This window comes from Sphaerodactylus townsendi, linkage group LG13, assembly GCF_021028975.2.
Source record: "Sphaerodactylus townsendi isolate TG3544 linkage group LG13, MPM_Stown_v2.3, whole genome shotgun sequence".
Lineage (NCBI taxonomy): Eukaryota > Metazoa > Chordata > Lepidosauria > Squamata > Sphaerodactylidae > Sphaerodactylus > Sphaerodactylus townsendi.
In genome coordinates, this window is record NC_059437.1 from 28793901 (window position 1) to 28915796 (window position 121896).

Below are 121896 nucleotides of genomic sequence, written 5' to 3' on the forward strand. Positions count from 1 at the left end.
CAAATTAGAGTCCACCTCTCATGTGGAGGAGTGGGGAATCAAACCCAGTTCTCCAGATCAGAATCCCCCTCTTCTTAACTTCTACACCATGATGAGCTGACTCTATAGCTGATGCCTGGGCAGTAAATTTAGAATGGACAAAAGGAAATATTTATTTATACAGTCAGTGACTAAAATGTAGAATTCACTGCCAGAGGCTGTTATGGCCACAGGCATCAATAGCTTTAAAAGGAGATTGGAGAGATTCACAGAGGAGAGGTCTAACAGTGGCTACTGGCCACTGTGACTAAAGGGAACCTCCATGTTTGGAGACAGACAACCTCTGAGTCCCAATGCCAGGAGGCAATATCAGGGGAAGACCTCAGCCTGAATGCCCTTTTGTTGGAAATAGTTGGCCACTGTGTAAGGCAGGATGCTTGACTAGATGGACTCACTAGTCTGATCCAGCAGGGCTCTTCTTATGTTCTTATTCTTATGTCAATGAAAATGGCATGTTGATGCCCTCCCCCCACTTTTTTTTTTAAATTATCTTACAGAATAGTATAGTGGCAGAATACTAGATTTGGGTCTGAAAGGTCTAAATTAAAAAAAAAATCCCTACTCTGACGAAGAAGCTTGCTGGGTGAGCTTGTTTGAGCCAGTCAGATATTCTCAGCCTCACAGGAGAAAGTACTACTATATTGATAAAAAATGACAAGATGTTTCACCTCTGGGCTCCAGTTTGAACACAATGAGGTCAGAAAGGTTGGCCTGGACAACCAATCCCTTTCTCATGTTCACAAAAGAATGCCCAAAATTTCCAGTTTGTGGCTGGAGGGCTTGAGGCAGATATCAAGGTGCATAAATAAAACACCTGTAATCTTATCCCTATCCCCACCTTCCTTGCTCAGACTCCATAGCAAATTTGTAATAAAGCCGTAGAAGGTGAGATCTTCAGACAAGTTTACTTTTGAAATACCCTCTCACTAGAAAAGACAATAATGCTAGGAAAAGTGGAAGGCAGTAGGCAAAGGGGAAGAGCCAACATGAAATTGACTGATTCCCTCAAGGGCCATGACCCCCAGTTTGCAAGATCTGAAGATTGGTTACAACAGGGCATTTGGGAGGTCATTATTTCATATGGTTACCATGTATTGGGAAGTGACTTGACTGCATATCATGCACACGCACTCACGCACGCACGACCCCAGGCTTCCCCCCCACACACACACACATACCAAGGAGGGGCTGCAATACTGGGAAAATAAGGAGATAGTTGGCCCCTCACCCCCTAGATCAGGCTCTTTTGCCTTGTCCAAATCACACATTTTCAGGATGTGTAGCAAATAATGAATTATGTGTGGAAGAATACAGATTTATAGCCTATTTGTCAATTCAGAGAGTAGGGGAAAGGGGGTGGGCAATTTTGCACCCTCTGAAGGCAAAAGAAAGTGGTATTCTGGAGCTAAAATCTTCCTCTGCTGTTCCCCTTCTACGTTAAATGCTATAGATCCTATTCTGAGGAAAGATCCGCTAGGTACAGAGGTGTTCAACTCCGGTGCTTCAGATGTTAATGGACTACAATTCCCATCAACCCTTGCAGGCATGGCCAATTGGCTATACCAGCAGGGTCTGATGGGAATTGTAGTCCATGAACATCTGAGGCACCAGAATTGGACACCCCTGCGGAGGATTAAGTGGGCATCTGTTGATTAATTTCCTGGAACTGGAACAGCTCAGAAGGCGGCTTTGGGCTTCCCTGTGCTAACTGATGGTTTTATATCAGAAAACAAGAAACAAGATTTTGAGAAATGTGGAACGGACAAGGGGACAGTTTACATCGTTTGCCCTGGCTGAAACACAAAACAAACAAAAACGCTTCAGCGTTTTTCCTTCTGAACTGTGAGGACTAGGCACTTTCTGGTAGAGAAAGGAAAAGTTAACTTCCTCTTGAATGAATGTCAGTGTACCTTATGGCTCGCTTGAATTAAAAAAATTTCTTGGAGCACCATACTGGGGCGGGTGTGTGTGTGTGTGACTGGGCTGGCATTAAATGAGCCCAGGGTCTTGAGAGGTGGGGGCGTCTTGCAATAGCTGGTTTCTCAGGCGATTCTCTCAACTGGATAGCCTTTTCCATTCGATCTCAGGTATTTGTGCAGAGTGGGGAGGGATGGCGTCGGTTGGGATTACACGGGACTGAAAAGCGGTCCTCCCATGCTCAGCGGCACCTTGGTTTGTGGGGTTGAACTGAAATAAGGTAAGACTGAATTGAAAAAAAAGAGGTAGTAATGTAGTTCTTGGAAAAGCGAATCACTCCCCACTGCTGCTAAAAAATGCCAGGTCACTGGAAAGCTGAATCAGCAAAGATCTGAATCCACGCAGGTCTTCCCTGTTTCTGGGTGGCGATCTGTCCATTCTAAGCGCGGATCAGAATTTAAGTCGTTCAGTGGGTGGAATTGGGGGCTGGAGTCCAAAATCACACTGGCTTGCCTGACAACCCTGAATGTATGATGACCGCCCCCTCCCCCGAAATATAACCAAAAAGATGTTTATTTATTGGACATAATAGTTACTTGTATGAGCATTTACGATGACCCCTCTTTTTTTCCTTTTTGAAGGCATACCTGGGCGGGCGGGGGGGGGATAATCTTACATTTGAGTAAGTACAGTTCCCAGGGACTGGGAAAGGGGCTGATTCACACGTGCGAGCGCTTGCCCCGATGTCTCTGGGCTCTAGATTATTGCCACCTGAAGGTATGAACTGTGACAAAGTGGGGCGGGGGAAAACAGGAAAGGTGATTGATAGTTGATTAATAGCTATTTCATACCGAAAATCAACACGCAAAGAACAGGTGCACGTCTGAAGCAGATGATGCTTCCAAGCAAACGTGCTTTGATGGCCAGCGCCTAGTCGCCTTAAAAGTAGTCACTTCGGTTTAAGTGAGTTGCGGATCGCACACTATGGATCCCAAACCTGGCTGGGGAGCTTCTCTCCCCCTCCCCTCCGCAGCTCTCACCACCTGATCTGTAAAACTGGTAGGCACAGGCGTAGATTTTGCGTGCGTGATTTCCGTCTGATGCATTATTTGTTTAAACACCGACATTACATGACACGATATTACTCGTCTCGTGTCTCTTTTCACGTTGGTACCTCCAAGAACTAGGCTAACAACACGGGAAAGGTGTAGGTTTGAGTCTCTCCCCCACCCCCCGCCTCCCTGCTTGTTATCGCTCCTCCCGCTAAAGTAGCTGCAAAATAATTTAACACCCCCCTAAAGAATTTAACGAGTTTCTAAATGTCAGCGAGGAAACAGTTGAAACGACAGTGCCGAGGATTTCAGGAATGAAAAAGAACTCACATCCAAGCCGAATCAAAAGAACTCGCTCACTTAAAACGAGAAGTTAATTTCCTTTATTCTTGCTGCCCCGCCCCCACCTGTAGAAGTCGAAAAACTCTTTCCAGAAAATATACTTCGCCCCTTTCTTAAGCGAGTCTCTAGTTTTGCTCTGTCGTTCTGGGGAGGGGGTCAGCGGTGTGTGTGTGTGTGGGGGGGGGATCTCGTACTATCAGACGGTTTTGAAAGAGAATTTGACAACCTGGATGCTTCTAAAGGAAACGGGACGACGCCACTGAGATTCGTTTGTTCTTTTGTTTGTTTTGGCTGCAAAAAAATGATTTCATGGATGGAGATTTAGGTTGGTTGGTTTTAAAAGGAGCCAAGCTAGGAAAACCGAAGGATGAGGCAGGCAGGTAGAGTGAGAGAGAAAGACTTTTCTTCCTGGGGATTTTTTAAAGTCATAAACCTTCTCTCACCCCCCCACCCCCACCCCACACACAAACGCATCTGCCTTTTGAAAGTACCAATCAAATTAGGACATCCGCTTCCCTTTTGATGTCGCCCGTCAACTAAATCATTCCCTCCGCTTTTGAAACGTGATTATTTATCATTGTGCGGCTGCAAAGCAAATAATCTCCCCTTTGTTTTGTTTTGTTTTAATAACCGGGCAAGGGTGTGAGAAAACGCCTGCAGGAAACCTGCGCTCGAAGGGCAGGACAGCACAACCTCCACCTCCCGAGTCGTCTGGGGAGAAAGAGGGGACAGAAAGAGCCCGGAAGTCCGCTTTTTTGCCTGCCACAAAAGCAATACTTCTCTGGGGGAGAAAGGGGGCTTATCGCTTCTGCTGGCGGCCGGGCTCAGGCTCCTCCCGGTCACAAGTTGCCTTCTGCTTGGCTGCCCCCACTGCCCTTTCCGAAAGGGACCTTCCTCCCCAAGTCGGGGGGGGGGGGAATCCCGAGCGCTTTCTTTCTTCCCAGAGGATTAAAACCATGGCAAGGGGCCGGCAACCCCGGAGTTCGTGATGGAAACGTATAAAACTAACAAATAAAATCACTCCTGCCGAAGACTTTCATGGCCGGAATAACTGGAGTGTTGTGGGGTTTCCGGGCTGTATGGCCGTGTCCCAGTAGCATTTTCTGCTGACGTTTCGCCTGCAGCTGTGGCTGGCATCTTCAGAGGATCTGAGGACCATGAAGATGCCAGCCACAGCTGCAGGCGAAACGTCAGCAGAAAATGCTACTGGAACAAGGGAAACTCCACAACACTCCAATATCACTTCTAATCGGGAATAGGAAAGGATGGGGACAGAGCTGCCCATCCACCACACCTGCCAATATTTGCAGCCAACTTGTTCAAAGCTCGACAAGTCTGAATTCTCCTTTGTTGCATCGGATTGCACGAGCAATCCCCCTCCCCGACCCAGGTTGATGTGATCCTTCCTGTCTGCCAACAAAGATCTACCGTATCCTTCGAATTAAGGGAGGTTTCTCACCTTCCTTGCAAACTCAGGGCAGGGAGCAGAAGGTCCCTCAGGGTCCGTTTCAGACTCCTTATATCTCACGGTACAGAAATGCCATAAGCTCTAAAGAGTCCCTTGTATTAGGACACCTGTCCGACAGATTTTATGGGATTGCTGAAGAAATGCTGGATTTCACTTCTGACTCCCAAATGCCCCACCCCTACCTAGCAGACACTTTTCACCATCGCTCCAGATCAAAAGATCGCTATTTATGGTTACAGCAAAAAACGGTGGTCAAATGAGTAGATATCCTTTGGTTGAACCAAAAGAGTCCAGAGAGTCAGATGGGTTTCCAATCAAGAGTTTGAGCGTGAGCCCCTGAGATCCCACCCTGTCCCTCTTGTTCGCCTGAAGATGTTCCGAGCAGATCTCTCATCTAGATAAAAAGTCAGCCCCAATATTCCTGTATCCAGACATTTAACATCTATCAGTTATCGAGACAGCAATTCCCACATTCATCATGCCAAATATCTGTCATGCAGATATTAAATCCTTAGATCATCTGATAGTATACCTATTTAGATAATATACTTCTGGGCCACTACTCTCAGTCTGATACCTATATATATATATATATCTGGGTTATGGATAGATATCATTTTTTTGAATCTGTTATGTGAACAGACACGTGCATATCAAAGGTACCGGGGTTGTTTGTTTTGCCGCCAAATCACAGCTAATGTATGTGTGGCTGTTGACGCCCCGTAAGCTGGTTTGGCATTGGCTGCTTCCGCCTCACGCCCCGGTGTTACTTGGTGGTCCAGATATTAACCAGGGTCGACCCTGCTTAACTTCCGAGATCTAACGACATCGGCCTACCCTGGGATATTTGGGTCAGCCCGAGAAACATATAGCAACTAAAATCTGTCTGTCTGTCCATCCGGGTGGGTGGGTGGGTGGGTGGGTGGGTGGATGGATGGATGGATGGATGGATGGATGGATGGATGGATGGATGGATGGATGGATGGGCAAATACTACTATCATTACTATTATTATAATGTAGTATTCATTTGGCATTAGTTTTTTGGGGTGTAAAAAAAGTTTGCCCAGTGCCCTGGACTGTGTAACTCAAAGGCTGGCTTCCAACCTTTCCAAAATAAGTCAGTCCTACGAAAGTTAGGTCTGCCGGTGGAGGGGTCCTTTGCTCAGAGATTCAGCCCTAATTCGGGGTCTGGAGGCAGGTTTTCAGCTCCCCCTCTCCTTCCCTTTCCCCTCCCCTCCCCTCCCCTCCCCTCTCCCGTCTCCCAGTGCGATTTTAATTAATAGGAGATGGAGAACGTGTTTGAAACTTGAATTGACTTGATACCGAGAGAAACTCTCTTGTGGTGGTGGGAGGGGAGGAACCTTCAGATTAATAAGCCCTCCCCCCCCAAAAAAAAACCTTAAAAGCTTTCACAGGAGCAAACAATTACTCGAGGGGGGGAGAGAGAGTCTTGAGGAAGAGGAGTCTTCAGATTTCGTTGGAAGAGATCCTAGAGATTAAAACAGTTGGAAACAGCTGTAGATTTTGAAGAATCTGGTCCGGTTTCAATAGACAGTTGCATAGAGAAGAGAACCCTCTCTATTGGGAGGGGGGGTGGATGCCGGCACAACCGCTCCCCAGCGTGGCTTGAATCATCCCACGTTGCAATTCTCCCCCCACTCCCCCTCCACCCCAAGCAAATCCACTCTGGAATCTTCTCCCCCCCCCCTCCCGTCCGTTTAAACCCCCTTTCTCCCTCTTTCAGCTGCATAGTATTCCCCCCCCCCAATGGGCTCAGAATCCTCTTCTCCAATTTTATTTATTTTCTTTCGCCCACAACTAATAATAATCTACGAAGAAGACTGAGAAGGCGGCGAAAGTTGCAGGCGCTGCTGCCCCCGGGTCGCCGTCGTCTGAATGAGCTGGCTGGGGCGGCGGTGGGGCTGGGGGGGGTGGGGGGAGAGCGCTCCAGACACCGGATAAAAGGCCAATGCGCAGAATCAACTAATTAAAACATTGTGTTTGGACCACGGTGGGTTCCTTTTTTTGATCTTCCCTGTGTTTTAAAGAAATGTCAGCGCGCTAGAAAGCCAGGGAGGGGGCTCCCCCTCCCCCCTCCCCTTGGAAGGCGCGGCGCTTTTCAAAGACAGCTCGGCTCTATTTGCCAAACGAAGTCCCGCTGGGATCGCTGGCGTAGCTCCTCTTTGCCAAACTAAGCTGCTGTCCATCAGCCGCCGCCTCGGCCAATCCCCGCGCGCCGTTCGGGCTAGCAGCCCACCCTGCTGTGCTTTTATGGAGCGCGCCTCGGCATGTTTAGAGACGGGCCGCATTTCTCGCTTTCTGTGTCCCCCCCCCCCCCAACACACACACACACACACACACACACACACACACACAAAGCCTCCACCCCTTCCCTCGCGACCACTTTAAGAAGTGGGGGAGGGGTGCGGGGAGGAATGAATGGCTGGGATATTGGGGGATACCCCATTCCCCCTCACACACACACACACACACACACCCCAAATGTGGCTAGCTCGTTTTTCTGGACTGGTGTAAACGTGTGGTATGTTTGTGTCTGATCTGATCGGGGACGGGGACGGGGGGCGGTCAAGTTGGTTACTCGTGAAGCAAGACTATACGTGTGTATGTGCATAAAGCAATGGTCTGGAGAAGAGAAGAGAAGAGAAGAAGGGGGGGGGGTCAGAGACTAATTAATTGGGGAAGTTGACGTTTCCCACCTGTCCCAAAACTTAAGAGGCCTGCCAAGCTTGCTTGCTCTTTCTTTCTTTCTTTTTCTTTCTCTTTCTTTCTAGGCTAGCAATCCTGCAAGTCAGCGTGGGGGCTGCCACCTTTTGGTAATGGGGAGGGGGCGCCCCACTGGTAGGGACTTTAAAGTCGGCGATTCCCCACCCTCCGTCTCTCACAGATCCTGCGGGATGGCAGGCGATGCCCACTCAGCCGCGCCCTTCTTGAGCCTCGACGTGGCTGGAGGGGGCAGCCAAGGTCTCATCCGGGAGCACCAAGTCAAGAGCCTTCCCTCCGATTTCCCCAAAGGCCTGGAATGGGGGTGGTTGTGGAACGGGCACCGATTCCACCACGTCTCCTCACCGTGGCCTCTGAGCATAGAAAGATTGGCAGTCGGCCGCTCAAGTCAACTGGGACCAGGACCGGGGCCTTTAGGAGACGCTAACCCCAAGGTAGGAGACGCCAGGTAGGGAGGGACCCTCCATCTGGGGGCCCTCCTCTCCGTTGGGAGGCACCCCGGACTTCTCGAGCCGCTCCCGGGACTTGGGAGGCGACAGAGGCATTGAGAAGCTGCCGGCAGAGCTGCGCTGCAACAGGATGCCGCCCCCCCCCCCCGCTGCGCCGCCTGAGACGTCTGAGCCAGACCCTTCGCCTTCTTGGCGCGGCGCGGCCTGGCGCAGCATGATTGCTGCTCCCTGCACTGGTGCTCTGGATGGAGCCGAGAAGAAGCCATGATGCCAGCCGGGAGTTTTGCAGCCGGGACAAGCTGGGCAGCCACCTCCTCTCTGCACATGGGGGAGAAGCCCTTTCTCTGCCCTCTCTCTGACTGGCCGAAAGGCTTTGCCAGCTCGGAAAACCCGAAGATACACCCAAGAGTCCGCCCAGGTTAGTTAGTTAGCGCCCAGGGGACCCGGCCCACTCTCCGGCTGCTTTCCTGGGGATGCGCTGTTCCGGGAGGGGGCGGAGGGAGAGGAATAAATCCCCCACACAAGTGCCAATCATATTTGACCCTGGGCACCTTCACCCTACCAGGTGAAGCTGCGATTCTACGGTGAGTAACTGCTCCTGAATCCTGCGGCAGTTACTACACGGTAAACATTCACAGGTTTGCGCTGCGCAGCCTCCGAGTAAAGTGTAAACCACCTTGACAGCTGGGCGTCATTCCTTACTGACAATAATCAGGCTGTCTTATTTAGAATTGGGGCGTGCACGGTTCCCTCCCTCCCTCCGACTTGGAAGGCTGGAAGTGACCCCAAAGGTTCCACCCCTCTTGCTAAATTCTTGCAGGCAAAAGTCAGATGTCTTCCAGGTTTCACTCCTTCGAGCCCGATTTTCTCTCTGTCGCCTCCCTCGCCCTTCCCGCGGGAGCGAGTCAAGAACAGCCATTCGAGCTTTCCAGGACCCGCCTTCCACCCGTGGCCCTGTTCATAGGTTAAGGTTACAGTCAGATTCCAACCCGTGTGCGGTGCCTAATTGGTTTTTCTTTATTGGTACGTTGGGTAAGTCTCGTGTTACGTGCAATGGATGGACAACTGACCTTGGGGATCAAATCGTGCACTTCATTCCAGGCACGGGACGCAGCATCCATTTGCACAGCGAAGGCAGTTGGCTCTTCTTCACGAATGGATGCAGGCAACTACGAGGAAGCGGAAGGGGGTGTTTCCTGGGCTCGGCTAAATTGGAGTCCAGTAACACCTTAGAAACCAGCAAGAACGGCAGATATAAGGTTTGGAGCGGACGTCTGACGAAGGGGGTTGTAACTCTCGAAAATCTTCTTGGCCTGTAAGGTGCTCCGGCCTCGAACAAGCTGCCCCCTGAAACGAGGCCTTTCCTGCTTGAAACAAATCACTTCCTGGCCAGTGGGATTTTGCTTGGGAGGCCACCGTTGTCACCCAAGAGCATTCGTATCAGCACGTCACAGAGACAAAGTCTATTTCCATGTCGTAAGCCAAAGAAGGCAATTAACGAGAGAGAGAATCCAGTTTTGTTTCATCGGCCTTCCTGTGCCCAGATACCCTCCCTCATATTTTCAGAGAGACAGGGGGTAACTAGAAGAAGAAGAAGAGTTTGGATTTATATCCCCCCTTTCTCTCCTGCAGGAGACTCAAAGGGGCTTACAATCTCCTTGCCCTTCCCCCCTCACAACAAATCACCCGGTGAGGTGGCTGGGGCTGAGAGAGCTCCGAAAAGCTGTGACTAGCCCAAGGTCACCCAGCTGGCATGTGTGGGAGTGCACAGGCTAATCTGAATTCCCCAGATAAGCCCCCATAACTCAAGCGGCAGAGCTGGGAATCAAACCCGGTTCCTCCAGATCAGAGTGCACCTGCTCTTAACCTCCTACGCCACTGCTATTAAAACTAGGAGCGTTTTAATACTCCCCAATTTCAGGGGCACAACCACCACCACCCCGCCCCCGCATCTGCAAAGGACAGAGTCACGGAAACATTGACGTGTGTGTGAAAACTTCGGGGTGTTTTCAAAACAGGAAGCCCTTTGATTGGAATCCGAGTCACGACTGACTTGTTGCTTCTGCCCGCGGAAGGGCGACGGCGGGCTCTCCTCAGCCCCGCGCAGAGGCGGCAGCCAGCCCCGGCCACGACTCAGGAGAGAACCCCTGACGCTGCGAGATCGCCAGCCACAAGCCCCGCTGGACCAAAGGGAAGGGCTGGGCTGAATCCGCTGCGCAGCCCGGTTCCCTCCATCAGCACCCCCCAAAATGAGCCGCTGCCCAGCCGGCAGAAGAGCCCCGAGGGGGCGATTTGCTGGTTCGGCCCTGCGGGGGATAAAACCCTTCTGGCCAGTTATAAGAGGTGGGGGGAATCGTCCCTTTCCCCTCCCTCCCCATTTCTCGCTAGCTAAACCCGGTCGGCCGCCCTTTTCCTTTCCCTCGACGGGGCGGACAGAGGAGGAGGCGGGGAGAGGCGCAGCAGCAAACCGGAGGGGCCGGCGGCAGAATGTTCCCCGTCGCCCATCCAGAAACGAACTGAGAACCGAGAAGGCAGACACGCAGCTCTGCCTCAGCTCGGTGTGGAAGGATAGTACTTGCCTACCTTACAGGGATGTCGTAAAGGTTGAGCATGGAAAAGGGCGACGGTGAAGGGTTTTGAACGCTGACCACGGTACATAAATTTTCAGTTCTAGTAAATCTCTCTGGGCCCCCTCTGACATAAAGCAGCCCTTGGTCCAGTCAGCTCAGCAACGTTTCTCTGGCAGGGAGGGAGGGGGGTCTCCCTTACCACCAGAGACCCGTTAAGTGGAGACGTCAGGGATGGAACCAAGTCCCCGATAGCTACAAAGCCCTAACCCGAGGCCTTGGCAGAGTGGCCCCACCTCTTCATAGGTGACTCTCGTTGGCGCCCAGGCACCCACACACACAGGGGGGCGGGATGCCTCTGGGATTTTCATCCCCTTTTGGAATAGTCTCATCCGCAGTCCACTAGTTTCTGCCACACACACACACACACCACAGCGCCCTTTACAGTGGGCTTCAAACTGACTTCCTTCCAAACACTCCAATTTAAAATGGTGCTGAAGCCCCACCCCTCTACAGCTGCCGATTGCTTGAGTAAAAATTGGTCCTTCCCACTTCTTGAGCAGCAGGTCTTCCTCGGGTTTTCTGGTTTTTTGTAGGTCCAATGCCAAAGGTTCGCCATCACTGCGAGATTTTCAAGGACAAGTCGATTGAACCTTGGACAGCGACTGAGGGAAGTTTTAACAGAACACTACAAGGCCTGCACAAGAGGACCTGTGAATTCAGCCAGGTAAAGAAAGGACTTGCCAGGGATCCTCAGCTGAGTATGGAGCAGGGAAGGATGCAGGCAAAGAGTAAAGAAAATCTTGATCCTTTCAGAGAGATCAAAGCACAGCACTTTATTAGAAATTAATTCCTCACCTACCAACCTCTCCCCTTTCCCAGCAACTCTGAGGTTTTGGCTTCACCATATCGGGCTTCTTCTGGATCCTTTTAAAAAAAATTGTATTATGCAACTTTAAAAAATGTCCTTAATACATTGAAGCTGAGGATGTTCAGTGCTTGAAAGCACCCACTTTGGCCTTGCAACTGTAGATGGTGAATTAGCCAGCTGGTGTGGGGAGCACTTCAAGTTCTGGATAATATTTGTTTGCACAATTTCACTTTGTCACTATGAAGGGGGAGGGAGGCGAAGGAGGGAATGTGGGAGATGTGGACAGAGAGAATGAAAGAAGAGTACACATAAGGATGAGGATTTCGGTGGGGGAGAGGAAAGGACACCTGGTATAGCCAGATCTCATCAGGTCTCAGAAGCTCAGGAGGAGTGGTCCTTGGATAAGAGACTACCAGTGGCATAGCACCAAGGGGGCGGGGGCAGTGGTGAGATTCAAATAATTTAACAACTGGTTGTTTACAAGCATCATTTTAACAACTGGTTCTGCCAAAGTGGTGCGAACCTGCTGAATCCCACCACTGGGCGGGGGTGCACAATGCATCGGGCATGCACCAATGCAGGGGCGTTCCGGGATGTGGCAGGGCGGGCAGGGGCATAGCGGGGCACAGGGCGCATGCATGCCTTGGGTGCAGTTCCCCTTGCTCCAGCCCTGGAGACTACCGAGGAAGGCTCTGCAGGGGAGGGTAATGGCAAACCACCTCTGCTTCTCACTTGTCTTGAAAATCCCTTCTCGACGTTGCCAAACCTCAGCTGTGATTTATTGGTACATACGTATATATTCAGGTGGATTTATAGGGAGGAAACGTGTATCAGGGGAGAAGTGATAAAACCGACGGATAGATAGACAAAAAGGATTAAAAATTAACGTGCAGGATGAATTTGTTAACCAGTGCATTAATCATAGATTACAATTTGGATTTTAAATCCATTCCAATTCAAACTGCTTCCCCCAAGAGGGGGCTTCCTTTGTAGCAGCACTGCTACAAATCATTTCCTCTCAATTCAGGGAATGTGGTTCCTATTTTCTGAAGAGTCATTGATTCAGCTCTAAACATGGAATTGCTAGAAAGGTGTTGCCTTCCCCAGAGCACCTCAAAACAGTGTTTGAGTCAAGATACAGCAATATTGCCCGATTAATCAGAGAAGCATTTAAAATCAATACTTTTAATCAATCAGAAATATTTAATTGTCCTCAAATCTTGTCTGGAAATTCGGAAAACATTCTGGAAGCTGCAGGTAGCCTGGAGACTGTACAGTGATGATACATGTACATCCTGTACATGACATGAAGAGGAATGGGCGCATATTCTATATATGTGTACCCGGTTGAAGATGCATACTTGAATGTATGTACAGCTTTTCTTTCTTTACAATATTCATACCCCATTTTTCTCCTAAATGGGGGCCCAAAGCAGCTTGCGACTTGGTTCTCCCTTCCTGTGTTTTATCTTCACAACAGCAACTCTGTAAGGGAGCTCAGCCTGACCCAAGGTCACCCGTGACAGAGTGGGGATCTGAACAGGTCCTAGTCTATCTTTTGAACAGCTACACCACCCTGTGGGTGAGTGCACTGGCTAAGGACACCCGAATTCAAGCCTCTGCTCGGGCCATGGCATTTGTGGTATGGCTCACTCCTCTCTCAACCTAATGGACCCCTCAGAGTTTGTTGTGAGGAGAAAAGAGATCGCCCTATATTTATGATTGCCCATGTGAGTTCCTTGGAGAAGTGCCAGGAGTTGATGTCTGCCTTTCTTCAATCAATCCCTTGCAGGTCTGGAAACTTTGAGCCATTTTGATGCAAACAGGGACCAAAAAAAATTTCTGAAGATTCTATTACGCATTTCTTTGATTCTTATGACTTGTTCCAGCAACTCTGAGCTTGATGCTATATTTATTTCCCTAGCTAGACAGGTTCAAAGAACTCCGGTTTGGTCAGGGGCAGGAGATTTAAAGCATTTCTTCCTCAAGAAAACTCTCGCAAACAAAACAATAGTATCTGAAGTTTCAGAAAAGGGAAACAGAAAGGGAAAGTAAGTGAGAAGGAAATGTCTATTATTTTTATTTAGTTGTTCCATAATTCTTCATGTTTTTCTCCACATTGCGAATGCTGATTTTTCAGTGGCACAGTTTTAAAAAATATCTTCACATGAAAACTGGAGATGCAACAGGCAAAGGTTTCAAAACAGATGTATTATATTTCAAATGTTTCCATCAAAGAGGAGGGGGTTGGCATAGACTTCTAATCATTGGCAAAACCAGATTTTTTCTATTCAAGGTGTGAAACAGAAGTCTCTGTTTTCCTAGAGGATTAGTAGAGAACTGTGCAAAAGAGAGATAGCAGTAGATTGTTACTGACTCTGTCTTATAATCAGTGGTGGGGTTCAGCCGACTCGCACCTATTCAGTAGAACCGGTAGCTAATTTTTTGTCTAGTTCAGAGAATGGTTGTAATTCCACCACTGAGTCCTTTCAGAACCAGTTGTTAAATTATTTGAATCCTACCACTGCTTATAATATATGTGGGTCTAGGTACATGCAACATGTACTGTGGCTGAGAGAATGAGGTATGGCTCATGACATTCCAGTGCAAACCTCTCACCTGCCAAAAACTCAGTGGCTTTAGGAAGCCACCCTCTTTCTCAGCCCCAAGAAGGAACTAAGATGCTTGGCCTGTCTTACAGAGCTGTTTCAAGGATTCCAAGCCTTTACATGTGAAGCTATACCTTCCTCTACAAAAACTAAGCATTTGGACTGATGAAAGCAAATAAATCCATTTGTTTTATTCTTGTTTTATTTTACTTTACTTGTATCCTGCCTTTCTGCCCAATGGGAATCCAAAGCACCTTACCTGATTCTTCTCTTTTCAAATGGCACCCAGTGTGATGCTGGTTTGTGCCATAAACTCTTGACTTCCATTTTCAGATCTTGGGGTTTTGTCATCCTTTTTCTTCAGCTCTGCTGTCACCAGGTATTGTTACATCATTTATTCACACTTCTTTTCTTTTCACTGTTCTGTCTAGTGTATTATGCACCAATCTCCTATCTGTTTGTATTCGGAAGTCCCACAATATTTTGACCGGTTCATTTGCAACCACTTTTTCAACATTGTGTTCTCACCATTTTTTCCCATCACAGAAGCTCTAGTGAATCATTCCAGCAATTGTGTTATGACTTTGTTTATAATCAGTTGGTGCCATCTTTTTGCATGAGCTTAGTTGGCGATCCACTGTGTTTTTTTCTACTTTGCACAATCTACATTTTGAATCAGTTGCTGATTTTTCAACTCCGGTTTTACCTGCATTTGTTCTGATAGTTTGTTCTTGAGGGGCTAAAATCAAGCCTTCAATTTCTTTCTTCAGTGTTTCAGTTATAAGCCATTGCCAGGTTTTATCTTTGTCCATGTCTTCTCCTGAAATTGACCATGTAGAGCTTTTATCTGTCAGCTTTCTGTTCATGTTTTTATTACTTTATTCTGGTATTCACATTTTGTTTCTTGTGTATTCAATATGTTCTGGTTCTCAACTTGCATCAGCACCTGTTCTCAACTGTTATTGTGGTTGTTATTATTTCCCAGCATCTCCAGTTTAAAGAATCTGGTCATAGGTGATATGAAAGACCTCTGCTTGAGACCCTGGAGAGCTGATGGACTGCATGGCTGGATATAGGGCAGCAGAGGTGTCCAACTCTGGTGCTTCAAATGTTCATGGACTGCAGGGCTGATGGGAATTGTAGTCCATGAACATCTGAAGCACCAGAGTTGGACACCCCTGATCTAGGGGGTGAAGGGAGCAGCTGCTCCAGGTGGCAGGCAGAGAGGGTGTGGCACTGTTGCCTTTCCTACCTCCACCTGGCAGGCAGAGCTAGCTGAAGTCACACAGGAGGTTCCTGGCTAGGTTGCTTCCTTTCCTTTCCAAGCCATTTCACTGTGGGGCTGCTCTGTGGCTTGCCCTGGCATGATTTCTGCTCACTGGCATTTGCAAGGCCAGCAGAGCCTCTTGGAAGCAAGTTCAAGGTGGGCTCAACCCCGCAGGCAGGCAGGCAGGCAGGCAGGCAGGCAGGCAGGCAGGCAGGCAGGCAGGCAGGCAGGCAGGCAGGCAGGCAGGCAGGCAGGCAGGCAGGCAGGCAGGCAGGCAGGCAGGCAGGCAGGCAGGCAGGCAGGCAGGCAGGCAGTTTTGAGGCTCTGCCACATGGGAATAAGTGCATGTGGGGCAGGTGGAAATAACGGCAACATCGCTGAGAGGGCGGGCATAACAGCAACAGCCTGTCCCATTCAGTGCTTCCTTCCCACTGGCAGGCAGTTTCAAGGCTTTGCATGTAGGAATAAGATTCAGCTCTGGACAGGAGGGAGGGACAGGTAGAAATAAGATTTAGAGCTGAGGGATGGGCATAAACTGAGTTGAGGGATGGGCATAAACTGAGATTTAGAGCTGAGGGATGGGCATAAATTGAGCTGCCTCGCCTGTCAAAAAGAGGAAACAGCTCAGCTGCTCTGCTGTAACATGGCTTCTTCTCATTCTCCTTTCCTAATGTTTCTGACCTGAGAGAAATGCTTTAGACAAGCTCTCTCTTCTTGCACCTGAAGCGGCTTCATTTCCCTTTCCCACTTCTTAAAAGCCAGACAAAGTAATCCCCTGTTGCTTCTCTCCCCCTTCTTTTTTTCAGACGTGTTGATGTAAGCTGAGTTTGGAGTTAGTCACAATAATAATTCAGTTGGCTTCCTTTCTATAGCACCTCCCCCCCACCCCCCAAGTCCTAGGGGTGAATCATTTGCAAACTGATTGAATAAGAAATGCTTTCCTATAGTATTTCTGCCTCCCAGGGACATTTCACATGAGACATGTTAAAAGTGTCCCAACTTAAAATTATAACTTGTGAGGGAGGCAGAGAAGATTACTTTGGAGAGCATGTGTATTGATGGAGGGGGTTCGTGCAGGCAGAACAAGTTTATGGTTCCTGCCACATTATGTATTTTTTAAAAACCTTACATTTTCATTGAGGTGTGTGTATTGGTTGTCACTGTTGAGGGACAGATGAAATTTGAAAGAAATGTATTTTAAGACCTTGCCATGTCAGCAGTTGTCACTCAGACTCTAATCCAAGGAGCTGAGTTTATTGATTTATATTTCTTCAAAAGTATATACCCAGAGGCAATGTCTGAAAGTATGTTTGGCTTTCTTATTTAACTGCTTCAAAAATGTAATTATTCATAGATAGATAAAACAATTTTTTTGTTAACAGTTCGTAGAAGCCAACTCTATTCATTCTATTGTTTAAAAGAGTTGTTGATAATATATGTATATTATATACATTGATTATATGGTACATATAATGAAAAATATGTATATACTATATGGGGGGGGGGTCACTTTGTACTTTTGCCCTCCTTCAAAAAATGTAGATCTGGCTCTGAAAGTCTGATTCAATTCAAGGCAGCTTCATATGTTCTTGAATTCTGTATTACTTCTTGCTTTTTTCATAAAGAAGAAACATGGCAAAGCAGGGACATGGGTGGGATGGCAGGACAGAGGCCTTACAAAAATGTCTTTTAAAAATTACTTACAATGCTGAGGAGAAAGCTGACTTGGCAGCAAGCTCCACTGCAAAAGTGGCACCTCCTTCTGAGTAAATCTGCACAAGAACTGACAATACAGATTCTTTGAGCCCCTTTTGAGAGAGAAAAAGCCTAAAATATGGAATAATTAAATTAATATATCAAACAAGGACAAAGACCAGGATGCAAGCAGGACCCTCAGAGCACTGAGGTGGTTTTAGGAGTGGAAGTGCTTTAAAAGCAGAAAGAACACCCCAGAGACATTGTTAGCAACAGTGACATTATTATCAGTGTGTGATCAGGAGGCCTTGTGCTTTACACAGGACAAAAAAGGTGGGCCCCAGTCCTGATGAGACTGGAATCTAAAATTTGAGGCACGAAGACAACAAAGGCATGAGAGGAAAAACTGAAGTGGGGATAAACATGGGAAGAATCTGCTGTCACACGAAGCCGCCTTGATACTGAATTGGATCATCATCCATCAGGTTCAGTCCTGTCTACTCGGACTGGCAGTGGCTGTCCAGGGTTTCAGAGGGAAGTCTTTCGCATCACTTCCTATCTGACTCATTCAAGTGGAGATGCCAGGGATGTTACTTTCATTTGTTTCAATAGGGGAGGTATGACTAAGGAGTTTTGCTGAAGGGCTCGTGAAGAAGGTGGGTGCTGAGGACTTTAAAGGACATGAGAGAGGCAGCACCAAATGTAGCTCTAGGAGGGGTTTCCTTCTTGAAAACAGAGAGCAGAAAACCTTTGAACAGAAGGTTCCCCTGGTGGGAATTCAGCTAGTAGGACACCTGGCTTTGGGACAGTTGCCAGCCTCCAGGTGGGGCCTTAAAACCTCCCAAAATTACAACTAATATCCAGGCTACAGCCCTCAGTTACCTTGAAAAAATGGTTGCTTTGAACTGTATGGTATTATACCCTGCTTCCTTCCCTAAACAACCCCCCTCCCCTCCAAATTCCCCAGGCTCAAACCTCACATCTCCAGGAACGTTCCAAATCAGAGCTGGTAGCCCTCAGCCAAATGAAGATCAGCCAATACTGGTGAGAAAGCTTCTCAACCAGAGTAGGTGGCTTGACTCCTGTAATGTTAGGCTTGCTTACAGGCATACATCACTTGGAAGTTTGTCTCTTTATGCCTTTCTGACCTTCTGGCTTTTGTCTCTTTAGGTTGCTGCCATTTATCCCCTCCCATCAATTAACTGTAACAGAAGAGGTAACCATCCTTAATTCCCTGGACTAGTTAAAGCAGAGTTAGCTCTATGCAGCCTTAGTGCTGTGCTGCCAGTCACCTGGAGAAAAATGTCCTGTCCTTTTAATACATACTTCAGGTATGGAATGGGCAGTTCAAGAGTTTCATGGTGTGGAGGTAAAGAACATCACCTGGTAAATAGCATTCAGTTAAACCTCTGTTAAAGGGACATGACTTTGTTCTCCTCCAAGCAGTTGGCAACCTATTGTGGCTTCTTTCCCTAGACCAGGAAACACTCAAGCTGGAAAAGGGGATAGAGAAAGAAGGAAACTGGGAAACTCAACACCATCTCTTGTAGTGAAATGTGCACACATGGAGAGTCACAGCTCCACCCAATGATTCTGCAGTTTGACCCGTTTCTCTGATCTTGTTATCACAAAGGCCCCTTCCGCACACGCAAAATAATGCGTTTTCAAACCACTTCCACAACTATTTGCAAGTGAATTTTGCCATTCTGCACAGCTTCAAAGAGCACTGAAAGCAGTTTGAAAGTGCATTATTCTGCATGTGCGGAATGAGCCATAGAGAAGCTAAGGGAACAAACCACGCTACTTCAAACTAGGCATGGCCATGGAAACGTAATGACTGAGTGCCATCCCGTACCCAAAAAAAGAAAAGAAAATTTCCTGCATGTAGAAATCAACCAACTGATTGATTGTTCATTACAATCATGGACCAGCAAAATAAAACATATATTAACATTGTGATTATAAGAATACATACACAATCTTCCATTAAAATATGTATCAAAAAAGCAAATATATGTCAGTGAATCAACACTGTATTACAGTAGAGTCAGACAGCTGCACAGAATTTGACAGCTTTTTCTGAGGTTTCAGATTCAAGGTCTGCAAGAAGAAAGGAGGTACTCTACGCATGTAGAAAACATGCACAACAGGAATAATTTGAGATCAGCTTTACTATAGGAGGGGGTGTGCCCTCACCAGAAGGCTGAGGTGGTAAAATCTCATCTTCTCATCTTCTTCTGATTTTCTTTCAGAAAGTAATATAGATCCAGTTTCTCCATCTGCCATCTTTTTAATGTTAAGAACAACGAGAAGCATTTTCAAAAACTCAAGATAATTGAGAGTTTTGGAGTAAGATCTGTACTTTCTCAGCTTTAAATACAGACAAGGCAAACTAAAAACAAAACAAAGAGAACCCTTCCAAATACAAAAGCTTGAATTAGGAACCCATTTCTGCAGGCAAGCTAGAAGATGGCATACCCAGTCAGGACCCCATTTAGTGACGTACAGCAGCTTGTCAGGAAAGATCAATCGTTGGCATGGTAACGAGCCTCATTTCCCCACAAGAACTAGTTTCTCTTATTAAATTTAGCCTGTTCCCTGTATTAGAAACACGATAGGCACTTAGTGGAGAACAGAATCTTTAAAAATATATAAACCAGAACATTGTATATTTTATATATAATCTGAACTTTGAATTAAGAAAACAGATACACAGTGTTGTGATACAGATCTAGATCTCAGTGTTCTAATACAGGTCTATTCCTCACTCCCCCCCCCCCCCATCCAAGCTATGAAATGACTTCCCAACTATCCAAGTCTCACGTAGTATCAAAACTATGAACAGACAGAACAATGAATTCTGTCCCGCCTCCTTTTTCGGGGTGGTGACTGGTGTTGAACTTAAAAAGACCCTTAATGAAGAGTCATTGAGAGTTCATCATTGATCTCTATTCTGTGTTGTTTTGATTGGTCCTAATGAAAAGTATTACTCAGTTACAATTTGAGGGTGTGTGTTTTTTTTCTGCAGTTACCTATTGTCTGCATTTGAATTGTCCCATCCTCTTTTTTCCCCAGAGGATGTTTCAAACAAAATTCTGGTGCATTCCTGTTTTTAAAGCTTCCTGCTCCTACATCCGATGCCTTCCCTGCACAGCTTTTCAATGAGTTTTCTCTCCCTTTGTTTTTAAGGTGGCATCAGAACTGGTTATGAGATTTCCTGCTCTCCCCTGGTGTTTCTTCATCAGTATTGTTGGTATTCTGGGCTCTGTTTCAAACTGTGACCTTGAGAAGCTTTGGTTAGCTGAAGTTTACAGCTGCAGACCCTTTGTCAGAACAATTCAGTGTAAAGCAGCAAGAATTTTTGTATGGGCTGATGAGAAGGGGGAGGTGCACTCATGGTGGGGCTGTGGCTCAGAGGTAGAGCGTCAGCTTTGCGTGCAGAAGGTCCAACGTTCAATCCCAGTTAAAGTGACGAGGCAGTAGGTGATGTGAAAGGCTTCTGCCTGAGACCCTGCCAATCCAAGTAGATAACGCTGACTTTTTCCGACTCAGTTTTAGGGCGTTTCCTGTGTTTTCGTGTTCAGGTCTGCATTCTCTTCCCATGCTTCTTCTGGGGAGGACTGTGTGAGCAGAAATTCACCCAACTGGCAGGTAAAAAAAGGAGTTGTAAGAGGGAAAGGACAAGCAGGAAAAAGAACTGAAGTCATATTCCCACACTGTGTTTTTAATTTAAGTCTTGAGGAACATTACACTTTACAGGCAATGAATGTCAGGGCCCTAGTGAGGAAGGCTGCCACTGTCACATCCAATGGCAGAGAAGGGCAGCAACTTTATGGCCTCCCTAAAGATGCCCTTTGGAGCCCCTCCACACTGCCAGCCCATTAGTTTTTTTGATCTGTATTTTCTTGGCCAAAGTGATCAACATAAACATAGATCTACAAAAAAAATGACAGTTTGAATAATAGAGCTGCTTTGTTAGGTAGACCTCTCTGGAGGAAAGAAAAAAATAGTAAACATGCCACTTTGCATAGGATTGGGGCATGGGACTGGGGATGTGGAATGGTTTTCTCCAGCATAAGGTCAACTGCTGGATTTGATGGCTGACATTGCAGGTGCGAAGGAGGAGAAGGATAGAAGATTCTTTTCTATTGAACAGGCAAAGGCAGAAGATTGGCCAATCCAAAGGCTTCATACTGCCTGCCAATGACAGCGACCAATAGAGGGCTCTAAATTGCTGGAAAACACTATAATTCTAAGAAAGTTTGAAGACAGCAGGAAAAGAGGAAGACCCAACATGAAATGGACAGATTCTATAAAGGAAGCCACAACTCTCTTCTTGCAAATTTGAAATTGTTAACAATAGGACTTCTTGGAGGACACTGATTCATAGGATAGCCATTAGTTGGAAGCAACTTGATGGCACTTGCCACACACAATCTGAGGGAAAGTCCCTGGTCAATGTTTGAACTTCAGACCACAACCTTCATAGTCATAGCTCAAGATTTAGAACCTCACAGCAATCATGTGGAAGTTAGCGCAATCTGAGGAGGAAGAGGAATTTGGACTTATATCCCCCCTCCTTTCTCTCCTGTAAGGAGTCTCAAGGTGGCTTTCAAACTCCTTTTTCCTTCCTCTCCCCACAACAGACACCTTGCAAGGTAGGTGGGGCTGAGAGAGTTCTGAAGACTGTGACTGGCACAAGGTCACCCAGCACATTTAATTTGTAGTAGCAGATAAACAAATCCAGTTCACCAGATAAGAGTCTGCGGCTCATATAGAGGAGTGAAGAATAAAACCCAGTTCTCCAGATTAGAGTTCATCTACTCTTAACCACTACACCATGTTGATTGCATAACAAGTCAGAAATATCTCAAGTGAAGCATTGCTTTATGAAAAGAAGCACACTTTGGTGACTCTGCTTCAGAGAAGAGTGGATTTCCATCCAGTGGATCCAAAACTGAAACACTACCAGAAATGCTGAGGGTGCCACACTTACATGCAGTTGCTAACAGCTAAAGTGTTGCACCCCTCTGTGATTTTGGGAAGGGACCCTTAAGAAGGACCTGCCTGTCACCATGGCAAATAGCAGTTCCATGGGAGTCCCTCAAAATTCCATTGTATTGAATGATGACTTAGATCATTGCTTCTTATACAGTAAGCTGCCCTTAGTTCTGAAGATGTGCTGCCTATCTGTTTGGCATATGGACCCCCGAGAAACAGTGGCAGAAGGTCTGCTTATTTGAGTGTGTTTTTCTAAGTTGCACTGTTTTCCCAAGGCTTGAAACTGCTTTCAAAGCAAAACGATACTGAAACCACAAATATATTATCAACTGGTCAAGGAACAACCTGACAAAAAGTTCCTGACATGAAGATCAGGCACCTAGCAGAGGCAGGAAAGGGCAGCCAGAAAAGGTATGCTTTGCATTACTAATTAAAGGTAAAATCTTATACTTCAAAGGGAATTGATCCACAGCCATGGGGAAAGCATTGCTAAGGTCCTTCTTCTGCCAGCCATGAATCCATAAGCTGAAATACATTTCATAAGCTGAAATACAAAACAGGTTGGGGAAAATGCAGCTGTGATAGGGGTGGTTTGTGAGGTTTGTGGATACCAGTGTACCAGAGAACAGTATATTGGACTAGATGAATTTCAATGGGGCTTTTCTTACATTCTAGTATATAAAGTGTGTCCTTGGGCACTGCTAAAGCCAGACACCAAGAAAACTTATACCTAGCAACAAGTTATGGATCAAGAATAATGCTGAATAATAAATTAGCTTTGAGAAAATCCTATTCTGTTTGCGGACAAGCTGCAGCCAGGACCAGGGGTGACATTGTCATGATACATTATTCATGACCATCACTTTCTCTTTCTGGTATACATACCAAAACATGTCCAAGTTCAAGACTATCAGGGGATATGAAAATTCATCAGGCAAAGAACCATAGCAGCCAGCCAGCTCACTGAATCTGCCTTGGGGTGGAAGTATATTTCCCATCTTCTGAACTTCTAATTCAGCTTCAAGAACATGAACGTCTTAAAAGAGACAGGATATTATGCCACAGGGCCAAGCATGTAGTATGAATTACTAAGATATTTTACTGATTGCCAGAGCCATCCAAATGTCACGGAGGGACAGAGTAGGCAGAATGGTCTCTGGCTTCTATTAGCTGAGCTGACCTCAATTTAAGGGTCCCTGCCTACCATTGGCTAAGCTAGTCATGTCTTTGAGAGATGGGCAAAGTAGGCAGGAAGGACTAGGAAAGCAGAAGAACCCAGACAGAAAGGGAAAGGGTGCAGATCAGGAAGCAGTTGTTGTTAGTGGCAAAGAGGAGGTTGGGAGAGAGAATATTTTTGAGGAAGTGGAGGCAGGCAATCACAGGCCAGAGGGAAGAAACCAAAGGTGAAAAGGAAAACTGAACCCAGCCAATGGGCAGAAAAGTAGTAGGGAGGACTGCATAAAGGATATTATGAAACTGGAAACAGCACCAGAAATGATCAGGGTTGGAAACTATCTCTGAGAGGAAAGGCAAGTTTAGGGAGGGAAAAACCAGCAACTGGGTGAAGGGAACAACAGAGGCACAATAATTAGGCCCGGTATGTAGAAAATGGGGAAGAACTGTGCATTAAAATTATGCAGTGTGTATGACTAAGGCATCCCTATGAGATAAACTGGACATGTTAAAACTCTCTAATGTTGTGTGGTGTTTCACTTGGTAGATCTTACATATTATTCTTTCACAATCTAGGGCCGACTAATTGGCCATGCTGGCAGGGGCTGATGGGAATTGTAGTCCATAACATCTGGAGTGCCAAAGGTTCGCCATCACTGATCTAGGGTAAAACATGTCAACTTGGTGGTGGGTTTAGATCCAGGATCACCCAAACTCTGACAAATAGTCCGGTGTGTGCATTAGGCCTCAAATCAGAGCATTGGGGGACACCAATGTGACAAATAGAAGAAAAGGGCAAGATCTGGGAGGAATTTCAGGGGTAAATCAGTGAAATGAACTTCTAATTATAAGAGTGTCCTTAAAATCTCAAACATGCGTGGGAACTGCGGAATCAAACAAAAAAGAGAAGCAAGGAGGTACAGTAAGGGACCACAGGGAGACACCAAACTTTGGCACCTTAAAAAAGCATTGCAGTTATAGAAGGGAAACTAATTAAATGTGGAATATAGAAAATATAGAAGAATCACATGAAAAGCAAGCTCAAGGATGAAAAGATGATTGTGTACTTGGTAACTGTGCACAGGAGTATCTGCCAAATATAGGAAGAGCTCACCAAAGGTGAATATAAGCCTTTGACAAAAGACAGTGGATTTATAGGTTTAAATTGAGGGAGAGAAAGAGAGAGAGAACAACAGAAGGATGGGCAACATGTGAGAAAAACTTCAGCAATAGTGAAGGACTCCAGGCTCACGCTATAATAGACAAACAAGGAATGAATATGTATGTAGACAGAAAGATCTGTCGGGCTTGCAAAGGTTCAACATAATTATGAAAGGGAAATGGAAGACTAAATCTTTTGCAAATATATTTAAAACGCAGCGTGCACATATCAGTCCAGTGATCTGGAAGTGAGAAAAGGTGCTGTCTGTGACCAAGCATGGCAATAACTTAAGAAGAGACCCCAGAGATGCATTTCGCACTCTAGAATCTCCCTGACTAACAATGCAATCCTAAACAGAGTTGCAATGTTTTCTAAGTCCATTGATTTCAAGTCAATGAAAGGTGTATCTCTCTTTAGGACTGCACTGCTAGTTAGCTCAGAACCATGGTGGCGAACCTTTGGCACTCCAGATGTTATGGACTACAATTCCCATCATGGCCAATTGGCCATGCTGGCAAGGGCTGATGGGAATTGTAGTCCATAACATCTGGAGTGCAAAAGGTTCGCCACCACTGGCTCAGAAGGACCCTAGATGTTTCTCAGTATCTCCAGTCCACAGTCTGAGTCGCATCAATTGACATCATCTCCAATCAGCTGAAAGAACTTGGATACAAAGGAAAGGTTGACTAATGAAAGGGTTTTTTTTCCAGGTGTGGATATAATGTAGGTAGCAAAGAGAATGAGCTGTGATCTGCAAGATCCCTGGTTCAAATCTCACTGTTGCTACAATCTTACTAGGTGGTTTTAGGCAACTCATTTTTTTCTTAGACTCAACCCCCAACTGAAATATAGGGATATTTACAGGCCTACCTTACTAGGTTAATGTAAGAATTATTGTGATCATGGGTTGGATCCAGCCAGCTTTTTTACTCAATTTTGCTAAATTTCCTTTCTTACTGCAATTTTGGACCCACGAGGCTTTGTACATTCAGGTTCCATGAACCCCAACACAGTTCTTCAGGTGATCAAAGTGGACTCTCCCTTTTTCACCGGTGGAAAAGATGGTTAGGTCAAACCCGGTACAAGTGAAGTGTTCTGAGTACCGAATAAGCTCTACAAAGACCTAGTATTGTTACTACTACTGCTGCTCTGACTTTTAACTAACACCATGTTGGGATACTGGTCGATTTCGCACAGCAAATGTGTAACGGCTGTAGTCATTATAAGCCTATTTTCCTTTTTCCAATTCACATGTGTGCTGTGCAGGCATCGACTGGAGCCCCTGGAAACAATCCTGGTTATTTTTGCACCTTTGCTTGGAGACACTTCTTTTTTATTTCCTGCAACACACGCGTAGCTGCGCAGGCATACAGAAATGATCCCTGCAGCCATGCCGATCGGCCCACAATACGGTTGGCTACACCTGCATAACTGTGCACGTGCAATATGCAAAAGAAAAAGGGGCCTCCCTGCAACAGCAGGACACTGGCAGGTGGATTCTTGCTGACAGTGGATGGTTCAGTGGAGGGGAGGGAAATAAAGTGCCTCCTACCTGGCTATTCACGCAGGAGCAGCTCTAACCCAGGATTTTGAAAAGGATTGCTGGTTTAGTGTTTTTTGGAAATCCCGGGTTAAGGAAAATAAAACGGGGCAGACTCATTTTGGAGACAGGATCTGTGAGAAGTCCCCCCACCCCTGAAAACAGGTTATGTTTGCTTTGTGAGGAGTCCACCGCTGTGTTTTTGGCATTGCGTGTAAACTGCAAAGCATATCAGAGGCTCAAAACACTTCTCAAAAGACCTGCAGCAAGTTAAACAACAATGGGGGGAAAGTACTGGGGGGTTTAATTTTTCCTTCCTACCCATATTGCACTTTTAACACCCCCTGCTGTTTTAGATGACTCTGATGGAGGACATACTTATCATTCTGCCACCACAAAAACAAACTTGGTCTTCAGACCTTCAGGACAGAAATCCAGGACTTCAAAAATTCCTATGCGTTCTGGGGCCCACTGTTTTATAACAAGGTATGAGCGAGTATTTCCTAGTACTATTCGAAGGAAATTCAGGATTAATTAACTGGATACAGGGATGTAATCAGGGTTGAATCCAAGAATTGGTGAACAAAGTTGAACACTGCACAGTACGGCATATGGAAAGAGAGATCCTTAGGTGAAGGCTTCTGTTGCTTCCAGAGGAAAGATTTCTTTCTTATGAAATTCAGAACTCTTTTCTCAAGGGACATCTCTGCAGGGGTTCTGCTTTCCTGTCTGGAACACTGTGAAGTATGATAGCATTTCAGCAAAGTCACTTTGTGTTCTGGAGGCTAGTCTGAAATGGCAGCAGCTTCCAAATAAAAGTAGTCCTCACAGTAGAGTGTAGTTCTTCTCTGGAGCAGACTAAATGAAGAGGGTCATGCATCAAGTCGGTAGAAGATGATCATTATCACAAGAATAGCTTGGGTTGAACAGAGCTTCAGTAAAAGCTTTCTTTGGTCCCCCAGCAGAGCATATCCTTGCATACTGCTCAAAAAAACCAGAGAACACATCACATCACAGAGCCTTTTTGTGCCAAGTCATTGGGTACAAGAGCACCCATCACATTATGTCATGAGTCTGTCCACTCCCAGAGTGGGGAGCCACATGTGCAACTGAACTTCGAACTGGGAATCCTTCAGCTGGGCTATCTTTGCCTGCAGGAAATAACACTTGGAATTCAAGTGCAGGCTGAGAACTCCTAATCTCACCAAAACCTGAAATTGAATGCTGGTGTACTCACCTGCTTTTGGAAATCTGCTAATGCAACTGCATAGCCACATATAAGAATGATGATCCCCAAAAATAACAGCAGAGGGCTATAGCTCTATGTTATGTGACCTATAATGTGAGATACTGGTGCCTGGACAGGGGTTCATATATTACTTAGGGACAGTGGCGTAGCTACCATAGGGTAGAGTGGGGACAAATGCCCCAGGCATTCCACATGGGGGTGGAAAATTGCCCCCCCATCCCTCCCCTTCCCCCCATGGCCAGCCCCGGCCCCAGCCCCACCTGGCCACTCCTTCAGCCAGCGGAGGCCACAGCCAGGCACCCCTCAGCCCCACCCCACCCCACCCCTGCCCAGAACCACCGCTGGCTCAGGTAAGTGGGGCATGGGGGCTGAAGAGGGGGCACAGGGGGCACCATTTTGCCCCGGATGCCATTTTCCCCTGCTACACCTCTGCTTTGGGAAGCTGTGATTAGCTGTGAGGTTAGTATCCTAAGCTGCATTGTATCTGTGTAGGGGGTATTGTTTTTATCATACCCAAAGTGTTTTTATCATCTCCCAAACTATTTTTATTTATGGGGAGGTATTGTTTTTATCATACTCAATGAGTTCCTTTACAGTGTTCATATTTACTGCAGCATTTCCATCGGTGTAATGTTACTCAAGCATGTGGGGAAGGGCATGGACTGAGGGGGTTCAGGATCCCAAGTAAAACCTTTCCCACTCCTAGCATGCCCCCAGTGCCAATCATTTCTGGTGCCTACAGAGCACAGCTCCGGATTTACATCAGCGCAGCATTAGACCAGCGCTATATCTGTGTATCATGCCAGCATAGGAACTCAGTTGCTATCCTAGGTTGTTTTCAGAACAGCCATACAATTGTGCCCTTCGTCATTCCTCGCTCCCTCATTTGTTTTATGCATTTGAACAGAAGATCCCATCAGGATTACTTCTCCTCCTGATGATAATTTTGTTACATGTTTTTCATTAATCCAGCTATAACTCCCCTAATATTATTTGGCGGCTTATTGAAGCCTTGAGAAACCACAGGGGGTTTGTGTGGATTGTCTGGTTTCTGTTTTCAGCAGTAAAATAAAATGAGTGCAATTAAAAATTCTTTCAGTACTGTATTGTATATGAAATTCCCTGAAGAAGAAACAGAAATATCATCATTCTGTCCATGGCATCGTCTCTCTTTGTGAGACAGCAAAAGAGAGAGATGCTAACATCATTGTTAACCTCCCTGGTGTCTGCCTACCCCCAGAGATATTTTAGAAAGGGGCTTCCTTGGCTATCTGAAGAAATTGGGGGAGAATATTTTTATGACTTGGAAGGGTTTCTCTAAAGAAAATGTTAACTCTTTTCTTTAGGTTTTTGGAAATGTATTCAGAGGATCTTGGAAATTTAAAAAAATCACTTTAAAATATGATATTCACAGTGGGGAGTAATAAACATCTGCTTGCTTTGGGACCACAGCTAAGGTCCTGGTTCAAAAGATAAGGGGCTATAACTCAGTGGCTAAGCATGTGCTTGGCATCGTGTAGCGGTATAGTGGTTAGATTGTAGGACTAGGTGCTAAGTGTTGCAAGGTCAAATTCAGTGGTGGGATTCAGCAGGTTCGCACCACTTCGGCAGAACCTTCTGGTTGTTAAAATTGTGCTTGTAAACAACCAGTTGTTAAATCACTTGAATCCCACCACTGGTCAAATCCTCCTGATACGCCAATCCTACGACTGGACATAAAACTTATTCAGTGGTTGGTACAATTAGCATAATACTGTGCTTGAGTCAATTAGCTAGCAAATGGTAGATTTTAAACCCGTCTCTCTCTTTCTCTCTGTTCTCACACACAAATACATCTCTTTCTCGTAAGTTTTTGGCATTTATCAGCAGTTGAAGGCTAAGCTAACCATGCTTCACTGAAGCAACAAATTACTTTTTTTCACAAACAAAGCAATACACAGTGGCGTTAAGTAAAGGGATCTGTATACCCACCCACCCACCCACCCCACCCCCGGCTATTTTTCCTTGTTGTATGGTTGCAGCATGGGATATGAGGCAAAGCCTGGACTCCCATCTCCATTTGCATCTGTCATATCACAATAATTGTGAAACAATTGGTTTCAGTAATGCTGGGAAGGCTAATCACCATGGGACCCGTGCAGGGCCATTTTCAGACGTGTAGCAATCATGGGGTTATGATGATTACGAGACGTTGAGGTAATGAGTGGGTCCCGGGTGTAATATGTAAATCAAAGTGGCATGAGGTCACCATGCCCATCACAACTTTTTCAGCATGCTTGCTTTCCTGACAAGGGCAATTTATGCAAATTGATTACCCCAGCAGTTCCATTCATTAGGATTTTGACTTGGTTCCTCAGCTCCCTTTATGAATGCACAGCCCCCCCCCCCCTCCATTCTGGCAGTTGCGCTGAATACACTATTTTCTTCTGAATGGCACAATCATCATCATCATCATCATCATCATCATCATCATCATCATCATCATCATCATCATCATCATCATCATCATCATCAGGATCTAATGCCTGAGCAAGCAACTTCACTGTTTACCTTCTAAAATAGGACACTTATGGAAGAGCACATTTTTATACTGTTTTAATTCATTTAGATCAGGCATGGTTCCATACTAACCATTACCATGTGGGTTCAGCAATATCAGTGCTTAGTATTTATGCAGTATTTATGAGTCTTGCAGTCTATATACATACATAAACTTACTGTAATCCTTGTACCAACCGTAAAAGGTATGCTGGCACTGTTATTTCCATATTATGAATGTGAGATGTTGCGGGGGGGTGGGGGGGTTGAGATGGTTCAGAGAAACAGTGCAGGGGAAGGGAAGTTCTCCCCCTTCCCCAATCAAAAAGTCCCCCTTGGCTTTATACTCCTTTTTAAAAAAGGGCTGTCAAGTTGCTACCAATTTATGATGACCCTTTATGGGTCGGGCTGCCAGGTCTAGATTGGGGAACTCTTGGAGATTTGAGGATGGAGCCTGGGAAAGATTGGGATCTCAGTTGGGTACAATGCCATACAGTTCACCTTCCAAAGCATCCATTTTCTCCATGGGAACTGATCTCTGTAGCCTGGAGATGAGCTGTAATTCTGGAGGATCCCCAGATCCCACCTGGACTCTGACATCCCTACTCATGGGTTTGCAAGTCAAGAGATGAGTGGAGGTGATTTGATTGGCTTGCACTTTCCTCTGCATAGCAACCCTGGTTTTCCTTGGTGATCATCCATCCAAGTACTAACAAAGGCCAACCCTGATTAGTTTTCAAGTTCTGGGGACTTGAAACAGTCTGGGCTATTTACAGAGGCATAGCTCAAGGGGGCGGGGGGCGTGACGTACCGGGCACGTACCCCTGTAGGGGTGTGGTAAGGGCATTCCAGGGCATGGTGGGGGCGTTCCAGGGAGGGGACGGGGCATTCCAGGGCGTGGCAGGGATGGAGGACGCACCAGTGCACCGAGCACTTTTCCCCCTTGCTATCCCTCTGGCTATTCACACTCTTGAAGGGAAAGACAGAAAGGCACAACTCAGGCATCTGTAGAGCTGCCCAACAAGCCTGGAGAAAAATGTTCTTCTAGTAGGGTCTTAAAGTGTGGGGGAAAAAACAAATGGAGCATTTCATGAGATGGACGTAAATAACATCACTCAGCACAGGATGTTTTTTCCAGGTAGTTGACCACACCTGGTTATTTATCTTTCTTTCTCCTCTCCTCTGTCTTTACACAGTCCTGTTTCCAACCAATAGAATGGTGTAGTGAGGTAGGGGGAACAGTGAAGCTCATCCTTACTCAGCACTGTAATCCTGATCCATATTGCCCTTTGCCCCCTTCACCCATTGCTGGGTTTTGCAGTTTATGTACCCATACAGCTAGAGTGATAGCAGTGGTGGGATCCAAACATTTTAATAACAGGTTCCAATGGCGGTGGGATTCAAACAGTGGTGTCACCACACACATGCACCTCCAGTCCCTATTGGGCAGGGAGGTTGCTTTAGTAACCCCTTCTCGGCACTCAGAAAAAATTAGTAACTACTTCTAGAGAAGTGGTGAGAACTGGTTGGATCCCACCTCTGAGTGAAAGGATGGCCTTTTCTGCACAAGTCACTTAGAACGTTTTCAGAACATCTTTGATATCCTTTTACCACAACGTTTGTCTGCACTCACCTCCTCCAAACAATTAATAACTGCCATAACGGGTTTTTTGTTTATTTGTTGAAATGATGCTTTGTTGATCCATTGATTCAATGCTTTGTAGATCAGATTAATCGATACCTTTTTGACCCATGCAAAGCAGCAAAAATAACCCACACTAAATGACAAAAATGAAGAGGCGAGGGGAAAAGGAGTGAGGTGAGGGATGCGAAAAAATGGTGGACCAGGTGCTGAGGGGGAAGTTGGGCACTGAAAAACTGCCAGAATAAGTAAAATGTTTCAAGTATGACCACACTGACTTGGAAATGTTTCAAAAAAAATACATCGTTGTAAAAGTGTTTTCAGAAACAACAGAGAAAAAGTTGTTTGGAAATGTTTCCAAAACCAAAGGGGGAGAAACAGTGTGGAACTTTAAAAACTTTATTTCTCTCTGTGTGTGTCCGTGTGTGTGTTTGTAGTGGAAGGGAGGGGGAAAGAATATCAGCTGAGATCTCTGTGCCTTTCAGGCTGTTGATGGGCAGAGTTAAGAGAACCAGAGACCTATGCAAGCAGCTGTGCTGCAGGCTATGGGCAGCTTCCTCGAGTGTAAATAGAGAAATGCAAGGGGAGTCCTCTGCAAGCCCAGTATGCAGAGAACAGCCCTGAGGTGGGAGTCACATAGGTAATAGGCCCATGGTGGCGAACTTTTGGCACTCCAGATGTTATGGACTACAATTCCCATCAGCCCCTGCCAGCATGGTCAATTGGCCATGCTGGCAGGGGCTGATGGGAATTGTAGTCCATAACATCTGGAGTGCCAAAGGTTCGCCACCACTGTTAGGCCATAGGATTTTCTTGGAGTAAGCTACATTGTATCCTTTGGAAGCAAAATACACCTAGGGAATTTCTTGTGAGTGGAAAGGGAGCCAAGCAGGATCATGCCTGCCGTATGCACATCAGCTCTGATTCAGTTCAATGGGGACTGTGCACCTTTGGGATTGGTTTTCTTCCATTAAGCTAGCTGATCATGGTACAATTCAAGCAAGAACCTCACTGATACAATCATGGAGTTATGATTTTATCTGGAACTATGTTCATTGATGACTCCCTGGTATATTCTCTCTCTCTTTTTTTTTAACAAAATGGAAAAACACAACATTTTGCACAGCACGGAATGTGTAATGGTTCACCTGCTGGGACTAATTTTTCAAAGAGGCAGAAGCAATGAGTAACATTGCCTTTTAGCCTAGCAAATTATACAGCTGTGGATTTTCAAAGAGAATTTTTAATAGACTGACACTTTCTCCAGTGCCACTCAAGAGATGGGGCTATTTGGAGCTATAACCTGGCTAGTGAACAAACATACTCACACAAGGAATGTTCCTGAATTCACACATTCAGCCACACCCTGAGTCACTCCTCAGCTACTCCTTGGTACAAGAAACAGTTCAATGGCTGAAACAAAACAAAAGGTTATTTCTTTGTAATGCCCATACAAGAAAGAGATAAGTTCAGATTCATCTTTGAAATCAAGGAGGACAAGTAAAAGTCACTTGTTCTCAGTGCTAAAAAGAGACCTACAGAAATGCAATCTAGGGGTGAAATTGGGGCTTTCCTCACTCACCTTCTGCTGCGCGCCCCTCTCCACTTTTGCCCCTCAGCAGCGTCATTGGGCTGACTCTTGGGGGGGGTTCCTGTGGGGTATCAAAAGGTGCTGTTTCTTCAGCGCCATGAATGAAGCGCGCTGAGGTGGTGCAAGAGCGGCAGCGTTGGGGCGGCTGCGTGGTTGCCGCCCTTGCAAGTGGGGAGCGCCGCTGGACCCCGCGCTACTTTCCCAGAGTAGCGCGCAGCAGAAGGTAAGTGGGGAAAGCCCCATTAATAAAACAGAATTGTTTACGAGGGCATCTTTATAAAGGTAATAGGGCTATAATATAAGGGAAAGGTTCAGGAAGATGTTTTTACAAAGGGAATAGGGTTATAGTCTAAGTCACTTTCAATGGCATGTGTTATCTATTTGTTGTATGAATTATCCCACTATTACTGTATACATTGTAATTCCATTTACTGCACAATTTGACACATCATTTTGTGACCCTAGTCTTATTGCACTGCTTATTGGATTTCTCATGCAACTGGATTGCATTGTTTTATACTGTGTTATCTTCTCAGTGAGAAAGAGACAGCCCAAAGATTTTTAGAACCTTAGGCTAGGGAGGCCAGGAAGCCCCCACCATACCATGACACATGGAGGCAGAAAAGATGGCACCCACCCTCCTCACTCTCCCCCACTGCATCATGGGGCTGTGGAAAGATGGCATCTGCCTTCCTCATCTTCTATCGAGCCTCCTCCCCCTCCACCAGAATGCTGCCAACCCTTTTCGCCCTCTTGCCACAGGGTGAAGTCTGCAGATGGGGCATGTTGAGGTCTGTCCTCCTTGCCCTGCACAGCACCCTGTGGCAGGAAGCTATTGCTTGCCCCCATGGTCAGGCAAGGCTCAGCAGGGAGGAGAAAAGGAGGAAGAGGAAAGAGGGAGAAGGATCTTTGCTGGCCACCCACTGGAGTTAGGGCTCCAATGTTGTGGATGGGTAAAGGGCAGGGGCAGGCAGGCTGGTTGGGGCCCCTCCACTTGTGGAACCCTAGGGTCTCCTAGTGGAAAGGCCAGCCCTGAAGGTGGGCCATATAAATAAATACAATATCAAAATAAACCTGGGACATGAGCAGCCCTATCCTAAGAAACCAATGATAATGGTGCACCGATGCTGGCCTAGAGCTGGTATAGCAGTACATCTCTAGATACTTGTCCACCTTTAGGTAGGGCCTGGAGATCTGTTTGATTTTCAACTGATCTCTAGACAACAAAGATCAGTCCCCCTGGGGAAAAAATGGCTGCTTTGAACTCTATATCATTATGCCCCACTGCAGATGCTTAGTGGCAATGGGGACATCTGGGGTGGCTTGTCCCGGGTGCCGCCATTGCCATCATGTGTTGGGGTGGGGGCATATTGGGGGCAAGACGGGGGTGTTTCGGGGCAGGGCAGGAGGGGGCACGCGGGCAGCTCATGCCCTGGGCACAGTTTCTCCCTCCTTCGTCACTGCCCCACTGAAGTGCCTCCCCTCCTTAAAACCCACCCCCTAGACCCCACACACAAATCTCCAGAAATTTCCCATCCTGGAGTTGTCCACCATATGCCAGCATAGAGATATATCAGCATAGTTATCATCCTAAACAATGCCAAGCCATGACTTAGGGTGGGGCTTTAGGTCAGCTATAATCTGCTGCTATGTATGGCTATTTCATGGTGCCTAATGGGTACAGCCCATCCTGGGCACCCAACTATGACTGACATCTCTAAATCAGAGAATTAGGGTAATACTTGATCAGTTTCCCCCAGTCTATTCTCATTTGCTTCACCTGGCAGCCTGCTTTAAAATCTTTGACCCAATAATATTTAACAGCTTTCTTGTTCTTTCCACTCCTCCTTCATGTGATTTCCTATTTGCAACAGCAGCCACAATAAGAAAATATATCCACAGAACAATAGATTATTATCCTAATGACAGTTTCTTGGTGTTTTCTTCACTGTTGCCGTTTTAGTGAAAACTATCATGCAAAGAAATTGATCTTTTGTAATCTGTACCCTACTGTTCTCTTTTTGTATGAGAGCTCAAAAGGTCTTTTTGATAGAGTGCTCGTATTCATAATTACAGTCTGTGATATAATTGATTTTAAAATGTATGTCCAGAAGATAACGCTCCTTTTCTCCCAAATACACTGAACCCCAGATTGTGCCTCAAAGGCTTTAACATTAATTATATGATAGAATTATGTAACAAGTACTCTTCTTTGTCATAATACATGACAACCGGACTTGACCTTGTATTCTCTGATATGGAAAGTCTTAAGCCCAATTCTTGTGTATTGGGATGGGAGATTCTCACAGTCTCTGGCCTCTTTGGTAACATCTTTCTCAATGGGCCAAACAGCATTCCCCCACCCCCACCCCCCACCGGACCTTTTCCAGTCAGGAAAATGGCACAGGCAGAAGGCTGAAGGGAACTGCTGTTTTAAATGGGGAGCTAGTAATGTTTTAAATGGGGAGCTAGTAAAACCGCTGTTTTAAACGGGGAGCTAGTAATGTATTTATATTGGATCTTAATTGTTTAGTTCTGATTGTACTTAGCCGACTTGTGATTTAACTTTGTTGTACGCTGCCCAGAGCCCTTTGGGGATAGGGCGGGTTATAAAACTAAACAATAAATAAATAAATAAACTATTTTATGGTCAGTGGGTATATTGGAAGTTCCTGCACTTAAACAACAGGAAAATGGTTGGATAGTATCTATGGGTTGCTAGTCACTATCAAGCTTGAAACTGTATTTCTTACATTGGATTGATTCCCCTGTAATAATACCCAGGTAATTCTCCTGAAGGGTTATTGGGGGGGGGGGGGGGGGGGTTGCAGAATTTGCTTAAATATTTACATGCCCCCTAACTTGTAATGTTTACATATAGATGTTTAATTTAAATCGGATGATATTTTATATAATATTGAGGATGTATATCCAGGAGTATTTTCTATATGGATTTAAATGCCCATCCAGGGATGAATCATTAGCAATAGTTGGGATAGGGTTTACTAACCCTTTCACATCCCGACTTTCCCCATTGCTGTTTTGATATCTCGTGGGTTATTATAAGAAATTAAATGGGAATTTGGGGGGAATTTTGTGGAAGTCACAAATGACCTAGAAAAACATTTAGAAACTCAGAAATGCATAAATACATGTATAATATGGTATAATACCAACACGTTTTATCTTTTAATACCATGAATATACACAATTTCTTTTTTAAAGTAAAACGAAAAGAACAAAATCAGACTTATTCTCTGGTATGGAGGGAGGGCCAAATAATTTTACACAGATTTCCAGATCACGGGGGGGGGGGGGGGACACACCACCACACCCCTAACCCCAACAATGTGGAAGAGACAACACTATCGCTGAATAGATCTGCATGCATCATCTTTTGTTAATTCCAAGACTTTTAGTCCTTCCTTTCAGATACTTTTTCTTATTGCCAGATGTATTGGCAGCCACCTTCCCTCTCTCCTTTTGCTCTCCTGTGGCACAACTGCTGCATTTACTCATCCCCCAAAGAACTCTTGTAAGCCTGTGTTGAAACTGTGCAAATATGAATTAACAGACATATACTTAATTGTAACTGACTTAAACGGGATGTGAGGTGCATGACCCAAAGGTGAAAGGTTCCTTATTCTATTACAGATCCCCAGAGTCACTGATGCCCTCTTTCTGTAGCTTTCTGTATCCTGTTCAAAGGGTGAGCCACCAACAACAGCTGATCTCTGTACTGATGTGCCTTGTTAGCTGATGTTCAGCTCTCTTAACGGGCTCTTTTGAAACCACTGGGTCATGTAGGCAAATCTGTATCACTGCCAAGAATGTTTAAAATGGTTATTAACACAATTACATCTGTTTGGTTCAGAAAGGGCAAGTCCCATCAGAAGAGGCTGCTGGAACAGAAAGTCCAGAAAAACCTAACAAGCTCAGGTTTTTGCATAACAAGGTCCATCTTTCTTCACAACAGGTTCTCATTAACTGGTCGGGAGACTGATTTTTCCAAGGTCAAAATCAGGGCCAGCCAAATGTGCGGGTAGACTAAGCTGTTACTTGGGGCTGACCACCCTACAACCTCCCAGCATGATATGAGGAAACTCCAGAATCCTCGGGTTTCTTTTTAAAGTCCCTTGTTCCACATCACAGAGTCATGTTACTCCTTTGACAGTTCTGTTTGTGGTACTCAGACCAGCCGTCAGAGCCTCATGGCAAAACAGGAGTCCTTCTGTGAAGCAGACAGACACACCCATCTTCTCACAGAAATAGAACAGATCAACAGAAAATGTTGCCCAGTTGTCAGAAAGTACAAAGAGAATGGGCAAGGTTTCCTTTCTGTGGCATGAAAGAATTATCTTAGTAACACCGAGAAACCATAACATGCAGAGGTGGTTATGTCAGAATATGCCCACAATAATCCATGGTACACTAGCCAAATTAGGAAACCACTTACATAACTGCTCTTAACAGCAACTAACCAACATTGTGTGAATAAGTGCTTCCTTGTCTCGACCCTAAACCCAGCTGAATTTTATTATTAGATAGATGCAGAGAAAGATTTCTGTCTAATACATTTTCCACCCTGCTCCCAATTTTATAAACCTCTGTCATTCCCCTCCCCAATTCATCTTTTCCCCTTAATTGAATAAATTCTAAATATTTTAGCCTTTCCGCCTTCCTTCTTTGCCCCAATCTCTTGTCCTCTATCTCCTGGATCATTTTAGTCATCTGTTTCTGTACCTTCTCTAGCTTTGTGATGTCCTTCCTCAGAAGTGCCAGGTTAAAAGGCAGAATCCCTAAGCAAAAGGCACATGCTTTCATCTGCGCAAGCTAGTTTTTAAAAATCTGTAATGTGAAAAGAATTAATTGATCCCTTATTCCAACGTCCCCTCCCTATTAGTCACAGCCCTTTCTTTAGTTTTTGTCCTCCCAAGGATTTCCATGTTAACACCTCCATCTAATCACTGTGGCACAGTAGGAGCAACCGCCATTTTGTTTCACTCCTACAGTCACTGATAAAATGGTGGCGCAGATGAAAAGTACCAGATCAAACGCACATCATCTGCCTGTCGTCACCTCCTACAGTTCTTCTCTGCCTGAAATGTCAATCTAAATTCTTAATCATGTTAATATTTTATTTGTTGGAAGTTAAAAAAAACACGCACACAATACAAAACAAGACATTCTGCATGCACACAGCAACCCTTACTAGGACAACCAAGCACTGTTACAATCTAAGAATTTATCCTTTTCCTTCCTTGCAAAACATGCTCAGGTCAGCTTCTTGGAGGGATTGCTATATGATTGACTGTATACGAGGGCTGGCCACATGAAAAGGTCCAACACAAAACTCCACAAACATCACATGATTATAAATAATTTGGATCATGTACGGTGAATTCAGTTATCTAAGGGTTTTTTTTCAAAAGTTTTCTTCTTCTGTCTCAAAGCCTGTTTTGCTTTGGCATGAATGTAACGATTTTACCATTCATGGGGTGAGGACTGGGCTGGCTAAAACACACAGTTCAAAACACAGCCTTATACAGTAAACCAAAACTCCATGGGGAAGGGGATGAATGATTTTTAAATATGTAAAAATCCATGTTTAGACAGTGCTAACCATATTTTTCTTCAGCGCTAGTGAATATTTGATGTACTGATTTTTATTTTATGGAGAGATCATAGTTCCAGAAATGTAGTGCAAGCAAGGAAATACTTGCACTTTGTATGAGACAAGAAAGCAAGAATCTATCTTTTCATTGAGATACTTTCGGCAGCACCAAATCCCCTGGGGATTTCAGAAGAACCCCTACCTTTTTTAAAAAAAAAGGATTAAGGAGAGCCTTACAAGGGGTGAGATATATTTCTGGATGTGGACATTGTGTCGCTCTGCTTTGTCATTCCAATGTACTCTACTATAACAATATATATTTAGTTTTTATCAACAGTAAATGATGGCTTATCAAAATCTTCTGAAATTAGATTATGTTCAATTTAATTAAGTACCTGTACATGCAGAAGGTTCCCAAAATTACACAACCTGAAGAATTTAGCTCCAGTTAGAAATTCAATTTAGTTATCTGAAGTGTTTCATTCCCTGATCAGAATGCTGTTCGAATTAGCATGATTTTTTTTTCCTCATTCATTTTGACAGCTACATTTGGTAAAGGTTCTAATTACAGGAATTTACCTCCACACTAAATCTTTTTTAATCCAGCAGTTATTTTACACAAATGATAACCATTTTTTTTATTATTTTACAAAATTATTTGGAGCTATCTACTGTTGATTTACTAATGGTGGTACCTCCCTGGTGCCAAAAAACCTTACCCCGTTATGACAAGGGAAGGCTCCTTGTGCAGAAAGAAGGCATCACCATTACAGGAACAGACCCAGGAGGTTCAAGCTATCCACCCCTTTTTATTTGTGAACAGCCACTAATTCTTGTAGACAGGTTAATGGACAATAGGACTATTAGCCAGAACGGCTCCATAGAACCTCCAGGCTCAGAGGAAGTATATATCTAAATATGAAAGTTCATTTGACAAACCACTTGAAGGGACAGTTGCCTTTACTTCTGGGCTTCCCAAAGGCATCTGGATGGACATGGCTGTAAACAGAAAGATGGGAAACATTAGCAATGGGGTACTTTTACAGCAGGACTCTCATTATAATCAATAGGGACCAAGGTTTGTGATGCTGGCTTAAGACAAGCTCGATTGGATATACAATGGAGTACCACCAGATGCCCTTCTAATCTTAATAGTGAACATGTTGTTGATGCTGTGCTTGGGCTGCTGCGGTGGCCCAATATACATTCTCATTATTCAGAAGGATAATATATATTTATACAGTATTTACTTGGATTACAGGCCTGCTAATGAAAGACTTTGTTTTCTTCTTACAATTGAAATTTGCAAAGGACCAAAACTGATTGCCTTAATTGATTAAACAGATTCACTCCAGTGCGAACATCGCTGTTTGCTTAGTAGTACTCATCAAGATGATCCACTGGAGCTGGGGTGGGGGCGACAGGAATAGGGATTCGTTAGTAAAACTAATCACTGAACTAATTATAGATATATATATGTGTGTGTGTATGTATGTATGTAACAGTTGGAGATTAGCTTCAGCATAATCGAAGGGAAGGAATTCTTTTTAACATGCTAAAGCTTCAACATTTTACAGGCTTCCTGTTCTTCTCAGAGGACAATGTAGAAGACTTGTTTTATTTCACAAGGACACTTCATAATTATCTCTTGAGAACAGATTATTTTAACATTTGGGCTCGAGCTTGGAAGTACCCTCAAAAGGGGCAACCCATGGTGTTTCCCTTTAAAAATTTGAAACAAGCCTGAAGCCATATAGCAGGAGAGACCAATGCTGTGAACTGGCCCACTCAGGGCTATGCAGTCAAAGTGGCTCCTGGGTAAAGCAGCACAAAAACATTTCTGAGTATGAAGCAGAGCAGATTATGATACAGAAAGATTATGGAGGCCACAAATCCAGGGAAACTGAAATTAAACCCAAAACAGTATATTAGAACTGGTGCCATTCTCTGAGCAGTAACGCTGTTCAGTTACCATGGGGTGCTAATTGCATGTTCTCATTGTTGCCATGGAGATATGTATCACAGGGTCTCCAGGTTACAGCATTCTTCGGGATGGTCTCTCTCTCTCTCTCCTTTGCCCAAATTTCAACAAACATTTTGGGCCTGTAGGCAGGTATGGTGTACAAGTCAAATGTTTTGGTTGCATTTATTCGGCTTATGGCTTCAGACCAGAGGACACAGATGAAATTCCGAACTTGCAGCTGCTTAGCAGACTGGTGATCAGTTCTGTGATAGAATAAAAAATGCAAGCTATTTAAAACAATGAAATTAACATGATGTTTACAGCCACAAACCTAGAAGAAGAACCAGGAAGGTAGAACAGCATCAAGGGGAAGGAGCAATATGATATAATTGCAGATTTGGTGAAGGAAGGTTCATGGCCTCCATCTCTGTTATGACATATTATCAGTGATGGACAACAAATTGTATTAATTTCCTTCTACTTCAATTCCTCACATGTTAAAGTAGAATAATTGTCTCCCAAGACTGCATTATACTCTGCCAAGTCAAAAATCCTACACACATTACGTTGTTGTTAGCTGTTCTACTTAAATCACTTATATAAAAAGTTGGTTTTTTTTCACTCATTACAGGGTAATAAACCTGGGTTTGTTAACAAATCCACACTCACAGCCAAACCACACTTTCTGATCAATGTGCCTGAATGACACATGTATTCCTTGCAATAAAGATGTTTCACTTTTAGCTGAATACTTAGAAAAGTCATGTGTGGAGAGGCTTCCCAAATGTGGTTAAATTGCCAAGAAATCAGAAGCAAGTCAAGCCTGCAGAAAAGCCCTTTACTCCAAAAGTGCACAGTGATACTGCCATTAAGATTTAATTAAGAAATGAAATTTGTGTACGTTATTCAGACCACAACTGGCAAATGCTGAACATGAAAATATGAAGTTTAGTTTGGCTAAGAGGGGAGTTTCACAGCATTGAATTGACACATCCCTTGGGCTCTGCTTATTCAGTCAAAGGAACATTTTTACATTATAAAGTCCTTTGCATAAGACATGCATTTAACATTGGTCTTTTCCACACAAATCCCCTAAAACATTTCTAACATATTTTCAATTCCCCGCCCCCCTTTAAAATGATGCATGTCTGCACTCACCCCCTTGACATTTCCTGGCCTCCATTACGTGATTTTTCACATTTTTTTTGTTCTGTATGGAATCGATGCTCTAATGCTTCACAGCCTCGTGTTGCGTTCTCTACTCCTTGTATACTCAATGCTTCAAAAGATCCTCCCCCCCAATAAAAGAACAAACAGAGAAATGCTGCAAATAAAAGGGGGGACTGAGTGAGCTCAGAAAATGGCACTGAGGAGGAAGTTCAGGGAAGCAGAGAAACATGAGAAACATGGTAAATAGATCGCACAAGCAATTGAGGATGTTTTCAAAACTTTTCAGACCCAGAGAATCATTTTAACAGGGGATTTATTGAAAACATTTTGAGGCTGAAAAGAAAACATTTTGGGTTAAAACAATGCTAACCTCCATGGAGGAAACGTTTTCTTTCCTGCCTCAAAACATTTTAAAAGGTTTGTGAAGAAAGGATCATTTGTGCCTCCTAGAACATCAGTGCCTTTCTGTTCACAGTCAGTGCACAGGGAGAAGTTGCTTCAACTCCAACCCATCTGCCATTTTTGCATCCTCAAACTGTCCTGCGGGGGTGCTATTGGCTCCATCACAAATATAATGTTACTCAGCCACTGGGCGAATCCCCACTGAAAAAATAAACCTTTTTCCCCCTGGTTCAATAAGATACAGCACCTTTTTATTGCAGTTTCTCCCTCCCTACTGCAGCATGTGTCTATTGAGGGGCTCAAAGTTAATCCTGGTATCAAACAATGAAACTGTTTCCCACAAACCAACTATCTGCTCTGCGGCTCTTTTGTTCTTCGTTCTCATTGGCTGTTGTGTTGAAGCAGGGCAGGAACAATACCTTTCCCTTCTGCTTGTTTTTTTTAAATTTCATGCAGCACAGGTAGTCTTTTTTACCTCTGCACCTGCATAGCTTCATAGAAGCGGCGACAGTCCCTGAATGTCATCCACTGGTATCCTAGAGTAGGAGCTTCAGCAAGGACAGTTTTTCCCCCAAAAAATTCTACGCACACAGCTCTATGCATGTAGTCACAACCAGCAGACATGCACACAAAAAGGCTTTGCGCGCTCTGTGCTCAGCCCACTGAGCTCTGATTGGCTGGAATGTTTCACATCACTCCCTAAGGTGGGAAAAATAAACCGAATTGTTTTCTCTGTGTCTCCCCACTGATCCGGCCTTGGCCCATGTTTTTCAAAAAGTTGCACCTTCCTGCCGGTTTTTGAAAAATGTGAGATGAGGGTGCGCCACAGGGCCAGGAGGGAGCCAAGTTCGTCACTGAAGCCATGGGGACTCCTTGCCCAAACCGGGATTTTTATTTTTATCACGGGATTTTTTGACCATGGGGAATCACTCACTGATAATTTTTGCATCGTACAGAGTTATGCATGTAGGTTTTGTAGATTGGACTAGAAAACTCCCTGTTTGTGGGGTTCTGAACTGTGCAAAGAGCCTTTGTGTAGCCAGTGTATCCAGGCACTCTGTGTTTACACCTTTAGCTGAACAAGCAGAGGTCTGAAGTCAGGTCAGCAATCATGATTTGTTCCCCATGTAATCAGTGAAAAGGGCTCGGAAGCAACAGTGTACTATTTTAATTTCTGCATAATGCTACTGAGCTTTAAGACAGGCTTTGTGGGATATGCAGCACCATCCTTCCAGAAGCTTTTCTAACATGCATTGTGAACATGTTGTTCACTGGTACTTCCAAGCAGCCTGCTTATTCTTCTTGATATCAGAGTTGCGATGTTTGCCTAACAGAACCTTAACGGACTGCTATACTCTAGCAGTCTGAACTGAACATAAGCTGAAGACAGTCAGCCTGCCAAGCAGCACCAGACACAGACATCTTACCAAAGCTAGTGTCCCAAAAATGGTTGCTACTGAGAACCCGTGGGCTCTCAATCTCAGGTTTAGTCTTAAAACCAAGGCCCTTTCCGCACGGGCCAAAAACGACGGCCTGGGGGCGGTAAAAACGCCGCCTTCCCTAGTTTCCGCTGGACAGCTTGGTATTGCAGGCGGGCGCTGCTGCAACGCAGCGAAGCGCCCGACCTGACTGCGCTCCCCCTCTCCCAGGGCGTGCGTCAGGCTTTAAAACGCCCTAACAACAACCCTTTAAAGGGTTGTTGTTTGAGGGGAAAGTGTCTCTCTCGCCGGCGCGGTCGCGCAAATCAGCGCCGGCCAGGAACGACGCTGTTTCCCCTTCCCTTTTCATGTACCTCTTATGTAGCCGTCCTGCTGGCCTCCTAAGTCCCTCCCACCAGCTGTCCTCCGACCCCTGGAGGGTTGGAGGGCAGCTGACGGGCAGGCTCGAGGAGCCTGGTGCAGGACGCTGGCGACACAAGAGGTACATGGGAAAGGGAAGGGGGGAAGAGGCGGCTCCATGCAGAGCTGCCTGCCGCCTTGTCTGAAGCTTCCTCCAGAGGCACCAAGAGTCCGCATGGTTCTACATCTTGACGACCTCAACTCACTTCCACGCTGGCGGAATTCCTGCCGGCGTGGAGGCGCCCTTACGGCCGTGCAGAAACAGCCTAAGATTTGGGGGCTCATTCCCAGGTTCAAATTTCCAGGCTTCCAGCCAGCCCACATACATGATGACTCAGGACTTAGTGCATGCCTGTGGTAAGTACTGTGCATGTACGGTGAAAAGAGAAATAATAAATCTGTCACAAACAATTCAATTATATTTTATGTGCATTCAACTTCCATGTTTGATTGTTTTCTTAATGTAGGGAAGAGCCCACCTCTTGAAAGCCACATTGCCCCCATTCCTCCAAGGGGTTGAGGGTGGCATAAATAGAATTCCCCGTGTTCATTTTATCTTAATTATTTAGCCCTATGACATAGGTTTAATGGCTGAACTAGGGTTGCCAACCTCCAGATGGGGCCTGGATTATAACTGATCTCCAGACTATGGAGATCAGTTCTCCTGGAGAAAATGGCTGCCTCGGAGGCTGGATTCAATGGCATTATGCCCTGCTGAGGCCCTCATCCTCAAAGACTGATATCCCTAGGGTCCAACCCAAATGTCCAGAAATTGACAACCCTAGGCTGAATTACACAATATGTTTGGCCACAAGTTCAGTCACAGTTCTCCACAGAAAAAACTATATATATATATTTGTAAATAGTATTTGGCACCTTGCAAGATAGAGGCCTCGAGATTAAATAAAAACATTCTTAGAGAGCTACTGCCAGGACTGTAAATTTTACCCATTTTTATCAGAGCCCAATGAGGCAAACTCATTTTCATAGCAACTCTGAATTAAATCATTGCAGAAATAGACATTTCCCTTTACAGGTTTAGGCACAAAGACCTTCCTCTTCACCCAGGCATTTCGTTGGCCTTCCTGGGAACCCCCTCTATAGCTGCTGGTCTGGGGCTGGTGGGGTGGGGTTATTTTAATGTAATTGTATTGTTGTTTTAATTGTTACATTTTCATAATTATGTTTTCATTGTGGTTTTTGTTTTTTTAAAACCTTCGTAAGCCGCCTAGAGTTGCTAGTATAAGGCGGGGTATAAATATCACAAATAAATAATAAATGTTTTATTGTAAGCCACCTTGAGTTGTAGAGATAGGCAGGGTATAAATGTAATAAATAAATATCACAAAGAAATACATAAATTTATTTTTCACGATTAATGAAATTATATGAAAGGCATTAGACTGGAAGCGGTAGTAAGGAGATGGTGCTTAGACACACACACACACACACACACACCCCAATATATGGGATGCATCTAAATTCAAACAGGGATTGGTTCACACATGTTCTAGTAGCATTTTCTCCTGACATTTTGCCTGCATCTATTTTCAGAGGATCTTGTCTGATCTCATATCAGAGTAAAGCTTTCATATTTTATATGCAATGTTGCTCAGTGGCGCTAGTTCCCCACTGGTCATGAAGAATAAAGAAGTCAACATTCCAAATGCAACGGGCCACTACAGAAAAGGCCCTTGACACTCATGCTTACTTGTTCCACTTCAGCAGAGACACACAGAGCAAGACCTCCACAGGCTCATGTGCAAACCCCGAAAATATCTGAGATGACACAATCACATGTGTAGGTCATCATTTCACAAAGTCATCAAATCACAATTGTTCACAATTGTTCACGGGAACAAGCACAGATAAAGAAAACAACTTACACGCGTGAAGGGAAATAACCTCAAAGTAATTCTTATTAGATCTTAAGCTCAAAGACCTGTAGGTGATAAATTCAGGAATCCCACAATCTTATTCCACCACAACAGATAAATACAGTGTTTTCGCTTTCTTGCCAAGGCAGGGTTTAACCACAGATTTAATTTTCATGTTCCCAGTTAATAAAAGGTTCTTACAGAATTCTTCTCTGGGAACCTCACATGTTAAAGGAGCCTAACTGGAGATGGGTCTTTTTAAAGTGGAGGTGCCCCATTTCGCAGAATGCTTTTTCCTCGGTGGCCTCACCTGGCACCTTCTTTGCTGATTTGGATTTCCCAAGTGTTTAATCACATGTTGATTTATGTTTTTGCTTTGTTTTATGCTATCGTCATCTTGTTGATCAGCTTATTGGATTAATCGTTCATTTTTTACATTATTATTTTGGGGGTGATGTTATCATTGCATATTTTATTCCTTGGCAGCCTTGGAGTTTGCTGTTAATGGGAAGGTCAGATATAATTTTTTGACCAGCTACCACTCATTCCTTCCAAGCCAGTTCATTCACAGTCTTGGGGTAATGAGGGGGAGGAGTCCCATTCCCTGATCCGTTTGGCGCCTTCCCTTCCTTCTTGGGACATCCCGTGGCTGCCATGAATAGCCCTTGTCGTCCCATCACAGGAGAGGTGCACCTGTCAACAACCCCATCACCAGAAACTACAAGCTCTTCTCTTTTTAATTTTGTCTTCTCTGTCTCTCTCTCCACAGACAAGGCGGAACATGTATTTTCCCCCACCCTCCCTCTTTTCAGAACAGCTGGAGGGTTCCCTGATCATGCTCGGCAGAGCGTGGCAGTTCCCAAGAGCAACCGGAGCCCTTGTCTCAGAGGACGGCGGTGATTAAGAATGAACTGATTCTGCCAATGCTGGGAAAGAAAGGTAGCGAACGGCTCCCTCCTGGGACTTGCAGCTAGTAACCCTGGAAAAGTGCAAAAAAGTTGCCCACAGAACAGAGGAAACCCCTGATGCTTTATGCTGACAGACTTGCTCCGCTGGGCTGAGCCCTAAATAGATGTGGCACTGGAGGGTTGAGAACACTGGGAGATGGAAAACAGCTCAACAGGTGAAACCCTGTCCTGGGACGCAATCCAATGTTGTTAGCTTGCCGGTTCAATTTGAATAGGGCCATCTGAGTTTGCTCTTGCGTGCAAATGAAACCCAGGAGTCCTCCTTTTGTGCAGCTGCCTGTTTCTTTCTGTCAAACGTTACCTGTACAATCAACTCTTTTTTCAGGGTTGTTTACTCATCAGCAAATCAGTGTTATATGGTCTACATTGCCTAAAAATTAATTAATTAATGTAAAAGAAACAACACCAAAGTCAGCCGCACAAATAGGTGGACCAAAATGACCGAAAAAGAAAGGAAAAACAATATATTTGTCCCGCTCTAGAAACCAGCACAAGGAAGCACAACACGTTGTGGCCCTAGCAAAAGGTTTTCTATCCACTCCCCTGCCCCAATGCAGAGTGACAAAGAGAAACAGATGAAAGGCTGCAGACAACCTAAATGGCCATATTCAGCTACTGATTTGCTCTGGGAGGAGACACAATGCAGTCATCTTGCTTAAGCAGGTCTCTGTCCGAAGGGGGACCTCCTAGGAACCCTTTTGGATCTGAAAATGCCACAGCTTGAATCTGAGGCCTTGCTGTGCGGACGTAGGCATTTTTACCCTTCTAAGCCCATTTACTTCAGTTGTCTGTACCAAGCACATGTATGATCCTGGTGCTACAGGCCCTCCCAAATTGTCATTGTCTGGCTGTCCTCAACCAAAGCCATGATCCTTGGGTAAAGGAGTGTAGCAGTTGGATGCCATTTGGTTTGGGGACAGCTGGTAGTGCTTCACATGCTGACACTAGCTGGTCTCCTCCATGGTCAGCAAATTAATTTGCAAATAAACATATATCACAGTATATCACTATTCATTCACCTCTTCAAACTCTTTGTAGCGATAGATCCATGATAGCCATTCATGCATGCAAGTCTCCATTGGATGCCGCTGGTGTCAAGTGATGAACCAGTCCTTAGATGCAAGATTTATATAAAATCCAAATAGCAGTAATAGCATCAAATTCTTATTAGAACATGGATGAAAGTCACAAAATAGCAAGCAAGCTTGAGTGGCATGGAAGGGGGAATCAAGCATTACTTTCCTACATAACTGGCATGCCAGCAAGCACCCAAGCAAAACCCTAGCATTTAATATGCTAAGTGGATACAACCTAGAATAAACGTAGGATTCCACCTGTATTGCTGGAGTCTATGTACAGCTTCCAGCTCTGAATTAGGAAATACCTGGAGATTTGGGGAACGGAGCATGAGGGGAGTGGGTATAATGCCATAGGGTCCAACCTTGCAAAGTGACCATTTTCTCTAGGTGAACTGATTTCTGTCACCTGGAGATCAGTTGTAATCCCAGGAGATCTCTAGCTACCACCTGGAGGTTTCCTGAAGCCTACATGTGCCAAACTGGGTAACACAGCAAAGTGTGGATAGCAGCTGCCATCAGAGGCAGGGTTGATTCACTAGCAGGAAAGATAAAATGTGTTTTCCCCTTTTTTGTGATTATTGGTATCACTTCATGCAGATTCAGGAGGCTGTTTGCAGACTAATTAAGACAGTCTGTTCTAAGTCATTTCCTTTGATATACGAGAGATACACATACACACTAATGTGTTTTATTTTTCAGTCGACAGGCAGAGAAATGAGACTTATTATTGCTGCCTCAAACCTAAGAGACAGGGTGAGGCAGAATCTAAAGATATAACTTAAACATCAACCCTCCCTTGCTAATCTCCTCCTTGACTCATCTGTCCCAAGAAACAGGACTTGGAGTCTAAGAAAAGACAGTTGGTATTTACCCTGAATACATGCAGACTCAAGATTTTTAGATGTGAACGCACCGATCATCCCAAGATGGACTTCTTAAGCATCAATAAGATTCTAAACACAGGCGGGGCTTCATTGCCTGGGATAGTCTAACTCGCTTTTATTTTGCTACTATTAACACACAAAATCCCAAGCAGAGAAGAACAAAAAGAGTCAGACAAGAGGGAGGGAGGGGGAGGAGGGGAGGGCAGAGGCAGAGACACAGAGGCAAGAAGGAGGGATTTGTGGGACAGACAGAAAGACAGCCAGACATTTGAACAAAAACAGACAAAAGTAGAAGACAATTCTGTAACTAGGGGAGAAGTAACCTCCATAGGGTGGGAAAGGGGCAATGGAACAGATTTTTCATTAATGCACACAGTTATGAGTCCTTCTTGCCTCTCTCCCCTAACCTATATTGTCTGCCTCTCTCTCTCTCCCCCCTAGTCCCCATGCAAGAATATAATAAAATAACATCATGGACCATTGTGGTGGGAAGATACTCTGGGAGATTATTTAGCTGAATGTCTCAATCATCATCTTATTGGTTAACTCTGGTTTCCTTGGCCTAGCATTCAGTGTTCATAAAAAATCCCAACCGCCCTACACCATTAGTTCTGCTACAGTGCAATTGTATGCCAAGTTTCTCTGTTGATTTCATTGTGCTTTGACTGCATATCTGTACTGGTAAAACAGACTTTGCTAGTCAGTTGTCAGATTGAATCGATATAAATAGTGTATCTGGATTCTCCTAGCCGAATTTCATTCTCAGAACAACTTTGTGAAGTAGATTAAGTTGACAAATTTACTCTGTCATAAAGTAACTCATTAAGACTTTCACTATGAGGGGCAACTTTTTAATTCAATTCACAATCTCCTAGATTTTGGGGGGAAATAGTGATTGTTATCCTAACTTTGAGGTTAGTATAAAACAGCCATAGTGACGTTAAGCATATTCATCTTTTTTGCCATTATTTATTTAGATAGAAATACCCCAATATCTTGGATGTTTTGTGTTACCTTCTTCATTAATGACACCAATACCATTGTCATGCATTCATCAGTTTTAAAAAACACAGGGTCAGTTATAATCCTGAAAGCACAAAGTTAAACATGAAAACTGCACTCGTATGAATTACAAGTAAACATATGGAAGTAAGTTCTCTTTTTAAAACTTTAGATTTTTACAAGCTCTTTCCCTCTTACCATTGTTGTGTTATTTGTACACATTTGCAGCGCATCTTGCAACAAAGATGCACTTTCTGAGCCAAACATAATTTGTACTGTATTGTATTGGGATACACATTCAGTTATTAACTAAACAAATAATAAACTGGAAAAGCAATCTGAATTGATGTCATTATAATCAATCAAAAGTTTAAAATGAAGGACTGATGCCAATGTTAACACCCATATTTTTATCATTCTGGTGCCCTGCTGGTTGATTAAGAGTTCTCAGAGATCAGAAAGAGTAAGAGAGAAGGGAAGAAAATGTAAGTAACATCGAGGCTTTCCATCTTTACCATAGTAAGCTATATTTTAGGACTGAAGTCACTTATTGCTACTGCTGCTATCAGAATAAATCCTAAGGAATTACCTTTCCCAGGGTGCACTGAATCACAGTATTTTAGAACTAGAATTTGAAGCACTAGGGAAGAAAAATCTCCATGTGGAAGCAGATATAAGGGGGTGGGTTGAGGAGGGGTATAATAGAGGAAATAATACAATAATCATCTATATAATAGTGATGTGGGGTCCCTATCTAAATACACAGACTGGGGCCATGCAACTAAACAGATTTCCTTACAAACTTGAGGTATCTCACTCCCCAAGTTTGCAGAAAATATTATAGGGGATTTAAATTTTCCCCAAAATAAAACAGCATTATCTGCACACTTGCAGACAATGCAGTTACCTGTACACCTGGCAGTAGCTGACAGCAGGAGAAGCTCTGGATCCACCTGCCATAGCAGCGCACACCAAGAATGACTCCTGGCCCAGAGCTGCTGCAGCCCCAGTCACTCTGAGCCCAGCCACAGCAGCAGAGGATTCCAGGAGCCACTCCAGGTCTGGCTGCCATGGCAGAGGACACTGGGAGCAACTCCAGGTCCAGTTACCACAGCAGAGGATGCTGGGACCACACTGAGCCCAGAGTGTCTCCCAGACACTGCTGTCACTGGGTTCAAGGGAGGGTAGTGAGCCTTGGAGCTGCACTAGGCTTGATGATGAGGGATGGGATCCCCTGCTAAGTCTTGCAGGGGTCCAACTTGTAGATACTAATTCTGAACAAATTTGAGGATACTTAAATCTGGAGATGGATCCATGAAGGGATAAGACTGATCTTTCTACAAGCCTAAAAAACACCCCAGGTTTGCAGAAAAATCTGAAATCTTTTTTAAAAAATACACACACAGTGCAGGGGAGCTAAAATACCCAAAATGGGGAAAAGATCACCTGTAGCTGTAAGAAATGGATGTCCTGAGTGGCCAGTGATATGCAACTACTACGGTTATGAAGGCATTCCAGACGTGGTTTCTGTCAGAAAAAGACAGGAGGAGGAACAGGGCTCTTTCCAGTCCTTTGAGGGAGGAATACAGCAACCACTTGGCAATTTGATAGCATGCAACTTGAATGACTTGCCTAGGACTGACTGTTCAACAGCAGCCACCCCACAAACCACTGTGATTAGAGTTTAGTGATTAGAGGTATAGTGATTAGAGTTTAAGACTAGGACTTTGTATCTCATTCTATCATGGAAACTCATTTCTCAACTACACATTCTCAGCCTAATTTACCTCACAGGAAAGACTTATTGGCTACTAACAGCTCCAGGATACCTTTTAGGAGCTGATGGTCTCCTTCCCACATCTGGACTAGACTAGTTCTGTACGAAAAACCTGACCCCAGCCTGTCCGAGCCCAACCAGAGGAGAGGCAGCAAAAGCCTGGCATATCTGATTCCTGGGGGAGGGAGGGAAGCCCAGCCTGCCCAAGCCCCATGTGAAGCTGGGAAGGTGGCTGCACCTAGTCCATCTGAGCTCCGCACAAGGGGTAGGGATACCTCCAGGTGGGACCTGGGGATCCCCCAGATATACAGCTAATTGCCAAACTAAAGAAATCAGTTCCTCTGGAGAAAATGGATGCTTTGGAGGGTGGACATAATGGCATTATGTCCCCTGAGGTTCCTGCCCTCTCCAGCCTCCACCCCCAAACCTTCAGGAGTTCCTCAACCTGGAACAGGAAACCCGTCCACCCAATCCCACACCAGTGGCTAATAGTGATGTGACAACTCACTATTATACCTGATTTCCAGGTTGACAGCGATTGGTCACCTGGAGAAAATGGCTGCTTTGAAAGCACTGCTTTGGAAGGCATTATACTGAAGTCAACTTCAGCTTCAACTTCAACTGACCTTTATTAGGCATATCAGGAAAAAAATAAAACAAAATACAAGACAGAGCAGGTCTTAAGTGTTGAAGTCCCTCCCCTCCCCAACCCCACCCTACTCAGACCCCATCCCCCAAAATCTCCAGGTATTTCCCAACCCAGAACTGGCAACCCTAAGAAAGGGAGATAAGGGAGATGGCTGCACCCAGCCCATCTGAGGAGCCCATGCCCAGCCTGGCTGAACCCAAGGGAAATAGCAAGACCTGGTCTGTCTGGTCCGGTCCTGTCTGAGGCAAGGGAGGAGGCCATGGTTGCCCTGCCTAAGACAGGATGCATCATTGGCCCACTTCAGGTACAGGAGGCAGCTGCACCTGGCCCACTCCACACAATTTGAGAGAGAAGGCAGCACCAAGACTGCCCCACACAAGTTCTGCTTGAGGCCACCTGGCCCACCCAAGGCTGTGCTCAGCTTCACTGAGGCAAGGCAGGAAGCAGCACCTGGCTTGGTCTACCCCAGCCACCCCAGCCACAAGGCAGGAAGCAGCATCTGGCTTGGTCTACCCCAGGCACTCACAGCTTGCCTGAAGCCCTAGTGGAACCCGGGAAATAATGTACAGCCTGTGCAAGGCACAAGAAATGCCCCATAGCCTACCTGAACAATGTGAAGAAAATAGCATCCAGTGAATTGGTTAGGCAGGCTGGGAAGGGAAAGATGAAATAGAGTGGAAAAAATTATACAGGGGGAAATGAAGTGCCACTCACAAGTCTGTGAAGGTTCCCCACTCTGCAACTGGCACCAGCCTGGCAACTGGCATCATGCAACTGGGCCATAATTTTCCCAAACAGAGGCTGCCAGGGGTACAGAAGGAGGAAAGTGTGGGAGATAAAGGTAGTTTTGCTTCTGACTGGGAAGAAGAGATGGAGACAGGAAAAGAAGAGAGGCTAGGGGGGGGAGAAGAAGAAGAAGAAGAAGAAGAAGAAGAAGAAGAAGAAGAAGAAGAAGAAGAAGAAGAAGAAGAAGAAGAAGAAGAAGAAGAAGAAGCAGCAGCAGCAGCAGCAGCAGCAGCAGCAGCAGCAGCTCCAATATCAAAAATAATGAAAACAAATGATTTTTTAAAAAATGAAAACAAACCAAAATTATGCATGAGCCTTTTGTGTTAAGAATAGAAGGGTGAAAGAGATATATGTTTCTTGTTTCTTGTTGGAATTCCAGAGAAGATTCCACAGCAGAAGGCACATATTAGATTTCATTTCCTGATAGCTTTATTGTAAATGACAAAATATACACTGAAGGAAAAATTCTTGAGGTTCTCAAGGACATTCCAAAATCCCTAATGTTTCAAGCTTTCATAAAAGGAAATAAAATGTTTTACAATGAAAAACACATTTTTGTTACAAACAAAAGTATATTTTCCACAAAAGTATGTTCTGTGTCTTATAAACATTTGGAATTTTAGGAGAAGGCAGAGAGAGGAATGTTTGCAATCTATACTTGATGGCTGTGTCTATAGGAAGCAGCCGTAGATGGCTGGTAGCTGACTGAAGGAACTTAAGATATGTTGCCCATTCACACATGTAAATTATCACTGGGTGTTGCAGTCACTGTTTGATTATATGAACATGTAAATCAGACTTCAGAGAGCCAGAATGCATGGAATCTCTTTCACAGGGCTGGTCTTGTGTTTCAAGGAGGGAAGGACAGAGAAAACAAGGGCTGAATTCAGAACTGAAATTAACAGTGATCACTGATGTATTAAAAAATCTCCCTACAAAAATAGGTTTGCTCCAGCTCCAGATTTGGAAGGTATAGTCTTTGGTGGCTGACTCCAGTTCCTCATGCCAGTTTTTATTAAATAAACTGTTGCAGATTAAGTCTGCATTTGAAAAGACAGGACAGCGATGCAGTCCGAGATTACAGCCGAGAGGCAAAAGGCATCAGCAACAATAGCTGTCAAGTTTTCAAATGTGTAAAGTATTAAGTGCCCTCACCAAAAAAAAAAAAGTAACTTGAAAGAAAACTTTGAGTTACGCCCATGGTGAAAATTAATTCAGGACATATGCTTTGAGTTTTATTAGTGAAACAAAATATTTCCAAGGCTTCTCACAGCAGCTGTGTTCCGTGAGCTGGATACCCACGCACCCATCCTCTTCTTTGACTAGAGTTGCCAGCTGAGAGTTGGGAAGTACCTGGAGATTTTGGGAGTGAAGCCTAAAGAGAGGAGAGTTTGGGGCAGGGAGGGACTTCAACGGGGTATATTCAGTGGTGGGATTCAAATAATTTAACAACTGGTGGTTTACAAGCACCATTTTAACCACTGGTTCTGCCGAAGGGGTGCGAACCTGCCACTGAGTATAATGTCATAGAATCCACTTTCTAAAGCAGCCATTTTCTCCTAATGAACTGAACCTGAGGATCAGTTAGTAGGAAATCTGTCATCCTCTGAAGATTGGCAACTCTACCTTCAACTGAATTGGGAGGTGCAACTTTCCTTTCTTGGGAATAACTCTGGACAACCCTCTAACTGCAAAGATAAAAAATGGAGTCGGGCATCTCCTACCCGTGACCAACCATAGCAGAAGAGATGGTTTCCTCCTTTCCCTTTCAAGTTAACTGCTTAATGTTTTAACAAGAGCGCTGAAGCTTTGGTTGGTGCAAAGTGCTGTGGCCTACCTTCAGAGGGAGCAGGGAACAATCAGGAGCACATGGCACCCACGTGATGGAGCCTGCACTGGCTCTCTTTTGCCTTGGAAGCTCTCTGAATAGAACCTGCTGACACAAGAGAACAACTTTAAGACTTTAAGAAGAGAGCTGCATTTGAAATATCAATTTATTTCAGGCTATTGACATAATCTAATTGGCTTGACAAAGAATACGAAATAAAACCACATCGGGAGGTTTTATAGCCTCTAAAAAGCCTCTATATAAACCTCTTGTTACTTCACCTGTTGGATTTAAATATCCCTGGATTGATCATTAGAAGAAGTGAAGATTGGGACTGTCACAATTATAAATCAATTGTCACAATTGTAAATAATTTGTTTATGACTCAAGTACTGAGTTTATGTACACCAAGGTGTAGTATCTGTCATAGAGGCTGGAGCCAGGACAGAAAAGGCCCTGGCTTTGGTTGAGGCCAATCACACATCTCTGGGGCCAGGAACGACCAGGAGGTTTTTATCGGGAGATCAGAGTATTTCAAATACAACACCCATACTAGTTCTCAGTTTTATAAATATATTTTAATCTCCACAGAAGAGTGAGTAGCAAACACAAGCCCAAACTTTACAAAGTCCAGTAATCACATATAAACCCATATATTTTTATAATTTGATGAAGAAGCTTATAGCAGCGCAGACACTGTTCAAGCATCAGTATTTATTTATTTATTTTATTTATTTATTGTATTTGTATACCGCCCTCCCCGAAGGCTCAGGGCGGTTTCCAACAAAATAAAAAGTTAAAACATCATATATATAAATTAATTAAAATACATAAAATATTAGACTAAAGATGGCTTCAGCTATTCTATTCCCCCTTTTATGAACCCACGGGAGGCCAGAAGTTTGCTTTTTGTTGCAGTTGATATTATCCCGGCTGGCCAAACGCCTGGCGGAACAGGTCCGTTTTACAGGCCCTGCGGAAACTTTGTAACTCAAGCAGGGCCCTGATCTCACCTGGAAGCCTGTTCCACCAGGTAGGGGCCAGAGTCGTAAGTGCCCTGGCCCCTTGTAGAGGCTAAACGGATCGCCTTGGGGCCAGGGCTCACCAGTAGGTCCACCCACGGCGAACGGAGGGGCCTAGAAGGGCTTATATAGGGAGAGACGGTCTCTTAGGGATATGAAATAAGGCCGCGAATGGCTTTAAAGGTCAAGACCAACACTTTAAACATGAACCGGTCCTCGATCGGCAGCCAGTGCAGCTGGTACAGGACCGGTGTAATCCGGTCCCCGCTGTTGCTCCGGTGAGTCTGGCCGACTTTGCAATGTACGAGTTTCAGTTTCCTCGATCATGGCCAGTTGCTGTGCCCTGCCAGAGCGAAGTTAAGCAGAAGGCTCAACTAGAGGTGACCGTGGCATAATCATGCGGCCAGATCAGAACGGGAGAGATACCGCCAGCTGTCGCGGCTCGCCGCGAGATGGTAAAAAGCTGCCTGGGTTGTCTCGCGACCTGGACCACCAATGATAAAGATGGATCCAGAGTCACCCCCCAGGCTCTTGGCGGACAAAGTTAATTTTAACGCCTCGCCAAGAAGCAAGGGTAGGCAGGCCAAGGCCACCGGACACTCCCCTCGGCCCTGTTTGGTTGCACCTCCGTCTTTAGTAGATTCAACTTCAGCCGACTTGCACTCAACCAACCAGCCACAGCATCAAGACAACGCTGGAGAGCATCAGGGGCCGAGGTCGGGCTGCCCTCCATTGTGAACAAGAGCTGGGTGTCATCAGCGTATTGATGACACCGCAGCCCAAAACTCCGAACTAGACTCGCCAGGGGGTGCATGTAGATATTAAAAAGCATCGGGGAGAGTATCGCTCCTTGCGGCACCCCACACATAATGGGGCGACGCTTGGAGATCTCACCCCCCGATGCCACCTGCTGTCCCCGATCTCGGAGGAACGAGATCAGCCAATTTAAGGCTGAATCTCGAACCCCGATACCAGTGAGGCGGTGGACCAAAAGGTCGTGGTCTACCATATCGAACGCTGCGGTGAGATCTAACAACACCAACAGCGCCGAACCGCCTCTGTCCAAGTGTAGTCGGAGGTGGTCCACAACAGTGACCAGCACCGTCTCGGTCCCATGACCAGCGCGGAAGCCAGACTGGAAGGGATCCAGTACGTTTGTGTCATCCAGGAATCGCTGGGGGCGGCTGAGCAGCCACCGCTTCGCTCAATTACCTTGCCCAAGAATGGTAGAATTGGAAGCTGGGTGGTAAGTGGCCGGATCTCCAGGATCTAGGAATGGTCTTTTTTTTAGGAGGCCGAGGCTGGACCACTGCCCTCTTTAAGCCCGACCAGGGAAAACTCCTTACTCAAGGGAGCAGTTGACTATATCCAACAGGTGGCTCCGAAGCTCCTCCCTGCAGGCACCACCAACCAGGAAGAGACGCGGGTCAAAAGGACAAGTGGTAGATGTTACAGCATCCGGGATCACCATATTCGTTAGGTCAAATGAAAGCTGAAGTGGTCGGTAAGAAAAGGATAAAGGCTGACTGAGGGGCCTCTGGATTCACATACCATTATCAATAAGGATAGCCGGGGAGGATTGGCGAGGAGGGTCAGGACTTTAATGATAATGAAGTAGTTACCGCCAAAAGCCTCACAGCCCTAATGCCAAATCAGTCTCTTTCGGACCTGCCGAAGAGATTAAGTCAGCGTCCGAATTACACGAAGCAGATTGTGCTGGAAGTGAACTAGCAGATTCAATAAGCCCGGAAGCAAAATATGCCCGCTTCGTCTCCTTCACAGCACTCTCATAGGACTTCATAAACGATCAATATGAGTGTCTTGACCCCTCGTCAAGTACCCGCCGCCACCCTCGCTCAAGCCGTCTCAGTTCCCTTTTCATCTTCCTCAGCTCCTCGGTGTACCAAGGAGCCGGGTTAATGCGGGTACGGAGAGGACGCTTTGGAGCGATACCCTCGACGGCTTCAGAGAGCCTGGTTTGTGTTTCACTGCCTTGGATCACAGTAGTCCTAGTCTTTCTGAATGTGGCGATCATTGATCAGCAAAACGATCCCATTATAATTTCTGACACAGATGCAGTAAAAACAAACTGTATTATCTAGGATTACAGTAGTTAAAGTTTAATACATTCCCTGGTTTTATAGTGATTCTCACAGCATGACCAGGGGCACCTTTTACATTGAGCAAATAAATCAAGAAGTATATAAAGCCTAGGTAGGCCTGCGTATTCTCTGCACTAAAAAAGAAAAAAAGATCTGACTAACACTAACAGATTCTACATCAAGAAAAGTAGAACTATGCTTCCATAAATTATGCATTAAAAAAATCTAGAAGACATTTGTTTCTTTTGTATAATTTATTCCTTCTGCTAGTAATAGGGAGGAGTTATGCAAAGCATTTAAGCCATGTCTCTAAATCTGTGGGGCAACTGCTGCACATGGGAAGTTAGCACAATAAGCAGATGTTTGTGAGCATTTGGGCAGGAATCAGTTAATTTTATTTCTGTATGGTACCTAGAATCTTTTAGGTTGTAATATTCAGTGCAATCTTAACTGAAGTTATGGGTGGCACACAGAGGCGTAGCAAGGGGGGGAAGCGCCCCGTGCACAGGTGCATCCTCCGTCCGGAATGCCCCCGCCACGCCCTGGAAAGGTGCGTCACGCACCCTCTATCCCCTTGGAGCTACGCCTCTGGTGGCACCACAGCAGCGTACCAGCACTGCCTTCAATGGGGTTTTAAGTGGCGTGAGCGGGGGGGGGGGGGGGTTGGAAAAACTTGGCTGTCTGAAAAAAATCCCATTGGGAAGACTGACTCATGTCACCCTTTTCAGTGGTGCAAATCAGCTGCTAGCGTAGGAGTTGTTCCTGAGCTGAAAGGCCTTTGGGAGCTAACTAAAGCCAGCTCTTCCCCAGGAACACCCCTAGATTGCATGTGCAGCCTACTGCAGTGCAGGAACAATGGCATAGAAGAATACTTCCTAGTTCCTGTGTCACAGTGCCCTGCCATTGGGTTAAATCCCTCAGCGCTGGCATCCATGCCATTTTGCATGGTGCTGGTGGTTCGAGCGCCGGTACAACCCTTCGGCCGCTTCCATTGTAGCTTCCCCCCTGCCCTTTTGGGTTGCACAGTTGGCTTAGACTGGAGTAATTCTGTTTAGGATTGAACTGATTGAAATTCTTCAAGTACAAGTGCTCAGAAAATGAATGTCCTTTACTTGAAGAACTCGTTATTTTTTGAGTCAGGCACAGACTCCTTCTCAGCCACACTTAAAAGGAGTCACAAAATCTCCACAGTCACTTTCTAGCATGCCAGAAGTCATAGAAGTGTGGTGGGGGGTACTATCTGCTATGAGATATGACTCTTCCAACAGAGGACTAAAATGTTCTTGGTCTTCTGATTCACACTTTCACATTTTGCGAGTAGACCTATTGAACACTTGCAAGTACCTCATCCAGCCATTTGAGTGTTCAACACAGGTGAGTACAAAAATGAGACAAGTGACAGGTTAAGCACAGAGGCATTTGCCCATCACTAATTTCAATCATCTATCTAAATAACAAATGGCAATAATTACGATGTACAAAGGTGGGGACACTTCTGAGACCGCACAGCTGCAGATTTTTCTGAAGATTACCTTTTAATTCCCAGGCTCATTAGTATCCTTGCCTGTTCCTCCCGCCAATAACCAGATGTAATGAACAGGATTTCTTATGAAAGGGGAACCAATGAGCGTATATTTCTCCTGGACTGAAGAGGTTTTATACTAGCCCCAGAAACAAGTTTAATTGGGATTTTTTTTAAAAAAAAATCCCTTTGTTTTGAGAGTGGGAATACAATGAGGGTGTGTGGTACAGTTTTGTTTTTCAAATATAATGCCAGGAACAATACTGTCACATCTGTTCTTGACCCCCTTTTGCCACGTTACATCTGTAATGCAGCAGCTTCACCCTTCCCACCCACCACGGTCTCAATAGGGAGCCCTATTACAGGACTACTTCAGAAGTTTCATACGAACTTCATTAAGTCAATTACAGGGTGAACACATCACTGTTTCACTGCAATTAGTATCAAAATGCTGCACTTTCCCTAATATAATGGAGCAGATGCAGCCACAGACAGAACCCCATGTTTTCATGAAATCTATCTCTATACACATGTTAAATCTTGTGGCTGAAGGAAAACTCCAGAGCTGGCAAGACTTACAGCAGACGTGGTCCAACCCTGCCCATTAAGGCTGCTTGGCTGATCCTCCACAGGTATATAACAACAGATTCCTTCATTAAGCATCCAGGTCAACCAAAGAGCAAGCAAGGAAAGATAAATTCGCACAAACATGGTGATGCGGGAATTATGTCACTTGGGTACACTGTTTTCTAACAAGGCAACTTGCCTGGTAAATGGCCTTTGTCAAGAACAGAGGGGCAATATTTACAGAGTCTTTTCCCAGTTCTACCGTCATTCTAATTAAAAATAAGAACAGAACTGGTCTAGAGGTTCTCCTGCACAGGTTTCCTGAAATAAATGGAAGTGATGCATAATATAGCTTCTGTCTCTTTTACCTATGGAAAAATACAGGACGGAGGACAGGCACCAGCATCACACTTTTGCATCTGATGAAATTGATGCCCATGTGGATCAACAGACTGTCCCAACAAGGAGAGCTCATACCTGCACTCCAGATCAGGACTGGATCTTGTAGGGCTAAGGGGAGCACCTGCCCTGGGCAGCACACAGAGGGGGACAGTGGCAGCAGATTATATAAAGAAAAAATATGTATGTAATGTAAATTTTTTAAAAATTGTACTTTTCCCCCCTTCAAACATGTAAATCTGGTCCTGCCCCAGATAGCTTGATTGCCTGTACAATCTAGTCAAGCATTAGAGAATATTATTATTTTACATTATATTAAGTTCCTCTAACTGGCTGTTGCTTGCAGTTCTCTTGCCACAGTTCAGTTCTGTTTACCATAGGATCAACTGACCTCTTTCAAGAGCATAATCGTGTCATTATAACAAATAATTTATAGTATTTGTATCAGTTTGGAAAACAAAATTACCTCATTATCAATGGTTACATTTAAAAAATTACCAGCCTTTCAGTAATATACACATTGTCACCAGCAAGAAAACCAGTTACTAACTCTTCAGATGAACAACCTGGCATAGGAGCCAAAGGTGGAGCAATTATTTCATTTCTGACTTCTTCATAGTAATTACAAAATAACAGTAGATGAGTTCCCATACCTGCAAGGAGACAAACCTTCTTTGCCTATCTCCATGCCTTCCCAGTTGCAGCACCACCCTTCTGGTAGAAGTTCATCTGCTGGAAAAGACCAAAATGGCTTCTTCACTATTGACCTTGCAAAGATGGTTGTAAGGCAGGGTTTTTAAGACCATTTCTATTATCACCCTGGGCAGGCAGTTGAAGGACTTAGGCGTGTGGTAGATTTTGTGTTATGGATTGTGTGTTATGTTGCTATTATTGGGATCTTTTATTTATCTGTATTGTTTATTTACTTTTTTTCACTGTCAAGTCATAGCTGGCTTGTGGAGATCCCATAAGGTTTTCAAGGAAAGAGACCTTCATAAGTGGTTTGTCACTGCTTACCTCATGACTAGAGGCGTAGCAAGGGGAGAAAGCGCCCGGTGCAGCGGTGCGTCCTCTGCCCCCGCCCTGCCCCAGAACACCCCTGTTCTGCCCCAGAATGCCCTCGTCACACACACTCTGCCCCCTTGAGCTACGCCTCTGCTCATGACCCTGAAACTCCTTAGAGTTCTCCCATCCAAATAATAGCCAAGGTTAGGGATTTAGTACATTTTAATCTTATCATTCCTCCAAGTAACTTGGCACAGTGTACACCATACTCCCCACCTCAATTTTATCCTCACAACAATTCTGTGAGGTAGATTAGAATGGAAGAGAATGACCATGTCAGTAACCCAGCAAACTCCATGACAGAATGGGAATTCTTACCCTGGGTCTCCCAGATCCTAATCCAACACACTTAGTACTACAGCATCAGCTATACTTTCATGAAGTTCCTTTAATGTAGTGCATGAAGTTCCTTTAATGTAGTGCAGTATTTCCCAATCTTTTCTAGGTTACCACCCCCCTGCCTCCCAGGCCACATCCCTAGTGCCCCCCTACACACACACACACACACACACACACACACACACACACACACACACACACACACCTCTCTTTCTTGGTCTACTGCAAATTCAAAACAGCAGTTAGGAGAATGCTGCTGCTTTTCCTTTAAAAAATACACGCCTTGCAAAGCAGCCAGCCAGCCCACCTTGACCTTGCAGCCTTGCCTTGGCCACCCTCTTCCTCGCCCGCCCCCCACAGGCCACATGTACCCCCCACAGGCTACATAGTGAGGGCAGTGCTGCTGTTCCTTTAAAAAAAAATCTTGCCTTGGAAAACAGCAGCGACAGGACTCTTTGCCTTGGCTCACCTCCCCCCTCCCCCACACACACAGTGAGGACAGTGCTGCTTCTTTTCCTTTAAAACTCACCAGTCCCCACACAGCAAGGATGGAAGGACAAGAACTTTTTCCCGCCAGCTGGTCTAGGAACCCTGCCCCCCCACCACCCCAAAATTCCCTGCCACCACCCTACTGCCCCCAAATTCTTCACTTCCCCCCTTGTGGGGTAGTACTGCCCCCTTTGGGATTCCCTAGTGTAGTGTGATATGTGGCAAGTTATCTGCAGGGACTCATTCTCCTGGTATATGGCAGATTGTTGGGCAGACTGAAATGAACATCCTCAGCAACTGACATCAAAGTTTGTTTTAGTTGTGATTTTAAAAAAGAAAATAAACTGAATGGATTTCATTGTTGTTGACGGATGAATGTAATTATTAGTCAAATCATATAGCAGGATGCTATTCTGATGTATTTGAATTGTGGCATGTTTTTCATGAAATGCTGTGAATGAGATTTGACTTCAAAATGAAGATTTGAACAATTAGAATACAGGCCCCTTGACAACTTCGTCACATTGAAGTTTTTAAAATTAGTTGTATAAAAGATTCAGAGTGATGTGTTATCAAGTCTAATTTGAAATTTTTGAAATTCTCTCTCCCTTACCAAATATAATAGGAACAACATAAACAGAGGAAGTTTGAAAAGAGCAGAGGTTATATCTCAGTTTAACGTGTGAGTTGTTCAGGGAAAAGATGACCCTACGGGCTTCCTTGCTCAAAGCCAAAGCGTCTGTTAATACTATTAGAGCCAGAGTATTGGGTTTCACATGAGGCATGGTGACAATTACAGGCTGAATCAATGCGCTTGGAAATTTAGGTCAAGTATTCGGGTTTCTGTTTCATGGTCAAGGCTATTGAAGGAGGCAGTGACCACAACTCCTAAAAGCTACACAAAGACCTCTTCAGCAACAGGAATGCTACAGGCAGTATGAGAAAAAGATCAAGCAAGAAGAAACAATATATGACAGTCCTGGGTTTGAAAGGTACGCATTAAAAAAGAAATTCCTGAGGTGAAAATCCCAGTTTTGGTGATATTTAAGATGCCACATTGGTTGAGGTCTTGAAGAACATTGTGTTTCCTATTTTTGATGGGGTTGAGCTGACCCTTGCTGATTCAGTTTGATTACAGCATTACTGCTTGAGAAGCAAGTTAATGCAACTGCCCACACACAAAAAGCACTCACTTTCTTCAAACATAATTTAGCCTGGATGTGACCCCCATCTCACCTTGACTTGACCAATCTGACCACCTGGGACAATGCCTTGTTAGCATCAAGACTAGACTATTCCAGTGACCTCCACAGGAGTCTGCCTTGAAGTTAACTCAGAGACTCCAGTTGGTACAAAATGCTGCAACAGTTATTACCTGGATCTAACCAGAGCATTCATATTATACCCATTCTGCAGTCACTTCACTGGCTGCCCCTCATTTATCAGGTTCAGTTCTAGTTACTGGCTATCACATACAAAGCTCTCCAAGCCTTGCACCGTCATCTACAGAACTGCTTTCCTTCTGTGCTCTGCCACAAGAGCTTTGCTGATCCAAAAAGGGCCTTCTGCAGATGCCACCCTACAAATGGGCAACCACAACCTCTACGTGTGCATTCTCTGTCAATGCCCTCACCCTGTGTAATGGCCTGGCTGAAGGTTTCAGGAAGGCTCCCACACTTCCATCATTCTGCCAAGGAATTGCTATTCCTTGGAGGTCTCCCTTCCAAACACTTCCCAAGGTCAACCCTGCTTAGTTTCTGAGTTCGGACAAGATCAGGCTATCCTGAACTATCCAAGTCAGGTCACTTAACTCTTAAATATGAGAGGGGGCTCAAGGGATTGTATCCAGTAGCTCTGTTCTCCTGTGAAAATTTACCTTTGATGACAGATGCCTTCCTCTGACATAGCATAGTCCCTTCCATCACAGTTACCATCTTTACTTCATTCAATGGAGGCAAAGATTTGATCCGTCCAGCTTTTTCACTGAATGTCACCTCATTCCCTGCCTTACTACAGCTCCTACCCCTCCTATTTTTGGACATTCAGATCTCATAATCCCCAGCATAGCCTCTTGTTATCAGCAGTGGAAAGCTGGTTGGATCCAATCCAGTGGCTCATAGCTTTCTGTTCATCCCTCCCATGTGATTCCCACAGTTCTAGGGTTATGTGTATCTGCTGTCAATTTACAGACAACTTTTCCATAGATACCAAAGTGAAATGTGACGTGATCTCAGAAGAGAAGCAACCACACCACTATTGTTCACATGCTTATAAGGTATTATGCATCAATTCTGTTATACAATAGAATAATGAAAAGGGGCATTAAACTATCATTCAAAACAAGCAACAGTGACCAGGTGAACAGCACCAATCACTTAGAAAGGATTCAGATTCAAACGACACTGCTTTAACAAGCAGTGTGATGGTCTGTTTGGAAGCAAGGTATTCCAACACAAAGTTCTGCACTACAATAAGGCTGTGCACTATAAAGTCTTGCCTCTCAACAAGAAATAAAACCCAGAGATTCCAAAGATGAATCCCTCCCCACATGCTTTTATAGTGATTCTCATAGCGTGACCAGGGGCACCTTTACATTGAGCAAAGAGGGCATTGGGGCACGATAATATTGATGGCTTTGGAGCCATACCAGTCCTCTATCAGCACATCCAATGAATTGCTGGCAGGCATTAGGTCCCACAGAATACCTTGGAATGCAGTAGGATCCATGAGTTTCCACTGGTGAGCATAAATCAGCTCGCTGCCTATTCAAGGAGGGTTTGGGATGCTTAGATGGGTCTTGAGGGCATGATGGTTTGACCATAGCAACTGAATTATAATTATCAGAACATCTCCAACCCCATCCTGAAAATTAAATCCAGGATGTGACCTGCAAACTGAGAGAGTCCTAATAATGCCATGGATGACACCAGGTCCATGGCCTGTCTGGAAGCAGCAGCATCCACAGAATGCAGAACAATTACAATTTTTGATGCTGAATTGATCATCAACATCTTGGATTAAAATTCTCACCCTTAAGAGGACTCCAATTGCCCTTAGCTATGCTAAAAGGTTTCATGCTAGGTGAGCGGTTATGGTCCCCCAAACAGAATCCTGGGAGTTGTACTTTGATGAGAATGTGAAGAATTCTGTTTCAGAGCCTTAGTCTTCCATCAGAACTACATCACACAAAGTTCTCCGGTAAGCAGGAATGGCTCTTAAAGCAAGTCTCTTCCGATACGTCCCCCAAAGAGCATTACACACTGCAAATGAAAATCTACTGGGGATCCTTGGCCTGAAAGAGGTCTGGCAAGCCTCAACCAGGGCCAGGGCTTTTTTGGCCTTGGCCCTAACCTGGTAGAACATTCTGCTCAGTGAAACCAGGACTCTGAGGGACCTGATGCAGTTCCACAGGGCCTGTAAAACATAGTTGTTCCACCAGGTATATGGCTGAGGTGGCTATGGTTTTCCAATAGTCTGGCCTCCTCCACTCCCTGCCCTGATACTAATTACTCAGTGCCATAAAGTTAGAAGATTTTAATGTTTTTAAACTGTTTCAAATGATCTTAATGTTTTAAAATTATTTATGTTGTTTTTAAGTGTTTATATCAGTTATGTTTGAAATGGTTTTCAACATGTACTATGGAAATGTCAGCCACCCTGAGCCTGTTGGGAAGGGCTGCATACAAAACCAATATAATTAATTAATTAGCACAGCAAACCTGAGTTGTGGCCTTATATGTCTGCCACAAATAATACAGCAGATACAATTTTCAACAAGAAAAATGCTTCAATGGACACACATATTTCTGGCTGTGTGTTAATTTCTCCTTCAGATTTGGCAAAAATCCTTCAATCACCTTAAGGAACTGAAGCTCCTTTTATAATGTTTCCTCTGCAGAAAAAGGGGGTGGGGGAGAGAGAGAGAAGTTTTATTTGTTTTTTGCCTTTTATTTAAACTTGGTTCCCATTTTCATTTGGACCTTTTTTACAGCCTTCTCAGTTAACGTTTCTCTGGTGGACATTTTCTACTTGACAACCTCCTCTTACTGCCTCCATCTTTCTGTTTTAAAAGAAAGAGAGATGAAGAAACATATTTTATTTACTGCCTCCTATAAATTATTTACTAGCAAGGCTGAGGTAATTCCATTAAAGCTGCATGGTTTGTTTATACTACATAGTTATCTGGGGACTCTTTTGCTGCTATAAAGACACACAATTACAGAAGGGAACGGAGTGGGGCGGGGCGGGGGCTGTGGATCAGAAGGAATCAGAAAGAAAAGTGTTTGAGGAGGCCGGACAGAGGTGGAGGAAGACCAAAGGGTCTTTTGCCCTCTCTTGGTTTATGAGTCAAATGGCACCAACAGGATTTCTTATTCCCTTGGGGCCTATGTAAAAATCAAGAGAATTGCAGCCTCCTTAACTGAGAAGAGCACACAGTGACCTAGTCCCAAAAGAGTGACCAAATCTGGCCTTCGGGACTGTTCCCATAGCAACCTGGCCTCGCCTTCACTACTCTACTACCCAAATCTCTTTTACCCTGTCCTCATGATTCATTTTAAGTTGCCACTTCTCTGCCCTGCCTTATTTTGTCTATCTAGCATAGCATGAATATCTGTAGCAAATTGCCAAGAGGTATTTGCCTATTTTATTTATTGAATACATTTATATTATCCTGCTAATTTTCCAAGGTGCCAACCGCAGCATATATGGTTATTCCTTCCCCCTTTTTATCCTCAAACAGTTGTACAAAGTTGTTTAGTCTGAAAGAGAACAACAGGGTCAAAGTCACTAGGAAGTTTTACCCAAACAGGGATTTAAATGTAGGATTCTTCAGCCTTAGTCCAATACTCCAACCGTAGCCCAGTGGTGGGATCCAAAACTTTTAGTAACAGGTTCCCATGGTGGTGGGATTCAAACTGTGGTGTAGCGCCAATGGGGCTGGGCGGGGCATGACGGGGGTGTGGCCGGGCATTCTGGGGGCGGGGCATTCCTGGGCGGGGCTGTGGCAAGGACTAACAACTAGGAAAGAGTCCCCAGCTGCCTCTATTTTTAAAATCAGAAATGTTCCTGTTCTAAAAACAAACCCCTCTTCTTTAAACAGAAACTGTCACATCCCAATTAAAAAAAACTTTTTGACCAAAAAAATGGCACATTGATATGTTATGTGAGGCAATGCACCAATTGGAACTACCTTTATAAGAGTCCTGGTTGTGTGTATTTATCCATCAGCCCTGGAAAATTTCTCCTTACCACTGGACAACACATTATGGATGTCTCCTCTTTGATTACATTTTGAATCAATTTTCCAAGCTCCCCGCTCCTTGTTTTCGGCTCAGGCTTGTAGTTTGCCATTTTAAATTTTGCTCATCATTTCTGGTATTCTTTTTAAACTTTCCTCCCATTCACCCCAGCCATCCCAGCTTGATAGAACTCCATATATTTACGCTTGTCAGAGAGACGCCAAGGATAATATGGATGTACAGCTGGGCCAATCTTGACTGCACTTTTTGTCAATCGAGTACAAAGCCGGTTGTGGAGGCAGGGGGCTGAGGGTGAAAGGAATGGGATGTAATTCACAGCCTGGAAAGGGTCCATATAGTATGCATACTTTCCTCACTTTAATCTATGAATTTAATCTGCACACAGGAGGGGGGGGGGACAAAAAGGTCCCTGGCAATGAGGGTCTAAGCTGAAAGAGAATGAAAACATCTTTGATGTTTAACTACATTGGTTCCAGCTTGCACCTCTCACACTGCTTGTTGAATACAGATCACAGGCACATTGGAACATGTATTAGGGGGTTGCACATGCATGCAGTTAAAGCTCTGTGGCATTCATTTGTCATATGCTAGCTTATGAATCATCTTTTCTGGTGTTTGATACTTTCTTATGTCCTGCCCCCCTCCCTCCTTGAGTGAGTATCGTGATCTTCCATTTACCCCCTCAAGGGCACCAGTCTTATAAAACAAATTAGAATTATCATTCTAATCTTGTGGACTAATGAGGCAAAAGAAGGCTGAAGGGGAATAATAGCACAGTGAACTCCAACAGAGAAATTATATACATTAAAGTTTTTTTTTCCACTGGTGTTCAGTGTGATCAGATTCCACTCCAGCCTTTGTTCCCTCATGTGTTCACATGATAAGTAATATGACCTAATTTCTCATCTGTCCATCTGGAATCAGTCTACAAAAATAATCCCAACTTTCTGACCTTCTGAAGAAAAGGATATATAATATAAACTGAGAATAGTTTATATTATATATCAGTCCCTGTGACCCAAACTAAAAGTGCAGAAATTAAAACTGTTACATATAACTTCATTTATAAGGTCCCTTTCGACAAAATACTCAAGAGTAGTTTACAAATTTAAAATACAAAATAAAAACATCAAGGAGTGGCAGCCTAAAAGCTAAAAACATCAAACCCCTTACAAATCCAGCAAACACAGCAATAAAAAAGAAACCAAGAGGACTTTAACAACAATAGTACTCAATCAAATGTAATATTTGCATTTCTTCATATCATTTCAACACAGCTTTTATCTCCAGTAAAGGGCAACTGCATTTTGCCCTTTACTATTCTATGTGCTCATTTCGTTGTCCTCCCCAATGTGCAGTAAACATTTACAGTATAAGCTACTCAGGACAGGGACCTGTCTAGTCTCTTACAGTCTGCAAAATGTCACGCACATGGCATAAGTAATAAATCATAACTTAAATAATTAACTGTTATACTTCTGATTTCTAAATGCAGGTTGAAGAAGCATCAACAAATTGACTTTAAATGGCCAGTTTAAAGACAAGATAGAATGGTAGGTTTATTTAGTAAGATGGAGTAAGCTTTTCAAGAGTAAAGCTGCAGTAGATTATTCAAGACTTGCATAACTTTTGCATCTGATCTCTTTGAAAGCTTATGTTGTTCATTACAGGTGTCAGATAATCTCTTGCAAGAAGTTTGCCATTCTTTCCTATTGATTAATTTAGCAGTTCACCTTGCCCCATTTACCTTTTTTTTTTGCCTGCTAATAACAGCTTTCAAAACTTTCATTATTCTCACAGTTAAAGTGAGAGAAAATAAACTGTGTGAGGGGAATACCATTCAAATACACAAGAAGATCATCACTGATATCTCTATCGCAGTGTCCAAGATGTTAGATCTATGCTGATAGAGTTGGCCCTTGAAAATGAGAGTCGGGGGAGCTTTGTAAAACCCATCCTTAGCAATTTGGGTCTCATTTTGAACCCCATGTACTCAAACCAAAGGTCTGTTGTGCAGCCCTGTTCTTTATTGACTCGGCGCTCGTTCTAAAAGGCCAAGCGTAGCAAATTCATTGGTGTTAATGCAGCTGCGATAAATGCGTCTTTCTGTTGGAACGGGAACATTGTCGTCGCCGCCCCTAACAAAGTGTTACTGTTTGCAATTGATGGATGCCACTGGCTGGGGAAGGGGGGAGTGCCTTCGAGCTGACTGTTTCCAGACTTTGCCCGAGAATAGAAAATTATACAGAGACTTCGGGTTAAAAAAAGAAAAAGCAGTAGCGGTGCACAGTGGGGTCACTGCTGCTTTGCAAGGAGATTGATGGGATGGCTTCCTTCCTTTCAGCTAAATGTTCGTGACCAATGGATTCCTGTGCACTTGAACTTTGGGCAGAGTGTGTCATTGGCACCACGGAGGGAACACTCAGCAAAGACACCATGATGACGGCTTGTAGTAGTGAACATAGTGGACACAAACACAGGAATAACTACCTTCATAAACTTAACAGCAATTGTTAGAGCTACTGATCACACTTCCTTATATATTTGTGTTTATTTTTAGTGGGTCAGATCCAATCAGTTTTTCTTCTCCATCTTATCCTTCCTGTAGGCCCGGCCTAACACATCTCTGCTTCACATCAGTTCCACGATCCACAGCATAGCCTTTTTGGACCCTCCCCACCTTTCCCCTTGAGCTGGTGTAAAAGCAAGTAATGTCCAGACCAGTATTTTTTTTACTTCTTTAAAAATATTTCTACAGTACTTTTTCCTTGCAGTTCATTCTTCCAATGACTGGCATGCATAGTTTTATTCAGCTTTTGAGGACAGCTTTCCTGAAATCACAAGAGCAGGTTGTAATTTGATGCTCACTTGCATGTGAGTAAGCCCTACTCCTTGGGACTCACCTTGCTATAAGCAAGCACTAAATTGGGCTCTAAGAGAGGGCCCTGACATGTCAGACTGTAGCAAATGGTAACAGATGACAAGGATGTGAACAGATGACTAGTGTATGTCACCGTTTACAATGAATTCACCCATTCAAGGCAACTAGAGGCCCTATTACTGCACTCTCTTAAGGCAGTTCAGGGAGTTTTAGGAAAAGTGGATCCCCCTGCTTCCTGCTCTGATCCCTTGTGACAGGACAAAAGAGCAAAGGCCATGTTCCCAAACATCCATCTTCAACATTCCACTGAATGACATCTCCTCTGCATTTGCTGGCCATTGTTCTGAGCCTTATTTCCATGTCCCTAATGTGTTTTGCAAAGGCTGTCTTGCTGCTACCTACCACAAAGTGAGGGCAGAAAAGGCCAAGATCACAATGGCATTTTCCCCCAGCCACCGCAATTACAGAAGCAGTCATCAGCTGTTGCAGGGAAGGAGCTATGGCTTGGTGGCAGAGCACCTGTTTTGCATCCAGAAGATCCCAGGTTCAATCCTTGGCATCTCCAGTTAAAAGAAACCGGTTATGTGAAAGACATCCAACTGAGACCCTGGAGAGCCACTGCCAGTCAGAGAGGCCAATATTGAGCTTGATAGATCAACACTCTGGCTCACAAAGCTTCGTTCATATAATTCCATAGATGGGAAGAAGGAGTGAAAATGACCAGAATTTCTTACTAATACTCTGTCAAGGAGCTCAAAGCACTTCAGCCATCTTTTTTTAAATCAGTGCTCAGTACCAGTTCATACTGGGTTACTTTGACCCCTGGTGATATTTCAGATATTGGATGGAGGAAATTCTCAGCATACACAGAACCAAGTACTGCATATCTTACAAGCAACACAAAGATGTAAGAAAGGCCACAGTGGACCCCAAACACTAATTCTTGCACTTGGACACAACAATCAAGTTTACTTCTTTGCATGGAGAATAGTTTAAAGGAAAATACAAACAAGTGTCTTTTGCCGAGTAAAACCAGAGGCTGACAACGGCTCTTTAAGGTCTCAGTGGCTGAAAACGCCTAAGAAAACTTTCCCAACATTTTATTTATTTTAATTTTATTATATGCATATGCTGCCATTCCTATTGTAGGCTCAGGACAGTTTCCAACATTTAAAATACAAACACATACATGATACAAATACACTCCACGGCCTTCCCCTCACCACAATTTGGGTGGCACAATTTCACCACCCTCCCCTCACCAGCATTAAGGTGGCACAATTGGGGTGGTACAATTTCATAAATTGGCACCTTGGGGGCCAATTTATGCAGGTATGCCATTGCATGTGGTCTGCCACAGCCTCTACCCATCATATCAAGCTGACTCCTACCAAGGCTCACCCTTAGCCCATCATTCAATTTTGTCTATTATGTCTATTCAGTTTTGTCTATTATGACCAGCAGTGGATCTCCAGAGTTCTAGAAAGAGGGGGGGGGGGTTACCCAGCAGCTGCTACCTGGGATCCATCTGGTTATAAATCAAATTTAGGACCTGTCCAAATTATTTAGAAAGCTGTGCTTCCATCCAGGGGCGAATCTAGGCAAACTGGAGCCCAGGGACAAAATCTGAGTTTGGTGCCCCCCCCACCCCAGGTATGGACGACCACCCTCCCCCACAACGACCAAACAATGATTTTTTGCACCAGCTCACAAAACACCTCCCACCACCAGCAAACATACATGGCTTTCTCCCCACCAACTCTCTTTCCTAATTGTGTCCTCACACCAACCCTATGAGGTAGTTTGTTAGCCTCAGAAAGAGCTCCAAGCCAGTGCAATTGGGAATTAACTTTTAAGCATGTAAATCTCTCACAAGTCACCCCCCATCTGAAGGTTTACCAAAAGCAAAACATCAGCATCATCTCTCACAAATCACCTCCTACCCCCAGCAAACATACATGGCTCCTCCCACCACTTTCCTAATTGTGTCCTCACACCAACCCTGTGAGGTAGTTTGTTAGCCTCAGAAAGAGCTCCAAGCCAGTGCAATTGGGAATTAACTTTTAAGCATGTAAATCTCTCACAAGTCACCCCCCATCTGAAGGTTTACCAAGCAAACGCCAGCATCATCTTCAGTTCTGCTGCTGCTTCTGGGCTCCCTGCTCAGCTTGCCTTTTCCTGTGCCTGCCGGGCGCCCAGCAAGAAGGCTTCTGAGTAATGCCACACTTAATTTAAGGCGAATAAGGCATGCTGGGTTAGAGGGAGGGGAGGCGGAGCTCCCCAGTCCTGCTCCTGGGAGCCCAGTGGGACTTCTCCCCCGCCCCCTGGACACTCCAGGCCACCGTACAGAGTGGGCGGGGCTACGACAGGCACTGGGAGCAGTCGGCTGCTTCAGTGCCTGCTTTCTAGGGCTTGCTCAATTCCTCGCTGTGTAGGAGGATGTTTTGGCGCCCCCCACGTGACCTCAATCGATGCGCCCGGGGACAAGGGGTACCCCATGTCCCTAGGCAGGAACGCCAGTGCTTCCATCCTATATATGCCCAGTCCACCCTAGAGATGAACCATATTTCTGGAAATAGTGCATGGTTCATGCCTTCCAAATCTCAGACTTCAAAACACAAATGAATCAACTTTTTCCCAGTCTCTACTCCAGTGCCTTCAGCAGCAACTTCAGCTGAAAACCTTGACAATTGTTAGTGTTCATCCCTTGCAGTGAAAAGCTTCATTCCCTGGTTTCTGCAGCAGTTAAAAAGCACAAGACCTGGCAACCTTTCTTTCTTAGTTAGCTCCTATGGTGTTTAAGAGTTTGTGCTTTCAAAGTGCATTATGATTCACACAGACAGATCTGCAAAAGGGGAAACAAACAGAAGAGTTAGAGCTAAAACATTATGGGAAACTTTTCCACCAAATTCTAGCTCTCGAGTTGCCAGACTCAGGTGAAGGATGGCGATATTCTGATGACAGACATCAGTTTTGTAGAAAATGGCTGCTTTGGAAGGTGGATTCTATGGCATTAGGCCCCAACCCCCACCATTCTCAGGCACTCCCCCAACCCCAAATCTCCAGGCATTTTCCAAGCAGGAGCTGGCAACCCTACCTAGCACAACAGGCTACAGCTACTCAATGGTAAGCACATTGCATTTGCTTACTCTTCTTTCTAAACTACTGCTTATCTCTGAGCTCCAGCCTTCAAATCAGACTGTGGGAAGACACGCTGGTAAGCTTAAAATCAAGTTTAGCCCTACTGGTGGCCATCAGCAGGTAGGCGGTTTGCTTCTGGAGAAATGGCCAATTTCATTGGCCAAAAAAACCCAATGAAAGGCCATGAGGCTTGCCAGGAATCTGTTCAATTTCCCTCCACTCACCCCCAGCCTAATTAAAATATTTAAATCAGTGCATAAGATAAAAAATGAAAACAAGCCAGCACACATTAAAAGGCTTTGATGGCAGAAACCAGATCTTTTGATAAAAATTCTGATGCAAAGTCACAATCACAGAGCAAAGCAGAACACACAGTCATTATCTATTTTGGAAGAACATGAAACAGAGATGGGGGGCAATCATTTGACCCCTGGCAAAATATTGACAGAGTTTTAACATCAATTGTTTTTAAATCTGGCCCTAAAATCTACAAAAGATTAAGTGTTTAAAAAAGAAAATACATATTGTCCAAGAGGAAGTCTGACTGCAACACTTATTAACGGATCTCGTGTCTTTATGTGAGGCCTTTATAAAATTACATGACTCTCTCCTTTGGTGGCAGGGAGAGTTTTCATCTGAACATTACAAGCATCTGCAGTGGAGGTTTTTTGGAGACATTTCTGTCCAGTATTGCCAGAATCACTCACCTAAAAGCAAAGCAGCTCTTTGAATTAGCTTGTAAGCTAGACTTAAAGAGAATCTAACACACAAGTTTTAGCATCTAAAAGATGTTTAAAATTATTGGCTTAGCAGATAAAAGTGGGGGGGGGGGAAGTAGCTTGCTAAATTTCTGAACAGGCAACAAAATCCTTAGGGGTTGTTTTTTTATTTCACACGAGCTTTGTGTGGTTTGATTTTGAAACTGTTAAGTAAATATGAGAATCTTTGAAGAGTTATTGCGGGAAAATAAAGAGACTTGAGAGGTATTAAAGGGGTGGGTCTTCATTTAAGATTATAAAAATGCTTTGGAATATTGTGTTTCAGCACCAATGTGGCATTCAGACACACACAAAACATAATACTGAATAGAGAGATAAGGTTACTATTCTGTTCTAACACTGGGCGATAATCTTATTACTGAATTAAGGGAGCCAAAGGCAGTGAGACAGCAAAAAGTCCCCCAGTTACTTCCATTCCAAGAATAACTACCCATCAGTCAGTAAAGTCCATGAATGAAGTTATCAGGTGGTGTAACATAGCTCCAAGCCATAAAAAAAATTCAGTGGCACATCCCCAGAAATCAAAGCTCTGTTAAAGAGACAGGACATTTTTCTGATGTCAACCTTTCTGATCCACCCCGAGCTGGTTATAGTCTCATACCTGTCACTGTGCTGATTGCCATCATTCTACCTGCTCATTTGCAAAAGAGTAAGCGTTCTCCACACTATAACCAGGAGGTAATGTGTCTAGCAATACCTGAGAAGAAGGTGGACTGGGAGTCCATTTTTCAAAGTTATTATTTATTTACTTCATTACCTTTCTACCCCAGGGGGATCCAAAGTAGCTTAAGTCATTCTTAGGCAGAGTGGGTGACTGACCCATGATCATCAAGCAAGTTTCCATGTCAGAATGAGGATTTGAAACCTGTCTTACACACAAAAAATCTCCACCAACAGGTACTCAAGGTTTCTTTCTTTCTTTCTTTCTTTCTTTCTTTCTTTCTTTCTTTCTATTTGTAACCTGGTTTTCTCCTTTGAAACTTGTCTTGCACACAAAATCTCCAGCAACAGGTATTCAGGGTTTCTTTCTTTCTTTCTTTCTTTCTTTCTTTCTTTCTTTCTTTCTTTCTTTCTTTCTTTCTTTCTTTCTTTCTTTCTTTCTTTCTTTCTTTCTATTTGTAACCTGGTTTTCTCCTTTGAAACTTGTCTTGCACACAAAATCTCCACCAACAGGTACTCAAGGTTTCTTTCTTTCTTTCTTTCTTTCTTTCTTTCTTTCTTTCTTTCTTTCTTTCTCTCTTTCTTTCTTTCTATTTGTAACCTGGTTTTCTCCTTTGAAACTTGTCTTGCACACAAAATCTCCAGCAACAGGTATTCAGGGTTTCTTTCTTTCTTTCTTTCTTTCTTTCTTTCTTTCTTTCTTTCTTTCTATTTGTAACCTGGTTTTCTCCCCAATGGAAACCCAAAGGAACTTGAAACATCACTCTCCCGTCCTTCATGTTACTGTATTTTTCACAAGAACCCCGTGAGGTAGGTTAGGCCCAGAGAGAGATGCTGACCCAAGGTCACTCAGCAAGCTTCCAGGCAATGGGGATTTCAAGCTTGGCCTCCCAGGTTCTAGTCCAACAATTTAACCACTATACTACACTGCCTCTCAGCATAATGTCTACAAATATAGAGATTTAATTTCACCATCCTGACTCACTGCTGCTGATAGATCTCTCTTGGATGAATTTGTCTAAGCTCATTTTAAAACAGTGGCCATCATCACATCTTGTGTCAGTGAGTTCCCTAAACTTATTATAAATTTATTTTGCCATTTCTGAATCCACTATCCATTTCATTGGGTGATACCCACCCTCTCCAAACTCTATCATTGTTTGTGTCTGTGTGTCTGTGTCTGTGTGTTTGTCTGTGTGTGTGTATGTATTTGTGTATGTATTTGTGTGTGTGTGAGAGAGAGAGAGAGAGAGAGAGCTCTATCCAGTTTCTCACACTATACATAATTTAATAAATCTCTTAGTACTCTGACTACTGGGAAACACTGTATATAAAGGCTAAATAATATCAACATTCTCATAAAGCATTTATGACTCTGATTAATTTTTGAAGATTTGATAATTCTGTGGATTTCATAGAAGAAGCATCACTGGTAACCAAAAGACAAAAAAACCCCAACCCTTCTTCCCCAGCAGACCAAGTGTAGTATAGTGGTGAAGAGCAGGCAAACTCTAATCTGGAGAACCAGGTTTGATTTCCCATTCTACTACATGAGCAGTGGACTCTTATCTGGTGAACCAGGTTTGTTTCCCCATTCCTGCATTCCTGCTGGGCTAGTCAGTTTATTCAGAACTCTCTCAGTCCCACCTTCCTCACAAGTTGTCTGTTGTGGGTAGAGGAAGGGAAAGGAGTTTGTAAGTTGCCTTAAGTGTCCTTACAGGAGAGAAAGGGGACATACATCCATACTACTACTACTACTACTACTACTACTACTACTACTACTACTACTACTACTACTACTACTTGCCAAACACTCCACTCCTCTTCTAGAAGCCACACACTTCATAATCCTTTTTATTGCGCAATCGGCCAAATATTATACCACATGTGCGGTATTTTCTCAGTCCCTTAGGCTGTGGCAAACCAAGCATTCTCTCATAACCCTGCCTGATTTTGGGTGCTCCATGTAATGTGAGACTGGGCTCTTTCCCAGTCTCTTCTCCACTTCTTCCCTTGCAACAAGTTGCTGTAACTGAAGTGGCAACCTACAGTCCATGGTTTTATAAGGTCAAGTGGAATCCTATTGGCCTTATGTGTCACCCGATTGCTGCACCACCAACCAGCAGTTCAGCAGCTCCCTCATCTAACAACCAGCCAGAATTGCACAGGAACCAAAGCATCTTACAGACTTTACTAGGGTCTCTTGTTTGAGACTCAAAAAGCACACAACACAACCCTCTCTTTCCTCTTGCAGAAAGAAGGGGAACAAAGCAAGAAACTACAAACCTCTTTCTTTTTGGCCTGTACATCCCTGGGTGCAGTTCTCCAAGATTAGGAAAGTGGAGCTTTTAGACACACAAGGACAAGTTTGCACTGCCTTGGTATGATGACTCGCTTTCCCCCTCCTTTCCCAATGCAACAAATGCAGCTGACATTCCGTTGTGTCTTTTTTTATGTCCGCAATCCCCCCGCCACCAATTAATCTGAGTATAAAAAGGTATGGTGTTTGCTGTGCTCTGACAGGTACACAGAAAGATTTTATTTTGCTCTGCTGCCTATGGAAATGTACGCCTGTACAACTTGCCTTGTTTTGTCGGCTACCTTTCTCGTAAACATTGTTCTCCTCTGTGATGAGATGGGGGTATGTACTGCAGCTGTCTCAAGCAAGATGACAGAGAATTGAAGTTGCTAAGCAAGTAAAAAATGGGAGCTTCCCAGTACTGTGCTGGTAATAACATCGGCATTACCTTGACTTTTTGCTCAAGCAAGATTCTTGCAGAATACAGGGGACCTGGCCTTCATCTGTTGGCTCTCCTGCGGGGAAGGAAAAGAGCGGTGTTGTATAGTCATCAGGACCTGGTTCAGGCCCAGAACCAAGAAAAGGAAATAAGGGCATAATCCAACCCAAAGGACTGATTTGGCCCACCTAAGAATGTTCTTAAGAACAGCCTTTTTTTTTTTTTTGCCTTGGGATACGCAACTTCCATTTAGCACAGGGAAATTCCTCACCTTCTTGAACTGTTACAAGCCTTTTCTTGGCAGGGTATTCTGAAGTGCTAAAGCAAAGGTAGGTGTACTTGCTGAGCAGAGACACACAAGACCAACATGCAGGACATGCGCTGCCCAAGCAACCAAGCCGCTGATGCACTGGACATGCTCCTGAGGTCAGGAGCATGGGGGACAATAAAGAACAGGGCTTATTACAGTCATCACTGCCAGACTATGCAGCTGCCAGCAAGGCTCCAGCAAAAGTACTAGGAAGCGTCTGAGAAATCCTTACTCCCCTCCCTCTTTTTTCTTTTTCTTTTTGCTGGCACCCCAGTGTGATAAATGAGAAATGTGTTTTCTACATAGAACAAGGAAATCAGTCAAGAGGACATGACGGGTCAACCAGGCAAGGGCCAAATAAAACCAGTTGAAACTAGCTGAACTAAGAAAGTGGATTAAGGGGCAAGGCTTGCATCAGCTTGTATGTATTGAGCATGCTTAATGAGCTAATGCATATTAACTTTTACACCCCAGCTTGAATAACGGGCATCAATAATGAACATACAGGAACATTATGGGAGGGAGAAACATATCAAGGAATAACATGTAAATAGGCAGATCGGAAAGTTGTGACTCTAAGTACCCTTAGCCAATGGGAGAACAGAAAGGGTGTGGCAAATTCAGAAGGGAATAAATATGCTGTGGATATCCTGTTTTGGCAGAGTCTACCCAGCAGGGTGTCTCCCCTTTCTTTGCAAATAAAGCTACTTAAAACTCTCTTCTGTTGGCTTGATATTTGGTAAAGAAATATTGGGCACCAAACCAGTAACAAGGATATGGTATGTTACTTTCAATACATCGGCCAAAAAAGTCAGCTGTCTCTGTGTTCAAACTATTATTTGCTTAAGGTCAGTGTTCATTACAGATTACATTTTGTTATACAAATTTTGTAACACACCCTTGGTCCATCCAGCCTCGTCGACCTCAGCTGACAGCAGCTGTTCAGAATTCAAGAAGAAGAGGAGGAGCAGGAGTCAGAAAGAGGAGTTTGGATTTATACCCCACCTTTCCTGTAAGGGGACTCAAGGCGGCCTACAAACTCAGGAATGCGGAAGCAAATCTTGTTTACCAGGTAAGTGTCCACAGCTCATCTGGAGGATTGGGAAATCAAACCTGGTTCTCCAGATTAGAGTCCACGTGCTCTTTACCACTATATTATGCTAGCTCTCAAAGCCAAGATAGGTTTTCTCTTCAAAACCAACATAGATCTCTGCTAACCTATGTTGTCTGTGACTTTTTAAAGTGCAGATGCCAACTCTTGCTCCTTGTCTAGAACTTCCTATAAAGTAGCTATTCTGAACCACAGTCCCTAGCACTAGAAGTAGGCAAAAACTTCTTAATTGAAAACAAAGTGTTCTTATTCACCATCAATACTACTGGCACTGAAAGGTAGAAAAATTTTTTAAACCACTTGGGTCTGGCAACAAGGTTATAGAAGTTGCTGTTGGTTATGTGGCTTGGGCTAACATATTTTAAAGACTGCTTATTCCTACATGAACTTACCAAACAACTATGGTCATCATCAGGGGTCTGCGTCAGTAACCCTGCCATCTGAGATTAGATCGGTGGCAATCTGAGAAAAGGCCTTCTTGAGCATGACTTAAAAATTATATATATATAGCACCACCCAGCCTTCATTGGTGTTAAGGAGGTTCCACTATCACCAATAAACTTTCCTGGGAAGTCCCTTCCCTTTTTAATGGAAAAGGACAAATGAAATGCCCAATTTGGAAAGTCGGAAAAAAGTCTCTAGACCAGTGGTGGCGAACCTATGGCACGGGTGCCAGAGGTGGCACTCAGAGCCCTTTCTGTGGGCAAGTGAAAACAGAGTCCCCCCACACACACATCTAGACTGGCCTGGGCCGCTGGGCTTGAGTATTAGCATTAAACCTAAGACCTAGTTTTGGGGAAGCAGTGTAGGTAACCCTGTTAAGCGCTGTTAAACCCCACTGGTTTTCATGCGAAGAACTAAAGTGTGATCCTTTACCTAGGAGTAAGCTCAGTTGTTGGCAGTGGGGCTTGCTTCCGAGTAAACCCTCCTAGGGTTGTGATTCACCCGTTGGAAGAGTAGCAAGGTTGCTTCAAGCAAAGCCACTGAATACCACCAAGTTTACTCCCGAGTAACACACGCCTCCAAGCCGACTGTTTTTTCTAAACTAAAACCTGAGTATTCAGGTTAAATTGCTGTGTTGGCACTTTGCGATAAATAAGTGGGTTTTGGGTTGTAATTCGGGCACTCGGTCTCGAAAAGGTTCACCATCACTGCTCTAGACATCAGCTCATGTACAATAATCTGTTCAGTTAATCAGCAGGCATTATCAACTAAAAGAGGTTTCATAAAGCAGCAATAAGGAGGCCCGGTGGCATTGATGTTATCATAGGATAATTGGCTGTGTCAGGAAGCCAGATGCCCCAAGGCAAATGCAACGGCTGCTTAACATCTTCAGAAGGTCAATCAGAGATAATGTCCATTGCACCCGGAATTTATTGCCGTCATGTCAGCCATTTCACAAAAGTATCTTTCAACAATTGCATTTTTAATGGCCTGGGAAGTTGGAGATTCTGCAACAGACATTTTACAGAGAACAAAACTACTAGCTGGTTTTCTTATTGCGGTAGAAGGGAGGTATACACATCTCTTCAAAAAAAGAAATATTTGGAGTTTATATAATAGGATGTTCAGGAGACATCACCACATACAGGGTTGGATTCAGGCTGCATTTCCATTAGCAAAACAGAACTTTCCTGTCTCCCTATCCCCCACCTTTCCCCTCCCCCACCCACTATGATCCATTGATCACCCTGAAATGCTGATCCTGGGGTACCCTGAATAGAATGACAAAAGGAGGTGTCTGCAGGGTAAAAAGGGAATCAGTGGAAATTACCAATTTAATCTGGCTTCAACCCACCCGATGACAAAGTAACAGTATGATAATATCCTTGTTAGAATCAACCAAAATATCACATCACAAAGCAACGAGTGAGTTTTTGAGGTCCCCAAAATTCTTTCTCAAGGTGCATGTTAAGTGAAAGGAAGCAAAAGAAGGGTTGATTCCATACAACTCAAATGAAACGTTTTAAGGCTGAAATCTAAAACGTTTCATGTTAGAATTCCATACAGGTTCTATTTTGAAAACGTATTTTTTTTCCCTTACAACGATTTATTTTGAAAACACATTCTAGCATTTCTTTTTCCCTGAAACATTTTCCAAACAACCCCTGCTTGCCTGTGTGGAAAGCAGGAAACGTTTCATTTTTCCCGCCCATTTTTGCAGTCTTCTCTGCCCCTCTTCAACTCTGATATTTTTGATTCTCCTGCCAGCTGCCATTTTAGGATGAGTCTCTGACAGACCACCATTTTGTGATGTTCCCCAAGTATGTTTTCTTCCCTGGCAGCAAGGCTGTTTGTGATTTTCCTCATCTACATACAGTAATAAACTCATTGTAGACTTTCCATGACAGGAAAAAGCCATGTTTCTTTTTTAATTTTTATTTTTGTCTGTGGAGAATTCAATTTCATGGAGTCACAAGTATTCAAACCATTGAATTCTTGACATGCCGCTTTATATGGGAACAGGGCAGATTCTCAAAGTTATTAGTATTATATTCTTATACTATTAAATTCTTATTTAAAATACCATGACTTTTATGTAGGCTAAGGGGTGGTGATTTGTTTGTATAGTTATAGTACTATACTGTGGCAGAGAAAAGGAGGGTGAGATGGGTGGGCCTATCAGGTCTGCCCTTGAAAGTCTCGAAAATGCACCTTTACTGTGAGTATGTGCTGACCAATGGAATAAAAGCAGACAGTCAGCAACACTTACATCCAATCATAGTGCAGGTAATAGTAAGATCCAATCAGAGAGTTTTCTGTGCGGCAGAAGCTAAAGCATTGTCAGAACGTCTTGGTTTGGCACGATGCAAAAACATGAAAATAATTCTGTTCAAAATATTTGCAAAATATGAATGCGTGAAATTGCCTTATACTGAATCAGATCTTTTGGCCCATCATGCTAAGTATTGTCTACCGGGCAGACTCTACCCAGACTAGGAACAGCTCTCCAAAATCTTAGGCAGACGTCTTTCATGTCAATTTCGACCTGATCCCTTTGACTTGAGATGCTGGGAATTGAACCTGGGATCTTTTACATGCCAAGTGTGTGCTCTACCACTGAGTCACATGGGGGTGAGGGTCTGTGATGAAAAATTGGTTTCATTATACACAGGAGGAGGAGATTGAACGCAGAGGTATTACAATTGCCTGCACTGCAAGTGGAGGATCGTGAAGTTGGAAATATTTCCCAATATCAAGAATTCCATAAAAACAGAAAATCAGCACCTTAATGAATTTAAGCTGGGAAAAAAATCCCACTGCCGCCCACATATGCTGGTTTCTCCTTCTTTGCGAAGAATTGCGCCGAAAATTACAAAACTGTGATCCTCCATCTGCAGTCTGATGTAATGCAATCCATTCTCTGATCTCAGGGCTCTGTTCTCTTTTTCTTCTGCTTCTGTGAACTGGGGCTGAGTTAGATGAGACCATGCTGGGTGCAAAACCTCAGTTTGCTCTGAAAACTAATGGCACAAGCACAGTGGCTGCTCCCCCTTTGGAAATCCATAACTTCATAGTCAGAAATCCCCTCCCTCACAATAGCTAGGAGTGTTAACTGATTACTCTTTGGACTAGATTTTATTTTGAAACCAGCCTCTCTTTGCAACATCGCCCCCTCCACCTTTATGTTGCACATATATAAATTAGACTGATGATATAAATCAGCACCTTCAGTGCTACAAATGAAATCAGTGCTCATTCACAAAAGCTTCTGCTGGAATAAATTCAATTAACCTTTAAGATACCAATGGACTTCTGTTTTATTCAGTTACAGAAAAATGTGAGAGACAGTGCAGTGTAGTGGTTAAAATGCTGAAGCAGGATTTAGGACGCCCAGGTTCAAATGGTGACTTCTTAAGACGGTGGAAGCATAAACTGACAGAAGTCAATCACTGCTCAACCTACCTCCTATGGTTGTTGTAGTGGGGGGGGGGGGCGGATAAAAGAAGAAAACCATATGCTTTGCTCTCGGTTCCTTGGAGGGAAAGATGGATAAAAATGTACTAGACACAGTGAACTATTTGAGACATTGCGGTATAAATTATTATTGTATTCATATATTTTTTTTCTGCAAACAGGGGAGGAAGGCAACAGGATTACTAAATCACACTTGAGAGTATAAAATAAGAGAAATGCATTTACATCCTGGGCTTCTCCATGCCAGTCCTTCAGAGAGGTAAATAGGTGACTATTAAAAGTCTCCAGATCTCTGTTTCTCTGCTTCATTCCTCACCTGCCTTCCCTGCCCCAGGCTGATGTCACATTTGCATAACTGTTCTTGGCAGTCCTAAAAAGGGTCAACTCTAATCAGCAAAGTCATTCCAAAAACTTTGGTCATTACAAAGATCTGCAGGGCCACATACCTGTCCCTGGGCACCCACCTCCATCACTTGTCAATTCACCTTGAATTCCACAGCAAGGAGGAAAGCAGGTCTGCTGAGATGTCTGGATGCTCAGAAAGGAGTAGATCAACAACTGAAGTGATCACCCCTGGAAACTCTCTGCCATCCATCAAAATCATCCTCCGTACAGATAATTATGGAAACGACCTACAGTGAATGGAAAGAACCATGGAAATCATGGCCCACATAGTCACCATCTGAAATTCTGTTTTCTATTTTATAGTTCTTAGGTAATTTATTGGCATTTATCTTGTTTAATGTATACTGTTGTGTTATGCTGTTTGCCGCTCTGAGCCCTTCATGGATGGGCAGGGTATAAATCAAAGAATACAATAATTTTTTAAAAAATACAGAATCCTCTGAAGATGCCAGCCACAGATGCAGGCGAAAATGCTACTGGATCACGGCCATACAGCCCGGAAACCCCACAACACCCCAGAAATTCCTGACTTCTGACCATGTTATTCCAGGATTAAGCTTAGATCCACTAATGGTACAGGATACCCCAAGGCAACAAGGACCTCATTTAAACAACTCACTTTCCCATGACCAAACCCAGAAGCTGAATGTTAGCTACTAACTCCACTCAAGTTTTGAAACCAGCTTTTCCCCAAGTAGAACTTTGGAAAATGGCTAACAAAAACTAGTCTCCCTTGGAAGACTACAATTTAATTCAGGAATTAAGACGGTGGAAGCATAAACTGACAGAAGAGAAGGGGCAAGATATTCCGTGAAAAATTGTATCCATAAGCTTGCATTTGCTAACGGCTTACACATCCTATTAGCCAAGGAGCATATTGTACTCCTGGCTGCCATATGGCAGGTCACTAACTCAGAGCATAAATCCCTAATACTATTAGATGATCCAATGTCCATGTTGCTTTGGTGCTTCTGATGTTCCCTGCTTCTGAATCTGAAAAGGTTCGACAATTTCCTAAAAATACAGGGACAACTGTAAAAATAATGCATCGAGAAGGAAGGAAAAATGTAAAGCATTTTCAGAATTAAACATCCTTTGTTATGATTTATTCCTTGCATCTATTCACCACCCTTCTTCCATTATAGAACTCAAGACAGCATAAACAGCGGGGGTGGGTGGGTCATCTCCATGAGCTCATCCATGCAGGTGCAGGCAAGCTTACCGTTAGCAAGTCCACTGCATCATGGGCTTTCTAGTCTTATGCAGAGACCAGCTTTCTAGAACCTTCTTTTCTACTTCCATAATTCAGACTAATTTTAGGAAATGCTTCCTTTGTCCTTTTTGCTGTAGAACCAGCTACCTTAAAATGCTTCCATTTTATTTCCATAAGGGGATGATGTGTAAACCAGCGTAGTGTAGTGATTTGTCTGTTAGGCTATGCCTTGAAAGACCTAGGTTCAAATTCCCACAGTCAAGCACCTTGCTGATTGTGACCTTGTCATTCTGTATGCCTGCCTCACAAGGTTATTTGGAGGCTAAAATGGCAGCGAGAAGGACCATCCTGAGCTCCGAGGGGAGGGGGTAAAAGTGTGATAAGAGAGAAATGAGGGGAGTTGTGCTGATTCTATCCCATACCTGAACTGATACCATGCATCTTCAATCGAAATCCCTACCCCAACTATGATTCCAAACCTTTTTTTAAAAACTGCCAATCTGAATGTTCAAGTTAATATTATCTGGGCTTCATCTTAACTACATGAGGCAAGTCAGGGTGGGTAGTTTTATTTATTTATTTACTTACTTTATTTATAGTCCACCTACTTCACTGAGATGATTTACTTACTGTAAAACAATCCAATCAAATCATGTGCGAGAACTAATAAACAATGTGACAGAAGTAGAATTACAAAAATTAGAAACACTGCAGAAAAGTATCACACATAAAATGTCACATTTGGAGTTTTGACACAGCACGTGGGCACAGCAACAAAGTAGCTACCACAAAATGGCTGGTGCAAGAGATGGAACCAGCCACAAAATGATTAGTGTAGCTTAATTTCAGTAACATAGTGCAGATCCTTCGTTGTGCTGGCTATTGAACCTCTCTCAGCCAATAAGGCCAATTGCATTCTGCTCTCAGACTTTCAGCTCTACTAAATAATAACCTGAGATTTTTCAGTTTAAAAAAATCCAATATGGGTTGGGGCGGGGGGTTTTCAGGCATTTGAACATACCACAGTATGTTTCAAGTGGCCACCAGAAAAGGTGTTAGCAGGTGCCATGGTTCCCATAGACACCAGGTTGGTGACCCTGCCATACACAGTGGCATGGTAGACTATTGTGACCACAGTATGTTCCTGTTCCAGCTCCTATTGGTACCCAAGTGTTGCTTATCCAGGTCTAAGGAGTTCTGACTGGCCCTACCAGCAAAGTACAGTTCCATTTCCTTTATAAAAATGTCCTCCTGAACAATTTTTTTAACATAATCAGCAAAATGGCCAAGTGTGATCCCAGGAAGGCCATTCCACAAGGTGGGGCCTCATGCATGCAGGCAGCTATTGATCTTCTACTTTGCAATGTGGCATCCTTAGAAGGCTTTGCTTAGCTGAGCCAAGCTGCCATGGTAGAGCATAGCCGGAAAGGCAGTCCTGCCAGAGGCGTAGCTCCATGGGGACAGGGGGTGCACGATGCACTGGGTGTGCATCCCTGTGGGGGTGGGACAGGGGCATTCCAGGGTGGGGCGGGGGTGTTGCGTGGCAGGGTAGAAGACGCACCAGTGCACCCGGTGCTTTTCCCACTTGCTACTCCTCTGAGTCCTGCAGATACAAAGGGATTTATACGTGATAACCAGTATCTCGAATTGAATCCAGTAACTGATGTACAGCCTAGTTCCCAATAGTAACCAAGCTGTGAGCAGAGTTGGAAACACAGGAACATATTCCAGATATGCATGGCTCTGATATGGCTCTGATATCCATGGATGTTACTAGATATTTTTGCACTTGATTTCTACTGTCAATAAAAGTATAGCACACATGACACTGCCTTATACTGAATCAGACCCTTCATCTGCCACAGTCATTACTGTTTGCTTTGACTGACAGCAGCTTTCTGGGATTTCAGGTAGTGGACCTTTAACCAGATGTACCAGGGATTGACAGAACTCCGTAGCACAGAATGGTAAGCTGCAGTGTTGTAGTCAAAGCTCTGCTCTCAATATGAGTTCAGTCCCAATGGAAGTCGGTTTCAGGTAGCTGTCTCAAGGTTGATTCAGCTTTCCATCCTTCCAAGGTCAATAGAATCTACTGCAGAAGGAAATGGCAAATGACCCCATAAACAAAGTCTGCCTAGTAAACATTATGATGTAATATCACCCCATGGGTCAGTAACGACCCACTGCTTGCACAGGGGACTGCCTTTACTTTTATGTGCCAGGGATTGAACCTCTGACATTCTGCATGCAAAGTAAGCGCTTGGACTACTATGTCTCCACCCCACAAAACAGTACATAACACTACAAAACTACAGAACTATAATCAGTATTGAAAGGGTACTATACAGTAAATGAGAATGTGCCTGGCATTATATACACCCTATGTACCCTCAGAGGGTTTTACCCCCACCCGCACTTCTCACGGGAAAGTGAGGTGCCTTGCAAATTCTTGCATTTTCCACGCTGTGCAATTGTGCCCAGCCCAACAACCAGAACTGTGCAGAGCTTCCCAGGGGAAGGGAAGGAGAGAAAGCTGAAGACAGGGCAGCAAAGGTAAATTGACAGGTGGGTAGGAAGGGCATAACAAAGCAGGAAAAGGGCAGAGGCTGTAAGGACTTTTAGGGAAGAGAAAGAGGAAATTGTAACGAGAAAGGGAAATGAGATGCCCTCCATTAGTCCTTGCAGGTCCCCAGTTTGTTATATATATTATCTCAAGTGGCTCTAGAAACTGTAAGCTTCTTCATTCTGTGGATGCCAACTTTCTGGTATTCACTAAATGTCTATTTTATCCAGTGTACATCCACCAAAGTTTAAAAGCTGATCTTTCATGCCAGAGAAAAGAGTGGTCCATTATCAACAAACGGTGTGACACCCAGAAGGAATGGTAATAGGTATATTTAGGAATAACCAAGGAGAGAGGCCAATTAGAGTCGAAAGGATCTTAAAATCTAAGGATGAAGATGGAGGGAGTCCTATTAAGTCACTTAGTGTCGATCTCCCTGGTTATTCGCTAATGTGTTTCTGTGTCAGTTTTCTGCACTATGGAGGCTCTGGTGTCAGTTCCCCCAGGAGAAGAGCTTGCAGATTAATAGGACTCGCTGTCACAGAAATATTTTTTTTCATGAATATCTGCAAAATGTCCTTATTTTTAAAAATTGCATTTTGGTTGACGGCTAAGACTGTGTGGAGGGAAAAAATCCATCTGAAATATTTGCAAGACACTTAAACATGGAAAAAATGAGGATGCAGGAGAGGGGTTCTCCCCTTTTCCTTTACTAGGTTTTCATCCTTAGCTGTGCTATCTAGTCTGATAGATAAATCCCTGCAGTTAACTGCTGATGAGTGTGTGTATTTCCCTGCAATGCTGCTATATGCAATGACCCACTGGCTTCTCTCTTTCCCTAGCAGAAATGTAAAGCACCCTACTCTGTTTTTAATTTGGCTTTCTCATACAAGGGCACATCACTGCAAACTGAAGCCTGGTCTGTGTAGACAGCGGAATGAAGCAGCAGAAAACTGAGATGCTAGAGCAGAGTGTTGCAGGCGAGGGATACCATGACTGACTGCTTCTCCATGTAACAGAATTCCCTATAAATTAAAAAAAGCTAGTTCATCAGGGAGAGAGGGAAAGCTGAGATGGCTCTCTATTGTGCTGGTTTTCTATTGTCAAGGAGGATCTTTTAAACAAATCTGAGGCATTTACAAATGTAGTCTCTCAACTGCAGTCTGGTGTGATATAGTCCATTCTGTTATTTCAAGACCACATTGCTTGAGTTGCACCTCATGTTGCAGTATATGAATTATTGCTTTCACGGGTGAATTTTATGGCATTATATTCAGCAGAGGCCTTTCCTTCCCTCCCCTCAGCCCCACCCTCCTCAGACTCTACCATAAAATCTCCAGGAATTTCCCAGTCTGGAGCTGGCAACCCTACTAAGGCCTCACCCCATTGATTCCTCCCTCAAAGGCCCAAAACAGGCCTGGAAAAGAGCCTGCCCCCTCCCCCTGCCTTTTACTCCAAGAAAGCAGGCCTGGGATACTGTGGTTGCCTAGCAACAGCCACTGAGTGACTCTATTAAACCTACAGGTGCTTCTTTTATCATTTGTATTTTTTGTACATTTCAGATGTTTCTGCAACTTTTTGCATTTTTCAGGTTTGTAGAAAGATCTAGCTTATCTGTTCATAGCCCCAGTCACAGAATTTAAGTATCCTTACATCTGGCTAACGTTGCTATTAGCATATAAGATGTGAGGATATATTGAATCAGTGTAATCCAGCTTCATGTGCATTCACATATGGGAAAAGAAGAAGAAGAGTTTGGATTTATATCCCCCCTTTCTCTCCTGCAGGAGACTCAAAGGGGCTTACAATCTCCTTGCCCTTACCCCTCACAACAAACACCCTGTGAGGTAGGTGGGGCTGAGAGAGCTCCGAGAAGCTGTGACTAGCCCAAGGTCACCCAGCTGGCGTGTGTGGGAGTGCACAGGCTAATCTGAATTCCCCAGATAAGCCTCCACAGCTCAGGCGGCAGAGCTGGGAATCAAACCCGGTTCCTCCAGATTAGATACACAAGCTCTTAACCTCCTATGCCACTGCTGGCGTAGAATTTGACTACACAGTCTGGGTGGTTTATAGAAACACTTAGGCCCTTTCCACACGGGCCAAAAACGATGGCCTGGGGGCAGTAAAAACGTCTTCCCGGCAGCGCGGTGCGAACCGCGCCGCCGGGAACACGCTGTTTCCCCTTCCCTTTCCCATGTACCTCTTGTGTAGCCGTCCTGCTGGCCTCCTAAGTCCCTCCCTCGCTGTCCTCCAAACCTCCTGGAGGTCACTGGAGGAGGCCTCGGAGGGGCAGCGTGGTGAGGCTGAGGGAGCAGCCAGCAGGGATGGCATGACCACGAGAGTGTACATGGGAAAGGACGAGGCGGCTCCATGGAGCCAGCCTGCCCAGAATCTGTCGGCCTCTTCAGAGGTCGATCCACATGCCTGCAGCTGCTGAAGCGGTGCCTCCGCCTCCCATCACGGAGGAATTCCTGCGGCCGTGGAGTAGCCCTTGACGGTCATGAGCTTGAAACGGCCTTAGAGTATCTTGTACAAAAGCAATGGAGGAAGGGTGTAGAGCATCATTTGGTCTGGGCCCTGAAATGTAGACACTTAATTCTACTACTACTACTACTATTAGTATCAGTATTTTGCATTTGATAAGTTTTGCAACTTGATTTTACATGCAAACCTATCAGAACAAAATATGACATGACATGATAGCCTTTATTGGCATTCCAAAATACAATAAATACAAGAAAACAAGAAAACAAGAAAACAATTGTCCATAAAAGACAGATAGATACAGCAGCCATTCAGAGTCTTATCAATAGTTTAGTCCAAATGGACTCATCAAAAGTGCCATTCCTTTAGTATCAGTATTTTGCATTTGATAAGTTTTGCAACTTGATTTTACATGCAAACTTATCAGAACAAAATATGACATGTTCTCTAAGCCTAGAGCAGCAAATTTACACAAATAAAAGATTTGATTTGACACATGTCACATTTTTGGTTTAATGAAACAGATTTTTGTTACTTTTTTGGTACCTTATTTGATTTTCAGTGTGTCAACAATGCTCGTTTCTTATAACAGCTAGGACCATCACTGGATTAAGGCATGATGAAGCCCTTAGTTTGAGATGCAGACATATATGTCGTCCTGGCAATCCAGAAGAGAGTCTTCTTGGTTGTGGCACCAAAACTCTGGAAGTCTTTCCTTTTGGATAGAGGGTGAAAGCATTTCTGTTTGTTTGTTTGTTTGGCACTACCCACTTTCCTGACCAATGGTTAAATTGCTGGTTTTATGTATATTTATGTATTTATTATTTGTTTTTAGCTCTATTTTTAATTGTTTCAATCATGCATGTTGGTGGAGTAATAGTTTTATAATGTGATTTTACTATGTATCTTTTAATTTGCTAGTCACTTTGATGGCCCCTGTGAGGGCAGAAAGGCAGGATATAAGTTTTGTAAAACAAATAAATCTGGCAGGGGTCATCTGAAGTTGGAAATAGGTGAGACCTCTTTTGGTCTCTGGGACAGCCTGGTTCTGCAAACTGCTATCCTCCCAATAAAATGCAATGCAAAAATGACAAATATTACCTGGAAAGTCTTCTGGACAGAGATCTCCTACTTGATGCTGGGGTGGGGGCAACCTGGGATTCACCATTAAGCAAAATAAGCATGTGCTTAGGGCCTCTAATAAAGAGGGCCCCATTTTTCCCTCTTCATCTCTACTAAGGATTTGGAGCAGGTTGTTACCTCAGATTAATTTTGAGGATATGATCGAAGACTTTGCAATTTAAAAAGGCAGGAGAAAACTTTTTGTAGTATAAATAAAGTTATAAGTAAACAACAGTACACTTTGTTTTGCATCTTTGATTTGTGTAAGTGTAAAATGTAAGAAAGCGACGGAATAACAGGTGTTTTGTTTGATACAAATCATGATACCTACACCCACATTTTCTTTCATGCCAGGCTTTCCCCACCCCAGTAAATGTAGGTACCATAATCTTTTCAGTGCTTGGGGCCTTTGAAGGTCTTAATCCAGGCCATGGGGGGGGGGGGTCAAGCATAGCTCCCCACTCCACTCTGGCGCCCATAAACGGGAATCCCGCCAGAGAAAGAGTTTGCCACAAGAGCCCTCCAGGCTTCCGAGGACAGTCCTAACCGCGGGCCGGGGGCTGCAGCGGGGGGGGGGGGGGGGGGGGGGCTTGTGGTCCAGCAGGTGCTCCCGTGTCCCGGGAGCCCCTCTTGCAGGCGCGCGTCTCCCCTGGGTCTCTGGAGCATCCCGAGCAAGACTGCGCATCTATCCCACTGGAAAAACAAATGAGTCAGTGTAGACGGCGAGCCCCCCCCCCCCCACGCACGCACGCACGCACGCACGCAAGCAAACACACACTACTGCTGCTGCTTTGGAGCGGAGAGCGGGATGCAGTGGGACCCGTGGCTGTTTCCCGCTCGCTGGGTGGTGTGGTTTCCCTTCCCACCGAAATGAAGATACGGGCCAGATCGGTGAACTCCAGAAGCAGGTGGTTCTGGTGGTTTTTCCGGGCTGTGTGGCCGTGGTCTGGTGGATTTTGTTCCTAACGTTTCGCCTGCATTTGTGGCTGGCATCTTCAGAGAAGCAGGGTTAGATCGCCCTCCGTGCCTCTTTGCGAGCCCCGAACGGCAGATGTCGGTGCAGCCATGAAAGAGCCTCAAGCACAGTCACGTGATATCGCGGGTCTACCTTGGCAACAGTCGGCTTCCCTTCCAAATCTTCGGGGGCCCTTTAAATGGACGGGAGGGCTCGAACCTGGGACTTTCTGTAGGCAAGAGCAGGAGTTCTGCTGTTCGCCAGCCTCTTGCTGCTCTTGCACCACCCACCACCAACCCAGAAGCAACCTTTAAAAGCCTAGTCATGCATAGATTTAATATGATCCAAGACCAGCACATAATTACATTAAAATATAAAAGATATAATAATTTCACAGCGTTGAAAGAGTCTTGTACAATGAGCTGTTTTAATGTCACTTTCTGCTATCCGTTATGTGATCAAAGTCCCCCAGTACTACTAAATGGGGGAGGGATGAGGGACCCTAAATGGGGGGTGGGGATATGAGGGGCCAAAATTATGTCTTACAATACCACAATGTCCCTTCTGTCTGCATAACTGGAAGTGCTGTCAGTGTCACAGGTCACTCTAGGATTTCCCCAAAAAATCTATGGTTGGCTATAGAATTTTGGGGAAATCCTAGAGCATTCCACAATACAGTGACATCACTTTTGGTTACACAGCCAGAAGTAACATCGCAGTGTCACAGTTTGGGTAATTCCTCACCCCCTCCAAATTCCTTTAGAGGTCAGGGGTTGGCAACCCTAAAATTAAGAAATAAGGGAATACAAGAAAGTAAGACAAAAGAGGCTGTTGTTGTGTAGATGCTCTTGAAAACAGTGCTACAGCAAAGATATCAAGGAAACATCCCATCTCTTCAATTACAACAGCCCTGCAGATAGAAAACCTGCATGTCAGAAAGTGTTGTAGCCAGCTTTCCCCAGGATGTGCTGGTTTTCTAAGTGGAAAGAAGTGCTTTATATTTAATCATGTGAGTCTCCACCTGGTGGCCCTTTAGCCCACAATAACATCAACTTTCATGAGAAGAAGAAGAGTTTGGATTTATATCCCACCTTTCCTTCCTATAAGGAGACTCAAGGTACCTTACAAGCTCCTTTCCCTTCCTCCTCCCACAACAGATACCTTGTGAGGTAGGTGGAGCTGAGAATGTTCCAAAGAACTGTGACACCCCAAGGCCACCCAGCAGGAATGTAGGAGTGCAGAAATACAGCTGATTCACAAGATAAGCCTCTGCCACTCAGGTGGAGGAGTGGGGAATCAACCGGGTCCTCCAGATTAGAATCCACCTGCTCTTAACCACTACACCATGCTAGCATTACACAGAGGCCAATTCATAAAGATACACTATTTATGTCTTACCCACACCAACACCCCTATCCTCCCTATTAAAAAAGCATAATAACTTGTGAAGCAAATTTCTCAAATGGTTTGAATTCTGTATTAATCTGAGTTTTATTGGCTACTGTTTAATTGTTATTAATCTACGGATTAATTGATCAAATGTTTTATAATTTTTCTCTTTTAATTTGCGAAACGCTTTGAACATGTCTTTGAAGGGGTGGCATATAAATGTTTTTAAAAACTAAATAAATAATGTGTCCAACACAAATTGGGTAAATTAAGTTTTAACGATCAGTGTCTGGGGGAGTTAATGGTTTCAAAATTTGATTTTATTATTTATTTATTTTCATTCTTTATCGTCTGCTTCTCTCACGGGTCCTGAAGGCAGATGACACAGAGTGAGTCAATGCAATCAACAGGATGGGACATTCAATAAACAATGAAATAAGATTTGGCTTGAAAAACCAACCAGACATCTAAAAAAAAAAACAGAACGAGCAAAGCATAAGTGTTTTACATGAAACATTAAATTATGTTTTCATGTGTTAGCTATCATGGCAGCCCTCATAAGAGTGGAAAGGCTGGATGTAAATTTTGCAAAATAGATAAAATAAGATTCATGATCCTGTTTCTCACAGTGTCCCACCAGATGCTTGACCCTGCTGTTTGCCCCCACTGCATCTGATACTCCCAGGTATAATGCCTTTGAATCAGGAGGCTCCATTTAACTGTTGTGGCTGTGAATTCCATAAACCCTGTTAGGAAAGTACATCCTTTTGTCTGCACTTAATATATTGACTATCAATATCATGGGATTGCCTTGAGCTGGAGTATTAGTGAAGAGAGAGGAAAAGTTTTCTTTGCTTATATTCTTGATGTCTTGAAAAATGTTGCAAACCTCCAGTTGTGTCCCACATTTAGTGGGTTTTTTTCCTAAACGAAAAGGCCATACTTTTGAGGCTTTGTCAGTAGGGTAAATAGTCCCTTGTTCACTTTGATTCGCTGTTCCTGCACCTTACACAGTTGTGGGATATTCCCTCTGGTGGGGTGGGGGGTGGGGAGTAGGGATGAGATGGGGGTGGGGAGTAGGGATGAGGGGGAGAGAGAGAAGAATAGTAACAATAATGGAAGTAATAATTCAAACTCACACTTTCTTCACACACAAAAAACTTACTGGGCATGAATAGGGGCTTAAGGTTACAACTGTGGCCTACATGCCCCATAGCACTAGTGTAAAGCTGAAAAACGATCTAGTGGATCATCTAGAGTAGCTTCATTTACACATCCAGGTATAACCCTTGATTTCTCAGCATCTCTTAACATTTGAGTATTTGGTGTCTCCCATCTGTGTGTTTCAGAGCCAGCATGGCATAGGGGGATACATTGTCAGATTAAGATCAGAGAAACTCATGTTCGAACCCCCACCCTGCCGTGGAAACTGACTGGGTGACCTTGGGCTAGTCACATGCCCTCAGCCCTAATGCTGGCTAGTATTTGGAGGGGAGACCTCAAGGAATACCAGGGGTGGGATGCAGAGGCAGGCAATGGCAAAGCACCTCTGAATGTCTCTTGCCTTGAAAGCCCTACTGGGCCACCATAAGTCAGCTAGGACAGGAAGGAAGGAAGGAAGGAAGGAAGGAAGGAAGGAAGGAAGGAAGGAAGGAAGGAAGGAAGGAAGGAAGGAAGGAAGGAAGGAAGGAAGGAAGGAAGGAAGGAAGGAAGGAAGGAAGGAAGGAAGGAAGGAAGGAAGGAAGGAAGGAAGGAAGGAAGGAAGGAAGGAAGGAAGGAAGGGCTGTGTTTTGATCTTGAGTGACAGGAAAGATGGCTCTGTTGTAATTCAGCTACCAGGACCACTCCACACATGCAAGTCCTATTTGGAGGATACCCTCTCCAAGTGATGGACACACCTGTGAATCAGTCCAGTATTTGCTCTAGCTGAGCACAAGCCATTTCTGTGGGAGAGTTCAAAGGACCTAAGAAAGGGGTGAATTATGATGGCAGCCCACACCCCTTTCCTTTCCCATCTTTTCAGCTCCTGCATCTCCACAGCATCCTTTCCTTCCCAAAGTGAAACTACAGACCATAGCATCATAGCTCCTGGCAGACAGGCATGGCTCCCTTCCCAAATTTTCCCCCCAGTCATCCAAACCTCTGCTAGGAACATAAGGCTTCCTTTGGAAAAAAAAAAAGCAGAAAGAAACGAAATGTCTCTCTTCCCCTAGAAAGCAGACTCTTTACCCCCACTCTGCCAACAAAATGGGAATAAAGTGCGAATTTAGATTAACAATAAAATATCGATGGGACCCCAAGCTCTTACAGCCGCACTTGGAAGGCAGACTCGTGGATTTTAATGCCATTTATTTGCAAGCCATTGGCAATTAAAATAAATGGGAAGGAGAATTAATTCCCGTGCCCACCTGTCTAGGACTGATGCCGATAGAAGCAGGGATGTCTATTAACTTGGCCAACAAGCCATCAGTTTGAAGCTGAGGGCAGGAAAGGGTTTCTGACACCCACACCCTAATCTATACAAACTCCATTTGTGTGTTTGGGGGGGGGGGAAGGGTGGGGTTGTTGTTGTTGCTGTGAATTTCGTTGCAATGCCTGATTTCTCTGGCAGACACATTCACCTGCTCTTAGCTTCTTCGTTTTAGGCATTTTCCTACCATCAGTAGCCTGTAGACTGTTTATTCTCTAAAACTGGCTGGATCTCCTAGTCGTTTGTAAACCCAGATCCATTAAGCCAGCCCGTAACACTCGCCTCTTCTTCAGATGTTATTGGGATCATAAATGGAAAAATATAGTGTAGACGTCGCCTTTTACGAGATCTTTCCTAAGTAGCAGCGTCCTATGAATTAAGTCGAACGCCACCTCAGGTCTGGCTGCCACGATTCCTTTGACCTTCATCAGGTAGGAGTGAGGCGCAACAGTTGTTGCGGGGTTGCTGCCCTAAGATGCATACGCCCCCCACCCAGGAGACCGTCTGTACCCCTCCACAAAAGAAACACTCTCACCTTTATAAAGGATCATAGCTTTTAGTGAGCAAATTCGAAAGCAAGCCGAGGCACATCGGTGCCACTCCACATCCCAAAATATTTAGCCTCCTGTCTTTACTTTGCTTGCGTTGCGATTTGCACAGAAATGCCACAGTCTGGATGTTTTTTAAGAGCAACGCTCACACACACATACACAAATACACACACCCACACCCATCAATGGCGCGGCGAGCAGTCACTTCATGCAACTGCTCCATCCCATGAACGCTGGTCTTTTATCTCAATGGTTTATTCATTCTCATCCCTAGGAAATAATTACTAGTACAAAGTTATCGGTAGATTTAATTCGCTTTGGAGGGGCTTTAACAGAGACGAGATTTCCCCCAGTGATAAATTAGTTTACCAGGGAGACCACCCTATTATCGTATTGTCCAAGGTTTCCACGGTCGGAATCACTAGGGTGTTGTGGGTTTTCCGGGTTGTATGGCCGTGTTCCAGTTGCATTTTCTCCTGAAGATGCCAGCCACAGATGCAGGCGAAACGTCAGGAGAAAATGCTACCGGAACACGGCCATACAACCCAGAAAACCCACAACACCCAGACCCTATAATCGTCCGCTCCAGCTGTTCAAGATGGTCCCTGTCCTTTTGTTGGATAGCTCCGGGTTTTGCGCAGAAAAATCACCAATTGGATTGTTTGCTCCTATTTCCCTCCCTTCTGGGTGTCTGTGTGGATGCACTTCATGCGTCCGATAAAATGCGCTTCTAACCGACGAAAGCCTCGAATTCAGGCATCTGGCAAAATCGCCTGGGGAAAAGTCAGGCGAAGGTCCCAGCTTCGCTGCAAATAAAATACAGAATTTACCAGGATGTTGGAGCCAACCTACATTTCACTCAACCGCCAGCCCTTCAGTGTTGGGCGGAAGGAGCATCCATCCATCTGGGGCTCTTGCCTGGAGCACACTGGGGGAAATGGGCCTTATTCGTTCCATCACTTGAGATTAATGATGAATCAATGAAAGATACGATAATAATAATTTTGCGGGTCTGAGCTGCGTTTGAGCTGGTCCGTTTCTTAGAAACCTTCACTCGGTTGCTGCAGACTCGGTTGCTGCAGGTTTTGTGAGCAGCCGCCTAAAGAAATGCCCGAGGGGCACAATCCCAGCTCACTCCCAGCTCAAATCCCGTTTCAGTGGGACGTCCAACGTTTTGCCGAGCGGGGCAACTCGAGAGTAATCCCATTGCGCTCACTGGAACTTATTTTCAGATCAAGATCGCAGGTCACCCCGGAAAGAGCTATTCAGTGGCTGCTGCCCTCGGTTGGGTGGGCAAGATTCCCATTCTGTGTACACTTACCTGGGAGCACTTACAACTTAAACGGGTGGGATTTACTTCTGAGTAAACGTACTCTCGGGTCTGGCTGGAAGTGCCATCCCATTATTTCAACGGCGCTGTGATTAATCCTAGCTGGTTTATGAGAGCCATTAATAATTATTCTTTTCGATTGTTTCTTTAGGAGGGGCGGGGTTCTACCTACATTTCTCATCATGTTTCCTGGGGTGACAGGTTTGATAGCACTCACAGTTGCTTTGTCCAACGGCTGCTCTAATGCGGCAGAGAAGTCCCATTTTCATTTGCTGTAGGTTGCAACCTTTCCTCCCCCCGCCCCTCCGTTTGTTCATAATTCATTAATGATGTTTTTTAAGGGGGGGGGGGAACTTTTCAAGTAGCCCAGTTTTAAAATCTCACGTAGCCACTTTTCGAAGGTGTTTCCAAGGATTTCCAACCCAAAGCAAGAGAACCGAAACTGTAGATCTCCGAAAAGAAATCCAGGCACAAATGATCTCCAACCGGACAAGGTTCCGAGTTGCTTTGGGTTTGTTTGTTTTTTCACGTGGGATGAAATTTATTGAGGGGAAGTCTTTCTGGTGGAAGAAAAGGGCCCCCCCCCCCCCCCCCGTCTGCATGTTTCATCCTCAAATATTGCTGAGGAATGGTTTCAGGTCCACAAAGGAATTAAACAGACAACCTTTACAGCCGGAGGAGAAACTTGGCTTAGAGGTCGTTGTAAAAATATTGTCCGCGTTGTTGTTTGTGTCGCAGTTGCGGACCCGGTCTTTGCATGTGGTTGAAGGCTTTTCAAAGCACTCCGAAGAAATGGTGACCTCCTCATCCTCAGAGGGTGGACATTTTTAGGAACCAGGTAATGAATGGCCTGTTGAACAGAGGAAATGATGGACTAGTCACTAGAGAGTCCGATCCGGTTTAAAAGAGCCGATCGGATTTTATTGATTAACATTACTGATTTAGGCTAGTTTGATGGATTGGCATTACAGATTTTAGGCTACAGTTGCGTGAAACTGGGTCGTATTTAACTGACAAGGGTTTCAGGTCGGAGTTAAAAAAACACAACCCTGAGATCAGATTGCTGCAGAAGTCATGGCCGCAGACAGACAAGAGCGCTTGTTTTCTCCTTGATCTTTGGACTTTTTTTTTTTACCGGACCGAGTAAAAGGGTTCGTCGCCGGGCCTGTTTTGGGCCAGCAACGCGATTCTGCGTTATGGTTTCGGGTCTATAGACTGAAGGTCCCGATCCAGCCCAAGGCGAAGCACTATTGCCGCCCTCCCTCTGGAACTGCAGTTTGGAACTGAAAAGTCTGCTGCAGCAAAACTGAGCTCTTAAGGCGAACAAGATTTGAATCCAGCAGAAACTTTGGCGGGCTAGAAGAGCTCTGAAGTGCCAGGAGCCTCTGCTGATTGAAACGGCAGCCTCGCGAAAATGAAGTAGACTTGTTTATATGTCTGTCATTTTGTTTGAATCAGCGCACTTCCCGCCCCGCCCCCCGAGATGTACTGAACAGACCTCTTGCACGAAAAGAGGGACTTGGAAGATAGGAGGTGGGGAGTTGGGTGGCTTTGGGTGTGAATTTAGAATCCGGAGTGGGTTTTTCCCCAACAACCGGAAGATCTGGACCATAAACGCCAAGGAGTCCCTGTTTAACATGAATGGCATTTTTTGTGTTCGCAGGTATCTGCAAATTGCGAGTCCTTGGCTGCCAGGTCACACTTTTAAGCGACACATAGGAACGGAGTGGAAATGAAGTTGCAACCTGCTTCCTCCCCCACCCCCACCCCCAGGTCTCCAGCGATTTAGTAACCACACAACATACAGAAATCCAGAAGCAAAGGTTTATATATAAGCCATTAGAACTAAATGAAACCTCCATGTTCAGAAACAGTCTACCTCAAAGCTCTAGTTGTGAGGTTAAGCAATGCTTTTATAAATCTCCCATGGAGCAGAAAGCCGGACTGTAGAAGGCATAGGTAGCAAGGTACAGAATCACTAAAAATTAAATCCCTAGTTTGTCTGGCAAAGAAGGGGTCTCTGGCAAAGCTGGGGATGGCTCTTCTGTGCCAGAGATCTTAGACAGCAGCTGCCAATGAAGAGGAGGCAGGATAGCCCAGGCTGTATACCCTTTTCAGGATAAAGTTAACACAGATATGAGAATTCATCTGCCATTTCCTGGACTGTCTGTTGTTCTAGAATGCTCAGTTTGGGTCCTGCCTGGTGCCAACTTAGGTCTGTCCCCAAGGCACTAGGACCTTTATCCTGTGACCTTTATCCTGAAAAGGGTATGGCCTGAGCTCATCAGATCTCAGAAGCTAAGCAGGGTCAGCCCTGGTGAGTATATGGTTGGGAGACGACCAAGCAATACTACGGTCACTATGCAGAGGAAAACAATAGTGAACCATCTTGAATAGCATCTTTATTGGGTCGCCATAAGTCGGCTGGGACTTGGCAGCACTTTACACACAATAATGACCCACAGTCTTATATCATACTGGATATAAGGCACCTGATCCGATCCAGCAGAACTATTAATACAAAATGTAGCAGTTCACAAAGACCATTCCGCACATGCAGAATAATGCACTTTCAAACTGCTTTCAGTGCTCTTTGAAGCTGTGCGGAATAGCAAAATCCACTTGCAAACAGTTGTGAAAGTGGTTTGAAAATGCATTATTTTGCGTGTGCGGAAGGGGCACGTCTGCTTTTCTATAAAAGATATTCTGGTTTCACCCAGTAGTGCCTCTGAGATTCTAAGTCCTCACTTCTCAGATAGACTGCTCCTACTCAGTGTTGTCGTGCCCCATCCCTCCAAAAAAAACCCCCTTCTGGCAGTCACTGTCCAACATCATATGTCTGACAGACTCCTTCTAAAGCAGAAGTATTCTATGAACGTAGTTGTGTTAGGCTGCAAGCACAAGGCCAATGAGAAACTGCCTGGCCTGGTGTCCTGGTTAACCCTTTAAGTAAACAGCTATCCAGTTTTTCATCTACCATTTTGAAATCATAGTCAGACCCAATATTCATAATATACTTTGGAGTTATATATATATATATATAATTGCTTTTTCACTTGTGTATTTCACCAGCTTGTCTGGTGTTCTGAACAGAAACCCCAATATGTCTGTGTCTATAAATTTGCCCAGCAATCATGTTTTTATGAAGCAGCATCATTCCCACCATTCTACATTCTTCTTTGTGCTTTCCCACCTATTGGTAACAGGTGTGCTATTTTCTGGATGCTGGGCCCTGATTTGCATGAGGGGATGCCATTGGTCACTTCTCTACACCACTCACCCATTTCACAATGAAAAAAGAGGGGAGACTCTAATCCACACTAAAGGAATTGATTATTGGATCAATACGCCACACAAACACTTGTGAAAGAGGTTGGAGCACCTTTCTTTTGAGGAACACTGAAGAGAGTGAGGCTGCTCTGTTTAGAAAAACAACCACCATGGAAGGCTATTTTATATATATATATATATATTCCCTTCCCCACAACAGACGCCTTATGAGGTAGGTGCGGCTGAGAGAGTTTGAGGAGAATAATTTGACATGAATACTGCCATTATCAATATACAAGCAGTGGTGGGATTCAGCAGGCTCGCACCACTTCAGCAGAACTGGTTCCTAAAGTGGCCCTTGTAAACAACCAGTTGTTAAATTATTTGAATCCCACCACTGTATACAAGTATCTTTTGATCCTCCTTGATCTGAGATTGCAAATGCCTTAGCAGACCAGGTGCTCGGGAGCAGCAGCAGCAGAAGAAGAAGACCATTGCTTTCACATCCTGCATGTGAGCTCCCAAAGGCACCTGGTGGGCCACTGCAAGTAGCAGAGTGCTGGACTAGATGGACTCTAGTCTGATCCAGCAGGCTCTTTCTTATGTTCTCATGTTCTTAAGTGCCTCACTCAGTTCTTGGAAAGCCTTCTCAGCTTTTATGAACATGGGAATTATGGGGGAGGCGACACCAACAAACTGAATTACTTCACACTGTATGTTGCTGAGTGGACACTACGGTTTGCAATATCATATGATTTAGCCATCTAGCTTTTTGGCCGGGGAAGAAGGGAAGAGGGAGTTCTGTTTGATCACCAAAATTGCTATGCTGACAATAATGGGATCTGCCTTGAGAAAAGCCATGTGGAAGAGGGCTGTGGTAAGGAGGAGGACATGGTTGAGATTGAGCTTAAAAGTGGGCTGGGTTCAACCCAATGTAAAGAGAAGAATGTGGTCACTCTAAGATGCTAAGTGTATATCATATGCATGTTTCAGTCTATCTGGAAATATCCAACTCCCCAGGGGACTTCCAAAGACAGTCCCCCCCCCCCCCCCCGCTGGCCCCTCTCTTGCAATTTTAATAGTAGACATACACCCATTAATGTACCATAATATAAATGTAGGAGTTTAATTCTCCTTCTAAGATTGCTATTAAAGGCACCCGAGCCAGGCCAGTGAAAATAGTGAAAACCCAACAAAGTAGAAGTTGCTTGAATCAGATGAAGATACATATAACTGTTGTGCCCGATAGAGCTATTCCCTTCTGTGAGTTTTTCAGTACTTTTAAATAGCCACTTTGTACTACTACGCTAGTGGCTGTTCCCCCATAATCTAATTAAGTATTGAGTGAAGAAGTCCTTTTTGTCAGCCCTGATGGTCAGTTTCAGTAGGTAACTGCAAGTTCTTGTATTCTGAGAAAGGAATTTTTAAAATCCTGCTTCTCCACATTACTCAGAACTGTATGGATGTCTAACACGACATCTCTCAGATGTTATTTCCTTTAAATTAAAAATAGCAACACCATATCAGCTTTTTGTCCTTTTCCGGCTCTTCAATGCAGCCAGCATCAATTTCAGTATTTTAAACAGAGAAAGATTTTTCTTTTATGTCAACAAAGACAGCACGTATGCCATCCGTTGCAGAACAGCTACAAAATAATGACTCTGGTAAGTCTGTGGCTTTAGCAGACTATCTAATGAAGGAAGCTTGTGAGCTTCTACACATTGAAAAAAACCTGACGGGTAAACAAACTAAACATATTTTATCATACTCCACAATTGGCACCGGTTCAACAGAAAATTAAGGACTTGGCAAGGATTGTATAATTTTATAATTTGACTATATCTCCTTTGTTGGCTTCTTCCCTGGTATGTTTTGACAGTGAGTCTCTGTGAACCTGTTATCATCCTTTCATTGCGAGACTTTTTTCTCCTTGGTTGGGGGATTGTGGGAGGAAAGTTGATCAAAGTTATTCAGAAGGGCAGCAGCAAGCCAACAGCCCTCCTTTTACTTTGACTACAAAGTAGGAAGTTATCCCCTCAGCACATACATCAAACTGAAACTGGTTTCCTTTCTTAATCCAGTCAAATCAGGGTCAAAATCCAGTATCCAGAAACCATTCACATGTTATTCAGAAACCATTCACATGTTGGGCCACCCAAGGAGATGAATCCCCGTCACCATTCCAATTGGACAATTCTGACTCTGTAGCCCCACCTGACTACACATGGTTGGTTTCTTTTTTTCCAGTGGCAGATGCAATGGCAAGGGAGATAAGACTCTAGTATTAAATTGAACTAGTTTTCCATTCTAATTGAGGCCATTTGCAAGCCCACTAAAAGCCAGTCAAACTTCTGGTATTAAAATCACATATTTTCTTAAGACTATTTGTCCTCATTTACTATTTATTCCTTTTGCTCTCTCTCTCTCTCTCTCTCTCTCTCTCTCTCTCTCTCTTTCTTGTTGTCAGTGTGTCATGTCCTAGTTGTCGGCCCCTCAGTGGGTAACTTTGCCACCCAGTTTATTCTTCCCATTTGCTTTACTAACATCCTTGGTTCTTCCTACATTCACAAATCACCGTAAAGATGCAGGGTTAGAAAGTTGCCTGTATCTCCACCCACAGAGAAGCAGTTCCAATAAGTGTATTCACCTAGTTTTTTTTAACTCAATGTCAGGGGAAGGCTACCTCTAAAGTGCCTTCCAGCAATCATTCACAAGTGTTCTTGAAAAACATGGCAAAGGGCTAATGCCATCAGGTGAGTTGAAGGATCTTCCCTACTGCCCCCCTGACTACCACAAGGTTAGTGCATGGGATCAAGACATTTTGGACAAAATTTGTCCACAAGTTCCTCCTCCTAAACTGCACTTCAGTGATACAGTTGAAGCCGAACTTCCAAAGCATATCACAATTGGCCAGGTTTGCAATGGTGTCCATGCTAAAACTGATTCTGCACCATTTTTATTTCTGTGAATAGACATCTACAGGGGATGAGGCATTTCTACATCTCTCTCTTTCCATTAGACACTTTATGGTTTGCTCCTCATGCTCTTCGTGCTTTTGATTCTTGAGGAAAAAGAAAACGAGTCATAAGAACTTTAAAAGGTACCTCAAGTATCTTTGTAGTGGAGGGACAGATAGTCAGAGGTGGGTGGTGGCTTTCCTTGGGTGGGTCATGTGGGACTCTAGAAAAGTCTCTTCAGGAGTAACATGAGAAAGAAAAGGGTAATTCTTGGATGGATGAAAAGGTATCAGTAATCTCTGTACCATCCCACATTAGGTCATTTCATTCTTTCATTCATTAAACCTGCATATGTATCTAACACTTGATAGATCTTCTATTTCACTCTCTTACTGAGGCTCCAAAATTCCCAGCCATTCATTGCAGACTGACAGGAGCTTGGCAACCCCTCCCACATCTGCAGAATCCTTTGAGGTCTTAATGTTTTGCAAGAAAGTCGGAAAGGACTTTGAATTAGTTCAGCTAGCACTGATGAATTGCATAATAGATTACTTTATTATTTGGAATCAATTTACTCTGAATCGGAGACGCCTACCAAATAAGCAGATGAGGCAACTGCTTAGACCTACTAAATTCTACAGATTTATCAGAAATATTCCCTAAACTAGGCCAAACAAAAATCTCCATCTAACATCTCTAAAACATGGGCAGAAAAACTTTATGTCTCTGGGAGTTGCTTATTTTTAAGAGCTTTGAGAGCTATCAGTCATAAAATGGTGCCTTGGTGGGTGGAGCCAGTCACAAAATGTCAGCTTGTTCAAAAATTATAGCATTTCAGAGCCGGACTACAGTGTGAACTGATATTATTGACTAAATGACTGCACCAGGTGGAAACCCCTCCAGAAATGTGTAGGGGTGGGAGTGAACTCTGGCTGTGATCCTTGGGGTGAGAGTAGGGATGATATATGTGTGATTTAATTTATGACATGATTAAAGGTAGGTGTGAGGAAACACTAGATTGCCACAAGGAAAACTAAAGTGTGCCTTTACAAACTAACAATAGTAGATAGCATTATTTCAGAGTAGCTATTTTGTGTTTTCATTTTCCAACAGCCTCTGATGTCCAATAGCTGGCAACATCCATTTGGTCTCTATTTCAAGAAAGTACAAACTGCATTCTTGACTATTTTCCCTCAAATCCAGAAACACCCCTTATTTTACTGAATATCAACTTTAATAAAGGATCCTGGGAATCCTAGCTCACTATTTTGTTGCCATTTATCTAACACAAATTATTTCATTTTTACAAAGCCATGCTATTGGACACATTCCTCCAGTACCCTAGTCTGTCAGTATGGATAGAACCTGTGCAGCCTTAACCCCCTCCCACAATTGTTTGCAAGTGGATTTTACTATTCCGCACAGTAAAATTCAGGTGCAAAGTGCATTGAAAGTGGATTGAAAGTGCACTATTCTGCATGTGCAGAAGGGGCCACACACACACACAAACTTCTGGAAATGCCATCATGTTGAAGGAGGAGGCACAAACTAGAATCTGCTCAAGCAGGGCTCATGCTACAGCTGATAAGCATTGGAGGGGGGGAGGGTACTCCAAAAGCATCACCATGACTCAGAAGCTAGAGTACCATCCTTGAATGCCTAGACTGGGTAATGGATGGGATGAAGGAGGAGAGGCAGCATTAACTTGAAAGTCCTGCAGTGCCAAGAAGGAGGCCTGCTCCTTCCTCTGGGGGGTTGACAGGGAAAACCAGATGTATCTTTTTCCCACGCCCAATTTTAATGCAGGAGAAAGCACTGCCTCTGGAACCAAACATTTAGGAAATGTTTCCCTCACACAAGAATCACTGTGCCACATTGGGCAAAGCAAACATCAAAATCAGCACCAAGGTCAATTTGCGAATCATGTAAGTGAAGAGAAAGGTTGCTTAAATTAATACTGCAAGAGCTATTCAGATCACAAGGATATATGGGAGGAGAGAGAATCCTGTTATGATATTTGCTGCCTTTCTTTGACTATTTCTTTTTTTTTTAAAAAAAAGGTTGGGAGGGGGCTATGGCAAGTTTGTTTGAACTCTGACAAAAAGAAAAGTGCTCTGACATCTAGAACCGGAGTATTCCCTCTGCAGGGGGCCTGGCACATAAAGGCAGGCTGTCCAATCTGAGTGTTTAATTTGGAAGGAGAGAGCCAAGCTATCTCACTGGATCAGAAGAGAGACGAAAACAGGACAGCTTGTGTTTCAACCAACTTCTGCAAATAATTGTGTGTGTGTTTGAGTGCATGTTTCCTATTTGGCAAACAGTGCAACACTGGTACTTAGCAAGACCGGTCTAAGGCCTTTTTCACATACGCAGGAGAATGAATGCCAACAGGGCAGAATAGATTGCAGTCACTTCAGACTGCTGGTGGAACCTAGCTTTGCATTAGAAAACTCCCTGCAGATAGAAAACTAGTAAAATAGGGAGAATCACTCCCTGTCTCTTTGCTGGCTGGGCTGCTGTTCCATTCATACAGAGTTTTGAGTAGAAGGGAGCATCTTACGGTGTAATTCTCCACAATCCTCCACCTGTCTGATGTCGTTCAGCACTTTCTATCACCTGAGCTTTCTACAGCAGGGGCTATCCCAACCTCACATTCAGAGGTATACTACTGCTGAGCATGGAAAACCCATGTAGCCATAGTAAGAGCCACTGACTGACAGGTCTGGCCCTAAAGAAGAGAAGTGTTTAGATTTATACCCCACTTTTCTCAACCATCTCAAAGCGGCGTACCAACTCCTTCCCTTCCTCTCTCCACAACAGACACCTTGTGAGGTAGGTGGGGCTGAGAGAGTCCTGAGAGGACTGTGACTAGACACAAGTCACCCAGCAGCTTACATGTTGAGGAGTGGGGAATCAAACCCAGTTCTCCAGATTAGAGTCCACCTGTTCTTAACACCACACTGGCTCTATAATGGGTAACAGGGGACAGACTCGTAGCTGATTCAAGAAGCAAAACCTCTTGGGATGTTTCCCTACCCAAAGACCTTGTTCTCCTGTAAATGCAAACCAGGCCAAAAGATTTTGATTCTGGAGCTAGAAAATCCAAACTGCGCCCACTAATCTATATGGGACACAATCCACTAGAAAGTTCTCCTACTCAAGCCTCCTTGAAATACAAGATAACTGTTCAAGAACACAGGCCTTTGTTCAATTCATCAGATCTTGGGCAGTTCCCATTAGATCCTTGGATAAGTTCCCATCAGATCCTCAGATCAGTTCTCAGTGATTCCCATCCTCTCATCCTTTATGGACAGATCAATTCATCAATAGCTAAATGGACCTTCCATGTTTAGAGACAGTATATCTTAGAATTCTACTTGCTGGGGGGTGACAAGGGGAAGTTTGAGTGGGAAGGGTGACAATGGGAAGTCTGTGCCTTGCTTCTGAGCCAATGGGTTTGATATCTGATGATCCCCAAAAAGAACATAAGAACAAGCCAGCTGGATCAGACCAAAGTCCATCTAGTCCAGCTCTCTGCTACTCGCAGTGGCCCACCAGGTGCCTTTGGGAGCTCACATGTAGGATGTGAACGCAATGGCCTTCTGTGGCTGTTGCTCCCGATCACCTGGTCTGTTAAGGCATTTGCAATCTCAGATCAAGGAGGATCAAGATTGGTAGCCATAAATCGACTTCTCCTCCATAAATCTGTCCAAGCCCCTTTTAAAGCTATCCAGATTAGTGGCCATCACCACCTCCTGTGGCAGCATAGGAACAAGGAACACATTGCGATCTCATCGGAAAATATATGCTTTTAGGGCTGTTTTATTCTTGCTGCTAAAATCTATAATTTAAAAGAAAGTTTGCACTCGTTATTTTACTTAGATTTTAAATTGTTTTTATTGTAAAGCACCTCTTGAGGAAAGTTTGTTTAAGGGTATGCGATATAATAAAATGTCTCACATGGGTAGATAAAGAATCTAGGATCTTTTTTTCTTGATAGCCACTAGTTCTGGGTTGCCAGTTCTGGGTTGGAAAATACCTAAAGATTTTGGGGGTAGAGCCTGGGAAGGGAAGGATTTGAGGTGGGACTTCTCCAAACTATGGCTCATTCCACACATGCAGAATAATGCACTTTCAAACTGCTTTCAGTGCTCTTTGAAGCTGTGCGGAATGGCAAAATCCACTTGCAATCAGTTGTGAAAGTGGTTTGAAAACGCATTATTTTGCTTGTGCGGAAGGGGCCCAAGACACTATAGAGTCCACTCTCTAAAGCAGACATTTTCTCCAGGGGAACTTATCTTGGAGATCAACTGTAATAGCAGGAGATCTCCACATACCACCTGGAGGTTGGCAACCACAACTCTTATCCAATTTGTCAAGGCTGTTCTCATTGACACAACTGTGCATTTGTTTCCTTCTTTTCAAAACAAATCCAAATCCAAAACACCTTATTTTATTTAGCTTTGTAGTGCATTAATTCAGGGTCACAACCCCACAGAAAATATGAATTGCCATGGTAACCCAAAACATGGCTACTACAAAACAGAGAGTATGTAAAGCAAGAGCAGCTGGTGCCCATTTCTGGTAAACAAGGTTGTATTTGGAAGCTCCCACGAAGATTTACTCTGGTGGGGTAGAGTGCCTTCCATAAGTTGGTTATTTTCTTAAAATACGTTTCTTAACATAGAAGACTTTTTAAAAATTCCAGACTGTGAATCAGTCACAGACTGAAACGTATTTCAAGTTTTCAAAAATGTTATCCATTGAAGGCAGAAACCAAAGAAATTGTGTACTGTCCATCCATCCAGACATTCAGAATTATTTCTTGGACACAAATACCTCATTAATATTTGTGGGAGACCTATGGTTGTCATGGAGGCCAGAAAGACACAGAAACTATGCCTTGGCTCTAAGGGTGAAACCATAAAAGCCCAAACTCTGAACCTGGGTAGACTTACACATATTCCAACCAAGGCCTGATCCACACAGGAAAGGATAGACTGTACCACAACAGATCATAGGCAGAAGAACATACTTTTACTGCTCTCTGATGTTTAAAAACCTCCAACAAAAACAAAAACAGCAGAGAAGGCAATGGGCTTAAGACTGAACCTTTCTCTCTAACATGCTAGTTCTTCATTTGCAAGAAACCTTCAACATAGGGGTGATTGCATCAGGGTTTCTGTGTGCTTAAGACTGCCAACTTCAATGTGAGTCTTGGAAGTTCCTTGGAGTTGCAATTGATCTCCAGATTGCAGAGAGATATTCTTCTGGAGAAAACGGCTGCTTTCGAAGGCGGACTCTCTGGTATTATAGTCTGCTGAAGTCCCTTCCCAAATCCTCTTCTCTCCAGGCTCCACTCACCCACATCCCAATTCTTCAGAAATGTCCCAGCCCAGAGTTGTCAACCCTGTGTGCTCAAAGGAGTTTACGTTGGAATGCGAGACAACTATTGTTGAAATTTGTTGCATCTGTTTTCCAGCAGTATGCTTTATGGCATTTTTGGCAACAATTTTGTAACATTAAAGAACCTTCCCATGTAATTTGTTACTGCAGACTGAGTTACCATTATCAGTGAATCATCCACCATGATCTACCAGTTCAGAACCCCAAGTGGAGTTAGAAATCCCCCTCTCCCAAGCATCAATTTTATTCCTTTTAGTTGTAGTATACCTGAAGGATATGTTATGTTATCTGCTGTGAGCCCCATTTGGGAAAAGAAAATAAATAATTAGCCCAGAGGGAATGACAGATCCAAGATACACTTCTCCCTTCCCTTCCCCTCAGAGGAGATGTAAAATTTACAGCTGCATGCCAGCAATGATTTGCCCAGGTACCTGAGTAACAAGGGTCACCCAGAATGTGGCCCTCTTCCTTGGCAGAAAAATTCCCTTCAAAATAACGATGGCAAAATATTCCAAGAGTAGAACAGTATGGGTCACCTAGGACTCATCACTCTCTCTCTCAGCCCAGTCTACCTCAAAAGGTTGTTGTGAAGATAAAGTGAAGAAAAGAACAACAATTTTGTCAGCCACTTCAGTGGTTTCATAATAATAACAATAGTAGGAGTAGGAGTAGCAGCAGCAGCAGCAGCAGTATATTGTGTCTCTTCAAAAGAAAAAAACAAAATTGTAACTTCATTCACCACATGCTGAACCATCTTTGTTTTAGCACACTCTGTTTGGGTTCTAGTACCTACCTACCTAGTTCTGCTCTTTTTTTTATAGTAACAGCATTAGCAGTAATTGCAAACTTTGAACCGCCAGCCTTCCAGCATAATCTCTGAGCCACTACACTTCCCTGTCTCACAATCACAAATCACTAGACATAATGATTGTCAAGGTATGATGTATTCCGAATAAAGCTCCCATAACAACTCACATGGTTCTAATCAGATGGAGATCTGGTGATCTGAAGGCACTGGCCCCACAGCAAGATTGAACATTCCCACGATCACAGAAATCTGAACGTGTGTGAGGTGGAAGCAGCAACAATACTGAGGTATTCCATGAACTAAGCCTAGCAGAATATTGGTTCTTCACGTAGCTCAGTCACATTGTATGTTTTTAAAGGGGACCCACGTACGCAATGCTGGGGTGAATCTAGCCCTAGATTAGCACTGAGCAGCAATCAATCATGGTCTGTGATTATTTAACAGTAATCATAATGGCTAAAAAAATCAGCTATGAGAAGTCTGTGGTCCAAAAACTACCTCCACTACATGACCTTAGGCAAGCCGCTCTCGCATCAAACCACTGTTAGGGGGTGGAAATACAGATCTGCCTCAAAGATACCTCTTTGTGAGGGTTACTGAGATACCATTTGGAGAAGCCTTGGAACACTCAACAAAATGGTATTAAAATGTGTGCTAGTTTTTTTTTTTAATAGCTGGCACTATGAGAAAAGGTTATAGGTGAATGCATGTGAGTATATGTATTCTACATCTGTGTCCCATATTTTGGAAATATACCTAGGATCTATTATTATTATAATTGAACGGAATTGATTTATTTGAATTGTATTATTATTGAAGAATCTCACCAGCCTCAAAATATCCAGATCTCAGTGTTTTGCCATTTAGGTTACTCTTGTGGGGCTTCTGTTGTTGTTATTGTTTTCAAAAATATGCATGGGGGGATAATAGTTCTGATTTGCGGCATGAGTGCTACCTTTTAAAATGGGAATTTATTTCATCAAACTGAACTTCGAAGGAAAAAAATCGGAATCTCATTTAAATGGTAGATCTTGGCACAGACACTCGCAGCTCATGTATCAAATCAATTCTTTATGTCAAAAAAGAGGGGCAAGCAGGGAGGGGGAGAAAAGATAGGAAATCAAACTAGCCTCCTGTTTATATTTCTTGGCACATTTATTCTTAAGATTGGGGGTGGGGGTGGGGGGTGGAAGGCCCATTAATAAAAAAAAACCTGTTCCCAGATAGGGATGCTACCGATATTCACAGCCTAACCATTTCAACTCTGATACCCCTGTTTCATTTTTGCTTCTCCCTTGTGCAAATTAAACTCATAAGTCCTTTCTGTTCTTATATTTCCCTGTGCCAGATTTTTCCTATTGAAACTGATAGAATTTTAATATTACTTTTGCATCACTGCCATAAAAGTCACAAAAAATCAGTTAAGCCAGCAACAAAAATGAATGAAAGGACAGTCAACATACAAAAGAAGAAAAAATGAAAGACACACATTTATACATCCCCGATTACAAAACATCCATCTTATAAGTGGCAAAATCAGTTAAAAATACAAATTTTGCCCTGTAAGATCTTTTTTTTTTCTTTTGGTGCTCCAGTGCTCTGGACTATGGGGAGCTGGCACTCCTTTTGGAAAGCAAAAGAGGTCTATTTGCCATTGTGAATTTAGGGTTAGCTTGCAAGAGTTGCTGCCCTTTCGGGACTTGAATGCATGTCCTTGTTATTGATGTTAGCGGGAAAAATTCTGTATGGTGTCTCTTACATGACTGTGCATTAACACAAAACTATAGTCACTGTCCTTTGGAAAGAAATTGACTTCATAAAACTCTCTTTCCTTTAGAGCTCTCTTTGGCTTAGGAAGGGAAATGACTCCCCAATTCATTCATGAAATGGAGCATGCAGAGGGCTACTTGCAGAAAGCAGGGAAGGCAAGCAGAGTTCACTGAACAAACTTTTGATTAAAGTTCAAAATAACCTTTGCAAGAAAAAAAAGGAAATAGTATTTCCTTGATTAATAAAAAACTGCTTTCAGATGTGTGAGAAACAAGGCAATATTCCTGGATATTGATATTTCCCCCTTCTAATTCCTTTGCAATTTCACTCCTCTCTTTGCTAACAGATAAAAATTCACCAGGGAAGGTAAACAGTTTTTGCTATGGCTAGCAGCTGCAAAGTCACCTGTAAAGAATTAGGTAGCAAGAAAAAGATTCCAGGTTCAGGAAGTACTTTGCAGTGAACTTAATTAGAGATTGCAACTAAAAACCCTTTTTAAAAGTTTTAAATCCTTTTAAAATGCTTCCAATACAAAATCACAAAGAACATGACAAATGTTTTGTAATTTATTTGCTGCTACAAATGAGCACACTCATTAATGTATGCAATTTATATTCTTCAATAAAATATTACATTAGTAGACTGAATGTGAGTTTTTGTGTTCTGAATCTATCGTATTTAAGAGAACTTTAGCAAAGAATTTAAAGGGCATATGGCCATAGGTGACTGCCATGTTTAAGCCAACCATTAATGAATGGCAAAACAAACTGCATTATTTCGTAGCACAGCAGAGACATATGGGAGTGTTCTTTTCAGTTCCTTATATGCCACAAAAGATGTTTGATCGAATGTAGGCTTCTGCCTATCTCTGAAACAGGTATGATCCATGCCAACAGAAGCATACTTACAGTAGCATACAAAAAATGTTTCTGCATTTAGCTTTGATGATTCACATCTCAAGCGAATAACATTTTTTCAAAACATTCCTTCAAAAAAACCACAAGTTGTAACCATTTTCGCAGTTGCATATATGAAATACCATGAAAAAACCATTAAAAATCCTCTATGTCTGTTGAAAATTTAAATGCCTTAAACTTTTGCCACTGAAACAATTCATTTCTCCTCCCATAATTTCTATCCCTCAGAAAGATTTTAATTACTAACCATTGCCAGAGTACCAGGGTACTAGCAGAAGCATTCAATTCACTTTCATTAAAATCTGTATTTTGTCCAACTTTTTTCCTCATCTTTAGAGAATCCTTTTAAATAGCTAATCGGTTATGATCCTCGAGTACATAAGAGAGACAGGGATATTGAGAAGCAATTGCATGCCCGATCAGACCTTTCAATACCAAGGTGCTGAAAGTTGAGACCAATATAGCGTGTTTTATTTGGGTGAGGCATGTACTGCAAACAGGACAGCATGCTCCACATTTCTGCTCTGTAACTCAAAACTGTATTGCATTTCAGAAACAGCCATGGGATCATTTCCAAGATTTTTTCCCACTGTCTACACTCCTCTTAAAGAAAGACAGCATGTGTAACCAGATATATTTACAGCCAGAATGGTTTTTTTAAAGGGGGTGTAAGTGTAGAGAGAGAGAATTCTTTAGACCTTGATCGTAAGCACATTTGTCAGTTGAGAATTTTGCAGCCGTTTGTGCTCATTACATGGAAATCTGGTCTATAGGTCTTACAGGACACTGTAACACTGTGATGTTATGAGGGCTATAGATGGCAAAACATAAAAAGAAAAGAAAAAGGGTCAGTCCAGCAGGAAGTTCTCCTGCACAGTCCTGGTTGAAATGAACAGGAGTACACTTGCACAACCTCCAGTCATTTAAGTGGAGTTTGTAGAAAAGGATTTCCCACTTGATAGTGGCCCAGAGCCACTTTAAGAAATACAAAATACAGAAGGTAGAAGAGTGCTAACTGTAAGTAGTGATGGCACTACGGTCCAACATGCAAACCAGTGTACAAGATATACAAAAGAGGGAGTCAGTGTTACAGAGAATGGAGATCGTCCAACCGCTTATTTGGAGTGGCTTGGGCGCAACTGGTACAAGGACATTTTAGTCTGATTTAACTCTTCAGGAAGGTGGCTTAATTTAATTTTAAAGTGCAATGTTTTTGGTTTGAAACAAAAGAAATATATCCCACTGTTCTCTGCCATGACCCTTCAGAATCAGATGTTTATAACTCTTATTGAGGGAACACTGAAGGTTCACCTACACAAATTCCTTTGAAGCAAATGGGATCATATTCTGACCACACTGAGGAAAAGTCCTCCTATACAGTTTGTGATGTGAACAGGTTTTGTGTGGGAGAAGTTTCAGTGGATCACATTCCGAGTGAGAGCTGCTGTTTGGCACAATAGCAGCACAAAGGAAATACAATAACCATCATGTTCCTGCACAACTCATGTTTAGTAGGAAAAATGAAGTTTTACAGTCGTTTTACAGAGGAAAACTTCTGTATTGGTTGCATCCTAAATTAGTAAATAAATATACACAATATGGGGGGGGGGGAGGTGTTGACCATTTCAGTAATAGAAAAAAAAGCATTCTGTGTTCATTACATTCCATACATTATCAGTTTTACATTTTTATTAAAATCACTGAACTATGGAAAACAAATCCAATGTTTCTGACAAGTTGGGTTGAGTCCTATATTAATCTACCGGTATACCCATCATAACGCCCATTAATTGCAAGTGGAGTTGTCTAGTTGTTAAGGAAATATAAAGTTTATCTGATCAAATACTGAAACCTCAGAAGCAAACGTAATATAACAGGAACATCTTAAAGGGATTTTTGTCACAATGAATTTCTCTTTCCTGTAACAAACACTGATGATTACAGAAACTTCTACTCCTCCACTGCTCTCCCTCCCCCAGGACACAAACATCTCTTTTTTAAAAAAGACTTCATATAGCAAAATTTCACCCTGGCAGTTTTTTGGAACGAAATGGCTTTGTATGTTCTATAAGTGATGAGTGTTATGTTTGGGAAGTAAATACTTGGTGGCCTTCTGGCACATTCTTTATTTCAAATTTTCCAGCAATTGGTTTCTCTGGTCTATGTTGTCAGTCCTCTTGTAACGAACCATGAACCCGGAAGTACTTGACATGAAAGCATTCATCGTATTTTCCTAGAATTCGTAATGATTAGATATTTCAGCTGAGATCCGTAATGATAATTAGAATTGATTTTAAAGGGCAACTCTACACTTATTCAGTAACTTTAGTTGATCTATATGTACACATTTGGTATTCTGCGTAAAGCTTAAGTCTATTTCTAAAGTACAGGTTAAAATATCTTCATACTAATTGCCATTGCCATTGCCAATGAACTGAGAAATATCTCAGTCTGAATATTTACTATATATGTATTATGATTTCATAAGCACCATGTAACAGTGTCTCTGAAAACAAAGTGGATAAATTTTCAACTCAGAATTTGTTTTAATATTTTGTAGTCTTAAAATACAGCTAAATTGACACAGATAAATTTCACCATTTTTTTCATTTTGAAAATAAATCAAAAAGCACTCAGCATAATCCTCACTAATCAATCTGTTCGATCATATAACAATTTAAGCTTTGAATTGGTTGGTAAATTGTATATGTTATGTTTGTTTCTGAAAGGTATTTATTTGAATAAGGAAACTGCCAGTTGTATTTTTTACTGCTAATGTAATGCAGCCCTGCATTTATAGCTCTGCATTTATAGCATAATAAGTAAGGATTTAATGGAAAATATGATTTAGGTTATGATGCAAAATTCCATAATATGGTGCTAAAGGGGAATGTCCTTACATATTTCTATTGTTAAACAGATTTCACTATTTAAATAGAGGTTCCATATTTTTAACAGATGTAAAGACCCTTTAGGTAATGAAAGTGCTTAAATTCTGTGTGCAAAGGGATGAATATGGCACTATTAACATAATTGCAAAAATGCACATTAAAAATGGTTTGATTGACACTCTCAAGAGCTAAAGCTCTCAAAAAAAGATTCAAATCTAATTGAACAAGCAGAACAAAATCATCCATCTGAATTCCACCAATAACCCAGAAACAGCTTTCATTGATAGATTTCCTTTTAATTCACACAAAGACAATGTCATAACAAAACCTATACATGATGCTACTTCACATGGAAGTAAGGCATAAAATGGGTGCTGTATTGTCTAATTCTTTTCTAGAAATAAATGCTTCCAACTCTGTTGCAACTATTCTGCAGAGAGCACAAATTAAACAATGACAACAACAATTTCCTTCTGCAATCAACACGTTTACCTTTCTGAATGGAGAATACTGCAGCTAAGAAAAAGGAAACGTCCTTTTGTGGATCATCCCACTTTGAAACGAGGTGCAGATATGGACCTTCACGCCTACATTTATATTGTAGTTAATTTAAGAAAGATTTTTTAAAAAAGTAGACTGGAAAGAGGAGGCAAAAAGTCACCAGGCCCCAAGCTCAAATGATTAGACTATACAACTGATAAAACTTTTTAAAGAGGTGCATTTAAAACACCAAACCATTCTGATATTCTTTTCCAGGGCAAATCAAGCTCAGACATTGCTTTTTTATAAACTGGTAACAACTTAATCAGATAACTTAATAATTCACTTACTTAAACATACAGCTGCTTTGTATCAAGGAGTTGACCTGTTCCTTCCCATCACCCCACCCCCCAATCCCCACCCCCACCCCAAAAAACCCCTTTGGAGGGTTGCTTTAACCTCTGGTGAATTCCCCCCCCCACACACACACACACATTTCTAGCAACAGCAAGAGAAAATGAGAAGTCAAGAAGAAGACAAAACTTTAATTCCCATTCTAATGGCTCAAAGTTATCTTTCTCCTTTTTTCAATACCCTGGTGCCCCCTTTTGGTCTACCCAGATCAAGACATTTTCTATTAAAATTAATAACCTACAGTAGTGTGAAGTCTTAATTTAGGCTCTTATTGACCCGTCTAGCCATTGTTCTCTAGCACTATTAGAAGCGATTGATCAACCATACATTAAAACAAAAGATCCATGTCTCAAGGTCAAAGGAAATTCTGCCTTCCCTGTTGAAACAGCAAAAGTTTCTTCTCTCTCTCTCCCCCACCCCCACCCATCCTAGAGATTATGGTAAATTACATTAAAAAAAACAAAATCACCAGTCTTTACCTTGGCTATAGTGAATTCAATAGGACAACTCTGATTCCTTGCTGTAAGATTCTATATTTATGTATAACAATGGATACCAAAAAAAAAAAGACACTAAATGGCTGAAATTGCTAGTTGTGACATCCAGGGTTTCCACTAGCCACTGAAAGGTTGCCAAGTGAGTCTTGATACTAATTTTTAAAGTCAAGGTTTGAGAGTGAAGGGGAGGAAGGAAGGGAGGGAGGGAGAGAGAGAGAGAGAGAGAGAGAGAGAAGCGGGGAAAAACCCTAAACTTGAAGCTCATTTCTTAAGAGCCGGTAATTATGTCCGAGTCGAAGAACAAGGTCTTTCCACGTTCAACACCACTGTGCAGAGAGACAGACTTATTTCCTGCCGGGATATTGAGTCCTGCTCTCTGAAGGGCCAATCATGTGTGAAGTACAGTATAGTTTTAGGCCAGACTGAAAGGAAAAGGGCCAGCTACTAGCTTAGAGCATGACAACTTTCATGGATTAGTTCAGACCCTATTCTGTTCCCTGAAAGGGTATCACAGCATGAAGAGAGTTTTCAATGGTTTACACTTTAATAGCGGAGTGGCTGACCGAAAGCTTCCTTTTGGTCTCTATAGAAACAGCCGAGCCAAAATTTGAGGCAAAGTGAAGATTCCTGAGCTTCAGTGGTGTATTTGCCGCCCATTCACAAAGAGATTCCCGGGGTGGGGGGGTGGGGGGAGGTGTTAGTTGTGGGGGAGAGGATGAGGGTAGAAAAGGCATTTCATTTTGTTTTCTTCAAGATCAACTAAAACATGCAAAACTGAACCAAATTTCATTTCCAAAACAAAAACAAAAAAACACCAAACTAACTCCAAGATGTTTTCCCAAAGTTCTAGTGAAAGGGAACTAAGTCTACACAGATCTCAATAGCAGAGATGGGGGTAGGAGAGGAAGGAGAGAATGGAATTAAATCAGGGAAAGAATGAGGTGTTTCCTAATTTAGTCATTCTTCCTCTGATCCAGCATCAAAGGAAGCCAAGTAGGAGCATCCTGCTCTAAACAAGTGTCCCGTTCAGCTTTTACCACCAACCACAGCTATATCTTGAGTTTCTGTACCAAAATTAGACAAGTTGCATTTTCCACATTTTTCCCTTACTCGGAACATGAGGAACATTTGTTACTAAAATCAAAACTTCCAGACATTTGACTATGAGGATCTTTTGCCGGACATTAGAACCCAACTCCATGCTTTATTTAACTCACCTGATCCAGAATTTAAACACAAGACCTTATATAGGTGGAATTTCTGGTTCTTAAACTTCTTCTGGGGCTGTCCCATATTACCAGTCCTATATTAATAGTTACCAAAGCCTACTAGGATAATGAGGATCCTTACTGCTTCAAAGAAGGCCTGGAACACATCCATTCAGGTAGGCCTCCCTCTCTTACAAGTTGCCAACTGTTGAAATAAAAAGCATCGGTGTTCAGATGACACAAGGGGCGGAGCCTGTTGTGTTAGACAGTAGAGGACAACAAGGCTCAGTGATAGAACTATGCATGCAGGAGGTCCCGTGTTCAAACTCTGGCATCTCTAGGTAGTTAGTGTTGAGAAAGATGTTTCTCTGACTGTGCCTCTGGAGAGTCCCTGCCAGTCTGAGGAAACAGACTGAACTAGAGGGACCAACAGTCTGCCTCAGCAGAAGGCAGTCTAATGTGCTCTTAGATCTGATGAGGGAGACAAGAGACAAAGCCCATAGCTATTGGCAGGTCTGGAAGTAGAATGTAGTGGGTTTTGTCAGGGAAACGAAGGCTGACCGGCATAGTGTGAAGATGCCCCAGGGGTTTTGTCCCCTGCCCTAGTCTCTCCTCATGGTGGTCCTGCCTGGGACCTTCAATCAGCCATTCCTACTGTAGAGCATCTCCACACTATGTTGGTCAGCCTTCCTTTCCTAAGGCTAAAGATTCTACTGGTAGCTTTCTCTTTACTCTCTCTCATAAGGCTGCACTGAAACTGAGATTGCCAGCTCTGGGTTGGGAAATTCTCTGAGGCCCTTTCCGCACGGGCCATGAACGGCGGCCTGGGGACGGCAAAAACGCTGTCCCCAGGCCGCCGTTCGCACAGGCGGTGCTGCTGAAACGCAGCAGCGCCAACCTGGCTCCCCTTCCCCTCCCTCAGGGCGGCGTCAGGCCACCCTCAAAAACACCCGTTTAAAAGGGTAGTTTTTGAGTAAACAGCGTGTTCCCGGCGGCGTGGTGCGAACAGCACCGCCGGGAACACGCTGTTTCCCCATCCCTCTCACACTTACCCCTGGAGGTTGGAGGGCAGCGTGGGCGGGGCTTAGGAGGCCAGCAGGGCGACGACAGAGACGAGGTAAGTGTGAGAGGGACGGGGAAGAGGCGGCTCCGTGTGGAGCCGCCTCTCCTGCGCCGGCCTCTGCTGGGGCCGCTTGCACGCTTGCGTGCAAACGGCCTCCACCCCAACGCCAGCAGAATTCTTGCCGGTGTGAGGGCGCATAGAGGCCCGTGCAGAAAGGGCCTGAGATTTTGAGGATGGAACCTGGGAAAAAGAGGGACCTGAGTGGGATATAATACCACAGAGTCCACCTTCCAAAGCCACCATTTTCTCCAGGGAAATTGATCTCTGTAACCTGGAGAGAAGTTGTAAATCTGTGAGATCTCCAGCAAACACCTTGATACTAGCAATGCTTACTGGAACATCTTTGTCCTGCTTCATCCTGTTTAGAATGACAAGATTCCTTGACGTAGGCCTCTTCCGCAAAAATCTCCTAAAACGTTTGTAAAGGTTTTCAATCCCCCCCCCCCCTTTTGTTCGCACTCACCCTCTCAAAATGATTCCTGGCAGCCATTACATGATTTCCCCCTTTAAAAAAAAACTGAGTTCTGTGATGCTTCAATGCTTCACAATCTCATGCTGCATTCTGTTCTCTTCCTATACTCAATGCTTCAAAAATGGGCTCCCCAAAAATAAAAGAATAAACAATAAAAATAAAACAACAAAGAAATGCTGTGAATAAGAAAATGGCCCCACGGAGCAAGTTCGGGGAAGCAGAGAAGTGTAGGGAACATAATAGATTGCACAGCAACTGAAGACATTTTCTAAATATTTTCAGACAGAGAATCGTTTTAAAAGGGGATTCATTTAAAACGATTTGAGGTAAACACAATGTGGAACTCTATGGAGGAAATGTTTTATTTCCTGCCTCAAAACATTTTAAATGAACTGTGCAGAAAAGCCTGTAACTTTGCCAATGGCAGATTTATAGGTCTCCACAGCAACAAGGCTGAATCCAAACCCTGGCTCAGCATTGAGTTTGCCGCTGGGAAGACTTTTTAGCACCACATTTCTTAAACTCCGTGATAGTACTGTTTTCCTCTTCTCTGTGGACCTCTATAATTCCTGCATAACTTGTGCAAACTGATGCTGGTGAATGCACCAAGACAAATACAACTCACCAGCTATGTATGACAAGCCATAAAGAGTTTGGTAACTGTTTCTTGTTATGGTTCTGTCTGGGAAGAATGAAGCAGAATGGTTTACTGATTCAAAAGAAATGTGTGGATTACAGAAAAGGTTTGTAAGTTAAAAGTTAACTGTCGTACTCTATGGCCAGGATCTAACAAGTTTATACTTGCCAACAGAACATAAAATGGACAGTATTATACTGCAAGGGCCTCAAGGGAATGAGATGATAGGGATAATATATATATATATTATAATGCAAGGGAATGAGACAGTATGGATTCTTTTTAGAGGCCATCATTTTTTACAAATTATTTATTAATTAATTGTTTTAGAATGTTGTAGTTTTAATTATAGTGTTAATGTTAATTGTTATATTTAAACGTTTTACTGTGTTTTCAACTTGTTCTAACCTGCCCTGAGCTCCCTGGGAAAGGGTGGGATAAAAATATGATAAATAAATAAATTGGGAATACATTGTACAATTCTGATCAGTCAAAAAAGATATCGCAGAGCTGGAAAAAGAGCAGAAGAAAGCAAGCAAGTTGATTAGAGGTTGGGGCACCTATGAAGTAGGGGGGGGGGTGACTAAGGCAGGGACACAGGCAGGAGCTGTCTGCCTGACCCCCAGACGGAGTGGGCAAAAAATTCTGCTGTCACCAAGCTAGCTGCCCGAGCCCTGGAGTGGAGTTCCCAGGGCCACTGGCAGGGAATGGGGGTAGAATTTCTGGATCCATGTTGGGAAACTCCCAGAGATTTAGAAATTGGGCCTGGGGAAGCCAGGGACTTCAGTGGGACACAATGTCAAGGGGCCCACCCTCCAAAGCAGCCATTTTCTCCAAAGGAATGGATCTCTGTGGTTGAGCTGTACTTCAGAAGAATCCACAGGTCCCACCTGGAGGCTGGCATCCCTAACCTGGAGGCATGAGCATCTACTGCTGCCGAGATGAATGCTCAAGCCCCATATAAAATAGGCATGAGTGGCCTTTGCTACAAGTTGCCTGCCCAAGGCCTGAATTGGGTGGTCATGGGCAGTGGGAGCCAACCCTTCTTCCAGAGGTGGGATCCAACAGGTTCTCACAGGTTCCTGAGAGTAGGTTACTAATTATTTGTGTGTGCCGAGAGGGGGTTACTAATTGATGATTTTGCCACGTGATTTTTGCCTTAGTTACAGCCCTCCTCTCAGCAGTAGCACGCAGAACTTGAAGCAGTCTAGCAGGAGGTGCACTGGCGTGCGTGGCAGCCTGCTCCTGCGTGCATTTGTTTCCCGCCCAAGGACCAGTGCAGCGGCTGCGTCCTTGCCACTGCCCTGCCCAGGAATGCCCCACCCCGTCGTGCCCCGCCCAGCCCCATTGGCGCTACGCCACAGTTTGAATCCCACCACCATGGGAACCTGTTACTAACATTTTTGGATCCCACCACGGCCTTCTTCTTCTCCACTTTGCCTTCAGGGGACCCCATTGTTAAGTGAATAGAAATAACTATTTCTTCCTTTTTACAATGCTGGAACTT

The 121896-nt window shown here is 43.8% G+C and overlaps 1 long non-coding RNA gene across 4 annotated transcripts; it reads right to left on the reverse strand.

The window, feature by feature from the left end:
- Positions 1 to 37218: 37218 nt before the first annotated feature.
- On the reverse strand, positions 37219 to 117313 carry LOC125442530. 4 transcript variants are annotated; one of them, XR_007246006.1, is made up of 6 exons: positions 116932 to 117313; positions 77728 to 77794; positions 61019 to 61097; positions 54763 to 54858; positions 40503 to 40756; positions 37219 to 39529 (listed from the first exon to the last, which is right to left on the reverse strand). It is a non-coding gene; the product is annotated as an uncharacterized LOC125442530 (long non-coding RNA). The 4 variants fall into 4 exon arrangements; XR_007246005.1 differs by having other exon boundaries at positions 37219 to 40756; XR_007246007.1 differs by lacking the exon at positions 116932 to 117313 and adding an exon at positions 83504 to 83680 and having other exon boundaries at positions 37219 to 40756.
- Between the last annotated feature and the right edge of the window lie 4583 nt (positions 117314 to 121896).